At 41.7% G+C, this 144,179-nt stretch overlaps 2 protein-coding genes and 1 non-coding gene across 5 annotated transcripts in view; all 3 read right to left on the bottom strand.

Moving 5' to 3' along the window:
* LOC121873196 (alpha-(1,3)-fucosyltransferase C-like) overlaps nt 1-21,498 on the bottom strand; it is a 70,203-nt gene extending 48,705 nt beyond the window's left edge. For all 3 annotated transcript variants that reach the window (XR_006090205.1, XM_042376545.1, XM_042376546.1), the window contains exons 1-3: nt 21,362-21,498; nt 11,926-12,095; nt 1-66 (exon numbers count right to left, since the gene is read on the bottom strand). The exon at nt 1-66 is cut by the window's left edge and continues 80 nt beyond it. Coding sequence is in view for 2 of the 3 variants with exons in the window: in XM_042376545.1 (XP_042232479.1) it covers nt 1-66; nt 11,926-12,045 (186 nt within the window). In the remaining variant the exon portion in view is untranslated. The remainder of the gene's footprint in view (nt 67-11,925; nt 12,096-21,361) is intronic.
* Nucleotides 21,499-32,469: 10,971 nt separating this feature from the next.
* On the bottom strand, nt 32,470-32,619 carry LOC121873377. Its single transcript, XR_006090221.1, has one exon. It is a non-coding gene; the product is annotated as a U12 minor spliceosomal RNA (small nuclear RNA).
* Nucleotides 32,620-84,725: 52,106 nt separating this feature from the next.
* Nucleotides 84,726-132,543, bottom strand: LOC121873109 (dual specificity tyrosine-phosphorylation-regulated kinase 2-like). Its single transcript, XM_042376420.1, has 3 exons — nt 132,487-132,543; nt 100,111-100,290; nt 84,726-90,967 (listed from the first exon to the last, which is right to left on the bottom strand). Exons 1-3 carry the CDS (start codon nt 132,541-132,543, stop codon nt 90,407-90,409), a joined length of 798 nt encoding a protein of 265 aa, XP_042232354.1. The 3' UTR covers nt 84,726-90,406.
* Nucleotides 132,544-144,179: the final 11,636 nt, after the last annotated feature.

The raw sequence follows: 144,179 nt of genomic DNA, 5'->3' as shown, positions 1-144,179 counted from the left end.
AACAGACAGCAGGTAAATTGTAACTAATAGTACAGTTAACGTTACCAACGCTATCAAGAATTTATGCTGCAGAAAGAAAGATTATATTTAGTTAAGGCATTGACTCATGTGATAGAATATGTTAGATTAATTTAGTTATATAATTAGTTTACAGCTAATCTTCAGGTCATCTAAGGCGTTTATCATACTGTCATACTTCATCATATATATTAATCATCTTATGTCTAAAGTTTCGTTCTGTTTCTGTCTTTAAGAATCTAATCTACTATAGGACTAGGCGTGTGTCTGTTTGTGTGTCTGTTCTGGGCAGCCGAAACAGCACAATCGTTTTTCATCAAACTTGGGGGGAAAAACCCCAAAAAATTCGTAGAGTGGAACAAACCTGGTCCCATGTCCATGATTTCTTTAGGAAGGCATTAATTAACCATTTTATTTACGCTGGCAAAAGATGTCACTGTACCCTGTCTGCCGGCAGGGCGATTGCAGTTATCGTAAGGCTCCCTCCTCCTCCCCCCACTTTTTTTCTTAGTAAAGGAAGGAAGATGAGTACATAGAAGAATAAAGAAGGGGGAAACAGAAAATAGTTAGAGATAACAGGTGGGGGGAGCTGAGTTTCATCATGCGTCTGGATGCGCAGTTTCAACGTTACCAGACGACATTACAGCTTCAGTGTATACTTATTCCTGTGGGTGACTGTACATGGAAAAAGAGAAGAGATAAAACGATAATAACAGGAATGCATGAAGAAGATGACTACAATAGATACAGGGTGAATATAGACAGTGAAACAGACAGGAGGTTGACAAAAATAGACAGATTCATACATGCACAAATAGACAATATGGCAACTAACATGACAGACAGACAGCTGACTGACTGGTTCACAATAGACAAACAGGCAGACACACGCCAACAACGGATAAGACAGACAGATTTGACGACACAAAGAGTACAGACGGGCTTACAGTCAAACACCACGCAGACGAACTGACAGTTGGGATGGCAATAGACAGGACGGATAGACTTGAGACAGATTAGAAGGTATTTATAAACAAGACTAACACCAAATTGACCATAGCTGCGTCAGTGAGGGTAGGAGGTCTTACGTCCACCAGCGTAAATAATAAGACGCATTGAAAACTAACACCTTCGCGTGGAAAGAACATCGTTGGTCGGTCAGTCATATGACATGGGCCTAAAACTGACTAATGTAGATGATGACTATGATAACTTAACACAGGTGATGACTTAAGCAGAGGGTGACTAATCTAACCAGAATCAAGGTCACTTCTCTTCATAAAATAATTTATCTCGGAATGATCATCGGTGATTTATAACAACACGACCATGATTATAACAACCACGACCATGATTATAACAACCACGACTATGAATATAACAACCACGACCATGATTATAACCACGACCATGATTATAACAACCACGACTATGATTATAACAACCACGACCATAATTATAACAACAAACGACCATGATTATAACAACCACGACCATGATTATAACAACCACGACCATGAATATAACAACCACGACCATGATTATAACCACGACCATGATTATAACAACCACGACTAAGATTATAACAACCACGAATATGATTATAACAACCACGACCATAATTACAACAACCACGACCATGATTATAACAACCACGACTATGATTATAATAACCACGACCATGATTATAACAACCACGATTATGATTATAATAACAACGACCATGATTATAACAACCACTAAAATGATTATAGCAACCACAACTATGATTATAAAACCCATGACCATGAATATAACAACCAAGACTATGATTATAACAACCACGACTATGATTATAACAACCACGACCACGATTATAACAACCATGACCTTGATTATAACAACCACGACTAGGATTATAACAACCACTACCATGATTATAACAACCATGACCATGGTAATAACAACCACGACCATGATTATAACAACCACGACTATGATTATAACAACCACGACCATGAATATAACAACCACGACCATGATTATAACAACCACGACCATGATTATAACAACCACGACTCATGATTATAATAACCACGACCATGATTATAACAACCACGACCATGATTATAACAACCACGACCATGATTATAACAACCACGACCATGATTATAACAACCACGACCATGATTATAACAACCACGACCGTGATTATAACAACCACGACAATGATTATAACAACCACAAACATGATTATAACAACCACGACCATGATTATAACAACCACGACTATACTAGCAATAATTACGACTATGATTATAACAACAAACGACCATGATTATAACAACACGACCATGATTATAACAACCACGACCATGATTATAGCAACCACGACCATGATTATAACAACCAATGACCATGATTATAACAACCACGACCATGACTATAACAACCACGACCATGAGTATAACAACCACGACCATGATTATATCACCCACGACCATGATTATAATAACAACCACGACTATGATTATAACAACCACGACCATGATTATAACAACCACGAATATAATTATAACAACCACGACCACGATTATAACAACCATGATTATATGAATCAACCACGAATGATTATAACAACCACGTTATGATTATAACAACCACGACTATGAATATAATAACCACGACTATGATTATAACAACCACGACTATGATTATAACAACCACGACCATGATTATAACAACCACGACCATGATTATAAAAACCACGACCATGATTATAACAACCACGACCATGATTATAACAACCACGACCATGATTATAACAACCACGACTCTGATTATAACAATCACGACTATGATTATAACAACCACGACCATGAATATAACAACCACGACTATGATTATAACAACCACGACCATGATTATAACAACCACGACCATGAATATAACAACCACGACTCTGATTATAACAACCACGACTATGATTATAACAACCACGACCATGATTATAACAACCACGACCATGATTATAATAACTATGAATATGATTATAACAACCACGACCATGATTATAACACTCACAACCATGATTATAACAACCACGACTACATAAGAACATTAGAACATAAGAATGGGGGAAACTGCAGCGGGCCTATTGGCCCATACTGGGCAGTCCCGTTTACACCCAACCCCTATTGCTCATATAAGCATCCAACCTATGTTTGAAGCTACTCAGCGTATTCGATTTAATGATGATATTTGGTAACTTGTTCCACTACTCTGTTTCCAAACCAGTGTTTACCTACTTCACACCTAAATCTAAATTTGTCTAATTTAAAACCATTGTTACGAGTTCGCTCCTGGTTGGATAGTTTGTTTAGCCCAGACTTCCACTTATACACCTCTATCAGGTCGCCCCTCGCTCTACGTCTCTCGAAGGAGTGCAAATTAAGATGCTTTAACCTGTCTCTATACTCAAGGTTCCTAATGCCGGGATTAGTCTTGTCATTCTCCTCTGAATTCTTTCCAAGAATTCTATATCCATTCTGTAATAGGGTGACCACAACTGAACTGCGTAATCCAGGTGTGGTCTCACAAGCGCAAGATACAGTTTTAGGATGACCTCGCTAGTCTTGTAACTAACACTCCTTTGTATGAACCCAAGTACTTTATTAGCCTTGTTACGAGCAAAAACACATTGCTTACTTGGTTTAAGGTTCCTACTTATCATTACTCCTAAATCTCTCTCACAGTCGGATTTCTCTATGGCATCGTTGTTCATCTGGTATCTGGTTTCCCTGTTTACATCTCCTATACTGAGTACTTTACATTTGTCCACGTTGAATTTCATCTGCCATTTTTCAGACCATTCGAAAAATTTGTTTAGATCTTCCTGTAGTTTTGCGGGGTCCTCGTCAGATTTAATAACACGTCCTATTTTAGTGTCATCAGCAAATTTACTTATGTTGCTGTCTATGCCGATATCTATGTCGTTTATGTGTATAATAAATAATAATGGTCCAAGTGCTGAGCCTCGGGGAACTCCACTTGTGACGTTGCTCCAATGGGACTTAGTGCCGTTAATGCTCACTTGCTGTTTCCTATCCTGTAACCACGCCCTAATCCATTTAAGGATGTTACCTTTGATGCCATGTGCTTCTACCTTTCTAATTAGTCTTTCGTGGGGGACTCTGTCGAAGGCTTTGCTAAAGTCGAGATATACCACATCATAATTGTGCCCCTCGTCCACAGATTCGAAAACTAATGAAAAGAATGTTAATAGATTAGTTAGACAAGAACGTCCGCTTGTGAAGCCATGCTGGGAATCATTGATCTAGCGGTGCTTCTCCAGGTGATTTCGAATAGAGTTTGAAATGTTTGCTTCCAGTAATTTGCCTACTATTGATGTTAGACTGATTAGGTGGCAGTTAGAGGATAGTGATCTATCCCCCTTATTGAAAATCGGTATTACATTTGCTATCCTCCAGGATTCTGGTACTACACCTGTTTTAAAGGACATGTTAAACAACTTTGCTAAGGGCATACTAAGCTCTTCCTTACATTCCTTTAATATTCTTTCAAATATCTCATCGGGACCAGGTGACTTATTAGGCTTTAGTTTGTCTATTTGCTTACTAACATCGTTACTAGTCACTACTATCTCGCTTAATTTGTTTTCTTCACTATCTCTGAATAGAGCCGGTGCCTCGGGTATCATGTTTAAATTTTCGGTGGTGAAAACTGTTGAAAAATATTTATTCAAATTATTGCTCATTTCTCCGTCGTTATCAGTGAGCTCGCCAGTATCTGACCGTATTGGTCCAATCTTTTCTCGTGTTTTAGTTTGATTCATTTGGTAGAATCCTTTGGGGTTTGTCTTCGCCTCCCTTGCTATCCTTACCTCATTATTCCTCTTGGCTTTCCTTATCTCGGTTTTAACCCTACTCGCCAATATCTTATAATAATCCTGGAGGTAAATTTCGCCACGCTTTATCCTTCTACCTATAGTCATCCTTTGGCCAATGATGTTCTTTAAATAATTATTCATCCATTTAGGGTCATTGTTGTCTGATCTGAGTTTTTGTATGGTATGTTCTGCCTTTGTGCATTAAGTAACTCATTATTTAAATTGTCGTGGAACTTGGCAATCTCAGATCTCATTATCAGGTCGGAGTCATCTGTCAGGTTCACGGCCAAGCGCGACACCCCATCTCTCAGCTGCCTCTTTAAACTGTCAAAGTTTGCCCTTCTGAAATCTGGTACTTTAGTGGAATTTTCCTTACGTCTGCCCTGAAAATCTAACCGTAATCTAATTTCTTTGTGATCGCTGTTTGCAAGTTCGTTCCCTACCTCGACATTGCTAATGAGGTTTTCTCTGTTCGACAGAACAAAATCGAGTATATTATTACCCCAGGTGCGTTAGGTTATATGTTGACTGAGGAGACAGTCCTAGATCGTCTCGAGAAAATCCTCTGATTCTGAGTTACCCGTAAGGTCAGTCCAATCTATTTGGCCAAGGTTAAAGTCGCCTACTATACAGACTGTGTTGTGTATGGAAGCCCTGCGCATTTCATCCCAGATAAGTCGCTCATTGACTCTATCAAGATTGGGAGGTCTATATATTACTCCTGTGATTAATTTTTCCCTACCGTCGATTAATTCTATCCAGATTGTTTCTGAATTCTGCTCAGTTTTTATTTCCTTATTTATTTCACACTTCAGATTATCCCTAACATAGATTGCTACTCCTCCTCCTTTCCTGGTCTGCCTATCTGTATGGAACAATTTGTAACCCGCAATTTGGTATTCGATCGGCAACTCACGTGAGTCTAGGTTGATCCATGTTTCAGTGAATGCTATTATATCGATTTTTTCGGTACATACCAAGGCCCTAATATCATCCATTTTGTTTCTCATACTTCTACTGTTCGCGTAGTAGACATTTAAGTTAGTCGTGTTCTGAGTCCTCCCTTTACCGCGTTTAGTTTTAAACTCCCTGTTTAATTTAGTTTTGTCATCATTCCTAACACTATTTCCCTGTAATCTTTTACTTTGTTTACCCGCTACCACTGCAGTTTCCCCCACCCCCGTGCCCATATGTTCCCCTAGCAGTTTAAAGACTTCGATATCCTTTGAACTGCCCCCTCTAGAGACCCAGCTAGGGTTGCCACCCCATCCTGAGACAGGTGCACCCCATCCCTAGCATAAAGGTCCCTTCTGCCGTAGAAGTTGTCCCAGTTGTCAATCAATGGGACTGATATTGACTTGCAATATCTGTCAAGACCGTTGTTGACACCAACCGCCCTTGACAACCATTCACTGCCAACTCTCTGATTATAACAACCACGACTATGATCAGAACCACGAATATGATTATAACTACCACGACCATGCTTATAACAACCACGACGATGATTATAACAACCACGACCATGATTATAATAACCACGACCACGATTATAACAACCACGACCATCTAGAAAACGATGTCTCTGTACGCTGTCAGCCGGAATGCGGTTGCCTGCTAGCCAAGCAAGAGCATTTGAACTTTCACGCCTCGGTTAAACTGTACCACCGGATTCGCCACCGGGCACGAAGGGCCCACGATCACTTGTTTTCGTCTAAAGACAAACATACTTTTCCCTGATCTTACAGAAATCCACGGCCTTTTAATCTCCCCCACCGGAAATCAGTATCAACATTTGGCTAAACTTTTATAAAAATAATATTCTGTCAAATAAAATTAACTTCCTGTATCACAACTCATACTACTACAGCTTATTCAAACAAATTATAGTCCATTACAGCTCGTGTGCAGGCAATTCAGTTTAATTAAAGGGAATCACTTGGTTATTCCTTTATCTTAATACCATTTACTTATTTGTACTCATCCATCTGTTACTAGGGACTCATTATTGTTATTAGATTAGTCAGGGGGAAATGTAGAGATGTCTGACTAATTAAATTTATTCAACAAAAGTCGTAATAAGAAGTTATATGTCTTATCCCTATTTCTATCTAGATATACCGTGGGGGAGGGAATTCACTATACTCCCGTACGATTACAGACAAACCTCCATCAACCTTGTTGCGCCCAGTACTGTTGTCGCCTGACCAGACCACACCACACCCAACGCTAAACTGACTATACATCTAACATTATCTCTTGGCAGTAGAGAGTATATTCTCAGTGTCCAATGATGGTCCGTCTTTCAAAGATTCTTTAGGCATTTTTTTTCCACTTATTGTCGAGTTCACAATATGGGCGTAGTCAAGCCAGTTCTATGGGTGGAGCTATCTCCATGTCACTTGGTTACAGATACTGTAACAACACAGAGCCCCACAGGTCAAATTTAAAGTTCCCCTCGTAATGAATGGCCATCGGGCGCCCGTGGAAGACCAGTACCGCTCTTGCCTCGCAAGCGAGATGTCACTGGTTCGAATCCCGGGCGGGTGGAAAAGTTGTTTGAACATACTTCCTAGCCCCCTTGGTCCCTGTTCACCTAGCAGAAATGTAGGTACCTGTTGTAAATCGAAAGTTGCGAATTCGTATTCAGGGAAAGTTGTTGCAGCTTCCAATTACTTGATGACATAAGCATTGACTCTTCAGGCTTCTACGCCCTATGACCCTATGACATAAAGGCAAGCATGAACTTAGCATGCTTCCCTGTTTGGCGCTGTAAACGCTTCTGCGCTTCACCTTACACAGGATGTAGAGGGGTGCCCAATGAATAATAAAAAAAAAAATCGTGCGCGTAGGCGTGTGTGGGTGTGACCGTCCCTTTTATTACAAGCTTATCCAAACAATTTATGACCCACTACAGCTTATCCAAACATTTATTGTCCATTACAGCTTATTCAAACAACTTACGGCCCGTTACAGCTAATTCAAACAACTTAAGGCCCACTACAACTTATCCAAACAACTTATAGCCCATAAGAGCTTATTCAAACAACTTATTGCCCACTACACCTAATTCAAAAATTTTATGGTCCACTACAGCTTAGTTAAACAACTTATGGCCCACTACAGCTTATTTAAACAACCCATGGCCCACTACTTCTTATTTAAACCACTTATGGCCCACTACAGCTTATATAAACAACTTATGGCCCTCTACAGCCAATTCAAACAACTTATGGTCCACTAGTGCTTATTCAAACGACTTATGGTCCACTACAGCTTATTCATACAACTTATAGCCCACTACAGCTTATTTAAACAACTTAGGGCCCACTACAGTTTATTTAAACAACCCATGGCCCACTACAGCTTATTTAAACAACTCATGGCCCACTGCAGTTTATTTAAACAACTTAGGGCCCACTACAGCTTGTTGTTATTGCCCACTACAGTTTATTTAAACAACCCATGGCCCACTACAGTTTATTTAAACAACCCATGGCCCACTACAGCTTATTTAAACAACTCATGGCCCACTACAATTTATTTAAACAACCCATGGCCCACTACAGCTTATTTAAACTACTCATGGCCCACAACAGCTTATTCAAACAACTCAAAACGTATACCTGTACTGTCTATGATTTAGCATAAAGGCCTTTACACACACATTCCTACAGAAAGGTGTAGAGATTTGGTTTATGTTCATAACTCCTGTCAAACATAATTGCTACACAAGTAATCACAACAACCGTCCTCTCTCCTGAGAGGGCCATGATGCTAACGTCACCTACCATGTTGTGTGACCATTCATCAGAATGGAAACGTATAGACTTAAAAAAGGGTAAAGTAATTGAATAGCAAAATAATTGTAAATTACGGGTGATCTCGGAAGAAACAGGATTATTCAGAAGTTGTACCTCGGTATATGATGAGTGGGGGCAAATTATTAAAGTCGTGCTGCCAGGTTGTAGAGGAGATCAGCCAGGCTAGCCTTTTCATAAGTGTTGATCCTTGTCCTTTTCAAGGTAATTAGCTAAGTTTAGGGATATAACATATTATCAAATTATGTCCTGTGTCCTTTAACTTCCCCTGACCTACATATTATGATAATAATTAACCAGATTTTCTTCACAACTGATGGATAAGTGACAAAAATTTTATCTCCTTCGTGACGACAGAGCGGTGAGTGAGGTTGTCATTATTTTTTGTTTAATAATTGATGGTATACTTCACTAAAAAAACGTGGGTGGCATAGTGTCACACATACATGGTTTTGGCCTGGGTGGCGCATAGCCTCATATATTGTATTGGTATTCATCTATCAGCGCTCGCAAGTCTGGGCCCATGACGTCATGAATTGTAGGCAGGGCCTCACAATCTCAGTGAGTTTATTCTGTTCTCCATATATTGATATTGATATTTAGTAATGCGTCTCTTAAAAACTTCTTCTCTTACTCTTATTTCAGTTGTTTTTCCATAGAAATTTAATCTAAGAAATTCATAATTAACTACAGTATATGTTCTTCAAGACGATTTTACTAGGTCTACCTAGACAGCCCACTCCTTGTCTGGTCAGTTGGACGACTCGGGTTACCCTGTAGTAATGGTTTGTTATGACTTGTCAATTATTCAGCCTCAAGATACAACTGGGACAACATGAATACTAACACATTCGTAAATCACTTACAATGATTCTAGCTAATTTTAGGTTTATGCTACATGAACAAATTCTCCACGCGATTTTTAAGATGTCTCTGAACTCTGAACTCCATTTAAACGGTCAAATTTCAAACTATTATATATATATATATATATATATATATATATATATATATATATATATATATATATATATATATATATATATATATATATATATATATATATATATATATATATATGTATATATATATATATATATATATATATATATATATATATATTATATATTGTGTGTGTGTGTGTTAGGCAAATTAGGGATAATTGCTGATTCACGATAGCTTCTACAGTATGCATCTATCCTTTTGTGAAACTTCTGACTGGTAATAAACGATCATGTAGGTCATAAAAATATATGTATATGAAAAGTTTCATGCAAAACCTAACCTAACCTAACCTAACATAATCTAACCTTCCCTCATCTACTTCACGTATAATTTTATTATAATAATGGTAATCCACTCCTCACGTGATACACAATAAACTTGACCATATACGAATTAATTTCCATTGATGTAGAGCAAATAAAACAAAAGGTTTTCCCTATTCTGCAAAACCTCACTTGTTTCTTAAGGCTTAAGCTGTAGTTTTCCCTATTTAGTGTAAAACACACACACACACACAATATCCTTGACGACCGGAGGGTTAAGGCCTATCGGGCGTGCGCTCCTGCTGCGGCAGCTGCACCCCAGCCAATGTTGGCCCATTCCCCAAGTCCCTCTCTTCGACCCATCATCACCACCGGGATATCAACATAATCCCACCAAAAGTGACAATTTCGTATCAGAAAGAAGTGGATCAGTGAAGACCAGTGTTTAAGCCAGTGAATTCAGCACTAGACAGTGCAGCTAGAGCTGTGACCCACCAGTGAGATAAGCACCCCTGGGAACCGACCACCATCTTCTGACCAGGCAGTGTTAATCCGTCCACCCTAGGAACAACAGTGGGTCGTCTTTACACCTGACTACAAGACAACACAACACCACCAAGCAGAGAGTGAGGTATTTTGACACCACCCCACACCACACCACACGGTGTCTCTATGACCACGTGAGGTCCATCATATCAACAACCGAGGACGAGTCACTACACCACGTGAGCACCACACCACCCGGTGTCTCCATGACTACGTGAAGTCTTTCATGTCAACACCAAGGGCGATTCACAACATCACGTGGCTTACGTGACCTCACACAGTAGGGCAAGAGACCAGCCCGGGCCATCAACTGCAAACTATAATAATTTGAATGTTCAATTCATGTTCCTTCTCCTTTTAGTAATGAAAGCGTTTGTTAAAAAACCGACCTACTCCATGTCTTTGTATGAAATAAGTCATTTTAGTCTAATGTATATTCTCAGCCTTCGTGCTGCTGAACTTTTTCAATAAACCGTTGAGGATTATAATTATTATCATTATTATTATACACACAGTGTTTACTCAACATTCATACTTCCCAAGCTCACCTATGCCTCCCCTGCCCGGTCTTCCTCCCTAAATGCCACACAACGGAAACACCTAGAAAAGGTACAGAAGAGGGCATTCGAAATTATTCCGTTCCCCTCCTACTCCACATATCAAGAAGTGCTTAACACACTGACCCTCTCGGCTCTCTCTGATCATCACCACGACCACATCTGCAAATTTCGCGAGGAGCTTCTGCACCATCCTCCATCGGGTGCTGCTTCCACCTGAGATCTCTCGTCCGTGAATTGTTGTTCGACACCACAGCCGCATGCAGCCTATACAAGCACGGACTGATCGCTATAAGAACAGCCCAGTCCCAACCATCGTAAACATTATCAACAACTCGTAGTCAACCAGTGTGTTCACTCCTAGCCAATCTTACCTTTTTGCACTGTTACTATGTTGAAATGCCCCGTAGTATGACCTTCTCCCCACCTTGCTGTTATATATCATATTTGTATCACTTATATTACTTGTATATTATTGTCAATCAAGTGCTCCATTCCCCAATTATGGTACTGCATATTTTCAACCTTCTGGCTGCCATGCTCTCTCAATAAACCGTTAATTATTATTATTTTTATTATTATTATTATTATTATTATTATTATTATTATTATTATTATTATTATTATTGCACACACACACACACACACATTCTCATTCACTGAGAGAAGATGTCTTTTTCTTTGCGTTTAATAATAAATACTACCCTTTGAAGATATGAATATGTAATCTTGAGGTTCACATGCTAAACGAGTGTGACTTTGTATTGCAATTCTTCTGCATAAATAAATATCTATCTATCTATCTATCTAAACACGAGCAAGCTTACCAGTTTTTTCATGGTGATAGTGATGAAACAGGTAGTCGTGGCGAAGAAAGACCAGACGATGGTTGTGACCAGATGGGCTTGGCGGCAGTAACAATGGTGTGGTAGCCACCGTGCTTTCATCAATTACGTTACACAATGCAGTAACTTGTAATATACTTTCCTATACACACCTGTTTGGGAACATATGATACATTATTATTTGAGTTTTCTTGCCAGTATTTTTATTTTTCGGACATTAGGGATAAGTGCATAATAGCGATAACTTCTATGTACGTAAATATCTTTTTTAATCACATTTCTGACTGGCAATTGATAATATAGTACATCATAATACTGTACATATGAATGATCAGATTCATACATTACCTAACCTAACTTATCCTGACGTACCCTAACTTATCCTAACCTAACTTTACCTAACCTACTTAAGGTAAAGCATTCTTAAGTAAAATAGAGCAAAGTTTATCACATACAAATTAATTTTTATTAAGTTGTAGATGTAAAAATCAAGTTATCCCTATCTAGCAAATATGTCATTAACATTTTAAAAGCTAATCAGAAATTATTGAGCATAACACACACATTATCTAGATGTGGGATAGTTATTTAGTGGGTCACTTATTTTTGACCTGACCTGACTAGTCACGTCGCCCCCTTCTCTTAAGCTCCTCTACGTGTGTGTTGGTGTTGGTGTGGGGATTAGTGGATGACATCATTATGACCTGACCTCATGTTTAATAAGGTCACCCTGTATATTTAAGCCTCTCTCTGTCCATGTAATCCAGTTGCCTCTGAAGATGTCTTGAATAAAGACGAAAGCTAATGTGCTCCATTGTTTCCCTTTTCCCGTGTGATTTTATCAAGATATATATATATATATATATATATATATATATATATATATATATATATATATATATATATATATATATATATATATCCCAATAAAGCACGCGGACTTCTACATACAATCAACACCTCAACCCGCCAGGATTCGAACCCACGGCCCACGAGCCCTTGACTGTGACCGGGGAACGCTACCTACTGGACCACCAGGATACTAAAAGCAGTCCTAGACTCTGTTATATTTCACACAAAGCCTGTTCAACGAGCTTATGGCGCCATGAACCTCTAATGGGGACTACCCGTATCACGTAGGTGGTCAGAGTAACGTTTTACCAAATCTGGCTTCGAAACACGAGGATCGATATATATTTCATTAGCCCAATAAAGCACGCGGACCTCTACATGCAATCAACACCTCAACCCGCCAGGATTCGAACCCACGGCCCACGAGCCCATGACTGTGACCGGGGAACGCTACCTACTGGACCACCAGGACACTAAAAGCAGTCCTAGACTCTTTTATATTTCACACAAAGCCTGTTCAACGATCTTATGGCGCCGTGAACCTCTAATTAGAGGTTCACGGCGCCATAAGCGCTGGGCCTCCTGCACAACCCATCCCATGTTTGTTTAGGTAGAAATAAGGTACCCGGCCAGCCGATAGGGATCATCTCAAGCCTCAAAACCACATTTTAGCCAGTAGGCTTTAGACCTTGGGTTAGAGAAGACCTCCTGCTCCGCGGACTTAAGAACAGGGGCCATACAGTCCTACCAGTGCTACGAGTCTGTGTGTGCAAATCCCCGAGATTGTTGTTAAGTCCAGCGACAAGTTAACACATCCTGTAAAGGAAGTGATCAATGGTGAGGGCCTGTTTGCTACAAGAGTTCTCCAGGCCGGCCTAATCGATCTAAACGATTAATACTCCAGGTTGACAAACTCTCCCTTATAACTTACGGTAATGTGGCGTGAATATGAGTGACTGACCTATCCATGCAAATTATAAGTCCAGTGTATGGAATTGTGCCAAATAAACGTAAGTGCAATTATCTGCCCGTTTCTGTGACCCCTCTATTATTATTATTATCAAAGGTAATGACTGATTGGTTATGACAAAGTATAACCAATAACTTAGATGGATGTTGGAAGTTAATGGAATTCATTAAATCATCATTTGTCAAGTACACAACGCATTGAATGCCGGAAGCAGAGTGAAATTCTGCGTAGTGATACACCATAATCTCCTGGGTGAGTAACCAGTGTGAAGGTATCTGAGTTCTACGGTAAGAAAACCACTTTCCTGCATTTAAAACTTAACAATTGGCGCCCGAACAGGGACACAGACCGTGGATAATTGCACAGTTGTATCGCCCACACCTACACCATGTCAGCTCGTGCAGCGGCTTTTGAGGAAGCACGTGACCTCGGGCTGGAGGGGGCTGAGGCGGTTGCATACATGGAGAAGGCTGAGGAGAGAGAAGACAAGCAACGCAAGCATGAACAACTCTTAGCCCAGCTAGACTTTCAGAAGGAAGAAAAGAAGCTCGAACGAGAAGAGAGACAAAGGGAACGGAGTTCCAACTGGCCATAGTGGAAAGGAACCAAAATTCTTCTCCGTCAGGAACTCAAAACGTCACTTATAGGAAATTTCGCCAGATGCCCACCTTTAAGGAGGGCGAATCCATGGAAATGTACATATCCCGGTTTGAGCATCTCGCAGAAGCCTACGAGCTTGATGACTGCATTAAGGAATTTGAGTTCCTGAGCCTATTTGATGGGAAAGCTTTAGGGATTCTTCGACGACTAGAGCGTCCTGAAAATAAATTCCCTGGCATGAAGTCTGCACTGCTGCGGGCATATGGGCTGACTACTGAGCAGGCCAGGCATCAGTTCAACAGGGCAATGTTGGAAGAAAATGAAACGGCTACACAGTTCCGGGAACGTTTAAGGGACTATGTGGCTTAGTGGATGAGTAAGGATGAAACCCCCAAGTCCATGGAAGGGGTTATAGACTTAATGGTGTGCACACAGTTTGAAAGGTCGTGTCCTCCTGAACTTGTGGCTCAAATCAGGGCCAATGGAGTTAAGACGTCGAAGGAAATGGCAAGCAAAGCAGACGCTCATTTCAGCGCTTTCGGGTACCACACTCGGAGGCAGTGGTCGAACAGGGAGTCGGCAGGTACCCAACAGAGTCAGCAACCTCTACAGAAACAACGACCGAACCCACCCAGGCAACAGAGAAATAACCAGCAACCACAACCGCAAAGGCAACAACAGAAACAGCAGCAGAAGCAGTACCAAGGCCACCCGAAGTACCAGGACAGTTGGCGCCCGGGTAACAATCCGCGATGGGACCGGCGGTAGGAAGCCGCCTTGGCTCAAATCGTAGGCCAAGGTGCCAGCAATAATAATCCACGAAATAACCAGCAGCAGGAAGCCGCCGATGTTCAAACTGTGGACGGGGAGTGGCCTGACCTTCCAGCAGGGCCGATCGTCATGCAACCTGAAGCAGGGGCTCATACCGAATCAGGTCTACCACACCTCCTGACTAACTGCCGCCTCCACCGTCTCCTCGAAGGGCCACCCCACCTTTTTTGTTAAGCCTGGATACGCTGGAGGAGTTCCAGTGACTGCCATGCGAGATAGTGGGGCATCAGGCTGTATTGTCAGGAAGGAATTGGTGAAGCCACATCAATACACCGGAGCACAAGTAAGTGTTAAATTAGCCAATAGTTACATTCAAACGGGTTCAGTGGCCAAGATTGAGGTGGACACCCCCTTCTTCTCAGGTTGGGTCACTGCAGCAGTCCTGAGGGAACCTATATACGATCTCATCATTGGAAATATCAAGGGAGCAAGAAACAGTTGTGCAGTGGATGCTGCAACCCAAACTGATGCTGCCGCTTTGACCCAAGTTAATGCTGCTGCAGTCACTAAGGGTATGGCTCAAAGAAAACCTCGAGTCATCCCATTGGCTATTGCTACATCGTCTGATCTCATCAATAGTCAGGATGTCGTCCAAGAGCAAGAGCATGACAGCACGCTCACTTCAGTACACAAGAGTTTGATGGTTGGGACCATCAAGGAGACATTTGGGAATCGAACGAGGTTTGTAAAGAAGAGGAACCGTCTCTACCGAGAGACTGACATCTCTGGGTGAAACACGACTACAGTTCGTGGTTCCTTCCTAGTACCGCCTGGCTGTGTTCAAGCTAGGTCATTGCACTGCTCTTGGCGGCCATATGGGTAAAAAGACGACCTTTGATCGCATCAGGGCAGCGTTCTTCTGGCCAAGGATGGGCCAGGAGATCACCAGGCTAGTCCGCTCTTGTGATGTTTGCCAGAAAACCAGTGATCGAGGGCGAGTCCCACCTGCACCACTACAGCCCCTTCCACTGATCTCTGAACCCTTTGAGAGGGTGGCGGTGGACATTGTGGGGCCGATAAACCCAAGGGCGAGCGATGGGGCTATACTGCCAGCCTGGGGTCACTAATTCTAAGGGGAAATACTTAACTCTAATCTTAATTACTAAGGGTCGCTGCCACCAGACCCCCTCTCGACAGTATGCAGAGGTAGCATGCAGAGTGGACTAGGCATTGGGTTAGGTTTTTCATTGACCCGATCGATAAGGGGAAAGAAGGGTGAAACCACAACCTGTCTTAGTTCTTTCAAATGTTCCTTCTACTTACTTCAGTTCATTTTTGGTACTACCTAACCTCAGTTCTTTTTGGTAGCATGTCGATGGTCTAGGCACATGGGTAGTGTAATTCTGATATCAGGGTCACTTGGACGGAAATAAAGGTAACTACTGTTGGAGAAATGAATACTCCTAAAATACTCATTGAACAAGTTTATTAATATAAAATCAAAGGGGAAAAGAGATATTATGAACATATAACTACAAGGTTCAACTGGTGGGCTCATTGCACTCCGTATTTCTTATTTACTTGTTTCCTTATTTTCTTATTTACTCAACAGCAATTACCCAGATATTACACTCTTACCGTGAACACTCTTACTGGTGTCACATTACATTACATAGCAGGACCAGTTCCTTGTCCCTACTCACAATACACTGTTACATGGCAACTCCTTGCAGATTACTTTACTTCTCCCACATTACTAGGTACTTCTCATTACATCCAGTTATAAGACCAACTGGCATGTGATGCTTCACAGACTGTTGGTAGGGTATAGGAGATGCACTCACGACACGCTAATACTGATACAAACACCTACATGGGTCCACTACCCAACATGGGGTAATTATTAACAAACACATACAACCACACTGTGGACCATAACTCCAAGGCATAGCACTGGCGCCTCTAACAACTGATGACTGCTGTTGTGGTCGGTTACACTCAGACACGAGGCAGGTCTGGGGCCCTCTGCCCACGAGGTAGAGTGGAGCCGATTAATCGTGCCAAATCAGCGCCATCCCTCATATATTGACCACTGCTGGGTATCCACAGGCTCCGAGCGACCGGTGGGTTTCAATTAAGCCCACCGTCGATCTGAGAACGAAGGAGGAAGGTGATACGGGAGGTTTTTGGGGAAGCATGGTGGGTCACAAACAAATCTTCAGTATCGCCGCGTCAGATATTTATGTTATATTACTTCTTACACTAGGTGAATGATAATTCCACTGTTAAAGCATGAACATTGATGAACACTGATATTCACTACAACAGACTGAATCAAACTGAATGGTTATAAACACAGAACATACCTGAGAACGAAGGTGAAAGGTGATACGGGAGGTTTAGTGCTCCCGCCTCTCACTGGTTTATATATCCCTGAGTTGCCAATGATCGCTACTCACTCAATGACAGAAATTACAAACAATCTAACTGTTACTCATTCAAGGATGACCCTCAGTTGACAAAGGTCTGGTGAATTACTAAAGAAGATTTACACAGACTAATTCAAGATTGCGTTTGCCAGTAGAGAGTGGAATAAACGTAGTGACAACTGTGTTTGAAGGCGGGACTTATTGGGAGTGATCCTGAGGGTAAAACGGATGGGAAAACACGTCTCTCCTGAGATTCTACAAGCGCGGTGGATTTGAATGTTATGTAGCGTAATATGAATTAAAGTGGGTTTTTAGGAATGACAATGATGTGTGCAGTACAGGGCAAAGTATATTCTCACCTTGGTTGACTTTAGCGCGAGGTGGCCCGAGGCTGTGCCTTTGAGGAACATTGAGGCCACGACTGTTGCAGAAGCCATGTTGGAAATCTTCTGTTGGGTCGGTATCCCCAAACAAGTCCTCAGTGACAGGGGGACCCAGTTTACTTCTGCCATGATGGAGGAGTTGTTGCGGCTGTTATCGGTAAAGGGGCTAAAGACAACACCCTATCACCCGATGTGCACCGGACTCTGTGAGAGGTTTAATGGGAGGCTGAAGAAAATGCTCAGGAGGATGGCAGCAGAACAACCTAAGGAGTGGCCGCGCTACATTGCCCCACTTCTGTTCGCGTACCGAGAGGTGCCACAGAGCTCACTCAAGGTGTCTCCCTTCGAGCTTATGTATGGCAGATCCGTCCGGGGACCACTACAGGTTCTTCGGGAACTGTGGGTTGATGAGGAACCAGATCCGGAAGTCAAGACCACTTATACATACGTCATTGACTTAGCTGATCGTCTCCAAGAAACCTGTCAACTGGCAAAGCAAGAGCTGATAAAGGCTCAAGAGATCCAAGCTTCGTTGTTTCCAGCCAGGTGACCAGTGCCTGGTTCTTTTGCCGACGATGCGCAATAAGTTACTGGCTCAGTGGAAAGGGCCATTCCGCATTGCAGAGCGTGTCTCGGATCTGACTTACATCGTCCAGGTGGGATCTCGACGAAAGAAGTTCCACATCAACATGCTGAAGAAGTACTTCCCGTCACCGATCGGGGGTATAGTCTCCACTGAGGAAGACAGGGACGAGCCTTCCCAGTGTGATTCAGGGGTAACTTGTGCTGCCACAGTGATCTCTGCCAGTGATGAGGAGGATGGGCCTGTCACTGCACGCTCCCGCCAGAGTGAGACTTTCACGGACGTTGAGGTGACGGAAATCTATCAGCAGAGGAACGAGATGCCATCGGCTCTCTGTTGCATCGCTACAAGGACATCTTTTCTGATAAGCCAGGAGTTGCCCGGGTCGACTGTCACACTATTGAACTGACCAGCCCTACACCTGTTCGGGTAAAGCCCTATCCTATACCTATGTGACTACTGGACACTGTCAAACAAGAAATTGAGGAAATGGAAGCAGTAGGAATCATCGAGAAATCATCGTTTCCATACTGTAGTCCTATGGTAATTGTCCGTAAAAAGGATGGGGGTGTCAGGATCTGTGGGGATTATAGGAGAGTAAATGCCATTACCCAGGTGGATGCTGAACCTATGTGTGATCAGAAAACTATTTTTTCAAGAATAGCTGGTTCCAAGTTATTTACCAAACTTGACCTGACCAAGGGGTTCTTCCAAATCCCACTGGACCCGAAGAGTCGGCAGATCACAGCCTTTGGTACGCCAGGGGGCCTCTACCAGTACAGAGTCCTTCCCTTTGGCCTCACAAACTCCCCTGCCATCTTCAACCGTGTCATGAGGCAAGTCCTAAACGGCATCAAGGGAGTTGAGGCATTTGTGGATGAGGTGTTAATCCATTCAGCAACATTTGAGGAACACCAGAACTCTTAGAGGAGGTGTTCCGGAGGTTCCAACAAAAAACATGACCGTGAAACCAAGCAACCGGTCGGAATTCTCACTCTTTGTTATATGTACCGAGCAGTATTGGTATTACCAGTACGTAATACAGTGTTATCGGGGCTGTTGGGAGTGCATCCTCCATATGGCCTACCAGCTGAGTTCTATCTAGTATTATTGTTGTACATGATTGGGGATAATTAGCCGAAATTTAGTTATCCCAGGTTGAGTGGTGAACCCATAAAAATTGATAGTTTCAGTAAATATGTACGTGAGTTGAGTACATCAACTAAAGGAAAAGTGCCATGTTATTCATTCCGAAATAGCATGTTGTTATAAATAATATTTTAATTCGGGATATTGTCAAGTGTGTCATATAACCATCTGTATTGACAATGAAATAATATAATGCTTGTTTAATGTTGTAAACAAGAATTGAAGATTTATTTCTCTACTTGTAAAAGTAAGACCTGTGGAAGGTGCCAGTCCTATCTGAATGTGTAAAATAGCCACCTAATTTGTCCAAGAAATAATACAACAGTTGTTTAATGATGTAATATGTAATTGAAGATATATTTTATGAATGGTAAAGCAAGACTTAAGTGGACCAGTCTTGTCTGAGTGAACTTAATTAACATCTTATTTACTCCTTATGTTAATAAATATTAAATTAGTAAACTACGAGTATCACCGCTCTATTCCTTCTACCCGTTGGTTCTCAGAAAATAACTATTGAAACTCATGTGCCTAGAAGCTCGCTAACACGCTACCTAACAGTTTACTAAGATATGTTATATTCTAATAAAAGTTTGGGTGGTGGCAGGCTACCGTTGTAAATAATAAGTTATAATAATAATGACATGGTTTCCCAGACTAATCCATGGTTTAGAATATAACTAGGACAGAATATAATTGAGAGAAAGTAAGGACATGAAATTCAGGAAATACAATGATATATATGAAAAAAGAAATGAAGTAAAGAAAAGAATATTGACTTAGAAAATATAAGCAAAGAAATATAAGAATATTGACTTAGAAAATATAAGCAAAGAAATACAGGATATATACTTATAGAACGAAAGACATAGAATATAAAATTATTATAGCATGTACACCAGAAAAGATTAATATAAAAGATAGATATGAGCAAGAATATAAGTATATACATATATTGAAGAATAAAAAGAATAAGCATATGAAATAGTATAAAGAGGAAAAGCAGCACATTACACCCACCCCCTATCTCCGCCTCCCCTGTTCCCTCCCCCATACACACTCAGGTGCGACATCTGTAGGGTCAAAAAGACCCTTCCTTCTGCCGATTCGTTGTTCAAACCTCAAGTGTTTTGGAGTCATATTGCGACCGGTTGAGGAAATGAACTTTTGTTCGTGACTGTACAGCCTCTTCCACTTCCAACTGGTACAGTCGGCCACAAGAATAAGTATACACCTACAGTTCGTGTTTGAGACAAAATATCTGGTAACACTGTTCTGAACAGAACAGACAATATTACAAAATGACCTGTAATTTTTTTTGTATTCCTACATATATGTTATAAATACATTTGTTGTGAATGTTTTACTAGTGCCTTGTGTTTATATTACAATTAATATGTTGTATCCAATGGTAGTAAACTTATTGCCGAATGGGATTGCAGTTATCGTACAGCTCCCTCCTCTTCCCCCACTTTTTCTCTTACCCTACTTTTTTTTACAGACGTTTGGACAGGTTGGAGGGTTGTAGAAATAGTAAACGGGTGTGGACATGGTGATGGGGTGTGGACATGAGGAGAGGGTGCAGACATGTGGGGGGGAGGGAGATATGGACATGGTTCAGTAATACAAGGATCGTGACTCACAGAATGGCCGTGGCTCACAAGAGGGTCGTTGTACTCACCATGAGGGTCACGGAGGAGTCGTAATCGTAAACTCTTCAGACAGACTAATATACGAGTGCGTACTGTATATGGGACGCGGACACTGTTCTATAACACATATGGAGGAGGGAGAGAAGGTACCCTGCTCACCACAGAGTCACTGATATGGCCACTAGAATCTAGGAGCAGCAAGATAAGCCCTGATATCAACCACGATTTTTCACGCTTCATGATAACAAACGAAAGTCAATGAACCTTTTGTTTTTGTCCTTCACATCTTGAATTAACACCACCCACCCTTAAAACACACACACACACACATACACACACAACGTATAAATTTTCTAAATATGTTAAAAATCTACTGACACACACACACAGCTGATAACATCGATTTGTGCCATGACATATCACCACTTACTGATAACCTAAAGATAAGCCCATGCAACCTTACCTGGACCACCACTGTGCCATGCTACACTGTATGTGGTTAGGATATACGCCTCCCCGTACAATTTTATGGTCAAATAGTGTCTGTCTGTATCATCCAATCAGGATTAACACATTAATTATTCGTCTAAACCAGGGGTTCTTAACCTGTAGTCTATGGTTCATGTTCAAAGTGTTCCAGGGAAACCCCAGATTAAAGTCAAATAGATATTACCAGCATAGCATAGGTCAACTTGGTTATAAGAATTTAGAATTTAATTTTTATTCCTTTTGTGTGTATATATATATATATATATATATATATATATATATATATATATATATATATATATATATATATATATATATATATATATATATATATATATATATATATATATATATATATATATAAGCCCACAAGGACAGCACTGTTGTACAGACGCGGTCAAAAGTAATCATCCACCCTTCCCACTACCATACCCACGAGCTCAAGGCCTTTTTACACGACGGGTTACAAGAGGATGGGGAAGAGCTTGGAGTGGCGGACCCGGGTAAGGTAGGGGTACACAAGTCAAAGGCCACATACTGAAGAAGGTGTTAAAGTTGGTGGCTGTAACTTGACGTTGACGGCCATAATGGCCCTGGCAGTTGATCGGACTAAAGCTCAACTAGCCAGGAGGGCAGGTGTCCAGAGAAGTGTTTTTTGGACTTAACTTTCCCTTAGTTATTTAAACATTTTCTTGAGATTCTGGGGAGGAATGAGAGTGAGCTTTTGGTCTATAATGTGTCATAAGAGTCGATAAGGCGTCTGTTATCTCTGAGGGAAAGATCCTGATATGACAACATAGGAGAAAAATGGGCGTGGCTTGCTCATCACCAGTAACACTAAACGAGGCTGTTAATCGATCACTTCCGCCTCTCACCACTACCGTTCTTGAAACAAAATCACTTTTAATTTAAAAAAAAATTGTTGGATGGAATGTGACTTGTCTACCTTGTAATATGTTATTGGAATTTTGAAAATCAATGCGAGGTGATTAGGTGGTGTGTGCCACTGTTCCACACCCAGCCCAGGATGGATGCTAATGAATGTCTATTGGTGAGTTGCAGATAAATTATCGGTTTATGTGTAACTAGTTACAACGTGTCAGAAATTGCAAGGGGGGATGGAATCACTGTGAGACGGTGATTAACCTTCTTGGAGGAGCCTGGGAACTTGGGAAACCAGATGTAGTTGATATACTATAATGATTAATTTCGGGTGTGTAATGTAAACAAACCATATTTGACTCTCCAGTCATTTAAATTACTGTATATAATTTTAGGCTGGAGACACCATGATTGACAGGCGTGAAGGACACTGGCCGAGCTATTGAGATTCTGTATGACCCATATTGGTAAATATTAAGAAAAATGTGATTTCCTCCTTCATATTCAATATTTCTCCTCATTTCAACGTTATTATAAATAGATAATTACAGTTGCTTAATTCCTGAACAACATCCTTTAAAAAACATTTAAATAAGGAAATTTTGGCACATTATAATAATCATAAAATAAGGGCCCTTATTTAATACACTTTCTTCAAGCATGTGCGTCTAAGATAATATAGTGAAGAAAAAAAAACATCCATCCTTCCCTTACTTCTTTCATGAATTTCCCTGTTTTCTTCAATCCCTTCCCGCTCTGATGACCAACTTGCATCCCATGCCACCCTCCCACCCCTGTCATAGCCTGTTAACTGTAAGGTTCTGTCGAAGTTAACTAGGCTGGAATGTTTATATTTTATTGGGTATTAGTAGCAAAACCCAAGTTGTCTGTTATCCATTTATTCAGGAACAACTAAGACAATTCCAAAGTGTAAATCAACCGTAACTTATCACGGAGGCTATGTAAATAGACCTGCTTAAAGACGTCCTTTCTATGTGAGGTGTTGAGGGAGAGTCAGGCCTCAGGGCGTCAGTGCCCCAATCGCCCGGCCCTTTCAAATGCTGATCTAAGCTGTCTCTGGCCACACCTTATAAGGAAGGGTGCCGACCAGATGCCATCAAGATGACGCCTCATAGCCAGTGGAAAGTTACAGGGGATGATTATGTTTATAAATCAATATGTAATTAACCCATTTATATAATCTTTCTGTTGATGAAACAGGGGCCATTACACCCCAACTCCAACAAACGACCCAACCCCAAAGTCTACCAGTCCCCTTCTCCACCCCGCGTGAATTACCGTGCAGAAAGGACCCAGCCAGGCCCAGAAGTTAGGTGGTGGAATGGATGATTACTTTTGACAGAGACTGTACATATTCATTCTATTTCCACCCTAAGTTGTCTTGAGCCGGTTGACCATTAGTAACGACCATACGCTCAAGTTAACAAGCGAAGAAAAATATTTCAACCTGCCCTCAAGCGATGAAAATCCCTGGTGGCAGGTTTTCACACGACGACTTACCTCTGCCCAGAATTTAACCCGCTCTAGTCACTCGTTCTATTGGTCTTACACAGAGACATACTCGTCTCTGGTTCAGCCGGGTTAAATTGAATAAAGCCTCCCAGTGCTTACCTTAGTTTTCATAGCAATTTATTCAACTTAATGCAACATCAGTATCCATAGATCTTATTTACTTAGTGGCCAACCAAACTAGAGGTGGCCATGCCGAGGGAAGAAGGTCATTGTCATATGAAGGATCCATCCATTGTTCTTGATAGTCTTGCCAAGGTTTATTTTGAAGCCTAGTACTGTTCTCGATTCAACAGCTTGAGCTGGTACACTGTTCCATAGATCTATCACCCTCTGCCAGAGTGTTGTGACAGCACCGAGAGTGAGCTGTTTAGACCAGACTTAACCATCACTGGAGCAGGTTCAGATACATTCAAGAGCCAGTATATGCCTAGTCTTGTCAAAAGTGCGTAACTTAATGATGGAGAGGTTTACGAGGCCAGACCGTGTTGATATGGACCCAAACTCAGGATCAGCCGCCAAACAGAGGACTCACCGGCACCGAAATTTTACAAACTTCCTGGATGCACTCACAACTGAAGCCACTCAGCCGGACAGGCTAAATCTTTTGATCAACTACGTTGCACCATCTGTCTACGAATTCATTACTGACTGTGACTCATACAAAGGTGTTAACACTCTCAAGGAGCTTTACATCAAACCTAAAAATGAGATCTTTGCCAGACAAAGTTTTAGCAACTCGTCGTCAAGAAGCTGGAGAGACTCTTGACCAGTACCTGCAAGCACTGGGGACCCAGAGTAAGGACTGTAATTTTCAAGCAGTCTCAGCCGAGGAGGGACCCAACAATTACATCAGAGATGCATTCATTAACGGACTTCAAGTTCACCAAATACGACAGCGACTGCTTGAGAATAAAACACTCCACTTGCAGACCGCATATGAATAAGCCCATACATTGAAGATGGCCAAGCAGGCTATTTTATATATGCAACCTGACACAATTAATGCTACAATAGCGTCTCCAAATAGGGAATCGGTTCTAAATCTGCCTCGAAGTGCTTCACCCACACCTGCTTCAACTGACCAGCCTGAACAGCCAGTAACTGTGGCTGCTGCTAATCTGAAATATTTCTTCTGTGGTTTTGGTAGACACCCTCGCCCCAAGTGTCCTGTAAAGGATGTACTGTGTCTCAACTGCAAAAAGAAAGGCTAAGTTTACTTCTGCAGCCACCTCTGAATCATTCTCGACATTGGCGACGCTCTCTGCTGCATCTCCTCCCTGTCTGTCAAGGGCTGTGATGAAAGCTAAGATAAACGGGGTTCCTGTCACAGCACTCGTTGATACCGGCAGCTCTGAAAGCTTTGTCACCTCAAGCATTGGAGACATTCATGGATGGAAAGTTTTCCCTTGTGTGGGAAAGGTGTCGATGGCAAAACGTTCTCTAACCTCGAGGAGTCTGGGATATTGTATTACTAATCTGGAACTCAATAACACCAAGTACAGTTATGTTAGACCTCTGTAGTGATGCTATTCTTGGACACGTCTTCCTACAGCATTATTCAGCGGTTCAAATTTCGTTCGGAGGCTCCAAGCCCGCCCTGACGGTGTTTGGGCTTGCCGCTGTTAAAGTCCCATTTCCGTCATTGCTTGATTACCTGACACCTGACTGCAAGTCAATGGCAGTAAAATCGAGGCGTTATTCACATGACGAAAAGGACTTTGTTGATTCTGAAGTGTCTTGAATGCTGAAGGAGGGCATCGTAGAGCCAAGTCAGTCTCCATGGCGTGCTCAGGCATTGGCGGCCTCGTCCGAAGGCCACAAAAGGAGATTGGTGATAGATTATTCACAGACAATCAATCGTTTCACCTTCTTTGATGCGTATCCACTACCACGGATCGATGACATCTACGCAATGCATATCATCAAGTGGCTATCAAACAGGAAGATAGACCATACATCACATTCAAGGCTGGTGAACGTCTTTACCATTTCTGTAGAAAACCTTTTGGTGTTCATAATAGCGTTACCAGTTTCTAACGCATAATTGGTGACATTGTGACAAAGGAGAAGCTTGATGGCACTTTTGCATACATCGACAACGTGACAGTATGTGGTCGCGATAAGGTAGAACATGACGCCAACCTCAAACGGTTTTTAGATGTGGTCAAAAGGTAGAACCTAACACTGAATGATGACAAATGCAACTTCTCTCTGACGTCTGTTGACTTGCTTCGATACACAATTAGTGATGACACAATCAAGCCTGACCAGGAACGCTTGAGGTCCCTCCTGGACCTTCCTGTACCACACGATACATACTCACTTCAACGTGCTATGGGAATGTTTGCACATTTTTCCCAATGGATTACTGTATTTTCCGATAAAACCCACCTTTTGGCACAGGCAAAAGGTTTCCCATTGTCACGTTTGGAAATCAAAGCCTTTGAAGGCCTTAACATGACATCGCTGGCTCAGCACTGACTACTATAGACCCAACAATACCATTCGTTGTGGAAACTGACGCGTCAGAGTACGCTATAGTTGCTTCATTGAGTCAGTCTGGTCAACCTGTGGCTTTCTTCTCAAGGACACTCACAGCTTCGGAGCAGAAGCATTCTTCTGTCGAAAAGTAGGCCTATGCCATAGTGGAGGCAATGAGAAAATGGAGTCATTACTTAATTGGGCAGCATTTTCGGTTGATTACGGATCAGAGGTCAGTTGCCTTCATGATCAACCCCAAATGTTCGAGCAAAGTCAAGAATGAGAAGATCACTAGACGGCGAATTGACCTATCATGCTTCAGTTACGACATTGTCTATCGTCCTGGCAAACAAAATGCCGCCGCGAACGTGTTCTCACGAGTATGCGGTTTGTTATCTACTACAGATGATCTGCATACTCTTCATAATAATTTATGTCATCTGGGCGTTACAAGGATGATGCACTTTGTACGGAGCAGAAATCTACCATACTCTATCAGTGACATAATATGTCATTCGACACTGGGATTTGGGTTGCTTGTTGTCGGGTTGTTTATCAGCCCATGTTCGAGCTGCTCTCTGAAAGCATGTGCTACCGCTGAATCCTCCAGACGCTTACTGTTAAAACCTCTTCTAGAATGTTGCTGCCTTTGCCGTTTTGGGGCGACATGAAGTGAGAGCTTGGTTCTGAGGAGCCGATGATCAGTGTCGCAGTGGTCTGAGCCATGCACTCATGGCACGGTTGATGAGGACATCTCGGTGATCTCTTTCTCTGACAATAATGTAGGTTAATGAGATGCCAGTGTTTGGATCGTTGGTGTTGCCACGAACCCTTGAACGTATCGGCCTGCCTAAACAAGGTATTGGTGAGAGTGAGGTTGTGTGTAAAACACTTGCTGAGGAGGAGTAGGCCATTGGGATTATACTTGCCAAATATCAGCAACTCTGCAAAATCTGACATTAAAGTCACAAAGAAGCACAAGCTTAATCTTTTCAGGGGATAAAGGTTAGCACTCTGTCGAGGGCGGCGTAAAAGGCCTCTTTGATGACATCCTCTGCATCCAGTGTTGGGGCGTTTGCACTGATGAAAAAGACATGACGTGAGTGATTCAGTGGGACTTGGAGCGTCATGAGGCGCTTGTTGATCCCAATAGGCATTTCAGTTAGTGTAAAATGCGTTGGCAGATGGCAAACCCAACTCTATTAATGCGGTTTCTCTCCAGAGCAGGCTTACCCTACCAGAAGAAGGTATAGCCAGACCCCCGTTCTGTGAGTTGACCCTCGTCTGGGAGCCGGGACTCACTAATTTCTGCTGTGTCGATGTTATACCTAGTCAGCTCTTTTGCCATAAGGGCAATTCTTATTTTAGGATGCTGATTTGTGCCAGTATCCAGAAGGGTCCTGACTTTCCATGCAACGACCATAAGAGGTCGTATAGTTTGTTGTTGCTTGAATCAGTGATTTTGATTGTGTTTTCGACTGCATAAGGATGACGACCTTTCTGGGTGCGGTTGCCCAGTCAGTTTGTTGTTTTAGGCAGGCTATGTTTAGGACACCTTTTCTATCCCCCTCCCCATGTGGGGTTAGCAGAGTGGCTCCTCGAAAGGGCTGCTCAGTTGCACAGACAGGACCGGATTGCACTACTGGCTAGATCCCAGTGCATAAACGACCATCTTATCTGTGCCTTTCATGTGCAGAGTTGTGGCTCGAGACTCCCGGCAGTCATCTCTGCCTGTCCCCATCGCCACTCGCCACTTGTTGGAGTTCTATAAGCATGTCTACAGTACCTGATGCAGGTACCAGGACGTGTCCACATGCCAGTGGGCCTATGTGCTGTCCCTCTGAGGCCCACTGCTACTCCGAGATCCCCTGCTGATCTAGCTTGGGCCCACGAGGCACCCAGTTACCGTGTGTTGCCACGAGGAGGCACAGCAGAAGTCTTGGTGGTGAAGAGGCTGTGTACTGGCAGGGGAAGACTTATGCAAGTTGCTTCCCTGTTCGTCACGAGGGCTAGCCAGCAGCAGTAGCTGAAAGCGAGAGGGAGCAAGCAGTGGTTACACCTTAATGCTGCCACACTAGACGCATTTCACCACCCTGTGTGCTAACACACACACAACACAACACACAACACGGATATGGTATGATCTCCCGTCTTTACTGCTATCCAACGTCACTTCCCAAGCTAACAAGTTCGACGAGCTGGCAACTACAGTCAGGTCAGCCGCCGCGAGCGTCGTTGCCATATGTGAGGCTTGGCAAATTGTTCCTGAAACGTGTCATATTGAGGGATATCAACTCTTTCATCACCTTCGTTCACATAGACGCGGAGGGGGCGTTGCCCTCTTCTGTCAAGATGACCTACGCCCGTCACGCCTGGATGTTCAAGTCCCAGCAGATGTGGAAGCATTATGGGTACGTGTCGTGCTACGGGCCCACCCGCGCAACACTGCTTCCATCATAATCTGTGTGGCATACCATCCGCCTCGCTCACCCACCAGAGACACTCTTATCAATCATCTCATCACCACCTCAGACCACCTCAGAGTTAGGTACCCATGTGCCAAGTTAGTATTATGTGGGGATTTTAATGAAATTGACACCACTGATATCCAGGACCAGCTATCACTATCACAAGTTGTGACCTTCCCCACACACGGTCAAAATACCCTTGACCTTATCTTAACTGACTTAGCGGACCAGTACCAACCACCTCAACCAATGCCTCCTGTCGGGTGTAGCACACACTTATCAGTGCTCTGGTCCCCAGCTGCCACTCCCACTCAAGTACAGAGACCCTACATCAAGACCTACAGGCCGATTACTGACTCTGCAGTGCGCCTCTTCGGGCAGTGGATAGTTCACCATCCCTGGACTGAAGTACTTAGCGTGGATGACGTGGAAACCAAATGGATAAATTATACCAACACCACCACGGAAGCTCACCACCACTTCTTCCCCGAGAAGTCCGTCAGATCTCACCCAGCTGACTTGCCCTGGATCACACCTCGGATCAAAAGACTTATGCAACAGAGAGACAGAGCCTTTCATCTCAATGACCACATCCGCTACAGGTCCCTTCGCAACCGAGTCATCCGCGAAATACGCACTGCAAAGAAATCCCACTACCCAACCAAATTACAACACCTGAAGCAGACCAACATCAGTCAATGGTATGGTAAGCTTAAAGCACTCTGTGGACTAAACAATAAGACACACCCCCTCCCCTTCCTTAGCCATCTCACTAATGTTGACGCAGCTGAGCAAACAAATAACCATTTCCCTACTATATGCCAGACGCTCCCACGGCTTGACACAACCACTCTCCCTGCTTACCTACCAGCCCCCCTTCCCACTGACTTAGTAGAAGAATTTGAAGTAGCAAAACGCCTGGACAAATTAAAATTAAAACGCTCTACCACCCCCATTGACTTACCAATGAAACTCTTCAAGGAGTTCTCCCCGGAGCTTGCTAAACCCCTATGCTCCATCATCAATGCTTCTCTCAGTCAAGCCAGATGCCCAGCTGACTGGAAGACCTCTTATGTATCACCAGTGCCCAAGTCAACCAGCCCACAATCCTTAAATCAGCTACGACCTATTGCAATCACCCCAATACCCAGCCTAATCTGTGAAAGTTTTGTGTTCGACTGGGCTTATGCTGATATTGCAGGAGTCGTAGACCCTCAGCAATTTGGCAACATGAAAACTTCCTCCACCACTCACTGTCTTGTCAGCTTTCTCGATTACATATACCGCCATCTCGAGAAACGAAAAACGTCTGTAGCTGTCGCCTTCATTGATTTCACTAAAGCGTTCGACCTAGTCGACCACAATATAATCATCAACAAAGCTATTGACCTCGGGCTTCGGAGAAGTCTTATACCATGGCTTACAGACTTCCTCAGTGACCGACGCCAAGCTGTACGCTGTACTCACCTGTGGCGTCCCCCAAGGCACCAAGATGGGACCACTCTGCTTCCTTATGCTCATCAATGATGCCCTAAGAGAAACCCCTGCTCGCTGGAAATATGTCGACGACTCCACCATTGGGATCAGCGTCAACAATTCTGCTCCCAACTATACCGACTATACCGCCCTTCAGGATTTATTGAACAGTCTCCAAAACTGGGCCACCAACAACCATGTCACCATCAACCATACCAAGACCATGGTTATGCACATCAACCTCTCCTCCGACATTGTCCCACCTCCTTCCATTACTCTAGGTCCGAACACACTCCAGGTTGTAGATTCCACGAAGCTCCTCGGCGTCACCATAGACAACAAACTTAATTGGAAACCACACGTCAGTGAAGTTATCAAATCCTCCAGTTTCCGTCTTCACCTCCTACGCCGACTCAAGTCCCTCGGAGTTCCTGCACACGAGCTCCTCAGTGTTTACACAACATTCATACTTCCCAAGCTCACCTATGCCTCCCCCACCTGGTCTTCCTCCCTAAATGCCACACAACGTAAACACCTAGAAAAAGTGCAAAAGAGGGCATGCAAGATTATTATCTCCCCTTCCTACTCCACATATCAAGAAGCGCTCAATACACTGACCCTTTCGACTCTCACTGACCATCACCACGACCTCATCTGCAAATTTGGTAAGAAGCTTCTACACCATCCCCGACACCGGCTCCTACTACCACCTGAGATCCCTAGTCCGAGAATTGCTGTTCGACACCACAACCGCATCCAGCCCATACGTGCACGAACTGATCGCTATAAGAACAGCCCAGTCCCAACCATTGTAAAAATTATCAATAACTTGTAATAAATCAGTGTATTCACTCCCAGTAAACACTACTCCTTGCACTGTCACTTTGTTGAAATGAACTGTAGTTTGAGCTTTTCCCCATCTAGTTATTATATGTCTTATTTGTGTCACTTATGTTACTTGTATATTATTTGTAATTCGTAACCCATTCCCCAAATATGTAACTGTATATTTTCAGCCTTCTGGCTGCCAAGCTCTTTCAATAAACCGTTAATTATTATTATTATTATTATTACAACACAACACACAACGCACAACAAACAACACATAACACACAGTAAGTAACATGCAACAAATAACACAACACACAACAAGCAAACACACAATACACAACGCAACACACAACAAGCAACACACAACACAACACTATATTTTCAGCCTTCTGGCTGCTATGCTCTTTCAATAAACCGTTAATTATTATTATTATTAACTCACAACAAGCAATACACAACACAGCACACAACCAGCAACACACAACACAAGACAAAACACAAGAGAACACAACAGAATACAACACAAGAGAACACAACACAAAAGAACACAAGACAAGACAACGCAACACAACACAACAAAAGAGAACATAAGAGAACTTCAAACAATATAATCTAGAGTGCTTAACCAACTAAGCATAACACGTCACAGAGTTTAGCATGTACGTATATAGATAGAAGAGCAGGTATGCAATTTCCTATGCACGAAAATAGTTCGGGAATACAAACAATGGTAAATAATAAAGCAATTAATTGACGAAGATTACCCATCAAAGCCATCAAATACTTATTTTCATTAGGGTCATTTGCTGAGGCTTGGTTTCTATTATATATCAGAAATAGCAAATCACTTCAATGATACAACGGTCTATGGCTAACTGTATATAATAATCCTCCTATTTCCTTCAATGCAGTGACACGGTGTCCAACAATAATGTCAGAATCTGAGGTGCTTAAGAGGTAAATGAAAATGCTAATACAGGGTAGATCGCTGACTCCTGTCCCTCCTACAAAGTAGGTAGGTGGGCTTGGGACGACCTATACCCTTTAAAATATTTCTACTAAACTGCGTTAGTAGAGCGAAGCGTCACCAACGCTCGTTATTTTCCTTACTCATTAGTTTAAGGCACACACGAAGTGAACTTGGAAATTTTCGATTAATATGAATCATTTAACAAAAAAAAAATACTGATATAAAACATTTATGTAAATATTTAATAAATTATATGTTTATGAAGATTATTAATAACAGTGTATTTAATATATATTTTTTTACTTATTTTTAAATATAGTTTTTTTGCAAAATATATATAAATAAATATATTTAAATATATATATACGGACATATTGATAAATTCTTATTTGAATCTCTCCCTTAAAAGGACTTCAAATAAAATTATTAATGCTGATTGCTGACTAATAATTGTGTAGCAAGAATAATTAATATTATAACTACTCTTCAATATTTGTTAGATAATTTGATTTGATCAAGAAGTCTATACAAAACAAAGTAAGAAGTTAAAACTACGATTTCAAGGAAAACAGTAAAAGATGAGTAACTTTTATTTTTTCACGACCTTTTTTTACCTTGTTAAGCCCTTAACAGTAACCTTAACTTTAATTCAAATTCAAATTCAAAACATTTATTGACAAATACATCAAAAAGAGCTGGTTAGCATGCTAACTAGCCCGCCCAAAACTAGTGTAGTGGACTTCTCCCCTACAAATGCGTAGCCGCAGCCACCAGCTGCTACCATCTTCCCTAGCAACCAAGCGAATTCCTACACTAGTCTTAACAAGAGCTCTTTAATATTGTGCTAATCATAAATCAGATATGTATACAACAAATAGATATGCATAAAATGTACAATCTTATGTTAAACTTACAGAATACCGTAACTTTAATGCCTGTCTGCGTCTGTAGTAAGATTTATTGTAAATGGTGCATGATATTTATTGAAAATCCGATAGTCGTAACGAAATAGTGCTAAAAAGTAGTAAGTTGAAAAGTAGTAAAACGATAAAAAGAAAAAAGGAGATCTAATGGAACAAAATCTCTTAGTTACCGTTCTTATATTTCCTTGTGTTAGAGAAAATTAAGATAGACGGCTAACTAAAATAACTTACGTCCAGTTTATCTTTCACCTTTAATAGAAATTGCTTTGCTCTGCTTTGTTTTGCTTTACTCTATTCTCTTCACCACTGGTCAGCTCTCTAATTAGCGGAGTTGTAAAATAACTAAATAAATTTACTTTAGTACTGTACTCAAGTGACATATTGGGGTATTTTTTTAAAGTATTCAAATGTTTCAGTGCTTTTACTTTTGCTTAAGTGTGGTTTTCTAATACTCTTACTCAAATACAATTTTTAAAATAAATTGTTACTCCTTACATGCAAACTAACAATATATTTTTTAATTAATTAATAAATTTTTAACCATAGTAAAAGAGTAGTGTGGTTGGAGGCTATGGAGTGTACTGACCACTGTCGTACATGTTAGTTAACGTAAAATCAGACATTTCATATTACGCTCAATAGCCCATAAAACATGCAGCTATAACTTCTTTATTGAGTCCCCCAGTTGAGAGCTCCATTTTCTCACCGCTTCAATATGCCTGAATCCTCCGTTTTCTTTCATGTAACTTAGAGACTCTGATATTCCTTAGTATCGCATCTCATTTTATAAAATTTGAAATTGCAACTGAATGTGTAAATGTTATGTCAAATTAGATATGTCTGATTACAGATGAAGCATTCTAGATCCCTTTTGAGTGATGCTGAAAGCTTCAACTGTATTTACTGTTTGTAAAATTTGTCAAATAAGTGAGTGTAGAGTTTGCCAGTAGAAGTGACGAATTCCAAATATCGCCCCTGAGTGCTAAATTGCTACTGAAGTTAGATCATTTTGATTCCCAATCATCAGAGAATCTAATGTTTGTATCAAAATTATTGTCAGTTTTCTATTTTAGAAAGTAATTAATAACCTGAAAAGAATATGTCAGTCTTCTTATCTCCAAGATCTAAGGGCAAATTCTCAGTAGGCCCTTGTCTAACTTTTTGATGAGGTTGTAAGAAAGACGTTATCAGCTCTTGCGTTTGACGTTCCTTTCACTATTGCCTGGCAAATCCAAACTCTGATTAGCTTTTCTTTTTCTTTTTTTCTTTTTTTTGCGGGGATTTTTTTTTTGGGGGGGGGGAAACCACCCCTCCCCCCTACATCCTTGTGTAAGGTGAAGCGCAGAAGCGTTTACAGCGCCCAACAGGGAAGCATGCTAAGTTCATGCTTGCTTTATATCTCATGAGTTTAAGGGCGTAGAAGCCTTGAAGAGTCAATGGTTTTATGTCCCTGAATACGAATTCGCAACTTTCGATTTACAGCAGGTATCTACTTTGCTGCTAGGTGAACAGGGACCAAGGGGACTAGGAAAAGTGTCCAAACAACTTCTTCCGGCCCCGGATTAACCCACCCGGGTACAGGTCACTGACCCACATTGGGACCTGGGGGGAGAAAATGTAATAATATTATTATTATTATTACTATTAATAGTAATGATAATAATAATAATAAAAATAATATTAATAATCATGATAATAATTCGTAGTAAATAAAATTTATAATAAAAAGACAAAATTAAAAATAAAATAATAATTATAATAAAAATAATAACAACAACACTGTAATAATAATAATTATAATAAAGAAATATAAAAATGAAAAAATCAATAGTGAGAAACGATATATGTATGTTGTGTTGTTAAATGTTTAAATGAGGCAGAAAGTCAGACCAGCAACCTGGGATTTGCACTTCTGGAACGCTGGCCGTACTGGTCGGACGTGCAGGTCGCTCTCCTACACCTCCCTGGCTGGACACGTAGGGTCATGGCTGGTGGAAGAGCTTCAACGAGCAGGTCGTTTAATACAATGACAGAATTGGGTGGTGGATACAGCAGTCACAGCAATGTAGCCCAGGGTACTGCTGGAGGACTGTTGACGGATTTGGAGCTGTCTAGCAGCAGTGAATGTGAAGAACAAGAGTCATTTAAAGTTGTTAATAGCAAAAGGAAGAAGAAAATGCTTAATAGAGAGGGTTTAGATGGCAGTAACTCTTCAAGGAGGCCATGCCTTTACTTCCCCAAGAATAATGGCATGGATTTTCATGATAAGGTAAAGTGGTCAGTTAGACTCACTAAGCGCCATCAAGGGTATCAAGTGCTCTTTAAAGAAGGTAAACATATTCCTTATATTATTGTGAAGGATGAGGAAGCAGTTAAATATTTAACTCCAGTGTACTGCGCACATCATTGTCATTCCTAAAAACCACCTTTAATTCATATTACTCTACATAACATTCAAATCCACCGCGCTTGTAGAATCTCAGAAAACGGGAAACATTGATAAAGGATAACTCACCTACTCAATGTTACTGAATCATGTGTTGTATTGTACCTAGGTACGGTTATATAATATCAATTGTATTTATTCATAGCATTAAGGAGAGACGTGTTTTTCCCATTCGTTTTACACTCAGGGTCCCTCCCAGTAAGTCCCACCTTCGAACACAGTTATCAATGCGTTTATTCCACTTCTCCTAGCCAGCTCCATCATGAATTAGTTTAGGTAAATCAACTTTAGTAATTCGCCAGACCTTTGTCAACTGAGGGTCATCCTTGAATGAGTAACAGTTGGGTTGTTTGTAATTTCTGTCATTGCGTGAGTAGCGATCGCTGGCAACTCAGGGGTATATATACCACGGGTAAGGGGGAGAGAGCGTCCCATGACTTCCTCTCCCGTTTGTTCCCAGATCGAGGGTGGGCTTAATTGAAACCCCACCGGTCGCTCGGAGCCGGTGGATATTCAGCAGTGGTCAATATAGGAGAGATGGCGCTGATTCTTTTACTTTTATCCTCTTCGCCACTGATCGGCTTGTTAGCCGCTTGGGCGATCGGTCACGTCTCTTTTCCTTTATATTCTTCACCAAAAGGTCGGCTTGCTAGCCGCCCGGGCGATCGGTCACGTCTCTGTCACGCACTGTTGGCAAATACTGGGCATGCACCGGCTCCTGAATGTACCTGAACCCGCTCCAGTGTTGGTCAAGTCTTCTCTTGAAAGAGCTCACACTCGGTGCCGTCACAACACTCTCTGGTAGATTGTTCCAAGAGTTTACAACCCTCACTCCGAAAAAGTTTGCCCTCACGGTTTTCTGGACTTGCGGCTTCTTCAATCTTGAGCTGTGACCCCTTGTGGGGCGAGCGTCCGCCAGCTCCAAGTAAGGACACTCAACTGAGTAGTGCCCCCTGAGATGCTTATAAACCTCAACTAGGTCCCCCCTTGCCCGTCTGTAGTATAAGCTAGGCAAGTTCAGGCGCTCCAATCTCTCAGGGTAGCTGAGATGCCGAAGTGCAGGCACCAGTTTGGTGGCCCTCCTTTGAACATTTTCAACCAACTGACAGTCCCTAGCATATCTCGGGGACCAGATGGGGTGACAGTACTCCAGATGGGGAAGCACTTCACTCCTGAAGATCGTCACGAGGGACGGACCGTCTAGATATCTGAACGACCTTCTTATAAGACCCAATAATTTATTTGCCTGATTTACCTTCTTCTCACAATGGCCCGAGAACTTCAGCTCATTGTCAACATACACACCTAGGTCCTTCTCACACACAGTCTCAACTAGTACATTTTCTTCATCCCGTTGGGACATATGGTACGCCTCCTTACCGTTGGTACGCCCCAGGTGCATCCTCTTACACTTCGTGACATTGAATCTCAGCAGCCATTCCTTCGACCATTCCTGGAGCCCACAGAGGTCCTTCTGCAGCTCTTCACAGTCCGCTTGGTTCTTAATTTCCCGAAATAACTTGGCGTCATCGGCAAACATTTGTATGGAGGAGTGTACAACGTCAGGCATATCATTTATGAAACAAACAAACAACAGCGGGCCCAATACACTACCCTGCGGTACCCCACTTGTTACAGGTACAGATGACGATTTCGTGCCATTAATCACCACACATTGCTTGCGGTCATGTAGAAAGTCTTCTATCCACGCTAGGACATTTCCCCGAATTCCGTACCCTTCCAGTTTGATTTTCAGCCTTTCGTGGGGTACACTGTCGAAAGCCTTGGCAAAATCTAGGTAAATATTGTCGATATTACCACCCCGTTCTAGAATATGGGTCCAAATATCCAATACCTTGAGCAATTGTGTCAAGCAAGAGCGCCCCGGCATAAAACCGTGTTGGCAATCTTTTACAAGGTTGTTTCGTAGTAGATGTTCCATCGCTGCATCTCTGATAATACTCTCAAGTACTTTACATATTATGCTGGTCAGGCTCACCGGTCTATAGTTGTTCGTCAGCATGATTAATCTGCTCCACTCTACCTCTGGAGCCAGACCCCAGACTTGCCACGTGTCTGGCTTTAACCGACCACCACAGTGATCGTCAGTGTTACAGGAGCCAGTGTGATACCCTGGGACATGCTTTGAAGTTATATGTCCACAGTGTTGTTGTATGTGTTTGAGGTAATTCTGGAATAAGTATCCCACGTTGGGCAGTGGACCCATGTATGAGTTGGTTTCAGTAATAACATGTTGTGTGTTGAGTGCATCTCATATGCACTCCCAGCAGTCAGTGAAGTATATGTTACTAATATATTTTTCCCCACTTTGAGTCCATTTTAATAAACATTGTCTTGAGTATATCAGGGTATTCATTTCCCGCAATAACACTTTTATTTCCGGCCAAGGGACCTGATATCAGAATTGCAATACCCATGTGCCTAGACCATCGACATGCTACCAAAAAGAACTGAGGTTAGGTAGTACCAAAAATGAACTGAAGTAAGTAGAAAGAACAATTGAAAGAACTAAGACATGTTGTGGTTTCACCCTTCTTTCCCCTTATCGATCTGGTCAATGAAAAACCTAACCCAATGCCTAGTCCACTCTGCACGCTTCCTAATGAGCTACATACTGGCCAGAGGGGGTCTGGTGGCAGCGACCCTTAGAAAATAAGAATAGAGTTAAGTTTTCCCCTTAGAATTAGCGACCCCAGTCGGGCGGTATAACAGAAGGTTTGAGAATGTAGGGATGAAAAAACCTGTGGACTCCATTGGGAAGTGTACTAAGATCATTCTTTTTGATTATCCTGTTTACCTTGACCTCGAGGATGTGTTGGCTGACGATAGATTTTTTGGGCCAAGAGACGTGTAATTAGATTTGGTGGAGAACTAATACCTATTTCATGGTCACGTTGATGGCTAGTCTGTTTAACTAATCATTCTTATTAAACTCCACTACCGCAAAACATGAGAGGGTAGCTGGTTAGCTACCCCTGAGAAGGAGACATGTTTTTCTCATTAATTTTACACTCGTGATCCCTCCCAGTAAGTCCCGCCTTCGAAGACAGTTGTCAATATGTAGTTTATTCCACTTTTTCCTGCAAGCTCAATCTTGGATTAGTCTGTGTAAATCAACTCAAGTAATTTGCCATACCTTTGTCAACTGAGGGTCCTCCTTGAATGAGTAACAGTTGAGTTGTTTGTAATCTCTGTCATTGCGTGAGTTGTTATCGCTGCAACTCAGGGGTATATATACCACGGGTAAGGGAGAGGTAGCGTCCCCTGACGTCTGCTCTCCCGTTTGTCTCCAGGTATGTTCTGTGTTCCCTCGCCATTCAGTTTGATTCAGTCAATTGTAGTGAATATCAGTGTTCATGCTTTAATAGTTGAATTGTCATTCACCCAGTGTAAGAGTAATATAACGTAAATGTCGTCTGTCGTTTCCAGACAAGAGATTTGTTGTGATTGTGTTGTTCATACTTCCGTTCCCCTGACGTCTGCTCTCCCGTTTGTCTCCAGATCCAATTGTGGCTCTTGGATCACTGCCCCGGATTCAGTAGATACCCAGCAGGGATCAATATATGAAAAGATGGCACAGATTCGGCATGATTAATCTGCTCCACCGCCTCGTGGAGCCAGACCCCAGACTCGCCATGTGTCTGGCTACCACCGATCACAGCAACAGTCGTGAGCCCCAGTGTTCTACCCTGGGATGCTCCCTGGAAGTTATATGTCCACAGAGTGTGTTGTAATATGTATGTTGGGGATAATTAGTTGGAAATAATTATCCCATGTTGGGTAGTGGACCCATGTACTTGCTGGTTTTAGTATTAACGTGTATGTTGTGAGTGCATCTCATATGCACTACCAACAGTCAGTAAGTTGTGTAAAATACCTTGTAATATCTGAGAAGTAAATTTGTCCACATGGGACTAGGAGTAAAGTCTTGTAACTGTAATAAGATGTGGGTGAAGTAGAAGTACCCACTTGGAGTGGCAGTAAAGTAATCTACAAGGATTGCCATGTACTATGTATTGTGAGTAGGGCCAAGGAAGCGGTCCTGCTAGGTAATGTAATGTAACACCAGTAAGGTTGTGTGCAGTAAGAGTGTAATATATGAGTAATTGCTGTTGAGTAGAAATAAGAAATATTGAGTCTGCAATAAACCCAGGAGTTGAGCCTGGAAGTTATATGTTAATACTATCTCTTTTTCCCTTTGATTTCATATTAATAAACTTGTTCTTAGAGTATTTTAGGAGTATTCATGTCTCCCACAGTAGTTACCTTTATTTCCGTCCAAGTGACTTGATACCAGATTTACCATACCCATGTGCCTAGACCCTCGTCCATGCTACCAAAAAGAACTGAGGTTATGTAGTAACCAGTGAACTGAAGTAAGTAAAAAGAACAAGAGAAGTAAGAAAGATAAGGGTGGTGTAGGTGTTGAAAAACGCGCGCCCTTACACCTAAGCCGCAGCTAATTGCGCTAATCAAAGGTTCAGCACCAGAGAAGGTCTTTGTGAGATGTCTGGGATATAAGCTGGTTGCTGTCTACAATGAATCTCCAGTAATATGCTATAAGTGTTGCAAGTGGAGGCACATGGCGTGGAAATGCCATAATGATTTTCGATGTAAATTCTGTGGAAAAAATGCATGAATCTAAAGTATGTGGAGATAAAATTAAGGTGAAGGAGAAAATTACACCAAAATCTTATAATTGTGGGTTGCCTCACAATGCCAGCTAGTGGGTGTGTCCTAAAAAACCGAAAGTTCATCAATTGCAATCACGAGCTCAGTCCACTAATCAAGAGGATAAAGGTGATGTTGTAAGGAGCGATGTTGCAGGGACACCAAGCGCTGTAAATATGTGGGAAAAGCGTATGGAAATAAGTAATGCAGCAGCACAGAAGGACATAGGTAACGAGGGCAATAACTTTATAGCCCCTAACATTCTAGTAGAACTCTGTAAAGAGATTGATGAGCTCAAACAAGCAGTATTGGATATAAAAAAATGTTTCGTGAATTTTGTGCCATATAGTGATGCTGCTGTTGTTAATAGAAATAGTTTAAAGAAAATGAAACATTAGTAGAGATGGAATCAAATAATGTTATCGTGGATAGCAATTTAGAGCAAAATGGTAATCATTGTCTGTTAGGAAATAGAGCTGGCTTGGTTACTAAAGAGAATGTAGTAAACAAGGAAATGCTTGGTGACCTTACGAGCATTCTTGACTCTGTTTTGGAATACAGTCATCCCTTGGTTATCACGCCTAATTGGGACCACGCCGAGTGCGTGATAACGAAAACGCGATAACGAAAGTACAGAACCTATGGGATTTATTCTAATTGGTTCCAGGCACCCAAGACCCAAACCCAACTTTCCGACTAAATATATATATATATATATAATATATATATATAATGTTATGATAGATATCAGAAACACACATAGGCATGGCTAGGTTTATTGCAAAGTGATGAAAAGGGTACGCTCAATACTGTGGTCCACAAAACATGTAGCTATGCTTTTTTTATTTGGTCCCCCATCATAGAAGTTTGTTTTCTCTCATTTCAGGACGCCTGAGTCCTTCGTTTTCTTTCGATCTTAGAGTGCACCCGAAACTTCGTTATTCCTTAGTAATGACACAGAATTTGATATTGCAACTGGGGTTGCAATTTTTGAGGCAAGTTAGATATATCTGATTACAGTTGGAATATTCAAGATCCATTATGAGTGATGTTTAAAGCTTCAACTGTCTTTATGCTTGGTAAAACTTGTCAAGTCTCTCAGTCTGAGTGGCATGTGTAAATGCTTGTGTTTGTACAACCGCTTTCATTCAGATCTACCAAAGACATAATGCTATGGTAATTATCAGAAACACACATAGGCATGCCTAGGTTTATTACAAAGTGATGAAAAGGGTACGCTCAATACTGTACAGTGGGTAGTCCACAAAACATGTCGCTATGCTTTCTTTATTTGAGTTTCCCGTCATAAAAGTCCGTTTTCTCTCGCTTCAGGACGCCTGAGTCTTTCGTTTTCTCTCAAGCTTAAAGTGCACCAGAGACTTCTTTATTCCTTAGTAATGACACAATTTGAAATTGCAACCCCAACTGCAACTGGGGTTGCAATTGTTGGGGCAACTAGATATGTCTGATTACAGCAAATGTGTTATTGTCAATTCTTAGGTGAAAGATTTAATCCTCAATAGATGTAGGTGAACCAAGGGGTTAACATTATACCTGGAGGCAAATGCGTGATAACCAAATTCTCGGCCTGAAAAATGGCTATAAGAGCAGGTGTGCAGATTTTGATAGAGGCGTGAGAACGAAAATCGTGATGACCAAGCGCGCTATAACCAAGGGACGACGTCAAAAAGAATGTTCTTATTTCGATGAAGAATATGAGGGGGAAAATTTATTCTAATGGATCAAAATGTCAGCTTAATTTCCTGGAATGTTAATAGTTTGAAAAAAATGTTAACGGATCTTCATGCATATGTTCATTCTAGTAGTATTGGTGTCATTGCTTTGCAAGAGGTTGTGACCAATGGAATATCTTTGCAACTAAGAGGTTATCAAAGTTTTGAATTACCAGCTGAATTGACTGGAAATTGTAGAGGTTTTCCTTCCTCTCTAAAAATAAACGGTACCGAGTATGTGTGTGTTAGTACTACGCTTCAAGATGCTACACTGCTCATGATTAATGCTTATGTGCATGCTGATTCCTTGACAGTTGATGATCTGTAGGACATTTTTGCTGATGATTGTTTCCTAATTGGTGATTTGGACGCGAGGCATAACAATCTTGGCAGTAGAGGTTCTCAAAATCACAATGGAATGGTTCTGAAAAATACCTTAGACTCTATAGAAGATAATAAGGTCCTTGGAGCTGGTGAGCCGACACATGTTAAAAGGGGGAGACTATATTATGCAATACTTTTTAATATGTTAGATGTGCATATTGTGGATACGCTTTTGAGTGATCACTTTGCAATTAAAGTGAAGCTTCATTTGAACAAAATCTTTTATGTTAACAATAGGAAAAGGTATACAATAACAGTAGGCCAACATAGTGAATTTGTAGCAAAAGTCGGCGAGTGGTATAAAGAGTACAAAAAGCTTGGAATTAAAGATGAAAACATATTTTATGATGATTTGTTAGGCGTGATTGATTCCATTTTGAATAAGCCAAGGAAAAAGTATGGAAACACCACAAAATCTAAGCCTAGGTACTATAATGATAATATTGTAAAGGGGTGGAATAAGTTACTGAGAAATGTCATAGTAAGTGGAGTAAAGATCCTTGCAATGAAAAAAAACGGAAACTCTGATTGAAGTGGCAGAGTGTACAACAGAGATAAATCAGAAAGCCAGAAGTATGTATTGGAGTGATTTTTTGAGAGAGATCGCTCAATCAAAATCTTTGAATCAGGTTTGGGATGGTGTGAATAAAGTAAGGGAGGTCAAGAAGAAATTTAATGTTCATCCCAATCCAAACGCCAAAGCTAATGATCTAATGAATAAGTGGGCGCATGCATCTAATTATGAGTGTCTCCCAAGTAATGTTCAGATTTGCTTGAGGAATTCAAGATCTATGAGGCGAAGGTTGGTGAATATCCTGTGGGGTTTCGTAATGTTGTCTCACACTGAGGATGGTTTGGAGAAAGGAAACTCACTCTGTATATATATTGTATTGGATGTACAGTGCAGCTTGGTGCTGGGAAGTTGCATCGTGGTTACAAGCGTGGAGTAGAGAGCTGGTTGGTGAGGCGCGTGCTCAGAGGAGGTGTTGCTTGCTGCGTGGCTGTAGGTAGAAGAAGGGGCTGGTCACGGCGCGGTGAGGTCTTATATAGCGGAGGTAGGCGTCGCTAGTAGCCGACCTTAGACCACGAGGCGTAGGCTTGGGAATTCGAAAAGGGGTCGGCTAGTCAGCGACAAACGGCAGTTGTAGTTGTAGGGGAAATATCCACTACAATCCAAAGTACTGTGAGTGATGAAATTCTGATTGCTGTAAAGAAAGGGAAGTCTAGTCCTCCTGGCAGGGATGGTCTAACTTATGATGTTATCAATTATCTTATAAGTATGGAGGACAACCCAATTCTTGATCTCTTTAATTTGTCATATGAAAATGGAAGACTGCCAGTGAAATGGAAAATGGCACTCATTGTTCCTGTGCCTAAGGGCGATAATGATTAACATCTTGCCTATCTAAAATGATGGAGCGAATGGTATTAAATAGATTATTGTATAAAATTGTTGATCACTTGTCTAGTAATTTGTTTGGATTTTTAAAGAGTAAAAGCCACTGCAGATTGTGTGATTAAATGTCTTAGTAATGTTAATGTCAACTGTAGACTGTTTGTAGACATTAAAAGTGCCTTTGATAAGGCAAATAAGAAAGTGATCATAGAAAGTCTTGTAAGTAAAGGTATAAAAGGGAAATTATTGATGTGGATTACAGATTACTTAACTAACAGAAAAGCGAGTGTCTGGTTTCAAGGTCATGAATAGGAAGAAAAAAGTCTAGGGTTGGGTACCCCACAAGGTGGCGTTCTTAGCCCTATGCTTTTTAATATTCTTATGGACAGAATAGCTAGTTACAAATTCCAGGGCGAGTCCCAAGTAATCATTAATGCTGATGACATTCTGATCCAATGTAAGAATAAGGAAGATATGTCTCGGGTCATTGATCAGCTGCAGTATCTTTGTCTCTCCTTGGGACTGGTCATTAATGAAAATAAAACCAAATCTCAGTCAATGGCAGTAAATGGAAAAGAATTTTGGCTAAATGGAATAAAATTGCAAAAAGTATCCAGTTACAAATATCTGTGAATGTTTGTGGTTATAAATAATAATGTTAAGGATCAAATTACTTATGTCAAAAATATATGTACGGCTAGGCTAAAACCTCTGAATTTTTTTTTTTTTTCAAATAGGACAAATGGTGTTGGTAAACCAGTTTTAATATTTATGTACTTAAGTACAGTTAGGAGTATCATTGATTAAATTATTCAGCTCCAGTTCTAGCTTCTTACTCAGGAAAAGATCTTAGGCCATTAGAGCTTATTCAGAATGAAGCAATGAGGATTGTGCTTGGTTGTCCAAGGACAACAAGAATAGAGGTTATGAGGATGGTGCTGAATGTCCCGAGCATAATACAATACACAGAATTAGGGAGTTGACTGTCATCTCTACTCTAAGGCTTATTAGGCGTGGTGATGGTTATCTGAAGAGTGCTGTTGATAAATTTACTAATGCAATTACTAGTAATTTTAAGATGAATGCTTATACTAAAAAACTGTCAGATGCTGTGTGAGTATAATATTGTAGATTTTTGTGTGCCTTTGCCAAACAAAGTTTATTTGAAACCTTGGTTCATGGAGAGTGTATCTGTGAGAATTGATAAGCTAGAGTTTAAAAAAAAAGAATGTAATCCTTTTAAGTTACGGCAAATATCCCTTGAGAAAATATCTGAGTACCATAAGGAAAATGTTATTCATATGTACTGTGACGGTTCAGTTAATGGGAATCGGGCCGGATGTGACATTGTTATTAGGGATTTTTTTTTAATATGGTATTAGTGTTGAAGAAAGAATATCCAAGAGAATTGGGTATAGAAGTTCCAGCACCACTGCTGAACTTTATGCTATATATGTGGGACTTAAGAATGACTGTGAGGAAAAAACAATTTTGGGGTTTGTTGACAGTCAAAGCGCTCTATTTGCTCTAAATTCTAAAGTGCCTCTTGATGATGATTTAGTTTTAAAATGTAAGAAGTGTATTCATGACATAAAATCACTTGGATATGATGTAAGTTTTATGTGGATTCCATCCCATTGTGGTATTTATATGAATGAGGTTCTGATGATTTGGCTAAGCAAGGGTGTGGCAAAGAAATTGTAGAATACGATTGTACTTTGGGTATTAAAAGAATAAAATTTGGAATGGTAAAAATCCATCAGCAATGGGAAATGGACAATATTCAGATTAAAAAAAAAATATATATATATATATATATATATTAAATATATATATATATATACATATATATATATATATATATATATATATATATATATATATATATATATATATATATATATATATATATATATGTGTGTGTGTGTGTGTCTTTATCAATTACCCCAAAAAAAAAGAAGAATACATGTATATAGCTTTTTATCGTCTCTTCTAATAAAAATGAGAGAAAAATACTCACCAATATGTTCACAACCTTCTAGCTCAATATTGTCCGAACCAAATTTTTAAGTACTATACACTGCTAGAAGCGGAATTTTATGAGGTTTCCAACGCAGTAATCAGATTTCTGGTATGACCAATAGTTTTTTAAAAAATATAATACAATCTTTTTTTCAGCTTTTTCGATTATTTTTGTGCCTATGTTTTATATCGATATAAATTATATTGCATCTTGTAGCCAACACTATAACGAAGATAATGGTACTGATAAAATTCGTGTCATAAAATCATCCTCTTTCAGAATTTTTTTTCGATATAGTGTCTCTATAACGAGGTTGTATAGCCTGATAAGGCTTCACAACACCAAAAATAAATTATTTAAGGGAGTAGGGTGAGCACTGTAATCCAGGAGTTGAGGCAGCCCACATAGAGTTATGGAAATCTTAATGGACATGGCTCACACTCACGGTCTGACTGCTGAGATAATACTGCACATTTATTATTCCGTGAATCCGTTATTCCCTTCCTATGTGATAGAACTTACTTGCTATTTATGACGCGTCAAAATTTGATGCAATTCTGTTGAAAACTTAATTTGGGGGGAATTTTTTAAAGTCTGGTAATTTGATTTGAATCACCGTGAAGTTGGTCTTATCATGAATATGACACAAATCGCGTCATCATGCGTGAGAGGGTTAAGGGGGTATTATTACTGAATGTTGTAAATGATAACTGGAGATCTATTTATGCTACTTACAGAGTACGACCTATTTAGTCAGTTCTCTTTTGTGTGTTACAGTAAAGTAATCAGTAATTAAACTTAAGTTTTATTGTTGGGAGTGAAGGTTCAAATTGTCACAGTAGTCAGATTTGTTTTTAAGAAATAATGATTTGAGTATAATGTGTGTATCACCGCTCATTCCTTCTAACAATTGCCATCCCTGAAAATACACTTGATAACTCACGTGCCTAACTTCTCATGCATATCACGCTAGCAATTTAATTGAAAGGTTTATTGTGGAGGTTATATTCTAAAGAAAAATCCTGGGTGGTGGCAGCTCTATAATGTAAGTACAGTAATTACACGAATGTGTAAAAATAGACAAGGATGTGGGTCTCCCAGGTTAACCCACAAAACAGAATATAACTAAGTAAATCTGAGAATAAATGAAATAATAGGAAATAAACAAATGTTTTAGGGTACTGAAAAAATACAATAAATACTTTGAGAAAATTAATTAGAAAATAAAGAAAATAAAAGTGATATAACCAAGAAGGTTGCAGAATTAAATAGTGACAAAACTGAAAACATTGAAATTTGCCCTCTTACAGCAGTAAGTGATGTACTATATACATACCAGTAGTTGAAGCATAGATTCAGTATTTATATTTTGAAATCTTCAATTATATTTAAGTGTTTGAAAACTTTACTCAGATGATGTATGTGAATGCCCAGCCAAATCTATGATAACTGATTTAGCCTCTTGTGAAGTTATGATATATCCATTCAAAACTGAAGTTATATGCCTTTGATGTGCAGCCATCAGAGAATCTGATGACTGTATTGAAGTGATTGTCACTTTTGTATTAAAGAAACTCATTAACCATTGATCAGAACCTGCTAAAGCCTCCAGTCCTGAAATATAATGGCTATGGGTAATTTATTCCATATGTCTTAAATGCTGACTTCACAAGAAATGGGTATGCCAATCTGAGTATTTGTGACCAATTTGATTGATGCATTTAAAGTTTAGAAACTTCATAGATTATAAGGATTAGTCTTAAGAATTACTGAAGACCCATAGTACTAATTTTCATCAGCCATTGTGTACTGTAACTGAAACCGATAAATATGTCCGTAAAAATCTCAACTATGTAACCCTGTGGTATATAATAGAGGGCGCAGCCATGAAAGCACTTTGGCCGCCTTATTCTCTGTATAACAGGTATGTTACTCTGTGTCTGTCACTGTCATATTAAATGTACATGCGCATTTGTTTCCTTGCACAAGACGTATTTTGCAATAGTTGTGTTTTGACATTATATATGACTTTGTGCGCCTTACTCTCTGTATAACAGGCACTGTATGTGTTGCTGGGACTGCCGGGGGTCGGTGGCTAGTGCAAGCAGAATGTATTGAGTGAACTGAGATTGGGTTTGAGTGGGTGCACCAGGAAGTGAGCCAAGTAGGTCGCCGTGTACGACGGTGACGGTGTACGGGTGTACAGACTGAAGCCAAAGCGAGCTCGGCCGCGGATTCACCGAGTGTGAAGTTGTGAACGCACGCCAGTGTTTGGATCCAGGAGGAGTAAGACCTGTGGTAATTCAACTTGTATGTATCAGTCTGAAGTAAATTATTATCACTGAAAATGTTAATACCAAAGTGTCCTGTGTTGTAAAGAGTGTTAAAAGGTATAATATTAGTAAGTGACAAGAGGTAAGGTTGTGTCATGGAATCGTAATAAGTGTTGGTGTCAAAGTAACTTGTATCCCCAATATTGAGAGTAATAATAATTACGGTACACAAATATCAGCCATGTGACGGATTTTTGGAGGGTGCTATAAGGTATTAGTATAAGTGGTAATGAAATGAAGTGGTGAAGATTCATTATTTTCGTGTGTCACTCATGTAGAATATTACCGAGAGTAGTAGTATTTTCTAATGAACATTGCTTCTGTTATATTTAAAGACTGTTTTTGGTAACCTTGAAGTCAGGCCAAGTGGTTCTTGTAATTGGTATCAGGGTTAACGTAAATTTGGTCACGTCTTGAGTGAACCCCAAGGAGTGGTTCATGTTTTGTGTTCTATTGGAGTGTTCCTATACTCGACTTCATTGCAATAAATAACCTTAAGGTGTTTTTTGTTATCATTACCACTACAGTATCCACCTTTTGTTCTCCCTCATAATTTGTGCCATTGAATACAATAGAACCCACCCGCTTAGCCCTTGCCAAGTTACTACCGCCCAAGTGTCATTTTACTGCCACATTGGTTAAGAGGTTAATGTTATGTTATACAGTATGTTCTGATAGAAAAGACTGGGTTGGTGGCGGCTACCGTGAATATTGAAGATTGTAAAGTAACCAGGGGTTTCCCAGATAAACCCAAGATCAGAATGTAACTAGATAAGAGACAAGTAACTATGAAAAAGGTAACAGAAAACAAAAAAATACTTTGAGAAATTAAATTAGAAAACAAAACACACACAATTAGAAATAAAATAAAGAAATAACCACCATAAAGATAAGTAAAATGAATAAGAAAACACATAGAAAAAATAATTAGAATAAGAAAAGAAAAGAAAAAAATATATAAACGATATAAAATAAAAAGTAAATAAAAATTTCTTTCCTACCTCCCCTACAATCTATACTCTGCTGTATAAGCTATGCAACTAAAGGCATTCTGAACTCTCTTTCTACTTGAGCTGCTTAAGTGCAGGCACCAGTTTGGTGGTCCTCTTTAACTGACAATCTTTCGGCATATCTCGGGGACCAGGCTCTAAACGGAGAGCACCTCACTTGTACAGAACGTTACGAAGGAGGGACTATTTAGGTATGAATACGATCTTCGTCTATAAATCCTCTAGTTTATTTGCATGACTCACCTTCTCACAATGATCCAAGAAGTTCATTTGGTTTTCAACATACCCATCCAGATTTTTTTTTTCAAATTTTATCTCAGTTAATGAAGTTTCTTTATCACTTTGGGACAAATAACATGCTTCCTTACTTTTGGTACAACTAAAGCCCATCCTTTAGTATTTATGACTAAGTGTGTGTGTGTGTGTATAACCAACATGAGTCGTGTGGTAAGCTTATAACACAAGCTGTAAGTGTGTGTGCAATCACTATGTGTCGTGTGGTAAGCTTACAACACAAGCTGTATGAGAATAAGCAACATGTGTCGTGTGGTAAGTATGGTGGGCGAGCGATCACTTGTGGCAAAAATAGCTGGTTGTGTGTACTTCCCAGTGTCCCACCAGCGGCTCTGCTACACCTGCCTTACACCTACCAATACTTTCCCTACACTTCCCTTAACCCATTAGTGCCTTACACTTCCTTGTGCTAGCAACCCTATATACACCTGCCCCACACCTATCCTACACTTGTTCAAATCCTGTCCTACACCTATTCCTTACCTGTCCTACACTTGTTCCACATCTATCCTACACCTGCTACACACCTGCCCTACACTTGTTCCACCTCTATCCTACACCTGATCCAAACCTGCCCTACACCTGATCCAAACCTGCCCTACACCTTTTCTACGCCTATCTTACACCTGATGAAGTGAGATCAGCTAATGGTGGAGATACTTTTTATATGATCAGCACAGAGCCTTACGACATGATATTTTCTCGTAACTGAGGACCTTGAAAACGCGCTCTGTTGTGAATCTTGCTGCTGTGAGGTAAACAGGAACGAGGTGACAAAGGAAAGAGGAAATCCCACAGTGAGACGATGTGGAGAGGGGAATAACTAGGGATACGATAGGGAGGAGGAAAAGAGACAGACTGAGGCAGGAAGGAGAAAAGAGGAAAACGCGAGAGTAAAGGGAAGAAAGATAAAAGTAAGCAGAAAGAAGAGAGAGAGAAGGAAATTAGGAGCAGGCACGGAAAGGCGAGAGAATGGAAACTGAAAAAAAAAGCGGGAAGATCAAAAGGAAGGAATCGAAATTGATCTCCAAAATAATGAAGAAGAATGCAATGGTCACACAGGCTAGACACTCATGTAGATTTAATAAGTGAGTCCCATGGGTATGACTGCCAAATAGGGATAAGTCTTTGGTACACATGTCCAGAACTGCTATCGATTACCCTCACTTCCCCAAGTTGTAAACTTAGGTACCCATTTAAGAACATAAGAATGGAGGAAACTGCAGCAGGCCTATTGGCCCATACTGGGCAGTCCCATTTACACCCAACTCCTATTGCTCATATCTCCCTCCAACCTATGTTTGAAGCTATCCAGCGTATTCTAGTTAATGATGATATTTGGTAACTTGTTCCACTCGTCCACTACTCTATTTTCAAACCAATGTTTACCTATTTCGTGCCTAAATCTAAATTTGTCTAATTTAAAACCATTGTTACGAGTTCGCTCCTGGTTGGATAGTTTGAGTACCTTTGTAATGTCCCCTTTGTTCAGCCCTTACTTCCATTTATACACCTCTATCGTTTCGCCCCTCACTCTACGTCTCTCGAGGGAGTGCAAATTAAGATGGTTTAACCTGTCTCTGTACTCAAGGTTCCTAATGCCCGGGATTAGTCTTGTCATTCTCCTCTGAATTTTTTCCAAGAATTCTATATCCATTCTGTAATACGGTGACCAGAATTGAACTGCATAATCCAAGTGAGGTCTCACAAGTGCAAGATATAGTTTTAGTATAACCTCGCTAGGCTTGTAACTAACACTCCTTTGTATGAACCCAAGTACTTTGTTAGCCTTGTTTCGAGCAAATATACATTGCTGACATGGTTTAAGAATCTTACTTATCATTACTCCTAAATATTTCTCACAGTTGGATTTCTCTAAAACAACTTTGTTCATCTGATATCTGGTTTCTCTGTTTACATCTCCTAGACTAAGTACTTTACATTTGTCCACATTAAATTTCATCTGCCATTTTTCAGACCATGCGAAAAGTTTGTTTAGATCTTCTTGTAGTTTTGCGGAGTCTGCGTCAGATTATTACACGCCCTCTTTTAGTGTCATCAACAAATTTACTCATGTTGCTGTTTTCTCATGCTTTAGTTTGATACATTTGATAGAATCCCTTGGGGTTTGACTTCACCTCCCTTCCTTTTCTTATCTCGGTCTTAACCCTATCGGCCAATACCTTATAATAATCTCGGAGGTAAACTTCGCCACGATTTATTCTCCTACCTATAGCCTTCCTTTGTCTAATAATGTTCTTTTAATAATTATTTATCCATTTAGGGTTATTGTTGTTTGATCTGAGTTTTCTGTATGGTATGTTCTGCCTCTGTGCATTGAGTAACTCATTATTTAAATTGTTGTGGAACTCGTCAACCTGAGATCTCGTCATCAGGTCATCCTCAACTGGCAGGTCTCCAGGTAAGGTGAGGTTGCCCTCTGTGGGTACATTGTGTGAAGACACCTCATGTGAGGTCATGTAATTCACCCCCACGCATGATACCCCTTCTCTCAGCTGCCTCTTCAAACTATCAAAGTTTGCCCTTCTGAAGTCTGGGACATTAGTGGAATTTTCCTTGCAGCTGCCCTGAAATTCTAACTGGAATCTAATTTCTTTGTGATCGCTGTTAGCAAGTTCGTTCCCTACCTCGACATTACTAATGAGGTTTTCTCTGTTTGACAGAACTAAATCGAGTATATTATTACCCCGGGTGGGTTCGGTTATATGTTGGCTTAGAAAACAGTCCTGGATTGTTTCAAGAAAATCCTCTGATTCTGAGTTACCCGAAGGTCAATTCAATCTATTTGGCTAAAGTTAAAGTCGCCTACTATGCAGACTTTGATACTGTAACCGCCATCCGGGCGATTAAAGGATTTAATGAAACTTGTGACGTTGAACTCGAACATTATAATTCGGTCAAACCTGTTGAATACAATTGATTTTAGTATTTGAAATAAATCATACGTGACAATCATAGCTATGTAATTAGTCTAATCTTAACACTTACAATGAGTACTTAATTTGCCATATTTTATGTTGTCACAATGATAAATGATGCAATGGACACAGTCTACCTGTGTACACAATAAGTACCAGTTAAACTTACGTGTTGAAAGTCTCAAGAGAAACCAGGTTAGGTGTTGCCTCTGTGATCTGAATAGCTACAGTGCCAATATACCCTGCTGTCGCCTCCCCAACCCTCTCTCGATGGGTGAGGGTTGCTGAGTCAGGTGATTATACACAAACAAGCTCCCTTACTACCACCCAACACCTCACTTCCTCTAGGTCTCTCATCTTCAACCATCTCAACACTCTACATACTGTATACGGGCAGGCACACCCAATAAACATGACATGACTTACAGCCTAACATAATGTTTGTTTATGTGTCATCCTACTCATTACTGCTTGTGGTAACACCCACTCCATTGAGCGTTCGCGCTCAAAACCAGATCAGGCCTTTGATACTAAACTTTGTCACGTTCTAGTGACTATGCTGCCCTCAGGCTGGTGGTATTTAACTTTAATTTTGTCACGTTCATGTGACTATGCTGCCCTCAGGCTGGTGGTATTTAACTTTAATTTTGTCACGTGCATATGACAATGCTGCCCTCAGGCTAGTGGTATTTAACTTTAATTTTGTCACGTGCATGTGACTATGCTGCCCTCAGGCTCTGACACTTAACTTTGTCACGTTCTTGTGACTATGCTGGCCTCAGGCTGCTGATACTTAACTTTAATTTTGTCACGTTCATGTGACTATGCTGCCCTCAGGCTAGTGGTATTTAACTTTAATTTTGTCACGTTCATGTGACTATGCTGCCCTCAGGCTGGTGGTATTTAACTTTAATTTTGTCACGTTCATGTGACTATGCTGCCCTCAGGCTGGTGGTATTTAACTTTGTCACTTTCTTGTGACTATCGCTACCCTCAGGCTAGTAATACTTGCCAGCTTCTTAACTTTTTGTCGTTTACTGGGATACGTGCATGCACCTTGTCTCACACATAAAGGGCACGTTCGTGTGCCCTGTCTCACTCATCAGGGCACGCTCGTGCACCTTGTCTCACTCATCAGGGCACGTTCGTGCGCCTTGTCTTACTCACCAGGGTACGTTCGTGCGCCTTGTCTCGCTCATCAGGGCACGTTCGTGCGCTTTGTCTCACTCATGAGGGCACGTTCGTGCGCCTTGTCTCACTCATCAGGGCACGTTCGTGCGCTTTCTCTCACTCATCAGGGCACGTTCGTGCACCTTGTCTTACTCATCAGGGCACGTTCGTGCGCCTTGTCTCACTCATCAGGGCACGTTCATGTGCCTTGTCTCACTCATCAGGGCACGTTTGTGCGCCTTGTCTCACTCATCAGGGCACGTTCGTGCGCCTTGTGTCTCACTCGTCAGGGCACATTTGTGCTCCTTGTGTCACTCATCAGGGCACGTTCGTGCGCCTTGTCTTACTCATCAGGGCACGTTCGTGCGCCTTGTCTCGCTCATCAGGGCACGTTTTTTGTCTCATTGTTTTCGCTACAGTCGACCTGGCACTCACTATGCCCACTCTAACACTCGCACCTGATATCATTACAAACTTTACTTTGATATTTGGGTTATTTACAAAGCAATATCACTTCAGTCAACTATGATGGCTAATTGTGTTCTGCACTTCGTCAGACAACAATAATGACATGTGTTTTCATTCTCATATGCACTACACTGGGAGTGATGAAGATCACTCAGACAAAACTATTATCTGGACTAACTAGGTTTAACTATTAATTATCGATGCGAGACGTATACGGACGTTGCACTGCACTTCTCGCCACTGGATACACACACATACACACCCACACGCACACACTCATCCCTCGAGTGACGCGTGTTGGTGAGCCAAGCTACACTGAAAGTGGCTGAGCTCACTCTGACAACATTATTTTCTTCAATAACAAAGGTTGAAAATATTATCGCCAAGATAAATCTACGGGCGTTGCACTGTACTCCGTGGCACTGGGAACACCCGCGCACGTACATCCCTCCAGTGGGTTGAGTTGAGTTGACCTTGGTTCGCTCTGATCAGCTCCTTCTGCTACACAGTAGACCTTCATGTTTGACTTTAACCGCCATCCGGGCGATTAAATGATTCAATGAAACTTGTGACGTTGAACTCGAACATTATAATTCGGTCAAACCTGTTGAATACAATTGATTTTAGTATTTAAACTAAATCATACATGACAATCATAGCTATGTAATTAGTCTAATATTAACACTTACAATGAGTACTTTATTTGCCATATTTTATGTTGTCACAATGATAAACGATGCAATGGACACAGTCTACCTGTGTACACAATAAGTACCAGTTAAACTTACATGTTGAAAGTCTCAAGAGAAACCAGGTTAGGTGTTGCCTCTGTGATCTGAATAGCTACAGTGCCGATATACCCTGCTGTCGCCTCCCCAACCCTCGATGGGTGAGGGCTGCTGAGTCAGGTGATTATACACAAACAAGCTCCCTTACTACCACCCAACACCTCACCTCCTCTAAGTCTCTCATCTTCAACCATCTCAACACTCTACATACTGTATACGGGCAGGCACACCCAATAAACATGACATGACTTACAGCCTAACATAATGTTTGTTTATGTGTCATCCTACTCATTACTGCTTGGGGTAACAGATATTTATGGAAGCCCTGCGCATTTCCTCGCAAATAAGTCGCTCATTAACTCTATCAAGATTAGGAGGTCTATATATTACTCCTGTGATTAATTTCTCCCTACCATCGATTAATATTATCCAAATTGTTTCTGTATTCCGCTCAGTTTTTATTTCCTTATTTATTTCACACTTCAGATTATCCCTGACATCCGCACCCTTTTCTAATCTGCCTATCCGTATGGAATAAATTGTAACCTGCAATTTGGTATTCGACAGGTAATTCACGTGAGTCTATGATTATCCATGTTTCGGTGAATGCTATTATATCGATTTTTTCGGTACATACCAACGCCCTGATTTCATCCATTTTGTTTCTCATACTTCTACTGTTTGCATAGTATACATATAAGTTAGGGTGAACTGGGTGAACTGGGAGCACCCAAGAATCAAACCAACGTCCACCGAAATGGGAGGCGAGCAATGTATCCATTGGACCACCAAGCTTCATCACATTGGTATCAATCAATCAGAGTACTGTCCTCTTATCTAAAGGTTGGCGACCATAGTCCTCCACTCTAAACGTCCCCGGGCTGTTTTTACCAATCCTCTAACCTCTAAGGTTTTGTATTTCTCTGGGGACCCAGTCTTTAATTTCATTCATCCATTTCTTGACAACATATTTACAACTTTGCCAAATACACATAAACTGACTAACGGTTTCTCCAGGTCTGCTGCTGTTATGTGGAGCTGGACAACAAGACAGGAGATATAAAAAGGAAGAGTGAAAGGGAAGAAAATTATTAAAGAAAAAAAAAGAAAAGAAAGAGGAGAGTTGGGAAAGAAAATACAGCATCAACTAAGAGGGTCGTCGGGTTGGTGTTTCGTCTCACTGGTGGCCAAGTCGGCTACTTTCTCCCGCCCATCCGCTGCCACCTTAGTTATTTTGGTCACCAGGATAGTATTGTAGAGGTCCCTGGCATCCAGTGTGGACCATGACGTGGCCATAACTCACAATAATGTTCTTGGCGAGGCAAGACCTTGGGCGAGGCCATAGCCCTCAATAGTAACCAAAGCGAGGCCACAGCCCTCAGCAGTAACCAAGGCGTGGCCACATCCCTCTACTGTACAGCGACCAAGGTGAGGCCACAGCCCATTGCAGTGATCAAGGCGAGGCCACAGCCTTCTAAGTGACCAAGGCGAGGCCACAGCGCATTGTAGTGACCAGAGAAAGGTCATAAGTCCTCTACAGTGGCCAGGGCGAGGCTATTTTAGAGATGAAGGTAAATCGTGTTGTATTTTTACACAGCATCACGAATGTAGACAGAGCACATTACTTCCTGACCCTCACTCTTGTTGTCGTTTTTTTATTATTGTTATTGTTTGCTATATTTATATATGTTATTGTTGTTGTCGTTAGTATTATTGTTCTTGTCCTTTTTATTTGATGTTATTGTTGATGTTTTTATTGCTTGTTGTCTTTACTGCTGTTGTTTTATTATTGATGTTGTTACTGTTGATGTTTTTGTTTTTGTGGTTTTTGTTCTCGTTAATCTTCTTCTTGTTGTATTAGATTTACGGGAGTCATTTGCTAAGGTCATAGGCCGAGATCACCATATGTCAGTTTCTTCCTAATATTACCTACTTACTTTATATCCAGTCTTAACTTTCTACGCTACACAACAACTTTTTTTTTTAAACTAACTTAGGCACACAATCAAAAATTATTTCAACAGATTTGTGTTCGACAATATAACACAACAGACGACGGATTTTGACAACCCTACTAAGGCAACGGGAGTCACAGTATTCATTTTAAAATTCACTGGAGCCATCTGTATAGATACTTTTTGAACTGTGTGCACTCTAATTAAATTGGCTCGAAATTTCACTATAGATATTTTCGGACTTTCTGAATATTGTTCTTCTTCGGGCTTAATGAATAAAATTCTGAGCTGATTTTGTTTTAATCGAATAATATAATGTATATTAGGGTTCTTGGGCATGTTCCTAAGTCAGGCTTTAAAAAAGAAGATAAATTTGAGTTAAACTAAGAAAAACATCGTCTATTTCACGTCTTATGTTCCGTTTATACGTTGCTGTTCCAAAAAAATAAGATCTGTAATGAAGGAATTAAACTTAGATAGCGCTACTAAATACCAGCTTGAAAGACAAATACGTATCCTGAAAGATGAATGATATTGTTGTTGTTGATTTTAGTGTTAAAAAGTACTTCACCCTCCAGGATTTTAGACAAATTTTACTTTTCCCGTTCTTAAACTATACATAATATTTCTATGAATGATTTTTTTTTTTTTTTGCGAATTATATGCACTTCGCATAGAACACGATTAAGATTGATAATGCAAGAGAAAGCACTATTTTACATAGCCATATTATTCAGTTGAGAATGGTAATTCATGAGAAGACGCGACAGTGCCATAGAACACAATTAAGATTGACAAAGTATAGAAAGCGCTATCTCATAGGATACAGGGAGGCATGGTTGTATAGGCACCCATACCTTTTGTTGTGTGAGGGAAGAGTACGGTGAGTGTTGGTAGGAGAGTGGGAATGTTTTTCCCCGTTGTACACTTGTCGCAGCTCCACGTAGTACAGACTCCAAAGGTCATAAAGATGTTCGAGCGCAAATGTTTTGAGTTGTTGATGGATTAGAGTAATTACAAACCTTGTTATGCGCTGAAAGACCTTAGCAGTTGAAGTGCATTTAGCGCAAAGTGAAATACAACCTACCCTGAGTCCTTTTTTATTCAGAGGGGAGGGAGGGAGGGGTTAGGGGTTGTAACTACAGGCCTGTCTTTTGTCTTGTGTTTATATGTTCTGGTATGTTCCGAAAGGTCTCTAGTCCGCTCCCATGGCCCCTCACTACCAAGGTCTATCCTTCTAATGACCTTGCCCACTACCTTTTTCTCCTCGCCCCTTACTTTTTTTTTTACGGGGATTAGCCCACCCAGGCACAGGTCACTGACCCACATCAGGGCCTGGGGGGCGAAAATATAATAATAATAATAATAATAATAACAATAATAACAATAACAACAATAACAATAATAATAATAAAAATAATAATATCTATTATTATTATTATTACTATTATCACTACCACTACCACCATTATTATTATCATTATTATTATTACAACAATTAATAGCAAATTAATACAAATACAAATACAAATAAAATAATAATAAAAAAATAATAATAACCATAAATAAATACAAAAACGAAAAAATAAATCAAGAGTGAGACACGATACACATTATGTATGTTGTGTTGTCCAAGTAAGAAAAACAATTGAGACCCTGCAATTGTGTGTAAATGAGGCAGAGAGTCAGGTCAGCAACCTGGGACTTAGTCACAATTTTCATGGTGCCATATGGCAGCAGGGTCTACCGTTAGGCAATACATTATGCTTCCAATATCTTCCCAGGCGGTAGTACCTCCCTGATTGGTAGCTGCCTACTACCTACTACCTACTTCCTGCCATGTATATTTTTGTTCTTTCTACTAGAATCCTGAGTTTGGCAAACCTTGTCTTACCGTTTGTGGTGCATCCACTGAGTCTTCTTGAACCCGAACAACGAGATACAACTGTGAACCCAAACAGTGATATACTGTAACTGTGAACCCAAACAATGAGATATCTAAACGGTCCGTTCTTCGTAATGATTTTCACGAGCGCTTCCCCGCCTGGAGTACTGTCACCCCGTCTGGTCCCCGAAATATGCTAGGGGCTGTCATTGATTGAAAATATCCAAAGGAGGGCCTACACTTCAGCACCTCAGCTATCCAGAGAGATTAGAGCGCCTGCAACTGCCTAGCTTATACTACAGACGGGCAAGGCGTGACCTAATTGAGGAAGCATAATGTGATGTCTGATGGTAGACCCTGCTGCCATATAGCATCACAAAAATTGTGACCAAGTCCCAGGTTGCTGACCTGACTTTCTGCCTCATTTACACACAATTGCAGGTCTCAATTGTTTCTCCTAATCTTTATTATTATTATTATTATTATTATTATTATTATTATTATTATTATTATCATTATTATTATTATTATTATTATTAGTATCGTTATTATTATTGTTATTATTATGATTATTAATGTTGTTATTATTATTATTATTTTATTTTTAGTTTTGTATTTTTTATTATAAATTTTATTGCCTATAATTATTATTATTATTATTATTATTATTATTATTATTATTATTATTATTATTATTATTATTATTATTATTATTATTAATATTATTATTAATGTGATGTGGGTCAGTGACCTGACCATGGTCTTGGTATGGTTGATGGTGACGGGGTTGTTGGTGGCCCAGTTTTGGCGACTGTTCAATAAATCCTGGAGGGCGGTATAGTTGGGAGCAGAATTGTTGACACTGATCCCAATGGTGGAGTCGTCGACATATTTCCAGCGAACAGGGTTTTCTCTTAGGGCATCATTGGTAAACATAAGGAAACATAGTGGTCCCATCTTGGTGCCTTGGGGGACGCCACAGGTGAGTGACTGAAAGGTGGAGACAGCCCCTCCGAAGCGGACAGCTTGGCGTCGGTTACCGAGGAAGTCTGTAAGCCATGGTATAAGACTTCTTCGAAACCCGAGGTCGATAGCTTTGTTGATGATTAAATTGTGGTCGACTAGGTCAAATGCCTTGGTGAACTCAATCAAAGCGACAGCTACAGACGTTTTTAGTTTTTCCAAATGGCGGTATATGTTGTCGAGAAAACTGACAAGACAGTGAGTGGTGGGGGAAGTTTTCATATTACAAAATTGCTGAGGATCTACGGCGCCTGCAACATCAGCATAAGCCCAGTGTGTGTTTATCCGACCTCGCGTCAAATCTGTTTGTCACACTTCTCAAGAATCCTCAGTGAATGCCAGAAATTTACCAAGCTACTACCCCGTCAGGCAGAGGATAGTAGTGGTTGTTGGTATTTAGTATAGTTTTGAGTGTACTGCTGGTGGGTGCTACTGTGTATTGTGCTGGTGGTATGACTGTTTGCTGGAGTAATAATACACTGGTGTTATTACTATGTCTTTTGGGGGTAATAATAACATTGGTGTTGTTACTATGTGTTTATTGGGGTGGTACTAACGCTGATACTTCCTCTTGCCAGCAGATGTTGTTAGTGCTGGCCGAGGTGTGTGGGTAGGCCCGGTAGGGGCTGGGGAACCCAGTACGAACTACACACTTCCTCTGTCGGCCATACTGGGTATGTGTTGCTCTGGAGGCTGGTATTTTCGACCCAGTTTTCCCTAATTTGGGTATCAACTCTGGCAAGATATCCCTAGCAGGTTGTTTTGGATAGTTCTCCTATCATGAGATACTTGAGGCTACTTTTTTTGTCGGGGACAACCTTCAGCAAGGCAGTAAGCTGACATTTGGCGAAGAGGATACAGTAATTATGTCACTGTGAATGATTACTATTAAAGAATTGTACCAAGTTAAGGAGGAATATCTGCACTAGCAGCACTATCCATAGTTTAGGGTGTTTATTTTTCAATGGGATCTCAATTGAGGATAAGGTGTTTTTGTGATAAGCTGTGGCGTTAATTAAGAGGTAGATCTCTGGAGCCACACCTGAACACATCCAGAAAAAATGGGAGTAGTCTGTATCCAGGTGGTGACTGTGGTGGCGCTGCAAGTAAAGAGAATGCATGTGGTATCAGTGGTGACAGTAGGTGGTGGTGGTGGTGGTGGTGGTGGTGATTGTGGTGGTGGTGATAGTGGTGGTGGTGATAGTGGTGGTGGTAGTGGTGGTTGGCACTGGTGGACGGGGCACGTGGCTGGGTATTCTTGGTGTCAAGAGCTGGCCGCTCCACAACCCTGGCTGGTCCGGGACCCACACACAGGCCCATCTCTCTCTCCAATCGTTGTAAACTCTACTCTGTAATCCTTTTGCGCTACCGTTCACAGGATGGGTGTGGGGTGCAAAATAAAGTAGCCGCTGTAAGCGGCAAAATCAAAAAATCAATCTCTCCAATCCTCACAAGTCCCCCTAGTTTCTACACCTAGGTTACTTTTCCGATTTGATATAATTACTTCACATGGCAGGTATCTATATTTTTAACTTACTGTACAGTCAGCTAACATAAGAATAGATTACTGTACCTAATGTTGGTCTTTACAGTTAGTGCTTCAGGCGCCAGCGAGGTGCTGTAACGTCAGGAACTATATCTGACTGTTCTTGGCACGACACAAGACACCAGATACAATGTCGCCAGGGCGGAAGGAAAGCAGTACCGACTTAGTGCTTCTTACTGCAGCAATTTGATGAGTGGTTTCTTGAGTGGGCTGTATACTTATTGATTTCTTTTGTACTTTCAGGTGTAAGACATGTTATATTATCAGGTGTTTACATACGTATTTGCAAGGCTTAATCTTAAATAAATAATAAATATAACTGTTTTTACTTTCAGGAAAGTATCTTAATATTCGTATACGAGTATACATTTGTATTTTTTTTTTTTCGTAAAGGAAATGTGAAACATTGAATTATTCTTATTTCGATTCTTGTGTGTGACTCGAGTTCATGTTCCGCGTAGCTGAAGATATAAGAATACACTGATACTCTACCCTAACTAGAGTTTGGGGATAATTTAACCTCTGCCGTAGATAGATCACAACAAAGATTCCCAAAGTCAATTTTTAATACGTGATGTACTATAGTACTAAAATAAAAATTAGAGTAGAATGACTAAATTTTTATGAGCGAAAATCATTGTATGACATCTTTGAACCCAAATATTTGTTTAAATTTTACCCATTTTTTTTTTAGTTTAACAAATTTATTGGCAAAGCGTGTAGTACAGTTTGCCTATTCTGAGTAATTCAGTCAGGTCTTGACACTGAGGGTGGTATCACTTCTCACTGCCACGCAGGACAGAGGTTCATACACAAAGAAATACATCATATTCATTAACAGCTATATATGTATAGAGGTCAGATTCATGTGGGTAATGTCACTACTGTCCACTGCCATGCAGGACAGAGGTTCGTACACAAAGAAATGCATCATATTCATTGACAATATATATATATATATATATATATATATATATATATATATATATATATATATATATATATATATATATATATATATATATATATATATATATATATAGGTCAGATTCATGTGGGTAATGTCACTCATCACTGCCATACAGGACAGGTTCATACACAAAGAATGCATCATTTTCATTGACACTATATATAGGTCAGATTCATGTGGGTAATGCCACTGTTCACTGCCATGCAAGACAGAGGTTGGTACACAAAGAAGGAAATACATCATATTCATTAGCAGTATATATAAGAATTTTACCCAGGGAGATCTCTTTCTTGATTTTCATTTGTTGATGACTAGTCACTAAAGTACTTTACTGTATGTACTGTAGTAGCCTAGACTACGCACTTAAAATGTTTGTTGTTGAAGCGTGGTAAGACAATAACATTAACACATTACCTACGATGGATAATAGCGAAAGAACGTTAACATTATGATGTCACTGCGATTAATTAACTAAGATCAATAATAGAGGAGCAAAAGGCAAACGCCAAAAGGAATTGTTCAATTTCATTTATTTTTCCACAAATGTTCTTTGGATGATAGTAAGTAATAAAAACGAATAATAACTTCTTATAGGTAATTTATATTATTTTATTTTATTTTTTTTACTTTTCTCTTTCTATGTTCATAAATCACCAGTCAAGGCATGAAGGATGAGGGAAATTGTGGGGTAAAACATGGGGAAAAACTCGTCATATGACACTAAAATGATGTCTATGTGCTTTGTACATGAATAGATTAGTTATTTTTCGTAAATATTCTGCAGAAAATATCTGCCATGTCGACATGTGTTGTCGTCCGCTCTTAGTTTGTTTCAGTAACCGATCATACTCTATGTAGCTTTAAGAAATTTGCTTTCATTGGTACCAGATATCAAAGTAAGTTCCTTCTGCTTAATATGCTGGGGGACCGGAGTTAAGTTCTATTAGGTTCTGTGCATTTTCGTATCATTTTCATTACTTACTACCATCCAAAGAACATCTGTGGAAAAAATTACCGAAATCGAGCTGCTCCTGATGTTAGCCGTCTGCTCCACCTTTACCATACATCTTTAATCATGTAATAAGAATTACAATTACACCAGTAAATCAACATTTAAAAATTATAAAAAAGAGCTCCTTTTGTGAGAGAGAAACTGACTGACTCAACGCAACTACCAAACATAAATTGTGAGCAAATTACTCAAAAAGTGCACTGCTATTGTACCAGAAGTAGATTTAAGGTACGTTTGTTTTCATTCTACCTGAAGAGTACCCACCCTAGCACTTAATATTAATGGCCCTAACGCTTGTGGCGACCTTGATGAGGATGATTACAATTTCGTGACCAATAGGAAACCCGACCTCCGACGGTTCTGTGCAGGTTGCGAAGATAAGGTGAGTGACATCTTGAGCACGATCAAATCAAATCTGGAAGTAAAACAGCTTATGGCAAGTGTTCTGGAGAATTTTTAGCAGGGTGTGAATGGGAGGCTGAAGGCACTGGAGGACAAAATTGATGCTTCGGGAGTGGCCTCTCATGAGTCTCCTCAATCGTTTGTGAACATCGGTAAAGAAGAACTAAAGGAGCTAAAAAAATCAGGCTGGTACTAAAGGAGTGTGTCAAAATTAATAATTTGGGTGGGGATAGGACAGACCTCACCCAGCAGGTACTCAGACTGAAGCCAAAGGAGGACATTGTGGCTGATAAAGCTGAAGAAGTTGCTGCTACTGATGCTGTTACTGGGAGTATTGTGAGAGCACTGAAGTCTATTCCTGTTGACAGCTGCAGGGAGACAAGGACTGTCTCCCTTGTTATTAGAGCTCCCACCGAGAAGGAAAAGAAGGAAACTAGTGGGACCAGGGCCGGATTTACCAATAGGCCAAGTAGGCCATTGGCCTAGGGCCCACCGGTATCTGGGGGCCCACTGAAACTAATTTGTCACGCAGTGTGCCAGCGTATAACCTTGTTTCAAGTGTACACCGAGTATTTCATTATATAATATATTCACAACCATAAGGGCCCCTGTACAATAAGCATAGGGCCCGGAATATGGGGCCCCTGTGCAATAAGCATAGGCCCGCAGTGGTCTTCAACTGGTGGGCCATGGCCCACTGGTGGACCATGGGGTGGTTCTCAGGTGGGCCACGGACTAGGCCCTATAGTAAAATTAAGAAAATAAGACAAAATAAGATAATAAAAAAATATATATATACATTTTTTTAAATGTCCATGTCCCACCATCGATCTATCTATCTATCTATTTACCTATCTATCTATACACACACACATATATACTGGAGAGAGAGAGAGAGAGAGAGAGAGAGAGAGAGAGAGAGAGAGTTCAAGAAACCTTCAGCGCCTTGCCGTGTGAAGGACAGGATCGTTTCACGTTCAGTAGTGTCAGGGTTACCGTTGGTTTGCTGACAGCTCGTTCAGCCAGTCAGTATCTTCTCAGCCTCAGCTCAGTGATATTTTATATTGTGTACGCGGCACTCATTATTTACTAATGATATTTTACATGTTGCATTAAATGGACTTCAGTGTTATATTACGTGTGTTTTTGTGTCCATTTTTTGTGATATTGGTATCTCTTATAGACTTACACTATTTTTTTGCTTACAGATTATTCTTGGGGATTCTCATGAGATAAATATGTCGTCCCTGAAAAATATATCTGAGTGGCTCACAAAAGAGAAAGTTAAAAGCAGCCAAAGCTGCACAACTGCAATCAGTTCCAAAGCTGACAACATTTTTTAAACCAAAAGGAGATTCAGAGCCAAGTACCAGTGACAGTAAACTCCCAGGGGATGTCACAGTAGATGTTCACTTTCATGATTCAGATGACGAAGCGAGGTCAGCTGAGTCACACTCACAGAGATTAAGTAAATCAGCACCTACAGCAATGGAAGTACCACCTGTGACTGAAGCTTCATCCGATTCATCTCAGTTGACTTATAAGAAACATTCTGTGGAACAAGGTGTCAGTGTTGATTTGTGTGTCTCAAGTGATCCAGCTGACTGGCTGACAATTGATGATAAACTGATTGAGTATTTACTAAACCATCCTCTTGATCTAAATTGTGAACAAGGTGACGTCTCAAGATCTACAAGAAGTGAAAATGTGGATGAAAAGGAAAGAGTTCGATATGTGCCCAAATCCTTGTTTACACGTCAAATGGCAAATGATGAAAAAGTTAAAAGGGAATGGCTTGTGTATTCTCCAAAAACTGGAGATGTATTTTGTGTTCCATGCAAGCTATTCAGCAAGCAAGTCTCATTTTTTACTAGTGGGTTTAGCGACTGGAAAAACTGCCAGCATAGAGTTGCTGAACATGAAAGTAGCAAAGAGCATAAAATCTCAGTTACTACTTGGGGTGTGAGGGCAATTACAGCAAGGCGAATTGATTCCATTTTGGCTTTGAAAGTAGAATTGGAGAGAAAATACTGGAAAGAAGTTCTATTGCGCATAGTTGAAACACTAAAATTTTTAACATCAAGAGGTCTTCCTCTCAGAGGTAGTGATGAAAGAATAGGCTCTAGCAACATTGGGAATTACCTTGGAGTACTGGAACTCCTGGCAAAATTTGACCCTTTTCTTGCACAGCATCTGGTGCTGTAGGTAGTGAAAAGACTTCATATCTCTCAAAAACGATTTGTGAGGAAATGGTCAATCTGATGGCTGAAGAAATTCACTCAATTATCATAAGTGAAGTGAAACAAGCCGAATATTATTCAGTAAGTGTAAAGTCCACACCGGATGTTAGTCATACTGACCAACTTACATTCATAGTTCGTTATGTCAAACCTGATGGCAAACCTGTTGAGCGATTTCTAATTTTCATAGACATACATGACCATGGTGCAGAGAGCATAGCCTCAACTGTTGTACAGTTAATTAAAGATGTTGGTCTTGATTTGAGTGACATGAGAGGGCAGAGTTAAGACAATGCTGCCAATATGTCAGGCATTTACACTGGTCTCCAAGCTAGAATAAATGCTATGAATCCCCTGGCATATTATGTCCCTTGTGCAGGTCACTTCTTGAACCTTGTAGGAACATCAGCTGCCAGCAGTTGCCTTGGGTCTGTTTCATATTCCAGAATTTTGCAAGCCTTATACAACTTCTTCTCAGCCTCCACATATAGATGGGATCACTTGAAAGCTGCACTACCTGCTGAAGGAATTGTAGTGAAATCCCTTTCAGAAACTCTCTGGAGTGAGAGGGCTGATGCTGTTAAAGCAGTGTTTTTACATTACCTTGAGATAAAGTCAGCACTGGAGAACATATGTTCTGACAGTAGACAAACTGTGGCTACAAAGCTTGAAGGTGAAGGCCTCATAAGACAAATGGAAGCATTTAAAACAGCACTTCTTACTGTAATATGGTATAAAATTTTAACAGGGTTTAATGCAACCAGCTTATCACTTCAAAAAGTTGAGACCGACCTTCTGTCAGTTGTGAAACTGTATGAGAGTTTGATCTCCTTCGTCTCAGAAATGAGACAGGGTCAGTTTGATGAAATAGAAGATCAGGCTAGGTCTTTTGCTGAGCCTGTCTACACAGAGACAACAAAAAGAACAAAAATGAGAAAACATTTCTTTGATGAATCAGTTGGCACTGAAACTCAACTTGATCCACGCGAGAAGTTCAAGGTGGACAATTTCTACACCATATTAGATTGCCTTAGGAATGAATTAGAGCACAGAGTGAATGCCTACTCAGAAATAAAGAAGCTGTTTAGCTTCTTAACGGAGTATGACAGTATGAAATATGATGATCTCAAAGCCCAACTGGAATTGGTTGTCAGTACCTATTCCAGTGACCTGGAAGCATCTGTTCTAGATGAGTTTTTGCAATTTAAAGACATTTTGTCTTCGAATCTGACAAGTCAGTGACAAACATCTTCACTTTGATGAGGTCCAAAGATGGTATTTTGACAACTGCCTTACCATCCCCATTACAAATTGTGAAGGAGAGAGGTCTTTCTCTACTCTATCTAGGGTGAAAAATCACCTGAGGTCTACCATGGGACAAACCAGATTAAACTCACTTTCATTATTATGCATTGAATCTGGCCTCCTACAATCCCTTGACACAAACAGTATCATTGACAAATTTTCCATGAAAAAAGTAGGAAGAAGTTATTTTGAAATTCACACAGTTTGCTGTACTTCATGTGCTTGCAAAATTGATTATGCTTCAAGTTAATTGTATTTCTTTCATTATTCCCATATATAAGATGTACATGATATAGAACTAATTTGATTAAAGTAATGATGTGTCACATTGTGTTGAAATTCTTATTTCTTACATTATAATATTATGATATTATGTAATATTTGATGACATTTGGCCATTGCAAAATAATTAAAGTAAAAAGAAAATAATAAAAAAATATAATATATATTTCATGTAGATCCACAATGAAAACGTGGATAAGATAAATCTTGATAAAATCACACGGGAAAAGGAAAACAACGGAGCACCTCTAAAGATGTCTTGAATAAAGACGAAAGCTAAGGTGCTCCGTTGTTTCCCTTTTCCCGTGTGATTATATCAAGATATATATATATATATATATATATATATATATATATATATATATATATATATATATATATATATATATATATATATATATATATATATATTGATTATTGAAACATGCAAACATTTCTATAAATTTGGGGGCCCACTGATGAGTTTGGCCTAGGGCCCACAAGTAGGTAAATCCGGCCCTGAGTGGGACTTTGAGTTTCTGCTTTGCTACACACTCAGACTTTATGGTGGCTGAACCTAGAGAGATCGTGCCAAAGGTGACAATTTTTTGGTATTATCACAAACCCGTGTGTCGCCCAAGCTTACCCCAAAAGACACAGAGCTGGACAACAGTCATATACTGCTATGGTTAGCTTTAACTAGGGTAGACTTCATGAAATATTCTTCAGGTGTTCCCAAATACTTAGTCATGGCTGAAGACTAAAATCCTGAGCAAAAAGGACCAACAGAAACACCTCAGTAAATCTTCCTTCTTTACACATATTTTCATATACAAGGTACAAGACATACAGCAATATAAATTCATTTCCTACCTAATTGGGATATCAGAATAAGCACCACTGACTCCCACCTAACATTCCCTAGGACAGGAAGAACAAACCTTAGCCAAGTGGCTCAGAAACAGGAGAGAGGCAGACAGACATCTCTCCAGGCCAGAGGCTGCAACTAGACAGAGAAAGGAAACAGCCTGGGTCATACCAGGCTGGCTGCCCAGTAAGCTCAGCCTATTGGCACATGCCAGATAAACGTTATCTAATTTACAAGCTTACATAGGCCTATACAAGGCAAGGTTTTAAAATGGGAGAAAGTCAGAATATTAATTTCATGGGAGTGAAATAGGTAATTAAATATGGGGCTAAAATATATGGTATAACAATGAGTACACAAGCAACAATAAATGGGCATAACACTTCTGCAAATGGCTACCTTAATAGGGAGAAAGCCTAGCTCATAGATAATACAGATATATAAATATAAATTTGAATGATGAGCAAATTCCCACAACAATATTTCAACTACATTTCATGATGGTGAAATAGCCTCAGGCATTGATGAGAACTGTTAAAGGCTCCAAGTTATCCCTTGTTTACACAAAGATAAAGGGAGATAGAAAACCCACAGTCATGAAAATGTCACAGGAAGTACGACATTCCATAGAGAAGATTCAAGGATACGTTTATGTTAGGGGCGCGGCTAGGGAGGTTTTCAGCTGGTTGACAGGAGACGAGCGTAGCATTTACATGTCACTGTAAAAGTATTGGAATGAAGGTATGCAACCAAAGCACCAAAATGAGGCTTACAAAGCCAAATTCCGGACTCGTACCCGAAATCGAAGTGAAACACTGCAACAGCTTGTTCAAGACCTGGAAAGTATGGCTTAGAGGGTATACCCTGGAGCATCACTTGATCTGTTAGCCGTGTTGTTGAGAGACCAGTTTGTGGACGCACTGGACAGCACGCAGCTCAAGATTCAGGTGAAACAGTCCCAACTCTACAGGAAGCTTTGGGTAGAGCCTTGAAGTTTGAATCTTACATGAGGTCAAGTTTACCAAGCTTCAGGACGAAGCCTAGCACTGGGTTTAAAACAAGAAGGGGCCAAGTATAAGAGACAGGGAGATTTAAAGGAGCCTGCTGGTATTGTTAAAAGATTGAGCATAAACAGGAGGACTGTAACAAGCGAAAATGAGTGTGAGAGCAAGACAATACCGAGAAGAACATGGAGAAGAGAGGATGTTGAACGTGTGGAGAAGATGGACACTTCAAGAGTAAGTGCCCGCAGAATTCCAAGAGAGGGAAAGAAGAGCAGCCTACTAAGACGGAAAACTACATATGGCTGGTGCTCAGGGGCAACAACCAGCCTGTCTCACCAGAGCCCCACTATTTACAAAATGCAACCGAGCTACTGTAAGCAGTGTCCATGTTGAAGGTGAGATCGATGGCGTAAGGTGTCCGTTGGTGATCGACACAGCTTGTGAGGCCTGGCGTAGTTAATCATCGAAAACTACCTGAGACGTCGCAGCAGCTGTGCGGGATAACTGGATACTGCACAGTGCTAAAGGGACTAGTGGATATCAGCATCAAGCTAGGAGGGGGAGAAGACACCCTACAGGTTTATGTAGTGGATATAGAAGACCCTTGCATCCTAGGCCTGGAATACCTCCTACCTCGCAGGTGTCAACTGGACCTTGATTCGATGCAGCTGAATATTAAAAGAAAGTGGGTACCACTGAAGACTGTGAAGCATGCAACTGCTAAGGTTACAGCTAGGCAGTCAGTAGTTATTCCCTCAAGATCAGAAGGGCTGTTGCCATGCAAGGTGAACGGTGCCTTGCATACCCGTCTAGGAATGGTGGAGCCTGATGATCAGTGTAGAGTAGAAGATAGAGTGATGGTGGGAAGAACTTTAGTTGATCCATCTGCAGAGGAAGTACCTGTTATTGTGGCCAATTTTTCTCTCCGGCCAAAGAAAATACAGCAGGGAGTGGCCGTTGGACTGTGTCAAGAGGTCGATTAGGACCTGCAAGAGGAGCGTGGTCAAGCAAAAAAATGGTCTGCCCGAACATTTGTAGGACTTGTTTGCCAGGAGCTCTCAGGGCCTGGATGAAGCTCAAGTGATACAACTGGAACAATTGTTATTGAAGTATACGGACGTCTTCTCTGCAGGGGACCTAGACCTGGGATGTACAGACCTGGTACAGCATCACATCGACACTGGGGATCACCGTCTTATCAAGCAGCCGCCTTAGAGGATAGCACCAGCTAGACGCCAGGAAATGGAAAAGGCGGTAGGGGACCTTATTCACCAAGGTCTGGTGGAAAAGTCCAGCAGTCAGTGGGCGTCAGGAGTCGTCCTAGTGAGGAAGAAGGATAGTTCATTGCGGTGTTGTGTGGACTGCCGCGCCCTCAATGACGTGACGGTGAAGGACTCGACCCCTTTCCAAGAATCGATGACACACTGGATGCTCTGACAGGCGCCAAGTGGTTCCCAACACTCGACATGAAATCTGGGTATCATCAGGTGAGGATGGCTGAGGAAGACAAGGAAAAGGCAGCATTTTTTTCATATGAACAAGGGCTATGGCTGTTCAAAGTTATGCCATTCGGCCTGTGCAATGCACCAGCTACCTTCGAACGCCTCATGGAAAGGGTTCTGGAAAGCTTACATTGGAAGACTGCCCTCATATATCTGGACGACGTGATTGTCTTTGGCAAAACTTTCTAGCAAAAACTGGAGAGGCTATCGGAAGTGTTTGACCGGTTCCGGGCTGCACACCTTAAACTGAGCCCAAAGAAATGTTGCTTGTTCCAGAAGGAAGTTCAATATCTGGGACATATAGTAAGTGAAGACGGAGTATGCACAGACCCAGAGAAGGTGGCAGTGGTGAGAAACTGGCCAGTGCCAACTTGTGTAAGGGAGCTGCGTGGTTTCCTTGGCCTTTGTACCTTCTACCGTCGATTTGTTAAGAACTTCGCCACGGTCGCAGCACCATTGCACAAGCTAACCAAGAAAGGGGCTGAAGTTTGTGTGGAGTACTGAGACCTAAGGCTCCTTCGACCAGCTAAAAGACGCCTTGGCCAGCTCCCTGGTGCTCCGGTATCCGGACCCAACTCAACCATTCATCTTGGACTGTGATGCTAATGATGATGGCATCGGTGGGGGCTGTCCCAGAAGAAGGATGACATCGAGTACGACCGTTGAGGGTTCGAATTCTGGCTGGTGAGGTCGTTGGATATATATATATATATATATATATATATATATATATATATATATATATATATATATATATATATATATATATATATATATATATATATATATATATATATATATATATATATATATATATATATATATATATATATATTTTTTTTTTTTTTTTTTTTTTTTGAACGAGTCTAATTGGTTCAAGAACCTCGTTCGTTATAGCATTCGTTCGTTATAGGATTAATCCATCCCAGACCCCCAAATACAACCACTTAACACTGAAAATTTTCTGTGGAAAATGTAAAAAATACAGTACTTTATCTTACCTTAGTGTTGTTCAGCATGCAGGACAGGAGGCAGAGGAGGAATGGGGAGGAGGGGGGAGGAGAGAATTATAGAGAAGAGGTGGAAGGAGAGGAGTCATCCTTCCTAGCCCTCTTTGGGGACTGTCTTACAGGCACTTTGTCTGTAGGGTCTTTTGCTATTTTTTTTAAAGAAGGAATCCAGGGTTGGCTGCTTCAACCTTGATTTCTGGACCTTCCAAAAGTAGTTCATCACAGTGCCATTAAAAATACTGATGCCCTTTTCCACAGCACCAACATCAGGTTGATAATCCTCCACAAGCTTAGACAGTTTGCTCCAGCACCAGAACACATCCTTGAGATCTTTGGCTGGAATGATGAGGCTTTCCTCCTTGTCCTCATCCTCCCCTGACTCCTCAGAAGCTAAGCTCAGCTTCAGTGTCTCGTTCTCTTCTTTGTGAGGCTCAAGCAGCTCCTCAGTGGACAGCTCCTTACTGTGCTCATCCACCAACTCCTAAACATCATCATCATCCCCTTCCAGGCCCATGGAATTGCCCAGACACACAATTTCATGTACAACAGCCTCTTCCTCTAACTCTTCAAAGCCTTCAAAGTCTCTTTGAAGCACACATTCAGGCCACAATGGCCTCCAAGCAGCACAAAGACATCTCATAGAAACCTCTTTCCAGGCTGACACAATTAAAAACACAGCATCTGCTATATTGAAGTGACTCTTCCAAAAGTCCTTCAAACTAACATCACTGGAAGAAGTGGACACAAAACATTTTCTAAACAGTGCCTTTGTGTACAGCTTCTTAAAGTTAGAAATTACCTGTTGATCCATGGGCTGGATGAGAGGTGTTGTGTTGGGTGGCTAGAAATGCACAGTGATGAAGTTGAATTCCTCTGGCAATTCAACCATCAAATTAGGAGAGTGGGCTGGTGCATTGTCCATCACCAATAGAGCTTTCAATGGAAGATTATTCTCCCTGAGGTATTCCCGAACACTGGGTCCAAGCACCTCAGTCACCCACTCAGAGAAAAGACTCCTGGTCACCCAAGCCTTTGGGTTTGACCGCCACATAACACCAAGGCGGTTCTTCCTAATGTTTTTGAAAGCTCTGGGGTTTTTTGCATGGTACATAAAGAGTGGTTTTATCTTGCAGTCACCAGAAGCATTAGTACAGAGAAGGAGGGTAAGCCTGTCTTTCATCGGCTTATGGCCAAGGACAGAAGTTTCCTCCCTTGTAATGTATGTATGGCGAGGTATTTTTTTCCAAAAAAAGTCCAGTTTCGTCACAGTTAAATACCTGCTGAGAAACAAAGCCTCCCTCTTTAATCACATTTAAGAAAATGTCATGGTATTCCCTAGCTGCTTCCTTATCTTCACTAGCAGCTTCACCATGTCTCACAACACTGTGTAACTTATTTCTTCTTCTGAAACCAGTAAACCACCCCTTGGTACCGTTAAACACTGGCACAGCACTAGCACTTCCACTGGGAGTCTTGGCTTTAAGGTCCTCAAACTATTGTTTGGCCTTCTCACAAATTATAGTTTCACTAATGCTATCACCTGCCATTTCTTTCTCCTTTATCACACTAAGAGTAAATTTTCCATCTCTTCAATCACATTACACCTTGCTTTGCTAAGTCTAGAGATTCTCTTAGCCACTTGCACAGTTTTTAACTCCTCTTTATTCTTCAAAATCGCACATATAGTCGATTTAGCCATCCCATATTCATCACTAAGTTTCGCAATGCTTGTTCCATTCTCACGTTTCTTTGTAATTTCTTTCTTAGTTTCAAGGGTTATTAGCTTTCTCACTCGCTTTGGACGATGCATTGAGACAATTGTACACTTGTATAACAAAATAGTTATACAAATAACACGAATTTCCACATCAAAAGACGAAATTTCAACAAGTACAGTGGTGCACTGGCTACACAATGAGTCAAAGATGGCGCCTGACACTCTTGTCGTGAGCCGCGGTACAACAATATTCATGCGCCAGACGATATAGTCCCGTATTCATCCGCGTTCGTTGTAGGAGTTGCTTTCGTTATAGCATTCTTAATTTTATTGGTAAAACCGTTCGTTATAGGAATATTTGTAGTAGAATCCGTTCGTTATAGCATACCCTACTATATATATACAAGTATATGCAAATGAATTACTATAGGTGCTCATGATCCATGAATATGCCGATAACCACATTGGAAACAAGAAAACACAAAGTTCCCAAGCGCTTCTGTGTAATTCACATCTTCAGGGGTGACTCCAGACTAAGGAGTAATTATTGACAAGGTTAATATATACAGTAAAGAAGGGTGAGATCAAGTCCATAGGGACAGCAGGTGTCCACCATATTCAGGTCATAAGGTATTGACCCAACCTTTTCACCTGGTCACAAATCTTGTTAATCACAAAATTGCCCAATTTGTACATTCCATTGCTCAAATTCATGTTGACAGATTCGGTATGTTTAATGTGACTAGATTCTATAATGTTCCTACTGACAATTGAATTCCAAGGTAATATTGAGGAGGCATTATCCCAGTCAATGCAATGCTTATTAAATCTCATATGAATAAACAAAGCATTGGATTCCTGGCCTGTCCAAACACTATATTTATGCTGTTTAAGTCTAGTTATAAGATCTTTTCCCATCTGGCCTAAGTAGAACATATTACATTCCTTGCAAGGAACCTTATAAATGCAGCCACCTGCATTGCTGGGGGAGTTCTTAATTAACATTTGTTTTACAGTGCTTGAGGTACAAAATTTTATAATTACTTTCCAGGTTTTCAGTTGTAGAAGAATTTGAGAGATATTTTGTTAAATGCTAATACTTGTACAAAGAGATTCTTATTGTCATGGGGAGGTTTAGGATCGTTTCTATAAAAAGATTTCTTAACGATGTTAAGGAATTTGTCTATAAAAGAATTAGGGTATTTTAAGTTCAAACCAATATTATAGATACATTTATATTCCCCATCGATAAATTCCGGACTGCATATTCGTAGAGAACGTAAAACCATTGATGAGAATACTGACTGTTTGACTCTATTATGGTGGGCAGAATAATAATGAATATATGAACACATTTTAGTAGGTTACTTATAAATATTGTACATAAATGTGCTACCTATTCTGTGGATCAGACAGCAAAAGGGTGGTTGCTGGTGTGTTATCCAGGTTGGCTTGAGTAAGGCGCATGGACCGGACGGAATACCCCCTCGTGTTCTGAGGGAGTGTGCTGAAATTCTAGCCCCTGTGTTTGCTCGCCTCTTTCGCCTTTGCCTCAAAACCCAAACTTTCCTTCTTCTTGGAAGCATGCCTCGGTTCAGCCCATCCCGCAGAAGGGTGACCATTCCAATCCCTCTAACTCTCGCCCCATTGCCCTAACTTTATCCCTCTCTAAGATTTTAGAAACTACAGTATCTTAAACTCTCATTTTCTCCGTCACCTAAAACGCCTTTCTCTTTTGTCGTATCACCAGTATGGTTTTCACCATGCGAGATCTACTGGTGATCTGCTCTCCTACTGCACCCATCTTTGGTCATCCTCTCTTAGGGATTATGGGGAAACTTTCATCGTGGCCCTCGGTATCTCCAAAGCATTAGACAGGGTATGACACAAGTCTTTGCTTTCTAAACTTCCCTCTTATGGTTTCTCTCCCCCACTTTGTTCTCTATTTCCAGCTTCCTTGAGAACCGATCCATGGCAGTTGTTGTCGAGGGATCGATCTCTCGCTCTTTCTCTACCAGGAGTGATGTCCCATAGGGTTCTGTTCTTTCACCTACTCTCTTCCCTTTTTTTATCAATGATTTACTTCACACTATGACTAATTCTATCCATTCTTACGCTGATGATTCTACTCCTCACTCTTCTTCACATTTTTCCCTTCCCCTTAGTTCTCACACTAAATCTGTTTCTAGAGCTGATATTTAATCTACCAATGCTGATCTGTGCAGCATCTCCGAATGGGGAGGTAGAAACGTGGTTAAATTCAATAGTAATAAAACACAGTATTTACCAATTACACTTTCTAAATTAGATGATCGTCCATCATTTACATTTCAGAATGCAATCAGTCTGCCAAATTCTAAAATAGATATGCTAGGCATCACCATTTCCTCTAATAAGTCATGGAAGCCACACATCCACAACATTGCACAAGCTGCCTTTCGAAAGCTAGGAATGCTGTACAGATGCTGTAGCTACTTCACCCCTGAGCAGTTGCTTCAAGTTTAAAAGGGATTCATTCGTCCTAACTTAGAGTATTGCTCTCATATTTGGGGTGGCTCATCTTCTGTCCAACTGTTAGATAGGGTGGAATCAAAGGCATTTCGTCTTATTAACTCTCCTCCTTAAGTTGATAATCTCTCTTCCCTTTCTCTTCGCTCTCTTTCTTTTACAGGTACTTTAACGGGCAATGTTCTGTGGATTTGGCATCCTGTGAACCGCCGGCAAGGCCGTGGGCTCGTAACACTCGTCTTGCTCGCAGTGCTCACCGTTTCTCTGTGGATATCGGTCACACTAGAATAACCCATTACAGTATAGTACATCCTTCTTCCCTCACACAGCCAAACTGTAGAATGCTCTGCCTTCTTCTGTGTTTCCATATTCATACAACGTCTCACTTCAAAAAGCTGGTTTTCCAGCTGCCTCGGGGTGTAGATTAATATAATCTTTTTCTTTTCTATTTTTAATTTAATTTTACTCTTATTTTTTTGGCCCCCTAGCCCCCGTTGTGGGTCAATGACCTGTGTCCAGGTGGGCTATTCCCTGTAAAAAAAAAATTAAAGGAGGGGATGGGTGCTGTCGCGATTACTCGGTTGTTTGGTGTGAACGAATCCACAGTGCAGTACATAAGAAAGAATGAACAAGCAATTCGTTATTCTGTTCAAGCGAGTGCTCTTGTACAGGTAAGTGCTAAAGTGGCACAGGTTGTTTGTGACAAGAACATAGTGAAAACTGAGAAAGCATTGAACATTTGGAATAGGGATCAGCACTGCAATAATGTCCCGATTGACAGCAAAGTAATTCGTGCAAATGCTAAAAGTCTTTATGCTCAATTTTACATGTCAACAGGCGGTGAAGGGCTATTGCAGTGACTGAACCAACTTTCAGTGCCAGTAATGGTTGGTTCGAGAATTTTAAGAAAAGCTCCATAATGTGAAGGCGACTAGGGAGGCTGCATCACCTGACCACATAGCTGCAGGTGCATTTCCCTCCAAGCTAAGGAAAATAATAGAAGAGAAAGGCTATAGACCAGAGCAAGTGTTTAATGCCGATGAATCTGGTTTAGATTGGAAGAAAATTCCTGGTAGAACATACATAAACAAGTAGGAGAGGCATGCCTCTGGGTTCAAGGCAGCCAAGGACAGTGACGCTCATCTTCTGTGGCAATGCGGCTGACCACATGATCAAGCTTGGCTTGCTTTACTGCTCAGCAAACCTGGGGCTTTAAAGGGAAAAACAAGAACCTTTTACCAGTGTTTTGGCAGTCCAACAAAATATACCTGTGCAAGCATTCCTGGACTGGTTCCATAAATGCTTTGCCCCGGAAGTGGAAAAACACCTTGCCTTCAAGAAGATGGAATTCAAGGTGTTATTATTGATAGACAATGCATCAGGCCACCCAGAAAGTTTACACTTTAGCCATTCAGGTGTAAAGGTGGTGTTCCTATCCCTTAACACCACTGCTCTTATCCAACCTTTCGATCAGGGCATATTATACAAGCCGCACTTTTGGTCGTATCCATAGTGCCATGGATGAAGACCCTGACTTTGATGTTAGCAAGTGTTGGAAGGAGTACAGCATTACGGACTGCATTACCAACATCAATGAAGAATTCAATGAACTCAAACCAAAGACAGTGAATCCTTGTTGGCACACCTTATGGCCTGAGTGTGTGAATAACTTTCAGGGATTTCCGTCCATAGTAAGGGATGTGAATGACATTGTGAGTGTTGCATGTCAGTTGGGTGGTGAGGGCTTTGAGGACAAGGCTGCTGAAGATGTGGAAGAGCTGATTGATGGGCATGGAGAGGAACTGACAGAAGGTTGGAGCTTGGAAAATTTTGGTGAACTATTTCGACAGATAAAGATGGTGAATGATCCAAGGAATCAACCAGGTATTGTTTCCCTTCCAGGAAATGTCTAAAGACCTCAAAGCAAAGAAAAAACAACTAACAATCACCATGTTTTTCAAGAAAGAACCAGCTAATACCACCACCACTCCACCCTCCTCCTCCCAGCCACCCGCTGCCTCCTGGCCATGCACCACCTCCCGGCCACGCGCCACCTCCCAGTCATGTGCCACCTCCCAGCCATGTGCCACCTCCTGGTTGCACGCCACTCCACCACCCGCCTCTCCACCAACCATCACTGTTTCACCCTCTTCCACCAGTGATTCTGATGATCCACCTACACTTCAGTAACCAGATGTCTTCCTGTATACAGTGCACCACTTCATCAAGTTCCAAACTTCCACATGCTAATGTTAGTACAGTATTGGTGCCTTAAGTTTTCCATACACAGTACAGGTATACCTGAATATTAGTGCACTAAGGTATTATATAAATGGCTATTCGCAGTTTTGCCATTTACTGTACAGTAAATGAAAGCAAAAAATAAGTCATCGGGTAAATAAAATACTGTAAATTTCAAGTTTAACCCTGTTTGTATCAGCGGGCGTTCGTAAGGCAGGGACCTCCTGTATCAGTGGCATATTCTTAATTAATGCAAGGCATGCATTGCATTATTTCTAAATAGTATCTTCAATAATACAGATTTAATTTTAGAGTCTTCAGAGTTTTCACTCAGGAAAGTCGAGGAGACTCAGCATCCCTCAATGCATGCAGAAGATAAGTCACATGCCCTCAATGGACCATCATGTTAATAATATGCTAAAATGAACTTTATTGTGTTGGAGCATAAGGAATTTGAGCCATTTTAGTCAAATTTAATACTTGTTTTCCCTTAATAAGCATGAAGTCTTATGTTATAAGGTGATATTATATTACCAAAGAGTTGTTGTTCCATAAGAGTGGCTATATTTAAAAAAAGTTCTGTAAATGTAATGGGTACAAATGCATGCAATTCAAAAACTGCATTCACTTGTCGAGAAGCTATGTAAACCAGCGGTGGGTCTCCGTCAGCTGGACAAAACTGGTCCACATTTTTATTTTTAATGTTTCTAAATAACCCTACAGTCTGCTATCAGTTATAGTTTTTCACTTGGGAAAGTTATTCAGTTTTCTGTTTTACTTGAAATAATAATCAGATCATATGTAGACAGTAGTATTATATAAATGTGGGTTAATTACATTACAGTGGTCCCTCGGTTAACAAGCGCCTCGGTTAATGAGATTTCGGTTAACGAGTTACCTCCCATAAGATTCTTAAATTCGGTTAACGAGCAACCCCTCAGTTAACGTGTTTCTTACGAGCCGACCTCAACAAGTTTTGGCTTGCACTGGGCGGTCAACCAGCTGTAGTATTAGTCCGCCAATACATTAATCGGTTCTAGGGCTTAAATTCCTTACTATTTTAGTAAATATCAAGAAGTTTATACTATCAATAATTTTAAAAGTTTAATATTAAATTTTTTAGTCATTTTAACAATTATTGAACATAATTGAAGGTAAAGTGACTATAGTTTAATGTGCGGCATCCAGCCTCTTAACACAGCAAACAGGCGTTAGTCTCTCTCTGTTTTCACAGGAGGTAACATCTTCCTTGAGACTTTCTTCAACTAAACGCTTTTTTTCTGTGTTTCCAAGCAAATTATTGGTCATTTTGAAATTTATTTTACATATTGACAATATATAGCGCAGTGCAGTGTTATTTTAAAGAAAATATTCTTTATTTACAACAAGTTAAACTTTGAAAAACACGTGTTGACATTGTTTGAATCCAGCATGGGGCCTAAGAGATCAAGAAAATCTATTTCAATCCAAACCAAGCAGGAAATCATGAAAAAAACATGAACAAGGCATTAAATCAAATGTGCTTAGCAAAGAATATGGCATGTCGGCATCAACTGTGTCGACAATTCTTGCGCAGAAAGACAAATTTAAAGAAGTGAAAGTGAGAGACAAATCTACAAGAGTGTTTAAAAGTAGATCCCTAATCGCAGAAACCGAGAGGTTACTTATCATCTGGATTAGGGAAAAACAGATGAATGGTGATTCAGTTTCTGGTGAATTCATTTGTGAAAGAGCCAGGGAGATTTATGAACATTTAAAGGCAGATCAACCTGGTTCTTCAGGCACAGAATTTGAAGATTTTCGGTCCAGCAAAGGCTGGTTCAAAAAATTTAAGAAAAGAAGTGACATTTTAAGTGTTAGGCATGGTGAATCTGCTAGTGCTGATAAAGAAGGGGCAGCAAAGTTTTTAGATGAATTTAAAAAACTGATGGAAGAAGAAAATTATCTTCCACAGCAAGTGTTCAATGTGGACGAAACTGGGCTGTTCTGGAAAAAGATGCCCAAAAGAACATTCGTCACCAAAGATGAAGCCTCTTTACCTGGGCATAAACCCATGAAAGACCGTCTCACTCTATTGCGTGGTGCCAATGCTTCAGGGGATTTCCGACTGAAGCCTATGCTTGTCTACCACTCTGAAAACCCCAGGGTGTTCAAGCAACAGAAAGTGGTAAGAACAAAGCTTGGAGTTTATTGGAAGTCCAACCGTAAGGCATGGGTGACAAGACAGCTCTTTAATGAATGGGCTGTTGATGTGTTTTGCCCTTCTGTCAAGAGCTACCTAACCACCAATAAACTCCCTTAAAGGCTCTTCTCCTCATGGATAATGCTCCTGGTCATGACCCTGACCTTGCCAGAAATTTGGAGTATCAATTTGACTTTGTGAAAGTGTTGTTTTTGCCTCCAAACACTACATCAATCATACAGCCAATGGACCAGAATGTGATCAGCAACTTCAAGAAGTTGTACATGAAGAAAATGTTTAGGAGGTGTCATCAGGCAACTTCCAATGATCCTGAACTAACACTGAAACATTTCTGGAAGACACAATTCAACATCCTGGAGGCAGTAAAATTGATTGTGTCATCATGGCAAGAAGTCTCCACTAGATCCCTCAATTCTTCATGGAAAGCACTGTGGCCATCAGTAGTCCATGATTTTGAGGGATTTGAGGAAGAAACAGAGTTGGACCAGGAGATTGTGTCCATTGGTCAGTCATTGGACCTTGAAGTGGAGGAGGAGGATGTGGAAGAGCTTGTGATGTCTCAAGAGGAGGAACTTACTCCTGATGACTTGAAGCAACTGGATGAGATGTTACAGGTAGAGGCTGACAGTGGTGAGGAGGAAATTGAAAGTGATGACCATATATGTCAGCTAAACAGTTGAAAGATGTGATTTACCACTGGGAGAATTTCAGGGAACTGGCTTCAAAGCACCCAGAAGTGGAAAAACCTGAGCTAACTTTGTGTCATGTTGAGGACTCAGTGGTCTCCTTCTTTAAACATAAGTTAATGGTGAGGAGGACATATGCCCCACAGACCACAATTGACACTTTCTTCAGTAAAAGGCAGAGGGAACAAGATGCTATCCCTCAGCCTTCCACTTCAAGAAGGAGAGAGGATGTTCATGGTGGAGAATCTGTCAGTCCAGAGGTTCCTGACATTTTCATGGAAGGTGACTCACCTTCCAAGAAGCAGTAAAGTGCTTCTCCTCCACCTCCACTTCCTTCTCTTCTCCCTTCTCCTCCTCCACCCCCCACTTCAAATTCACATCATCATCATCATCCAGGAGCCTTCTACATACACACCTCAAAGTAAGTGAACTTTTCTACATTTTTTGTTGAATTTAGGCAATTTTCGGTGAGCTGGAACCAATTACCCAAAAACCCATTGAAACAATGGTTTCGGTTCACGAGATTTTCGATTAACGAGCAACCTGCTGGAACGGATTGTGCTCGTTAACCGAGGGACCACTGTAGTCTTATATAATAACTCCATCACCCACTTAACTGTCCATGAGCAGTGAGATGTTATGCAGTGATCATCTCTGTCTTCACTCCAACCTCATGAGAAACAGACGTTGATTCCCAAGCTTCACGGATGTTCTTGATGTCTATGCTTCTAAGATCCATAGCTCATTGAGATAGTTACAGTGATATTCCTTTTTGCAAGTGTACATAGAAACATTTTATAATAAACGAAGAAGAGGAACATTTGGGTTTTGCTACAGAAAATCCAATAAACTTTTATCTATATTTTAGTTCACTTACCTTTTCACCCTCTAAGGTCATTGGCGAGAGTATAAGGAGTAAGTGCCTAGAATACAGTGACCCCTCCGTTAACGAAACTCAATCCGTTCCAGCAGGTCGTTCGTTAACCGAAAAGTTCGTTAACCGAAACCATTGTTTCAATGGGTTTTTGGGTAATTGGTTCCAGCTCACCGAAAATTTCCTAAATTCTACAAAAATGGTAGAAAAGTTCACTTACTTTGAGGTGTGTATGTAGAAGGCTCTTGGATGATGATGATGATGATGGGATTTAGAATGGGGGTGGAGGAGAAGGAAGAAGAGAAGGCATTGGGGTGGAAGAGAAGTCACCCCATGGTGCCATTTCACCCATAAAATTTTAGTTCTCTTGGTGTAATTCAAGATTATTTTCTTTAAATCAACACTGCACTGCATTATATATTGTCAATATGTAAAATATATTTCAAAATGACCAATAATTTGCTTGGAAACACAGAAAAAAAGCGTTTAGTTGAAGAGAGTCTCAAGCAAGATGTTACCTCCAGTGAAAACAGAGAGAGACTAACTCCTGTTTGCTGTGTTAAGAGGCTGGATGCCGCACATTAAACTAGTCACTTTACCTTCAATTATGTTCAATAATTGTTAAAATGACTAAAAATTTAATATTAAACTTTTAAAATTATTGAATAGTATAAACTTCTTGATATTTACTAAAATAGTAAGGAATTTAAGCCCTAGAACCGATTAATGTATTGGCGGACTGATACTAAAGCTGGTTGCCCGGTCAGTGCAAGCGAAAACATGTTGAGGTCGGTTCGTAAGAACTTCGTTAACCGAATTTTTTTCGTTAACCGAATTGAAGATCCTTATGGAAGGCAGTTCGTTAATCGAAATTACGTTAACCGAGGTGTTAGTTAAACGAGGGGTCACTGTATAAGGTAACAGCTTTACAAGTGGCTGTTACAAGTGATCATAACCCAGGAAGGTTATTACATATATGACAACTTCACAAGTAGTTGTTATACAATGGTAACAGTCCCCTAGCAGCTTTACAGTTGGTAAAGGTAGAGATAAAATATTCTCCCCATTACTGAGTTACACTGTTACAAAGCTAAATAAAAATATTTACTAATTATTTAAATGTTCAGCAATAAGATTATTGGCAACTTTACAGAGGGCCAGTGTTGTGCATAATGCCTAGTCATTTTTTTAAACTACTTTATTTCTGAATTACTGTAGATCACACTGAAAGCTTAATATTCCACTCATTATTTAATAATTTATAATAGATACTTTGCCAAATGCCACTGATATAATTTAAGAAATTAAGTGAAGCCATAATTTAGATTCTTAATTAAATGGCAACTAGCTAAACATAAACAGTAGGAAATAGGACAACAAAGACTCTCACATCTCTCTTTAATTTAAATTGAACAATCGATTTTGAAAAAGTTGATGGTGAAAAGAGAAGTTTTATAATAGTGTTACAAAAGAATTCTGCAAAAAATCTTGGAGTTGAATTTCAATGTAAGTAAATATTTCTTGACTGCAAAATGATTTGAGGTAAGATATTTTAATTTTAGTAAAGTTTCTTAGGTGTTTCTAAAAGCTTGACGATCCTTATTTATAGACAGGCCATATCCTACTTGATAATTGATTTGATAACTGATATATGTGGGTGTTCTGCATGCCTCATCAGTGCAACCATTTCTCCCAATGACTCCCATTATATAAGTTGAGATGCATTCCTATGGAAATTTCCATAGGAATGCATCTCAACTTATATAATGGGTGTCATTTGGAGAAATGGTTTTGCATTACAGAACTTCACGATACGGAAAGATTTTCAGGAATTGAAACATTCCATAATCCGGGGGATGCCTGTAACATAATTGTTGAAGATATCATTCAAATTTGCAGAAACTGTCATTATTATCAGTGTCTTGTTAAATTAAGTAAATAAATTCCATTTTTTTTAATGGGTTTGTTTTCTTTTGTGTAAGATATTACACATTTATTACTAAAAGTATTTATTGTAATAAAGGATTTACTGCCCTGTACATGTTGGTTATCTACTCCTGGCAGTGTCAGATGGTCATTAACACTAGTGAGCTTCATCACAAAATAAGAGGACTCAATCACTTGTTTAAAACATGAAAAAAGAATCTTTGCTTCAATTCCTCTAATTGAACTTCCTTTAATACAAATTATAAAAGTTCATATTATTTATCTCACCAAGCCTCACTGGTACTAATTTTTTTATTTAAAATATATTAATTTTCATAATACAGAACTTCTTTTTATTTTTGGTGTATTAAAAGATGGACATTAAGTACTGTTTATACCTTAATTCCAATATTTTTCGAGATGTTAAATTACTGTGCAATATAAATACTGTACTGTGAAAACAAATAAAAATAATAATGTATTTATCATCTGATAATGACAGTCAATGGAAAATGAAACAACTGTACATGAATACTTTGTTTATTGATGCCTAACAACACAGAAATTATGTTTCTACACATTCTAGTCTTTATTTCATCCGTCCTATGGGGCGGATTTTGTTTTTACAAATGTTTTCTTCATGTACAGCATGACAGTACTCTTTACAGTTATCACAAAATTAAAAAAAGAAAGACCATTCTACCAACACGTTGGTAAGAAATATTTTGCATTATTCTATACATACTGCTTAAAACGTTGACTGTTTTATCAACCCTTTGTGAATTTTTGATGAAACAAAAATATCAAAAGGTGGGGGGTGGGGGGGATGAGGTGTCTATGATCAGCACATTCATTTTTATACAAAAACACATTCACTTGGCATTCTCTGGTTGGTGAGCGTCGTACAAGGGACTCCAACTCTCCTAAAAAATTATGTACAGTATTCTCCACAAAACTGATAACTATATCAGACATCTATATTACAGTGTCTTACAGCATGTGTACAATATGTAAATATGAAGGGCGGAGTGGCTGACCATCAGTGTGACTAAGCCCTCCTCACCCTGTCTAAGATGAGGAAAATTTTGAAACACCCTGTACAGCCGATGAAGACAGTTTTTACATGTTTGCTAAATGATGGAGTTGTGTCCTTGATTCATCAAGCCTAAAGGTCTACTGTCTTCATCCAGATGACCAGGGATGGAGCGATGAGTGCTGGAGAAAATGATATACAAGAAGCAGTCACATTCGTCCAAGGCAACTCTGACTTAGGCTCCAACAGTATCACATGACGGAAAGCTAAAACTATAATGTTGACTGATGCTGTGAATTCATGAGGCCAGGATCTATGAGACATGAAAAGAGCTGAGTACGAAGACTTATGGGAGCTGACTGGATGATGAGTCATGGGAAGCAGCGAGTCAGAGTGCGCACGGACGAATGAGCGAACAAATGCCTGAAACACAACACAGACGAAGAGGGCAGCACTTGGCCTCTATGTACATTTGTGACAATTTATGTACACTGCCAAAAGCCCTATAAATGTGTACACATGTTCAGTTGGGACTCATGGGGGATGTTGATCTGTTCACACTCATTACCATAACATACCTCTCTCATTTGTCCTGACCGTAAGGTTTAGTCATTTTTAAAAATATAACATTTGTTGTCATATATCTGTATACTTGTTGTAACAATCCTGTCAAAATTTAACCAACTATCAAATGAAATTTTTAAAAATATAACATTTGTTGTCATGTGTGAGTTAAGTAAGTTATTATTCACCAGTAAGTTTATTACATGTCAATAGATAATAGCAAGCGTAAGTCCATTTTCCAATGCATACAGGTACATCATTCAGAGGAGCAAGTCTGAGTCATTAGATGTGTGAGTTTGCTTAGTCACTAATGAGTTACTGGAGGTAACCAATTGAACTTGTCTCCAATAGTAGTCAAGTTTAAGAGTGTTCGGAATAAAGGAATTGTACCAAATACAGGGTGTTTATAATTCATTCACCTGATTATGGAGCTCAAAAAAAGTTTTACTGCAAATATATCATAAAACAGTTTGCAGCAATTAATAAAGCAATTCAGGTAATCTTTTGACATGTATTTGGCACACATAACTGCACTTCAGTAAACCTCCACATGGGCGCCTTTAGTAGCGCGTAGAATATCAAGACGGCAGTTGATTTCATTCCAGGTGTTATGAAACATGTCAAGCGTGATGGAAGCCAGTGCCTCTTCAATCCGGTGTCTTAACTCTGTGATATTATTAAACTTAATTCACATATACCTTGTCCTTAAAGTAGCCCCATAAAAAGAAATCCATAGGCGTGATGTCCAGGGAACGAGGAGGCTACAGAATGGGACCATCATGCCCGATCCAATGAGTACGGAAATCGCGCACTTGTCAAAAGATTACCTAAGTTACTTTATTAATTGCTGCAAACTGTTTTATGATATCTTTGCAGTAAAACTTATATTGAGCTTCATAATCAGGTGAATAAATTATAGACACCCTGTGCAATAAAACGGGAGATTAAAAAGTAAAAATGCCAAAAGTGCAAAGGAATTACTCCATTAAGTTAATACTTGTGTTGTACAGTACTGTACAGTATAGGGTAAAAGATTAAATTATAAAATTTTAAAATCTGTGTTTATATAGTGTAAACTATAAAACAATAAACCATGATACAACACTTGTTATTCACTATACACATAAATGTTACCTTATATAATATGTTAACTAAACATCATTTCTCTGACTTTTTCTTATATATTTGTTGAGCTTTTTCATTTGATTTTTTCTTGTAACCTAAGGTTTCAGTGTGTTGGATTTTTGCACATATTCATGGTGTATACGAGCACAATCCTCCTGTATGAGTGGAGTGGAGAATACTTCCTCTATGAGAGAACCTGTCCTTACACTTACATGATTGCACAAATAAGTCTGAAAATGAGTACCTAACAGCATACAGTATCACTTCACAATTAATGTCATATTTTATCATGGAAAAATATTTAGCAATAATATTTTTCATTGTTTCTCGTAAGTGTGCAATGTCTTTCAAGATCAATTAAATTATGCATACACATAAAACTGTGCAGTATAGTACATGTAAATAATTCCACAGTGGTCAATCATTATAGTGTACAGTAGTAATAATCACTAGTATTTCAAAGGAAAAAATCCTACCAAATATATTCTTAAAATATTTTGCATACCGTAATAGATGCTTTTGTTCCTCAGCATAGATGATAAGATACAAGGGTTAATGGACTTACAGCCAAAATGTATGTCAGTCATTCTTCTTGTGAGAGTAAAGTCTTCATTTTGAGTAACTCCTGATGTGTTATGAACTTGTCCTTTGTCTGTATTACAACACTTTGATCTGTCAGTCTTACATAATTTATATTGGTAATTGTCAGGTCAATTGGACACTTAACAATCGCCCCTACCTAGCACTGATGATTGGCCAGTGGTCCATACTGTGTACATATAGGATGGCTGCTCAGGCCTCTCACTACACTACAACAACACCCTGCATGTCTTGTCACTCTCTCACAAGACTCACATCATCATCAGCATATATATAATCTTCAAATTTAACATGTTCCCATCCTCAAGGGACAGGAACTTAGCCTAAAGCAATCTCAAGTTTTGGTTTCATTTGATGCTGACTTGTGGAATCATTGCACTATATGTGATCCAGACATGCAATCCAAACGCTTTGCCGACAAAGTATGCTGTCCCTTGTTTTTCTACAAAATATTGCACTTCTTACAAAAAATGAACTACATCATCTTCACACAAAAGGAACACTATCACTTCATCTGAAAAAAATATTCTCACAGTGTCGACTTTCAAAACCAATTTTTTGTATTTTTTTTTCAAGTTATTATCAAGTCGACATCTGAACCAAATTTTAGTTCCTGGTGGTGAAGCGCACATAAGGACTCTGAGGCTGATCCAAGCAACATCTCAGCACGTCCACTGTGGCAGTCTGCATTATGATACAAGTCACACCTCGCACACAACACTAATACTTCTGACATAATGACTGATTAACCCGTAAGATGCAGTTAAACTTTGGCAGGCGCGAAGACAGCCACGATTGTCAGAGTAAAAGAAAAATTGTAATAAATACTATTTAAAGAAAAAATTAAGATCTTAGTTGTGATAATCTTTCAGAGGGAACCATCGTGATAGTCACACAGTAAGAATTATCAAATAAATGATAGGTAAAAAAACATAGGCCTACCATATGAGCAAATAAGGTAGTGCAACACCTCAATAAATCACCCTTATCTACTTAAATGCCAAACGAAAGTTGCTTCAACACCTTTGTAGAAAAAGTTTCATCCAACATGGAGAAACACTACAAAGGGAGAACTGAATACTAACACAGATAATTGTAATGTCAACTCAAAGATCCCAATCGTGTCTTAATCTCAGCCCAGATAGGCCCATGGTGCAGGTGGGCTGACCAAAGCTCTGCTGTAACCAGCATCTGGCAATCTCTCCCATCGTGCAGCATAACCGGGTGCAGCAGCAACGGCACTAACAAACATGTCACTTCCTTGTGCCACCTCCATGACTCTGAGATTCGTAGGCATATAAAGGCTTAATCAATAACCATATTGCACTACTGATATATGTGAGTTTTAACCAACATAGTGAAGGTTGTAGGAGTTTACAGTTTAATCAATATATTGCTTTCTTTTGGCTGAGTTTGTGGTGGTGGTGAGGGTGGTGGTGGTGAAGGTGGTGCCGGCCAGGCCAACCATAGTCCCTGAGTGGGCAGAGAGCCAGTGGGCCTCAGTGTGGTGGTGGGCAGAGGGCCAGGCAGCCTCACTGCCCATGTGATTACTGGCAGACGGCAGGGCTGTGAGTGTCAGAGCCAGTCAGCTTCAGTTCAACTAAGGGGGAACAGGTCAGGTCAGGTTAAGTATGGAGTCACTGCTCTACAGTGGGTGAGGAACCATTGGCATGACTTGTGTCTTGAGCACTGGTCTGTGACACCACGGTGGAGTATAAGGTCTTTAACAATGACTATGCAGGGAATGAGCCAAACATAACCAACTTGTACAGATAGAACATGATGACCTATCCCCTATGATAACCCTTGACCCCAAAGGTATGAATGAAAGTGTGCCTGAACTCTGACCCCAGGTAAAAGGTCAAGTGGTACTGGGGTCTGACCCAGGTGGACTGAGAAAAGTTACTAACCCCAGATACACAAAAAAGTTTCCTGACCCCCCACAGAAGGCCATTGACCTTTGACCCTAACTTGAGAGCGAGATATAAATGAGGTGAGGAAGGTGAGCGCCCATGACCTGCATGTCAGCGCCACTACTGACACTCTGCACCACAGCTCCTGCTGCTCTGACTCAACAGAGAGAAGCTCAAGAGACCCACAATAATATGTTACTGCACTTCTTATAATGTTTTCTTCTCTAAATAAAATGCAATTTGTGTAAATTCTAAAAAACAACAAAATCTGTGAATTGTCACACACCATCATCTTCGATGAAATTTTCCATTGTGCTAAGTATAAAATGAGTATAAAGTCTTCATCCCCAGTCGTTAATACCATAAGGTTTTGATTGCATTACCAAACCAGGAGGTTGACTGTGGGTGTGGGCGGGGGCGGGCGGGTGTGTGTGAGAGTCTGGGTTGGGCGTGGGCATAGCAGCGTCCAGCACCGTGCCACCCGCACCACCGCCCGCACACCGCCCTTTGTGAACAAGGCGAGATCATAGAGAAGTTGTAATATCAACCAAATAATGTGTGGGCGCTGCCCCCCCACCCCCTGGGTGGTGGAGGAGCAGCCTTGGCGCCCAGCCACCCTCCTCATTGTCTTCATCAGGAATAAATATGGGTGGTGGAGGGTGGCGCAGCAGCAGCACTAAGCCTAGGATGTTGCCCGTGCTCAACGACTAGTGGGTGTGGCGGCGGGCGTGGTTCTGGCAGCGGGTGTGTGTGCCAGGGGGTGGCGGCGTGGGCGAGTGTCCCGCCTCACACGCCGCGCCCACCCGCCGCAGTTCACTCTGCACGTGCCCAATACTGCCACAATTGCACTTTGGTCTGGAGATATGTGAGCGGCGTGGCCCCCTGTGTGTGTAGAGCATCACCAGAGGGTGTGGGCCGCACCACTGGGCGTGAGGGTTGGTGGTGCTTATTGATGAGGAGGGGCGGCGGGGCTCAGGTCACCGGGTTGGTGATCTGTGGTAGCTTGGTGTGGTGCCGCGGGTGCATGGTGGAGGCGCCCCCATCGTCCGTAATGGTGGCCCGCAATTTGGTGGCTGACGTGGCGATGGTGTTGAGCTTGGTGGCAGAGGAGGGTGTGCGGGAGGACGAGGAGGATGAAGGCGTGCGGAGGGTAGAGGCAGGAGAATCACTCTTTTCAGATGGAGGTTTGGGCAGTCGTCGACGTAGCCAGCCATGACGGAGGGCCTGGCTGGGTGTCATGCGTGTCGCCGGGTCCCAGTCAAGACACCGCTGGATGAAGTCCAAGAAGAGGGGGTCATTGCAACCCTTGAGCGCCGTCTGCAGGGACTTTGAGCCAGGTGGTCCGCGGGGCTTGCCTCTGCGGGACTGTCCACCATGTAGGATGGTAGAGCCATCAGGGAGGGTACGGGTGACACAGTACCGAGGGTAACCCTTACTGGTGATGAAGTTCTTGGCACGTTTACTCTGCTCCAGCAGCTTGGTAGGCGGCATCCCAAGCAGCTCAATGATGCACGCCAACTGGTCTGCCTCGTCCTGCCGGGATAAACTGTGTTAATTTTTCACAATTTTATATATATACTGTATATATATATATATATATATATATATATATATATATATATATATATATATATATATATATATATATATATATATATATATATATATATATATATATATATATATCAACCTCACCAGCAAGGAATCCAACCTCACCTGAGTGTGACTAGGAATGCTTAAGCTGAGCCACAAGGACACAAGGTCGTTGATTATATGTTCAAAGTCCGCGTGTTATATGGACTAAAATAAAGTATATATATATATATATATATATATATATATATATATATATATATATATATATATATATATATATATATATATATATATATATATATATATATATATATATATATATATACACAAGTAAATCACTGTAGGTGTGCGTGATCCAGGTATATGCTGATAACCACAAGGAAGGAAGAAAACACGAAGTTCCCAAGTGCTTTCAAGTAATTCACATCTTCAGGGGTGAATACAGACTAAGGAGAAGTACATAACAAGGTATATATATACAGAGGAGGGTGAGATCACGAAAGCGCTTGGGAACTTCGTGTTTTCGTCTTTCCTTAAAAGTGAGAGTTTTGTGGTGCTGAGACGAAAAAGAGACACCCATTTTAGATTTTTTATGTATTATTTAAGCATTTTCGACTTACGACCTGGATCTGGGTCCCTAACTCAGTCGTAAGTCGGGGAGGAGCTGTATATACGTATATGCAAATAAATCACTGGTGCTGATAATCACATAGGAAACAAGAAAACATGAAGTTCCAAAGCTCTTTTGTGTAATCACATCTTCAGGGGTGAGTACAGGTACGTGCAAATATACAGTACCTGTAAATACAAGTAATATCTCCGTTAGCCGGAATCCCTCAAACCCGGAACTCCCCGATAACTGGAAATTATATTTTCTTGGAAATCGGTCCCAGAGCCGGAATTTTCTAAAGTATTCCAGCTTTGGGAACGATATTCCGAGGGGCACATTTTCCGGAAAATTCCAAGAAAATTTTCCCGATACCTGGAAAATTCCGGGATGGGGACGCCTTTTTCCGGGTTTGAGAGATGAAAATCAGGCGCATTATCCGAAAACATATCACTCCAAGGAATATACACCATCACATTATCAGATGTAAGTTAATATGCTGTACACGTAAATTATTTTCTAATTATCAACTGCTATGTTATAATACTGGAAAATGATTAAGAATATACTTATACCTGTACTATGACCCATAAACTGTGAATCCACCTATTGATATTTTGAAGGATACTTTTTTTTTTACTACTTTATTATGTACAGAATAACATAAAAGTACCAAGAAATTATGTAAATAATACAGGTGGTGAGGAATTATTGTAGTTGCAATTTTTTTTTAATTGTTCCAAGTCATTGCAAAGGTTGCCCCTCGTGTACGATGATGGCCATGTGAATTTGTTGAAGGTGTAGAACCTGTCGTCAACATGCTAACATAAAAACCACACCCTAAGTCAGTGGTTCCCAACCTATGTTCCAGGAAGAGGTGCCATGGGTTCCGTGGGACAGCACACATCTGATACACATCCAACTTGAAAAGTTTAGAATTTTGACAAGCTAAAATGCACTGGAGTGGTAGACTGGAAATTATTGAACTGGTGAATGTGAAAGGCAAATGTATTTGTTTTGTGTAGTTGTTTAATGTCATATTTTTTATAAAACATTTTTACATATAAGTGTATAGGATACCAAATAAAACCTTCGCTAAAATTTAATTCCGCTAAGTTGCCATCACTAGTGGACTTTCACATTGCCACGACACAGCGACGGCTATTGGTGTTGCCTTATCATCTGTCCTAATCACTCACGTCCATCCACCGTTCGTGTTGCACTGTGTTTGAGATGTAACATTGGTTAAAACACTGCACCTAAAACCAAAGCCCCAAGTTGGTGATGATCATGCTGGTATGTCTGGTCACTCTGACGAACAAGGAGGTTCACGTACTGATGAGGTGGACAAACCACACATGTCTGCACCAGTGATTACAAAATTAGGAGCTTATAAATCAGTGAGTGGGAAAGCCATGAAATGCAAGTTTGATGACAGCTTCAAGTCTGTTGGAGATGAAAATGCTCCTAATAGATAATGTGTTGTGTGTAATCAAGTATTAGCAAACAGCAGCTTAAATCCTGCAAAGCTGAGGATGCACTTGGAAACGCAGTGATTATTTTAAAAGAAAGCAAGATCAGTTGCAAAAAACTAGTGTTTCTTTACAAAAAAATTTACTTAACAAGACAACAAAAATGAAATTGAAGTTTCATATCGCTAAGGCTCATGCAATTACGGAATTTTTCATGAAACCGTGTGCGAAAGACATAGTGTCCTGCATGTTGGGATATAAATCTAGTAAGATTCTTGAACTGTTCCTTTGTCAAACCACACAATCTCTCATCGCATTAAAATTATGGCAAATAACTGTGAATCAGTGTTAGTAAGTCATATGAGAAGCAGTGAAGTTGTTTTACCATGCAACTTGGTGAGTCAACTGATGTGGCAGGATTAGCTATCCTTCTTGTATTTGTATGCTACATATTTTAAGAGTCCGTGCATGAGGATGTGTTATTGTGCCAAGCTATTGAAACCACAACAAAAGGTCAGGATATATTCAACATCTTGGACACTTTCACACAAAGAAATAAACTCAGTTGGGATCTCTACATAAATGTTTGCACTGACTGTGCAAAAGCAATGACAGGCAAAGAAAAAGGTGTATTGGCTCTCATCAGAAATGTTGCACCTGCAGTAGAAGCTAGACACTGTTGCCTTCATAGAGAAGCTTTAACTGTGAAAAAGATGTCAAGTGAACTAAAAGTTATACTTGATGAAGTAGTCAAGGTAGTAAGTTTCATCAAAGCTAGACCACTTAATTCGAAGGGCGGATCCAGGAAAATCAAGGGGGGGGGGGGGAGAAGTTGTGGGTGAGGGAACATGGCAAGCAAATCAAGCCCCCCCCCCAGAATTCTTTTTAGAAAATCTGACCAATATCATGGGCATTTTGAAGCCATGTGTACTTGATATTGGGAGATATTCTGATGTCAATAGTACAGTAAAGTAATTACTTGTTACTATACAAAAATGCCTGAGTATAGTACTGCATTAAAGAAAAAGAATTGCTCTGTGCCAGGAGATGGCTCTCCACTCATACTGCTCTGTTACTACACACAGAAGTGCGTTGGCTATTCCGCAGCAAAATTCTTTCACGTGTGTATGAACTGTGAGATGAGATTCAAATCTTTCTGCTGGAAAAAAAAAAATATGTCACGTAAAGTCACTGATGAAGTCTAGTAAAGGAAACTGGCCTATTCAGCACCTAAAATAATTAAAGAATACTTTGAGAGAGTATTTTCCCAAGGAACCAGAACCTCTAACATGGCTGAGCAATCCATTCATGGATTCTGGTACTGTAATGGAAAAAAATCTGTCAATAAACGAAACAGAGCATTTAACTGACATATCAACTGACCTCACACTCAAAACTATATTTGATAAGGACTCACAGCTTACTTTTAAGATAAAGCTTTTACATGAACATCCTGGTATTACAAGAGAAGCTTTGAAACATTTAATGCTCTCTGCAACAACATATATGTGTGTGAAGCCGGCTTCTCACTCTACATCGCTACCAAAAACAAATAGAGAAACAAGTTGGATGAAACACCTGATACGCGCCTGCAACTGACAAGCATCCTTCCAGATTTTGATGGACTCTGTCACCAAAAACAAGACCACTAAAAATGGTAAGAATCATGATGTTGTGTAATAAAGGGTGTAAACTCGTGTTAACTTCTTCATACAGTAGAGATCAAGGGTTTAGGTACAGTTCCAAAAAGCAACAACAGATATGAAAGGGTTCCAGTGGTTGTGAAAGGTTGGGAACCACTGCCCTAAGTTAACGAGCTGCATGACCCAGTATCAAGGAATAATCCAAGAAGACCTGATAACTCCCCGACTGCACTGGCTGACCATTACCCCAGAACATGATCCGCAAATCGATTAACATCCAGGTTTCCAATTACTGTATGGTTGGGTAGACAGAGGCAAATGGCATAAAGAAACTTGCCTATAGTTTCACCCTATCCAGGAATCAAACCCGGGATCACTCGTTTGTAAGGTGAGCATGCTGACCATTACACTAAAGGTAATCATTACAACAAGTACAGAACCAGAAATTACTGAAATTACAACTTAATGATCCCTCATTTGTTGAACTAAATTCACCGTCAAGTTTTCTTTTTCAAAAAACAATTTTTCTGGCAGATGATAGAGGTGTTCAGGAGATATGATAGAGGTGTTCAAGTGGGTAAGTGGGATTAACAAGGGTAAAATGGAAGATGTTCTGAAGCTCAGTAATAACAGAAATAACTAGAACAAATGGCTTTAAATTAGATAAATTCCGATTCAGAAAGGATATAGGCAAGCACTGGTTTGGTAATAGAGTTGTGGATATGTGGAATAGGCTACCGAGTGCTATAGTAGGATCGGGGGCGCTAGGGAGCTTCAAAGACGAAGTTGGATAGGGCACATGGAAGTGCTGGGATGGTGTGAAAAGGGATCTGCCTGTATGGGCCAGTGGGCCTCTGCGGTATCCCACTTTCTTATGTTCTTATGTTCATTCATTTTCTATAATGGATCACCGGAAGATTAGCCCACCTAAGCTTATTTCACTTCAAGATTAACCACCCTAACATTAACACTAACCCAATTTAACAACTTAATCGAACATATGCTAGTCTAATCTAACCTAATTATACAGAACCTATCCTAACCCCCAAGTAACATTAGGTTGTTTATTATTCAAGTGAAATAAGCTAGGGACCTAATTTTTAGGTGATCCCTAATAATTGCAGTCTAGGTTTCTAGGATGTGAAACTACTCCCCATATGAGCTTAGTTGTTGACAAAATAGAAATACATACCGGTACAGGGAACAAAGAACAACAGTACTGATCTTACCTACATTAATACACAAAGTGAATAAACAATATCTCTCAAGGTCTTTACATTTTCTGCTTACAAGAGAAACCAAGCAACTAAATACTACAGTATAACAACAAACTGTTTTGTGTTAATCAGCTACAGCCTACACAGATCACCAGAAAATTAGTCCCTCAGCTTGTTTTACCTGATGATTAAGCACCCTAGTACTACCTGGGGGGTTAGGGTAGGCCAAGTTAGGTTAGCATTAGAGTGGTTAATCTTCAGGTGAAATAATCTAGCAAGGCTAGTTTTCATTTCATCCACCCACACAAAAATCCTTAACATATTATAAAATCAAACGAATAGAATACTTTATCTATTTAAAGGAAACACGATAGAAAAATTACAATTTGTCATAAATCACTTATAAATACCATTAACATTTCCATATTCATGTTAATAATAATGTGTATAATGTATAACTCATCTTCTTATTGATAAAACAATAAACAATGATAAAAATGATTAATTTATCTCAAAAGGCTTTACACAGTATTTTTAAGAACATGTACAGGACAAAATGGTCAATTTATAGTAGAGGACATAATTCGATATATTGGGGGTTTTTTTATTGGCTAATGATAAGTTCAGACAAAAAAAAATCATCTATGACACTTATTGCTGTCTTAACTCATTTTACTCATAACCAAGATATTGGGAGTTGAAAATCCAAAAACTACCTGTACTAGAAAAGCTATAATTTTGCCACCAACCAAATCTCGTGATTTTTTCTTTGCAAACAACAGTTTTGGCAATTCTAAGAAACTAATTCTGTAATTTTTCCCTCGCAAATGACCTAGAACTGAGATATTTAATATGCTGGAGGGTCTGTCCCCCCCACCACCAGCTTATGAAGTTCGGTAAGGTTAGGTAGGTTTGGTTTATGCTAGCAACCTTGTTTTATTAATTAAGTTATCCTAACCAACCCAAATTATCTAACCATTACGTAACTTCTAACCCCAGGAAACCCTTGCGAGGGAAATGTCACAGTGAAAAGTGTCTTAGAATTCTCTAAACTATTATTTGCAGAAAAAAAATCATAAGGTTCGGTTGGTGGCAAGAAATACAATAATAGCTTAGAATTTTTCTAGTAGTTTTCTAATTTTCAATTCACGATATCTCGGTTATGGGTAAAATGTGAGAAAGTGTCATAAAAGAAAATCGTCTTTTTTTCTGAATTTATTATTAAATAAAACAATAACCCACCATTTCTTGCCATCTAAGTTATGAATAGAGACCACCAAAAGTGTCACGGATGAAAATCGTCTTGATTTTGTCTGAACTTATCATAAGCAATAAAATAAAAAAATCCACTATCGCATTATATTGTCTCCTATAAATTGAGGTTAATATTTAGTAGTTGCCAACACCTACTTATATACAGTAATATCTCCGTTAGTGGAATCTTTCAAACCCGGAACTCTCCGATAGCTGGAATTGAAATTTTCTCGGAAAAACGTTCCCAAGGCTGGAGTTTTCTGGAAAATTCCGGTTTTGGGAACAATTTTCCGAGGCGTATATTTTCCAGAAAATTCAGAGAAAATTTTCCCGATACCCAGAAAATTCCCGGGATAAGGGATATTTTTCGGGGTTCAAGAGATGATGTAATGGGCAATTTCCGAACTCTGCCAATTCCCGAAAATTCGGGATGAGGATATTTTTTCCTGGTTTCAGAGAGTCGCTCTCATATCCGGAAATCTTTCTATTACCGAAGTGTTTCTAACCAATTGTTCTGGCTAACTGAGATATCACTGTATTAAGTCAATCGTGTTTTCTTCAGAAATTAATTTTTAGTATTTTTAACCAATAAAATTACCCACAACATTACTTCATTAGTTGTTCATAGTGGGCAGGCCTTTTAAGTAGAGGGAAAGTGTAGGGTAAAATACTAAAAAGAACACCAAACAAACCTTTGAAAACCTGACCTAACCTTTCCTAACTTGTAAAAATGTTTAGAATCACTTGAGTTTAAGGATCCTTCCTCATCTGAACACTTTTAAACATACCATCACCTACTAAACACTGAAACCAACACCATCACCTACTAAACACTGAAACTAACACCATCACCGACTAAACACTGAAACCAACACCATCACCTACTAAACACTGAAACCAACACCATCACTGACTAAACACTGAAACCAACACCATCACTAAACACTGAAACCAACACCATCACCACTTAAACACTGAAAACCAACACCATCACTCTACTAAACATCGAAACCAACATTATCACCGACTAAACACTGAAACCAACACCATCACCGATTAAACACTGAAACCAACACCATCACCATCAAACACTGAAACCAACACCATCACTATTAAACACTGAAATCACCATCACCGACTAAACACTGAAACCAACACTATCACCTACTAAACACTGAAACCAACACCATCACCTAAACACTGAAACCAACACCATCACCGACTAAACACTGAAACCAAACACTATCATCATTAAACAATTGAAAACCTTAGTAATATTTTATAGTTTAGGATTTTAAAGATTAGGAAAAGTTAGGTATATTTCAAAAGTTTGTCTGGTGTTTTTAAGTATTATACCCTACAATTTCCTTGTACTATAAAGCCCTGCCCACTTTGAACAAGTAATATTGTTGGATATTTTATCGGTTAAAGTAAAAAAATATATATATTTCCGATGGAAACATTATACTGTACTGTAGATTAAATTATTCTTATTTTTTTTATCCTCTATAAGATGTTGGCAACTTCTAAATATTAACCTAATTCTACCAAGAAAAACTAAACATATAGTAACAATAAAACTTAAATTATATATATATATATATATATATATATATATATATATATATATATATATATATATATATATATATATATATATATATATATTATATATATATATATATATATGTATATATTATATTCTGTATATTTTCTGTATATATATATATATATATATATATATATATATATATATATATATATATATATATATATATATATATATATATATATATATATATATATATATATATATATATATATATAAAGGGCCAAATTTGAAAGATTTTACAGTATTTGGAATTAAAATTTTTGTTTAGTGCATTAGGACGCTGAAACGAACTTACTTATATTTAAATAATGTCATTAGAAAGCTGAAACTAATATATTTATAAATTAATACTTATTATCAACCAGATGGTCAACCACTTTAATTACTGTACACAGTAACTAAATACCTCTACTATATACTGCATGTCAACCCTGCTTTATGTCCCACATTCTCATGCTTCCATGTTTACGCCGCATGCCGAAACCGGAATGTCTACATTCTTCAAGGTGCGTGTACCCTTTATGGAGAGCGGCGCGAGCAGGGCGCGACAAGGTCGCCCCAGTCATCAAACATTACCAGTTTCACCCGCCACCCACCACAGCCGCCTGGGTCAGTGATAGTGATAATTATAGTGAGGATATGGACTTATATGGACTTTGAGGGATTGAACAAAGAGGCCCTGCAAGCCTCTGTGGTGGATGTGATAAATTGATATGACAGGTGAGGGCCAATAATCTGTCCTTCTGCTCGAACCAACCCCCATCTCATGTGCCCAGCCATCTTTTCTACTAATGTATGTAAGTGTTAAAAAACCTACATTTGATATTTCTAATTATTAATCTAGGTACCATCATAAAATTAAGAAGTTATTTTTACTACAACGAGGTATTGGTCTGAAAAAGTGGAGTTTAGTCGCCCGTCTCAATTTCAATTAATCCCATATGTTATGTTGTTCACTTTACGTACGCCTTGTTGAATTAACTGCAAAGTGAGGGTTCACTGTACTGGCAATCAGACAATAAAAATTACTGTCATTTTTTTTTTGGGGTGTTCTCTAGTGAACTTGGAGTTTGTTTACAGGGCTGTGAGGGGTTGCATACACATGACAAAAGGTTGGCACAGCTACCTATACCTCAAAGGAAGACAATCTTTCTGTAAATATTAATACGGTGTGTGTGGAGGGGGAAGAGACTCAATTAGTCTTTCTGTATAACCAAAAGTGTACTCTACCATTAATCCTCATCATCTCCATACCTACTCCCTCCAAGCACTCACCTCGCCAGGCAATAGAGGATAGCCAGTGAGCAGCTCGGCCAAGATACACCCGAGAGACCAGATATCAATGGCCATCCCATACTTAGCTACCAAGATGACCTCAGGGGCACGGTAGAAGCGGCTTTGGATGTAGGTATATACTCGCTGATTCTCCAAACAGGACGAACTGGTTTCGATAACCTGTGGAGGAAGGTTATGTTAAGATCAATCGTCATTATTCATTACCATTAAAATAATAACAATAATATCTGTAATTATAATTGTATATATATATATATATATATATATATATATATATATATATATATATATATATATATATATATATATATATATATATATATATATATATATATATATATATATATATATACAGTGGGGTATGCTATAATGAATCTCATTGGTTCTAGAACCTCGTTTTGATAAAGCATTCGTTCATTAAGGGTTATCCGTCAGGCCCCCAACTACAACCATCTAACAATGAAAAAATGTAAAATTGTAAAAATTGTAAAAGTGCATAAATGTGCATTTAAACTCCAAATAAAGAATATCATTAATACTTGTAATAAAAGAATAAATTAGTACAAAAAATAATAAAATTACTGTTTGTTGTAGGAGTTTCTGCTCATATAGCATTTTCAATTATAGGGAAAAATCAACAAGATAGGAATATTCGTATAAACCGTCACATAGCATACCCTACTGTGTGTATATATATATATATATATATATATATATATATATATATATATATATATATATATATATATATATATATATTTATATATATATATATATATATATATATATATATATATATATATATATATATATATATATATATATATATATATATATATATATATTTCATTAGCCCAATAAAGCACGCGGACTTTTACATACAATCAACACTTTCAACCCGCCTAGGATTCAACCCACGCCCATGTGTTTGCATGAGACTGGGGAACGTAACCGCTGGACCACTGTAGTATTAAAGCAGTCCTAGACTTTTGTTATATTTCACAAAGCTTGGTTCAACCGAGCTTATGGCCGTGAACTCTATAATGAACCACGCGATCACTTGTGGTAGGTAACGTTACCAATCCGCCAAAACATTGAGGATCCATAATATTTTCATTAGCCCAATAAAGCACGCGGACTTCTACATACAATCAACACCTCAACCCATCAGATTCAACCCACGCCCACAAGCCTATGACTGTGACTGGGAACGCTAACTGGCTGGACCAATTTGTGAGTTAAAAGCAGTCCTAGACTTTGTTATATTTCACACAAAGCCTGTTCAACGAGCTATACCGAGAACCTTGTATGTAGAAGTCCGCTGCTTTATTGGGCTAATGAAATATATGTTCCTGTGTCTTGCCGATTTGGTAAAAGTTACTCTGACCACCTAAGTGATACGGTTCATTAATCCTTATCCAAAATCCTTGGGACCAGATGCATTTTTTTTGGAATTTGATTAGAATGGTTAGTTTTTTTTTTTCTTTTTTTTTTTCTTTTTTTTTTTTACAGGATCAGCCCACCGGGCAGCAGGTCACTGACTCACATTGGGGCCTTGGGTAAAAATATAATACTACTACTACTACTACTACTACTACTACTACTAATAATAATAATAATAATAATAATAATAATAATAATAGAACAAGAAATGTATAGTTTCTCACTTTTGATCTTTTTTTCATTCTTGTATTTCTTTTATTATTATTATTATTTCATTATTACAGTAATTGCATTATTGTTATTATTATTATTATTATTATTATTATTGTTATCATTCTTATTTTATTTTTGTGTATTTTTATTAAAATTTTTATTTATTATGAATAATTATTATTATTATAGTCATTATTATTATATTATTATTACCGAGTATATAATTATTATTACTATTACATTTTCATCCTGAGGCCCATGTGGGTCAGTGACATGTCTGCAATAACACCCACATAATAATAATAATAATAATAATAATAATAATAATAATAATAATAATAATAATTTATAATAATAATATTAATAATAAAAAAAATTGTTCAATAAATTTTTTTTCGGTTTTCGAATTTGATAAAGAGTTGTCAACCTGTATATATATATATATATATATATATATATATATATATATATATATATATATATATATATGTATACAGAGGGGTATGCTATAATGAACGCTTTATATAACGAATATTCCTATAACGAACGGTTTTTCCTATAACACTGAAAATGCTATAACGAACGAAACTCCTACAACGAACAGTATTTTTTATCATTTTCTCTCAGCTAAATAAAACTGTCTGGCATTGGCCTGAATAAAATCCCTAAGTGGGCCGCTGCCCTCTAAACTCTAAAGGATAGACTCGCCTGACAATGATCCATAACCTAACCATCCCTATTTACGTATCACCTGAAAATTAGACACACCAGCTTAATTTACCCAAAGATTAATCACTCTAACGCAAACCTAAACTAAATTACCCAAACCTAATGTAAATCAACCTAACCTAACCCGATTTAACATAACCTAACTTTACCTATCTTAACTTAACCGAACTTAATATAACAACCCACCCTAATAAATTTAACCCAATCTAACCATACATAACCTAAAGTAAACTATCTTAACCTAACCTAGACAGGTAGCGTTAAGATGGTTAATCATCAAATGAAATTAGCGAGGGAGGGGCAAATCTTCAGGTGACCCATATTTACTTGAATGACCAATTAATATTCTAATTTATGTCAACTAGTTCTCAGTATGGAACACAAGTCACTCCTAGATGAGACAGTCACGTTGGGAAAACAAACGGAAACAAACATAAGAAATAATCAACAAACAGAAAGTATTATTGATGTTAAAAGTTACTTTTAAAAAAGTAGTTTTAATTAAGATTGAATGTTTGTGTGTGTGTGTGTGTGTGTAGCACACAGGGTGGTGAAATGCATCTAGTGTGGCAGCATTATGTTAGTGTTAAGCTGCAAGCACTGCTTGCTCCCCCTCGCTTTCGGCGGCCGCTGCTGGCTAGCACTCATGACGAACAGGGAAGCAACTTGCATAAGTCTTCCTCTACCAGTACACAGCCTTCTCACCATCAAGACTCTTGCTGTGCCTCCTCGTGGCAACACACGGTAACTAGGTGCCTCGTGGGCCCAGGATAGACCAGCAAGGGATCTTGGAGTAGCAGTGGGCCCCAGAGAGACGGCGCATAGGCCCACTGGCATGTGGGCACATTCTGCCGCCTACCAGCCATTGCCCCGCTGCCTTGCGTATTAACTTTGGTAGGTGTAAGGCTACGGGAGAAACCCCAAACGAAAAATCTGCGGTGGAGCCCCGCATCAGGCAGACATGCTTACAGCGCTCCAACAAGACCCCAACGGCAGTACAGGCGGAAGAGGTAACCACCATGGAAACCCAACAACTACACCGGCGGACGAAGGCAATGCCTGGTGGACAGGCTACTAAGGCGAAACCCAACAAACTGGGCTATTGGCAGTCCATTGCAACTCTCCCTCTCCCCAGTCGTTGCAACACTTGCACCACTGGATTAGGAAAAGGGAGAGTCAATATGTGTGTTGCAGCTTGCGCTCCTGCCTCACCACATATATATAAAACTCACGTGCAGCCCTTATGAGGAGCCACTCTGCTCACCCCACATGAGGAGGAGGCTAGAAAAGGTGCCCTAAACATAGCCTGCCTAAAAACCCAACCTGACTGGGCAACCGCACCCAGTAAGGTCATCCTAATGCAGTCAAACACACAATCACAGACCCAAACAAAAACAAACAATACAACCTCTTGTGGTCACTGCATGGAATGTCAGGACCCTTCTGGATACTGGCACAAATGGGCATCCTGAAAGAACTGCCCTTGTGGCAAAAGAGGTGGCTAGGTTTAACATCGACATAGCAGCCATTAGTGAGACCCAGCTCCCAGATGAGGGCCACTCACAGAACTGGGTTCTGGTTATACCTTCTTCTGGAAGAGTAAGCCTGCTGCGGAGAGAAACAGCATTTATGGAGTTGGCTTTGCCATCCGCCAACGCATCCTACATAGGCTAACTGAAATGCCTATTGGGATCAATGAGCACCTCATGACGCTTCGAGTCCCAGTGAATCACTCATGTCATGCCTTTTTCATCAGTGCAAGCGCCCCAAAACTGGATGCAGAGGATGACATCAAGGAGGCCTTTTACGCCGACCTCGACAGAGTGCTAACCTCTATCCCCAGAGAAGACAAGGTTGTGCTCCTTGGCGACTTCAATGCCAGAGTTGGCGGAGAAGCTAACATTTGGCAGGGAATCCTAGGGAGAAATGGGCTAGGGAAGTGTAATCCCAACGGCCTACTGCTCCTCAGCAAGTGTGCTGCACACACATAACTGTCACCAATACCTTGTTTAGGCAGGCCGACAAGTTCAAGGGTTCGTGACAACACCCACGATCCAAACACTGGCATCTCATTGACTACACCACTGTCAGAGAAAGAGATCGCCGAGATGTCCTCATCACCGGTGCCAGGCGTGGCTCAGACCACTGTAACACTGATCATCGACTTGTCAGAGCCAAGCTCTCACTTCACGTCACTCCAAAACAACGAAGGTTTTTTTTTTTTTTTTACGGGAATTAGCCCACCCAGGCACAGGTCACTGACCCACATCGGGACCTGGGGGGGGGTAATAATAATAATAATAATAATAATAATAATAATAATAATAATAATAATAATAATAATAATAATAATAATAATAATAATAATAATAATAATAATAATAATAATAATAAAGAACCACAAAGAAATACAAAATGAAAAAAAATCAAAAGTGAGGAATAATATATGTATGTTGTGTTGTCAATAGTAAAAGAAACAATTGAGACTCTGCAATTATGTGTAAATGAGGCAGAAAGTCAGAATAGCAACCTGGGACTTGGTCACAATTTTCGTGATGCCATGTGGCAGCAAGATCTACCATAGACAACACATTATGCTTCCAATATCTTCCCAGGCGGTAGTACCTCCCTGTTTGGCAGCTGCCTCCAGAAGAGGTTTTAATTCTAAGTGTCTGGAGGATCCAGTGGTAGCACATGCTTTAAGAGAGCAGCTTGAACATGGGCTTATGAACAACCCAACAGCAAACAACGTGAATCCCAGTGCCGAATGAGATACTTTCAGCACTGTTATGACAAAAACCTGCCGAGAGACCCTCATCCAGATCAAAAGAATACACCAGGACTGGATTGATGAAAATGACCTGGCAATTAAAGTACTCATCGATGATAAATTTGCTGCCTTTACTGACTGGCAAAACAACCCTCAGTCTCAGCCCAAAGCTGATACCTTCTGCAAGAAGAAAGCGAATGACCAGTGGGAACTTTGCAATCTAAAGAATGACTGTTTAAAAATAAAGCATGCAAAATACAACAAAAATCCAGATAGGCGCAAGATGCGTCAATTTTTCAATTTCATTCAAACATTTTATGGGCCAATCACTCGTGGCTCAGCCCCCCTCCGCTCATCTGATGGTAACTTCATAATTAAAGGCGATGAAAGCCTTCTTCAGCGCTGGAAAGAGCACTACCAAACATTGCTCAACCGAAACACCAATGTGGATGTCCTGACTACCCAGTAGGTCTCTCAGCATCCAGAGCTGATCCACCTCAGCTATCCTCCATCCCTGGATGAGGCAGCTACTGCTATCAAACAGATGAAAAATAACAAAGCCTCAGACCTTGATGGAATCCCAGCCGAGGTGTATAAAGCTAGAGGACCTCTGCTTACCAGCCGTCTCAACTCTCTCTTTGAGAATATATGGGAAAAGGAGGAAATCCTCAAAGCTCTTAAAGATGCCTCCATTGTTAATATTTATGAGAAGAAGGGAGACCGGTCAGAGCGTGGCAACTACCGTGAGATCTCACTGCTATACGTAGCTGGGAAGATTATCGCCCGAGTCCTCCTTAACAGACTTCTTCCTGAGGCGGAAAACTTCCTCCCAGAATCTCAATGTGGTTTTCGATCAGTGGTTCCCAACCTTTTTTGGCTGTGACCCTAAATTTTCCAACAATACGGTGTCGTGACCCTCAGGCATATAATATATTATATACCTTGAATGTTAAGCAAAAATTTTTTTAGGACTTTATGATAAGTATTATATTTTCAAAATTGTCTGAGGGCCCCTCGCGAACCTGATTTGGGTCGCGACCTGAGGTTAGGAGCCGCTGTTTTAGACCATCACGTGGCACCACTGACATGATCTTTGCTGCCTGCCAGATACAGGAAAAGTGCAGAAAACAGGGTCGTGACATGTACATGGCTTTCATCGACCTAACCAAGGCCTTCTACTCGGTCAACAGGGAAGCCCTCTGGTAGACCTTCAGCCGTTTTGGCTGCCCACCAAATTTCATCCCCATTGTGATGCAACTCCACGATGGTATGAATGGCAGTGTCCTGCACAATGGGACCCAGTCTGAGTTCTTCCCCATCCAACCAGGGGTTAAACAAAGGTGACTGGCACCAACTCTCTTTTCCATTTTCTTGGCTGACTTCCTTAATCATGCCAGTGCCAATTTAGTCGGCGGGGTGGACATTGAGTACCGGGTGAAGGGGGTCTTTTCAACATAAGACGACTCCAAGCAAGAACTAAGGTGTCGGCAGATTCCATTACTGAACTTCAGTATGCAGACGACCTCACCCTTGTTGCTCACTTTCAACACGACCTACAGGAGATCCTGAACACCTATGCAGATGCGTATGCACACTTCGGCCTTGAGGTAAATGTATATAAGACTGGAACTCTCTTTCAACCTGCCCCTGGTTCAGACACACCTCCACCATCCATCCAGCTTAACAGTACTACCCTCTCTAATGTTACCCACTTTCGGTATCTCGGCTCCCACCTGTCCACCACCGCAGACATAGATGAAGAGATTCGGCATCGGATCAGATGTGCGTCTGAAGCCTTTGGCGGGCTCCAAAACTGTAAGGAGCTGAAATTATCGACAGAGCTGCACGTATATCGAGCAGTGGCCCTCCCCACCCTGCTAACTGGCAGTGAGACATGGGTCACATACAGGAGGCACCTCAAGGCACTTGAAAACTTTCACCAACGTAGTCTACGTTCCATCCTCCGAGTTTGCTGGGAAGACAAGAGAACAAATGCCAGTATTCTTGCTGATACCAACTGTAGGAGCATCGAGGCTACCATTACCCATGAACAACTATAATGGACTGGCCATGTTACCTGCATGGACGACAGTAGACTACCAAAGCAACTACTATACAGACACTGAACGAATAGTAAATGTAATGCCGGTGGGCAATTGAAAAGGTGTATGGATAGTCTTACGACAAACCTGAAAAAAGTGCCAAAACGGCCCCCTCACCTGGGAGTCTATTACGCCACATCGTAACGCTTGGAGGAGCACCACACGAGAAGGTGTCAATACTTTCGAGTTAGTCTGACTGCAAACCGAGGCAGATAAGCGCCAATGCCGGAAAGGCGCTGCCATCGCCCCTCCCGCACTAGATGCAGGCCTCCACATGTGCAACGAATGTGGATGACCCTGCGGGTCCCGTATCGGCCTCTTTAGTCATCTCAAAACTCACCAGCCAATGTGACAAACTCAGGGCCGGAGTCAGGAGTGGGCAAAGTGGGCAGCTGCCCAGGGGCCTCCACAATCTGGGGGCCTTCACATATTACAATATTTTATTTATTTGTTTATTCATTTGGATTATTTTTATTTCATTCTTTAAAATTCATGTTTATCTATTCCATCACGTAAAACTATGTTCAGCAAGAAGCGTGATAGAAATTAGGCTAGCTACTTGGACAGAACCATTATTTGAGTAGAGGTTTATCTGATTAATAATGCAAAGAATCATCTCTCTGTAATAACTAATAATACATTCTTTTCTGTGAAGTCTCTTGAAAATTTTTGACATGTGCGGTAGTAGCTATATCAGGGCTGGTCGACTTGAAACCACATGAATGACTCCAGTCATGTCTCACTTTTGTGTGTGATGGGAATTTGTACACTGTCAATAAATATAGTTAATTAAAAATTTCTCAATGTTCTAATTTCCTCAATATAACTGCATATGGCTTCAAAATTCTCCAAAGAAGTGTTCAAATTTCGAAATTTTCCCGGGGGCTTACAGCGCCCCCCGGAATTCCAAGATGTTTAGGCTCGCTTCACTCGTCACCCCACCCTCTTGGGTAGTTATAATGAGGGGGGCTTCCACAAAGAGGCTGCCCATGGGCCTCCACAGGTCTAAATCCGGCACTGGACAAACTTAATAACTCATATCATTGTATCATAGCTGGATGATCATCATACTCGATTCCGAGTGACAGCAAAGTAGTGTGTGTGTGTGTGTCCTCAGGCAGTAGTCCATCAGGAGTATCGTGTTTTTGCCATGACCTTGTGCTATTTCTCTATCGTCACTTCCGGATGTTGACATCCTCTTTATCAAGAAATAGAGTGTGAATGTGTGTGTGTGTGTGTGTGTGTGTGTGTGTGTGTGTGTGTGTGTGTGTGTGTGTGTGTGTGTGTGTGTGTGTGTGATAACCCCAGAACTACAAATTTCTAAAACTTGAAAGTTAAATTTTATCTAGAATTAAAATACAGTAATTCATGAACCCCCAAATCACCAAGAATCGTAAGAAAAAATCCCTTAAGTAAAGATATGAAAAGGGCAAAATCCCAATTCTAAGGTCCGTACGTTAAATCACCAGACCCCCTACAGCAGGGGTTCTCAACCAGGGGGGAATTTCCCCCCTCAGGTTTTCAGGGGGAAACTGATACTAATATGGAAAAAATAAAGGATTTTCAGTATTATATGCATATTATTTGGAATGCACTTTTTGAGGCAGACAATCTTGGAAAGGAGGGGGGAATGACATTCTGACATATGGTGAGAGGTGTTCATAGGGCAAACAAGGTTGAGAACCACTGCCCTACAGCGTCAGCCTCAGACATGGGTAATTAAAAAGCCTTGGTTTTCGCTCCGCTCCATCCATCCCCATATTTTTAAGATATTAATATAAAAATCGTTCGCACCATGCGAGAGAAATAGAGAGGTGTTTTAATAGTGTCAATTACCACCACCTATATGGGAGAGAGAGAGAGAGAATCGTCGTCCCCTTGATACGAGAGAGACGATGGTGGGGGCGATCTTATAAGCCATGTGCTGAAGACTTGGGTTTGTTGTCATAATGAGCAACTAAAAGGGTTCTTCTGTTTCCTTAAATTTATGTGGCTCAAAGTGACACTGAAGACTGGTGATTCATGGTAAGACTGGTGAGGAATGGTGATTAATGGTAAGACTGGTGAGGAATGGTGATTAATGCTAAGACTGGTGAAGATAGGCGATTCATGGTAAGACTGGTGAGGAATGGTGATTAATGGTAAGACTGGTGACGATAGGCGATTCATGGTAAGACTGGTGCTTCATGGTAAGACTGGTGCTTCATCGTAAGACTGGTGGAGATTGGCGATTCATGGTAAGACTGGTAAAGATTGGTGATTCATGGTAAAACTGGTGAGAATGGTAAGACTGGTGAGGATGGGTAATTCATGGAAAGACTGGTGAGGATTGGTGATTCACCACTGATGATTCAAGGAAAGGCTTATGATGTTACGAGGAAAATATATGAATTTTCAAGATTGATGTTTTGTGATTTTTTTATGGTTCAAACAATGTTTCAATAATTAATCAATATCACTAGTAATAAAGGTGAAGTGATAACCTCGGTAAAAACAGACCGGTAATGAATCAAGGCATAAATTAAATCAGCGTAAATTTTCCGAAGGATTTCATGTTAAAAAAAGGTCTCAGGAAAGACTGTACTTCTGTCAGAGGCACTTCATGGAAATGATTGAAAGTTACTGTAGAATTAAACGAAGGTATCTTTTAGGAAATGTTATGAACCTCGGCATTGACGATGGAGATACAGTACTGTATTAGAATTCTAAAAAATATTTACTGGCAACAGGAGGCTGCAGTGTTAGCAAATAATGCACTTTCTGATTGGTTCTAGGTCAGACAGGGAGTAAGACAAGGCTGTGTTCTATTTCCAACATTGTTTAATATATATTCAGAATTATTAACGAGAGAAGTTCTAAGAATGAAGGATTAAAAGTTCATGGTAAAGTAATAACAAATAAACGCTATGCAGGTGATACTGGTCATATCACACAGAGTGAAGCAGTTACAAACATTGGTTAACAGATAAGTGGGAAAGGGTGAAGAATATGGGTTAAAGAGTTAGTGCCGTAAAGACGAAAGTAATGGTTGTTTCCAAATTGGAAATAAATCCTAAAATAAAATTATGGTAGGCAACAGGAAGCAAAAACACGTGATTTTTTTTGGGGAAGGAACATTAACTGTGATGGTAAATAAACGAAAGAAATGAAATTAAGAATATATAAAGCAAAAACAGTACGTAATATTCTTAAAGACCTAATGAAAAGGGACATTAACTTCAATTTGAGAAAAAGGCTGCTGAAAGGCTGTAAGATTATACAGGGTGTCCGTAAAGTCCTGGTGCAGTTTAAAATATGAATAACTTAAGTTCTATAGGAGAAAAAAAAACAATCTTTAAAATGCATTGGAGAGGTAATTTATTCAAGTTTTTTCTGAGCTAAGAAATTTATTTATTCTAATTTCTCTCTTTCTGATCCTCCACATAATCTGCCCTAACACTATACTGAATGGCTTCAATAGAAGAGAAGGTGAATTGTGTCCTCTGGTTAGCCGAATTCAAGTCTGTAACAGCGGTCAGAAGAAAATTTTCGACTCATTTTCGTGGACTACTTAGAAAAGCTTGCTCTACAGACGCCACAGTATCTTCGTTTACTTCCGGTCTTCTAGTTCGTGGCTTGTCATTAACGGAACCAGTCTCTTTAAACTTCTTCCTCAGTCTTGTAATTGAATTTCTATGCGGTGCTTCCTTCTGGTAATGAATCTAAGTTATTGATATTTTAAACTGCACCAGGACTTTACAGACACCCTGTATACAGCAAGAACTGTTGTGTGGGTAAGAAGTGTGGACACTTGCAGCAGACACTAGAAAAAGGTTAGAGGCCTTTGCAATGTGGTCTTATAGGCGAATGCTAAGAATAAGCTTCACTGACAGGAAAACAAACTAAGAACTAAGATTAGCAAAAACTTAAAGAAAAATACTTAAAATTTACAGAAAAATAAAATGAGATCCTCCGGGCATATAATTAGGGCTAAGGGATAATAACAGAAATATTAATGGGCAAAATTGAGGGTAGGAGGGCCAGGGGAAGGCAGAGACTGGGGTAGATAAACGAAATGAAAAGCTGGGTCCCCAGAGATATGCAAAATCTTGGAGGATTAGTAAAAACAGCCCGAGAATACCTAGAGTGGAAGACAGTGATATATTGTAAACACGGGAGAAGCTTTTACTGGTTATATTATAAACATGAAAAACGTTTACTGGTTATATTGTAAACACGAGAGAAGCTTTTACTTGCTATACTGTAAACAAGAAGCGTGTTCTGACTAGTGTTATCACTTGTGAAACGTTTACTGGCAAAGGAGCAAACATATGTTGAAAGTTTAATAATTATTATATAAACGTTCACTAGCCATCGGGTCAAAAGTAAGAAACGCTTTTTTGGCCATAGTGTTATCATGTGACAAGCGTTTTGTGGTCATAATGTACAGTACTCAACTTCGAATGTTTTCAGCTACAAGTTATTATCGTCAAGGACCTTGCCTCACTACTCTATACCTGAGGGTTCTTTTCCACAAGGGCAGGACGTGGCCACAAACACACTCAAAACTCTCACTCTGTGTACAAGGTCACCCAATAACACACAATGTATCTATCTACCTAACACACGGTCTCTCTCTAAACACACTGAGCCTCCCTAACGCACGCTGTCCCTCCCTAACACACGCTGTGCCTCCCTAACGCACGCTGTCCCTCCCTAACACACTCTGTGCCTCCCCAACACACGCTGTGCCTCTCTAACACACTCTGTGCCTCCCTAACACACTCTGTGCCTCCCTATCACACGCTGTGCCTCCCTAACACACTCTGTGCCTCCCTAACACTGTGCCTCCTAACACCGCTGTGCCTCCCTAACACACTCTGTGCCTCCTAACACACGCTGTGCCTCCCTAACACACTCTGTGCCTCCCTAACACACTCTGCCTCCTAACACGCTGTGCCTCCCTAACACACGCTGTGCCTCCCTAACACACTCTGTGCCTCCCCAACACACGCTGTGCCTCCCTAACACACTCTGTGCCTCCCTAACACACACTGTGCCTCCCTAACACAAGCTGTGCCTCCCTAACAGCTCTGTGCCTCCCTAACACACGCTGTGCCTCCTCCCCACCTTGCGCTTGTCTACCTGTACACACACATACAATGTCTACCTACACATACATACAATGTCTCTCCTGTACACACACCTACACTGTCTACCTGTACACACCTACACTGTCTACCTGTACACACACCTACACTGTCTACTGTACACACACCTGCTGTCTACCTGTACACACACCTACACTGTCTACCTGTGCACACACCTACACTGTCTACCTGTACACACCTACACTGTCTACCTGTACACACACCTACACTGTCTGCCTGTACACACACCTACACTGTCTACCTGTACACACACCTACACCTGTCTACCTGTACACACACACACCACACTGTCTACCTGTACACACACCCACACTGTCTACCTGTACACACACCTACACTGTCTACCTGTACACACACCTACACACTGTCTACCTGTACACACACCTACACTGTCTACCTGTACACACACCTTCACTGTCTTCTGTACACACACCTACACTGTCTCCTGTACACACACCTACACTGTCTACCTGTACACACACCTACACTGTCTACCTGTACACACACCTACACTGTCTACCTGTACACACACCTACACCTCTACATGTGCACAATCTAAACTGTCTGCCTGTAAACACACCTACACTGTCTACCTGCTTACACACTACACTGTCTACATGTACACATACCTACACTGTTTCCCTATAAACACACGTACCTGTACACACACACACACAACACTGTCGACCTGTACACACACCTACACTGTCTACCTGTACACACCTACACTATCTGTACACACACCTACACTGTCTACATGTACACACATCTAGACTGTCTACCTGTACATACACACCTACACTGTCTACCTGTATACACCTACACTGTCTACATATACACACACCTACACTGTCTACCAGTACACACACCTACACTGTCTACCTGTATACATACCTAAAATGTCTACTTGTACACACACCTACACTGTCTACCAGTACACACACCTACACTGTCTACCTGTACACATACCTAAAATGTCTACCTGTACACACACCTACACTGTCTACCAGTACATACCTAAAATGTCTACCTGTACACACACCTACACTGTATACAGTACACACACCTACAGTACACTGTCTACCATGCACACACCTGTATGCAGTACACACCTACAGTGTCTGCCTGTCCACCTAAAAGCACACACACCCACACTGTCCGCCCAGCACACACCACACTGTCCACCAGGCAACACCCACACCACCCCACTCCAGCACACACCCACACTGGGTCTACCTGTACACACACCCACACCGCCCACCTGCACACACACCCACACTCCACCACAAACACCTACACTGTCTACCTGCACACACACACCTACACCAGCCCACTGCACACACACACCTGCACTGCTCCACTGCACACCACACTGCCCAACACCCCACACACCCACACTGGGTCTACCTGGGTACACACCACACCGTCTAACTGTTCACACACCCAAACTGGACTGTACACACACCCACACTGTCTACATGTGCACAATCCTAAACTGCTGCCTGTAAACACACTCCACATCAGTTCACCTGCACACACCCCTACACCGTCTACATGCACACACACTCCCCACACTGTTTCCCTAGTAAACACACGTACCTGTACACACACACACACACCGGTCGACCTGCACACACACCCACACCGTTCACCTGTACACACACCCACACCATCTACCTGTACACACACACCCACACCCTGCGTCTACATGCACACACATCTAGACTGCCCACCGTACACACACTTCACTCACACTGTCTACCCGTATACACCTACACCGTCTATACATACACACACCCACACTGTCTACCAGCACACACACCCACACCGTCTACCTGCATACATACCCACAAAATGTCTACACTTATACACACACTCACACTGTCTACCAGCACACACACACCCACACTGTCTACCTGCACATACCCAAAATGTCCACCTGCACACACACACCCACACCGTCTACCAGCACACATACCCAAAATGTTCCTACCTGTACACACACCTGCTGGCACACTGTCTACCAGTACACACACCTACTTGTATACCAGTACACACCCTACAGTGTCTGCCTGTACACACACACCCCCAAGAACACATTTGAATGAAGGAAAGTGCAATTTTATTGACCCGCTACTGGGCAATCCTGCTTACACCCAACCCCTAGCTGTTTCAAGGGCAAGTGGTTCAAACCTATGTTTGAAGCTATCCAGCGTATTCTGAGTTAATGATATCTTGGTAACTTGTTCCATCATCCAATGCCACTTGTTTCTAAACCAGTGCTACGTATTTCACGCTAGAAATCTAAATTTGTCTAATTTAAAACCATTGTTACGAGTTCCTGGTTGGGGCTGATACCTTTTGTAATGTCCCCTTTGTTTTAACCCTCGACTTCCATTTATACACTCCCTATCATGTCGCCCCTCACTTCTATCTCGAGTGAGTGCAAATTACATGCCAACCTGTCTCTGTACTAAAAGGTTCCTGATGCCTGGACAGTCTTGTCATTCTCCTTGGATTCTTCCAAGGATTCCATCCATTCTGTAACACGGTGATCAGAACTGAACTTGCGTAATCCAGGTGGAGGTCTCACAAGCCTAGATAATATTAAGATGACCTTGCTAATTTGGTAACTAACACTTTAGCGAACCCAAGTACTTTATTAGCCTTGTTACTTGTTAAAACACATTGTTTTACTTGCCTAAGATCTACTAATCACTACTCCTAAATCTCTGCAGTCGGAATCCACAATGGTACCGTTGTTCATCTGGTAACTGGTTTCCCTGTTTACATCTCCCATACTGAGTAATTTACATTTGTCCACATTGAATTTCATCTGCCATTTTTCCGACCATTCGAAAAATTTGTTTAGATCTTCCTAGTTTTGCAGAGTCCTCGTCAGATTTAATTACACGTCCTATTTTAGTGTCATCAGCAAATTCTACTTATAAGCGTTGTCTATGCCGATATCTATGTCGTTTGGTGTACATAATAAATACACGGTCCAAGTACTGAGCCTTGGGGAACCCACTAGTGACGTTTGCTCCAATGCGATTTCCGTGCCGCTTTACGCTCACTCGCTGTTTCCTGTCCCGTAACCACGCCCCTAATCCATTTAAGGACATTATGATGCCATGTGCTTCACTCTTCTAATTCGTCTTTGTGGGGACTTGTAGAAGACTTTATAAAGTCGAGATAAAGCACATCATAATTGTGCCTCTCGTCCACCGAGCCTGAAAAACTGATGAAAATGTAAATAGATTAGTTAGACATGAACGCCCGCCAGGAAGCCTTTGTTGGGAATCATTGACTGTCCTAGGCTTCCAGGTGGTTTCTGAATAGAGTTGAAATGATTGATTCTAGTAATTTGCTCAGCTAATGATATTAGATCGATTGGGCAGTAGTCAGAGGATAGTGATCTATTCTCCTTCTTGAAAATCTGTAATATATCTCTCTTTTCACTATCCTCCAGATTCTGTACTAGTGCTGTTTTAATGACATGTAAAACAACTTTTGCTAAGGGCATACTAAGCACTTCCCTTACATTCCTTTTTAATACTCTGGCAAATATCTCATCGACCAGGTGACTATTAGGCTTCAGTTTGTCTATTTGCTAAATAACATCGTTACTAGTCACTATCCGCTTGGATTTGTTTTCTTCAGTTATCTCTGAACAGACGGTGCCCAGGTATCATGTTTAAATTTTTGCATAAAATCATTGAAAAATATTTATTCAGATTATTGTTCATTCACAGCTATCAGTTAGTCACGGTATTCGAACGTATTATCCAATCTTATCTCTAAGTTTAGTTTGATACATTTGTAGAATCTTGGGGTTTGTTCGCTTCCTTGCTATCTTCAGTTCATTTTATTTCTCTTGGTTTTAACTCGTCTTAACTCTTTACCAGCCAATACCTTTATAATACTCCTGGAGGTAAATTTCGCCACGAATTTATCCTTCACTTGTTAGCCTTCCTTTTATTAATATTAGTCTTTAAATAATTATTTATCCATTTAGGGTCATTATTGTTGTCTGATCTGAGTTTTTTGTATGGTATGTTCTGCCTTTTGTGCATTATAACTCGTTGTTTAAAATTGTCGAACCCGCAATCTCAGATCTGTTTTTCAGGTCGGTGTCATCTGTCAGATTCACGCCCAAGCTGATACCCCTCTCTCTGGCTGCCTCCTTTAAACTTTTTTTATCAAAGTTTGCCCTTCTGAAATTGGGACTTTGAATGGAATTATCAATACGTCTGACCTGAAAAATCTAACTGAATCTAATTTCTTTTGTGATCGCTGTTTGCAAGTGCTGCTCTCTACCTCGACATTGCTACTGAGGTTTTCTCTGTTCGACAGAATCCAAATCGAGTATATTATTACCCCGGTGGCTCTGGTTATAAGCTTAATTTTGTGAAACAGTTTCTGGATCGCTTTGGTGGAAGCCCTTCTGATACTGAGTTACCCGTATATCAGTCCATAATCTATTTGGCCAAGGTTAAAATCGCTCATTATACAGACTTGTTGTATAGACGCCCCTGCCATTTCATCCCAGATAAGTCGCTCATTAACTCTATCAAGATTGGGAGGTCTATATAATACTCCTACGATTAATTTTTCCCTACCGTCGATTAATTCTATCCAAATGTTTCTGTATTCCGCTCAGTTTTTATTTCCGTATTTATTTCACATTCTCTCTCTCTCTCTCCAAACCTACCAATAACGGTACCCATCACGCACCCATGACAATTACACCACCTTGCCTCCCGAGTGCCACACACACTCACACACACACCAGTGCCGGATTAACCATGAGGCACTTGAGGCACTAGCCTCAGGCCCCCCGACTCTAAGGGCCCCAAATCCAAACATTCTCGAAGTTGAAGATATAAAACATGAACTCTGTTCAACGATGTCCCAGCAAAGTCTCACAATTCTCTGTCTCTTGCGAACATTAAATGCTATTTTGCAGAAGCTTATTATTGATGAAATCTCATTGGATAAATTTGGGTCTATTTTATCTTTATTATATATATCTTGGAGGTAGGGGTCCTGTTGATTCTTCCTGTGCCTCAGGCCCTATTGCTTAATCCGGCCCTGACACACACACACACACACACACACACACACACGCACACACACACACTTACACCACACACACACACACACACACACACACACACACACACACACACACACACACACACACACACACACACACACACACACACACACACACCAAGGTGTTAATGTACCTGAAGATGTAGAAGCCTTGTGGGTTCAGGTCACTCCCACCTCCCACCTCCGCCAGCTTGCCTCCCTCATTGTTTGTGTTTGCTATCATCCCCCCCTTGCGCACCAACCCAACCGCCAATGTACTGATTACTCATATAATAGACACTGCTGACTCCCTGAGATCCAGATTTCCATGTTCTAAACTAGTGATATGCGGTGACTTTAATGAGTTAGACATCAGTGACATCACCCAACACCTCCAACTTGCACAAATAGTTGACTTTCCCACACATGGGAATGCCATCCTGGACCTCATCATGACTGTTCTCGGCAACCACTACCTCCCCCCCCCAGCCGCTACCTCCCATGGGGCGCAGCCCCCACCTGTCTCGACTGTGGTCACCTACACCTACCATCTCACCACTGCCAGTTGTCACCAGGACTTACCGACCCACCCCTGACTCGGCCATGCGGCGTTTCGGACAATGGGTAACCGGGTATCCCTGGACTGAAGTGATCACGTTAGACGATGTGCAGAACAAGTGGGATAATTACTTGGACACTATCACCAAAGCCTGCCACCACTTCTTTCCAGCCAAGACACTGAGGATCCACCCAGATGATGTCCCATGGATTACACCCCATATCAAAAGACTAATTGAGCAGCGCAACAAGGCATACTACACAACAACCGCCTGTACAAAAGTCTACGTAACCAGTTCATCAGGGAAATCAAGTCGGCCAAGAAGTCTTATCATCCAGGAAAGTGCACAGCCTCAAGGAAGTCGGCATCGGTCAGTGGTACTCCAAGGTAAAAGATCTCTGTGGTCTTAACCGCCAGTCTCCCACACTTCCTTTCATCTCACATTTACCTAGTGAGGAGGGAGCTGAGATAATTAATAAGCACTTTGCTACCATATGTCATACCCTACCCAGTCTTGACCTCACTCTCCTCCCGGCTTACTTACCTTCCCCCTCACCCCCACCCAGTGTTCAACCATTTGAAATCGCCAACAAACTCCTGAAATTTAAATCCAAACACTCCACGACCCCAATTGACCTCCCAATCAAAATATACAAGGAGTTTGCAGTCGAACTTGCCACCCCCCTCTGTTCTATTATTAATGCATCCCTCAGACAAAGCAAATGCTCTAATGAATGGAAAACCGCATTTGTCACCCTTATCCCCAAGGTTACCACACCACAGTCCCCTAATGACCTCAGGCCAGTTGCCATTACCCCCATTCCCAGTCTACTCTGTGAAGACTTTGTGTTTGAGTGGGCATTTGCTAGAATCTATCAGTCAATTGATCCACAACAATTTAGCAATATGAGGACCTCCTCTACATCACACTGCTTAGTTAGTTTTCTGGATTTCCTGCACATAAACCTGCAGAAACGTAAGATATCACTGGCCGTTGCCCTTGTTGACTTCAGGAAGGCTTTTGACCTTGTTGATCACTGCACTGTATCAACAAGGCCATTGCACTAGGGCTGCCTACCAACCTGGTCTTATGGCTCACTGATTTCTTGAGTGGACACCGTCAGGCAGTGAGGTATCAGGGTTCTGTCTCCACATTCCAACACCTCACCTGCGGTGTTCCCCAGGGGACCAAGATGGGACCACTGTGCTTCCTCATCCTGATCAACGATGCTCTATCGGACACTCCTCACAGGTGGAAGTACGTGGATAACTGCACTGTGGGGGTTTCAGTGGACAACACTGCACCAGACTACTCATCGCTACAAGGCACCCTGGACAGGCTACAGGCATGGACTACAGAGAACAAGGGCAGCATCAACCACACCAAAACTGTAGTCATGCACACCAATACCGCCACCACTCCAGTGCAAGCTTCAGCAGTCACAGTGGGTGCCCATCCTCTGCAGTTACTACAGTCTGCCAAACTCCTGGGTGTTACCATAGACCACAAACTGGACTGGAAGGCCCATGTAAACAACACAATCAAGGCAGCCTTGTACCAACTCTACATGCTACGATGACTTAGGTAACTTGGGACACCCACGCCAGAGCTGAGGACTATCTACAACGCCTTTATTCTCCCCAAACTAACGTATGCGTCACCAGCCTGGTCGTCTTCTCTCAACTCCACCCAACAACGTCGGCTAGAGAAGGTACAGAAACGGGCCTGCAGAATCATGCTCGGCGCAGACTACTCCGGCTACATCAACGCTCTCTCCACCCTGGAAATGCCATCCCTCAGTGACCTCCACCACCAAGCACTAGCAAGGTTTGGCAGTGGACTACTGCACCATCCTCGTCATCGCCACCTCCTGCCACCGGCAGTCCCCCACCCACCTCGCGCAGTCCGCCACTACAACAAAATTCAGCCCACAAGAGCCCACACTGATAGATATAAGAACAGCACCATCCCATCTCTTGTTAAAATAATAAACAACTCCTGATTTATGTACTGTACAGCCCTGTAAATGTATTGAACGCATATCATTATGTCTAAATCAAATGTAAGTTTGTATATTTTCAGCCACCGGCTGCAACTCTATTAATAAACCGTTTATTATTATTATTATTATTATTATTATTATTATTATTACACACACACACGTCTCAGATGTATACAACAGTCAATAATTGAACACACAAAAATACAAAATATTGTCGTATACAAAAACAAACATAAAATATAATATAAAAATAACTTACAGATGAAAAGTGGGGGAAAAAAATCCGTTTTACCATCATCACTATTAGCCCAAAATGTTTCCTTCACATTGCTTACATTTAATCACAGTTGGTACAGAGCTGACAGCTGACAACACAGACAGTTGACACATTGACAGGTGACACACTGACTGTGTATCTGTCTGCCTGACTGTTGTGAGCCAGATTATTTGTAGCATATATATATATATATATATATATATATATATATATATATATATATATATATATATATATATATATATATATATATATATATATATATATATATATATATATATATATATATATATATCCGTGTCTGTGTGTCTGTGTGTGTGTGTGGGTAATTGCCCAATAGTGATAACTTCTTCGTATCTTCTTTTTTATTTGTAAACTTCTGAATGCCCATAGACACTCATGTAGAACATAATAATAGCTTAATAGAAACACTACCCTAACCTGCAGTACTTAACTATATTTGGTTATCTTATGATAGTAAACGACTTCTTCAAAGAAATTGAACAAATCTATCATATACAAATTAATTTCCATTGAGTTGTAACAATAAAAACAAAAAGTTATGCTTATTAGGCAAAAACGTCAGTTGTTGCCTTTTAAAGTTTAATCTGTGATTATTATCCCGGGGGGGGGGGGGATTTTAACATTACCATTCTTTACGAGCCAACGCACGCCACCAACCCAACCCGAGAGTTCTACAAACATACAAAAATACATACATGTACATACATACATAAATAATAAGAATGGTTGCCCCTCCTGTAACGAGCATGGCCGGCCCTAGGACCACCTAGGCGTGAATTTGTTTAAGGTGTAGTTTTTATTTTTTTAGTGTCACAAATTTATTGACAAAGCTTGGAGTACAGTTTGCCTATTGTGAGTAATTCAGTCAGGTCTTGGCACTGAGGGGGGGATCACTTCTCACTGCCACGCAGGACAGAGGTTCATACACAAAGGAATAGATCTTATTCATTAACAGTATATATATAGGTCAGATTCATTTGGGTAGAAGCTGTCGCCAACACAACAACCACACCCTAGGTTAACGAGTTGCATGACCTAGTGTCAAGGAATAGTCCGAGAAGACCGGACAATTCGCGAACTGCACTAGCTAACCATTACCCCAGAACACGATCCGCAAATCGATTAACATCCAGGTTCCCAATTACTGCTGGGTAGACAGAGACAAATGGCGCAAAGAAACTTGCCCATGGTTTCACCCTGTCCGGGGATCGAACCCGGGTCCGCTCGCTTGCGATGCGAGGTTGCTGACCATTGCATCACATGTTGCCTGCTGACCATTACATACCTACATACATACGTAGATACATACATACATACATACATACATACATACATACATCATATGCGAGTCCATCTGAGAGAGAGAGAGAGAGAGAGACTCACTAACCCGAAGTTAACTGATAGGTCTGTGAACTAGGTTAGAGGCGTCATATTACAAGTATTTTAAGAATATATTATTTTTCCCAATAATGTCTTTTATAAACTGTATATTTTACAGTAACATTTTTTACAGCACAATATTATATTTTACATATTTTTTTAATATATTTTATATAAAAAAATCCAGTATATTCTTCTTAAACTGCATCGTTTGTTTCCGTTGACACGGAAGATAGTTAACGAAATCAACTGACCTTTAGTGAAGATTAACGAAGATTGGGAGAATTAACCCTTAAAAGTGAATTACTACAATTACCATCACCACTACCACCACACTACTAATATCAATACCACGAACACCCACCCCTACCAGCACAAATACTGCCACAACCACTACCACCACTACTAGCATCACCTCAATCACTGGTCTTTATCCTCGCGTGCCTAGCTCAGTCATGGTCCCCAACACACACACACACACACAGTCACTCGTAATCAAGTATGACAATCATCCGGCTATGATACAATGATATGAGTTATTAAGGATGTCACCTTCGTTGGTGAGCTCTGAGGTGACTCGAGAGGCCGATACAATACCGGCAAGGGCGTCCATAGATGTTACGTGTGGAGGCTATCTAGTGCGGGAGGGGCGGCAGCAAACACACACACACACACACACACACACACACACACACACACACACACACACACACACACACACACAGGTTGGGTGTTTGTGTTTACTGGGTTCAGCAGGGAGCGTCCTGGAGGCTTAAGACTTTGTTAAGCTGGCCTGTGGGTGGGTTTATACTGACAGAGAGGTTTAGGTATGGGGGGGGGATAAGTTTGAATATGTGTGTTGGGTAAGGTAGGCTGGATGTGTATGTGTGTGTGTGTGCAGCCACACACAGGGTGGTGAAAAGCGTCAATGTGCAAACACTGCTTGTTCCCTCTCGCTTGCAGCTGCCGCTGCTGACTAGCCCTCGTGGCAAACAGGGAAGCAACTTGCATAAGTCTTCCCTGTCAGTACACAGCCTCCTCACCATCAACACTCCTGCTGTGCCTCCTCGTGGCAACACACGGTAACTGGGTGCCTCGTGGGCCCAGGTTAGATGAGCAGGGGATCTGGGAGTAGTAGTGGGCCCCAGAGGGAAGGTGCATAGGCCCACTGGCATGTGGACACGTCCTGGCGCCAACCAACCACCGCCCCATTGTCTTGCGGATTAATCTTGGCAAGTATAAGGCTACGGGATTAACCCTGGACGAAAAATCTGCGGTGAAGCATCAGGCAAACATGCTTACAGAGCTCCAACAAGACCCCAACGGCAGTGTATGCGGAAGAGGTGACCACCTTGGAAACCCAATGACTACAACAGCGGACAAAGGCAATGCCTGATGGACAGGCTACTAAGGCGAAACCAAACAAACTGGACCATCGGCACTCCAATGCAACTCTCCCTCTCCCCAGTCATTGCAACACTTGCACCACTGGATCAGGAAAAGGGAAAGCAAAGATGTGTGGTTGCAGCCTGAGCTCCTACCTCACTACATAAATCACTTCACACGCAGCCATCATCCAGTTCATCATACCTCTCATCATCATTAAAACCCCCATATCCCCAAAAGCCCTATGGCGACGGACGAGTGGGGACGAGGACGAGCAGAGATAGCTGCTGGGAGTCTCTAGTCACAACTCTGCACATGGGCGGCACAGATAAGATGGTCGTTTATGCACTAGGATTTAGGCAGCAGTGCAATCCGGTCCTGTCTGTGCGACTGAGCAGCCCTTTCGGGAACCATTCTGCTCACCCCACATGGGGAGGGGCTAGAAAGGGTGCCCAAAACATAGCCTACCTAAAAACCGAACCTGACTGGGCAACCCCACCCAGTAAGGTCATCCTTATGCGGTCGAAAACACAACCAAAATCCCAGATCCAAACAAAAACAAACCATACAACCACTTATGGTCGTTGTATGGAATGTCAGAGACCCCTTCTGGATACTGGCACAAATGCGCATCCGGAAAGATGAACTGCCCTTGTGGCCAAAGAGCTGGCGAGGTATAACATCGACATAGCAGCCATCAGTGAATCCCGGCTCCAAGATGAGGGCCAACTCACAGAATGTGGGTCTGGCTACACCTTCTTCCAGAAGGGTAAACCTGCTGGAAAATCGCATTTATGGAGTTGGCTTTGCCATCCGCCAACGCATCCTAAACAGGCTAACTGAAATGCCTATTGGGATCACGAAGCACGTGAGGACGCTCTGAGTCTCACTGAATCACTCACGTCATGCATTCTTCATCAGTGCATACGGCCCAACACTGGATGCAGAGGATGATATTAAGGAGGCCTTTTACACTGACCTCGAAAGAGTGCTAACCTCTATCCCCAGAGAAGACAAGGTTGTGCTTCTTGAGCTTCAGTGCTAGAGTTGGCAGAGATGCTAACATTTGGCAGGGAACCATAGGGAGAAATGGACTAGGTAAGTGTAATCCCAACGGCCTGCTCCTACTCAGCAAGTGTGCTGCACGCAACCTCACTATCACCAATACCTTGTTTAGGCAGGCCGACAAGTTCAAGTGTTCGTGGCAACACCCACGAGCCAAACACTGGCATCTCATTGACTACATCATTGTCAGAGAAAGAGATCATCGAGATGTCCTCATCACCCGTGTCATACGTGACTCAGACCACTGTGACACTGATCATCAGCTTGTCAGATTCAAGCTCTCACTTCACGTCACCTCCAAATGGCGAAGCCAAGAAGCCTCCAGAAGAGGTTTTAATACACCTACTGTTGTGCCCTCTTTGTTTACAAATCTATCAATCACTTGCTTGACAATAATTATTTACAGTTCTGGAATAATCAGAGATACAACTTAAGGCAACCAGAGCTACTAAGACCACCCCCCCATGCGCTCCTCTCAGTCCGAGACCTCCATAAAATATCACGGTGTGAAGGTGTGGAACTTGCCCCCACCCATCCGAGCAAAGACTATGCCCCCTTCCTTTAAATCATCTCTTAAAAAATATCAATTGTCTAAATATTAATATTTCTTGTAATACCTTCTATATTTACAGTACCTGATTTTATTGTACCATCAAAACCGTTTTATCGGAAATTATCATGTAAATGATAAGAAATTACCATTGCAATAAACACATTTATCAACTAGACATAATCCTGACAGCTCTGTCCTCTTGTTCAACCTTAATACTGTACAACTTATGTTGTACTGCTTCCCATATATACTTATGTTTTTCAATTCCACTGTAATTTATGTACATACTGTACTTATAATATAAATGAAAAAATAAACTAAAAAAATATATATAATAAATAAATAAAATAAATAAATATTGAAATGATAACCGTGGTAACATTATGAGATGTTCTTATTATCACCATGCTATTGTACTATTCCAGATGAAACATGTTACATAATACTTCCTAGAGATAAATGTACAGTATATATCAGGTGCCTAGAAGGAGAGCTCAGGTTCTCAACTGGCTCAGCCATGTTAATATTCTTATTATTATCCACTCTGTATCTGTGTTTTTCTGGCTAAATAAACTGTTTCAATTTAATTCACCACTCCTCCTCACCTCTACCACCACTCCTCCTCATCTCTACCACCACCCCTCCTACTCTACCACCATCTCTACCACACCCTCCCCTACACCACCACTCCTCCCTCCCACACCTCCTCCCACCTCTACCACCTCCTCCTCCCTACCACCACCACCTCACCTCTACCACCACCCTCTTCACCTCTACCACCACTCCTCCTCATCTCAACCACCACCCACCTCCCTCCACCTCTACCACCACTCCTCCTCCCCTCCACCACCACTCCTCCTCACCTCTCCACCACCTCATCACCTCTACCACCTCCTCCCCTCTACCACCCACCACTCCTCCTCTACCACCACCCCTCTCCCTCCACCCACCACCCTCCTCCCTCTACCCACCACCACTCCCTCACCTCCCACCCTCCTCCCCACCTCTACACCACCACCTCCTCCCTCTACCACTCCTCCTCATCTCTACCACCCCCTCCTCCCACCTCTCCCACCCACCCTCCCTCCTCCCCTCTACCCACCCTCCCTCCCTCCACCTCTACCACCCTCCTCCTCACCTCTACCACCACTCCCTAACCTACCACTCTCCCCTCTACCACTCCTCTCACCTCCTACCACCACTCCTCTCACCCCTCACTCCTCCTCCTCACTACCCCTCCTCACCTCACCACCCCCTCCTCATCCCCCACCCTCCTCCACACCTCACCACCACCCTCCTCCTCTACCTCCTCCTCCCCCACACCTCCTCACCTCTACAAATCCTCCCTCCTCTCTACCACCTCCTCACCTCTACCACCCTCCTCCACCTCACCACCACTCCTCACCTCCCCTCATCACCCTCCTCCCTCCTCTATCACCACCACTCCCTCACCTCCACCCTCCTCCTCCTCTACCACCTCCTCACCTCTATCACCACCACTCCTCACCTCTCAACCCCTCCTACCTCCTCACACCTCTCCACCTCTACCACCTCCCACCTCTACCCACCACCCTCCCTCCCCTCTACCACCTCCACTCCCCACCTCTCCCACCCTCCTCCTCACCTCACCCACCCCCTCCTCCCTCTACACCACTCCTCCCCCTCTTACCCACCCTCCCTCTCTACCTCCTCCCCTCCACCCCCTCCACCTCTACCCCCTCCCTCCCCTCCTCCCCCTCCTCCCTCTACCACCACCTCCCCTCCCACCTCTACCACCCCCCTCCTCACCTCTACCACCCCTCCCCTCACCTCTACCACCTCCTCACCCCTCTACCCACCCTCCCCTCCTCACCTCACCCCACCCTCCTACCTACCCTCCCTCCCCTCCTCCCACCTCCTACCCCCTCCTCCCCTCTCCCCACCACTCCTCCTCACCCCTCTACCCCACCACTCCTCACCCCTCACCCACCTCCTCACCTCTACCACCACCCCTCCTCACCTCTACCACCACTCCTCACCTCCCACCTCCTCCTCACCTCTACCACCACCTCCCTCACCCCACCACCACCCCTCCCTCACCCCTCTACCACTCCTCCTCCCCTCCCCACCCTCCCTCCCCTCTACCCACCCTCCTCACCTCCCACCACCCCTCCCCTCCCTCACCTCTACCACCACCCCTCCTCACCTCTACCACCCTCTCCCTCCACCTCTACCACCACCCTCCTCCCCCTCTACCACCACCACTCCTCCCACCTCTACCCACCCCTCCTCCTCACCTCTACCCACCTCCTCCTCACCTCTACCACCACCCTCCTCACCTCTACCACCACTCCTCCTCACCTCTACCCACCACCTCCTCCTCACCTCTACCACCACCCTCCTCACCTCTACCACCCTCTCCTCACCTCTACCCACCACTCCTCCTCACCCCTATCACCACCCTCCTCACCTCTACCACCACTCCTCCCTCCCCTCACCACCACTCTCCACCTCTACCACCACTCCTCCTCCCCACCTCTACCACCTCCTCTCACCTCTACCCTCCTCCACCTCTACCACCCTCCTCCTCACCTCTACCACCACTCCTCTCACCTCTACCACCACCCCTCTCCCTCCTCCTCCTCACCTCTACCACTCCTCCTCATCTCTACCCACCCTCCTCCTCCCACCTCTACCACCACCCTCCTCACCTCTACCACCCTCCTCTTCACCTCTACCCACCCTCCTCCCCTCACCTCCCACCACCACTCCTCCTCACCTCTACCACCACCTCCCTCACCTCCTACCACCACCCTCCTCCCCCTCACTACTCCTCCCACCTCTACCACCACCCCCTCCTCCTCTAACACCACTCCTCACCCCCTCTACCCACCACTCTCAATCCTCACAACACAACAATACTCTTCTTATTCTTCCTTTAACACACACACACACACACACACACACACACACACACACACACACACACACACAGCTACATCCTTGACCACCGAAGGGTCAAGACGTACCTGGCACTCTCAGGCAGCCAGGTCAACTGTAGTTGGTTATACCAACTCCCTCCTGAACCCTCCTCCCCACCGGAATATCAACATGTTCTCGCCAGAATTACTATTTCATTTAAGAAAGGGAAACCAGTGTTAAATAGAGGTGAACGGTGGTGAACAGTGCTTAAGTCAGTGAGAAAAACTCAACAGTAACAGTGGTACCCAAGTTGACCTTCACACAGTGAGGTCCCAGGTACCCAGTGATAACGGCATGAGACCCAAAAACCAGTGATGTGTTAATCTGTCCTACGATAGAAGGCCTGGAACCACACTCATCATATAACACCATCTGTGAGGGTTCACGTGAGGCCCTCATAACACCATGTGAAGGAGTTACTACCACGTGAGGGCCCCTCATAACACCATCTGTGGGGAATTACTACCACGTGAGGCCCTCATAACACCATCTGTGAGGTACTACACCACGTGAGGCCCTCATAACACCATCTGTGAGAGTACTACCGTGAGGCCTCTTAACACCATCTGTGAGAATTACACCACGTGAGCCCCTCACACCATCTGTGAGGAACTACTACACCACGTGAGTCCCTCTAACACCATCTGGAAGGGAGTTACTACACTACGTTTTTGCTTGTTCACACCTACAATAATCTGTTTGTTCACTGTATGTTCCTTTACCTTTCTCTAACGAAGGCTTTTGTTAAACCACCAATGTATGTAATAAGTCATTTATGTCCAATGTATATTTTCAGCCTTCGGGCTGCAGAACTTTTTCAATAAACCGTCAATTATTATTATTATTATTAAACAACAATACACCCAAATTCTTTTCACGTAAAAAAAATAACTCCTGCTGCCACGTGTTTGAGTTGTAATGTCAATATTTTAATTATCTATGTCATTTATATCAGTCTAGCAGTCTACTCGTCTACCACCAAACCATTGTTGTGACGGTGAGTTCCTCAGCTGAACAGGTGTTATCAAGCTTACCTGAAATAGAGAGAGCTGGTTATTTTTTTTAAGAGGATAATAATAAATAATAATATATAATAATAATAATAATAATAATAATATTTATATTAATAATAATAATAATAATAATATTAATAATAATAATAATAAATAATAATAATAATATTAATAATAATAATACAATAATAATAATAATATGTAATAATAAGTAAATATGTGTGTTAGTATGTGTATGTGTTAAAATGTGTGTTGTATTTTTTTAAATATGTATGTTAATAATAATAATAATATGTAATAATAATAATATTTATGCAATAATATATATATGAAAGAGCCATAGTTAACTAAATCATGACAATTTTGAGGGGTAAGGCACGTGTGTAGGGATACAGTAGGTGGACACGAACCTGTAATTTGAGGGTGAGTGCGTGCGTGTCGTGTGGGAGTTACGTGACGCTGGTGACAACAGAGAGAATGTTACCCTTGTCACCACGTTGTGTAACCGTGACTCAGGCGATGTAACTATAATATTCTTGATATCCAATTAAATTTACCTAAAGGGATCATATCAATCGTTTAGAGCTGCAGAGAGAGACCAGTCACAAGATATACCGAGTCATAATCTGCGACAGCATACAGTGCAGGCAATAATCGGCGGGAGGAAGGGTAACCAGCGACTTTCAGAGCTAATAATAGTAGTAGCATTAGTATCACAGACGACATTGCTCTGAGTCTGAGGTACAGTAGGCCAGTGGAAGGCATGCCCGCCCAGTGCGTGTACGGAACACCCAACGACATCAACAACGCCATGCTGTACAAGACAAGAGGTTTCATATGAAGGGCACGATGAAGTAAGGGACCTCACATCAAATTTGCGGTATGCCACGACGTCAATTGTGGAACCGACCCTCCTCCCATTGGACAATGAGCGCTGCCAACACAACAAACGAAACCCATGTGGATGTCAATGCTTGAGGATTCTGGGCGTGGTGACAGTGAGTCTTCTTTGACATCAGAATCTTTGATCCTCTGGCTGCATGTCACCAAGACCTGTCTCTCGAGGCTGCAGACAGGAGGAATGAGAATGACAAGAATAGAGCGGGATGGGACCTAGTGCAAGGTACTTCTATGCCAGACTGGCCGAGGTATTATCAGAACAGAAGCAGGAGCTCAGAGATTACGTTGCTATGCCTGGAACAGGATCATTGGTCCTTAAACCCAAGTCAGACATAGACTCGAAAGCAACAGTCACAGAATGCCCCACCGATCTGCGGCTTAACTAACTCAGTTAGGGTGAATACTTTTGTATTAAGATAATTGGATAATAAAATGGTGTGGAAGGTAAGGCCATAAAGGAGAAGTTGAAGGACTTTTAAAAAAAGAGCAAAGGGCAGTCTTGACTCTTAGCACCCTTGTCATGACAAAAGCTGTGCATCCACACACACACACACACACACACACACACACACACACACACACACACACACGCTTCCAGGGGGCTGTCTCCACCTTTCAGTCACTCACCTGTGGCGTTCCCCAAGGCACCAAGAAGGGACCACTATGCTCCCTTATGCTTATCAATGATTCCCTAAGAGAAACCCCTGCTTGCTGGAAATATGTCGACGACTCCACCATTGGGATCAGTGTTAACAATTCTACTCCCAACTATACCGCCCTTCAGGATTTATTGAACAATCTCCAAAACTGGGCCACCAACAACCACGTCCCCATCAACCATACCAAGACCATGGTTATGCACATCAACCTCTCCTCCGACGTTCTCCACCCTTCCATTACTTTGAGCCCCAACTCCAGGTTGTAGATTCCACTAAGCCCTCAGCGCCACCGCAAACAAACTAAATTGGAAACCACACGTCAGTGAAGTTGTCAAATCCTCATTTCCATCTACACCTCCTCCGCCGACTCTAAGTCCCTCAGGTTCCTGCGCCCGAGCTCCTCAGTGTTTTCTCAACATTCATACTTCTCAAGCTCACCTATGCCTCCCATACCTGGTATTCCTCCCTAAATGCCACACAAGGAAAACCCCTAGAAAAAGTGCATAAGAGAGCATGAAAGATTATTCTTTCTCCTTCCTACTCCACATATCAAGAAGCGCTCAACACACTGGCCTCTCGGATCTCACTGACCATCACCACAACCTCATCTGCAAATTTGGCGAGAAGCTTCTGCACCATCCTCGACACGGCTCCTGCTACCACCCGAGATCCCTCGTCCGAGAATTGCTGTTCGACACCACACTGCATCCAGCCCATACGAGCACGAACTGATAACTTGTAATCAACCAGTGTATTCACTCCCAGTCAATCATACTTTTTGCCCAGTCAATATGTTGAAATGCTCTGTAGTTTGAGCTTTTCCCCACCTAGTTATTATTTATCATATTTGTATCACTTATGTTACTTGTATATTATTTGTAAATCAAGAGACCCATTCCCCAATTATGTAACTGTATATTTTCAGCCTTCCGGCTGCTATGCTCTTTCAATAAACCGTTAATTATTATTATTATTATTATTATTATTATTATTATTATTATTATTTATTATAAACACATATCTACAATATATCTTAGGTCCAAATACACATGGGAACAGGGTACTTACTATGTATTTTTCTGACTTACGTTATATGTACATGTAATTACTAAAGGAAATATTAGTACTTAATCTCTACAGGAAAAACCAATAAGGGAAAATAAAAATAAAAATAAGCAAGAAAAAGCAACAAATTAAATTCAATAAAGATTATAATTAATAAAAACAATAAAGATGATAATAAATAAAGACAAACAAAGGATAATAAGAATAACAACAATAAAAACTATATATATATATATATATATATATATATATATATATATATATATATATATATATATATATATATATATAAAATCACACAGGGAAAACAACGGAGCACCTTAGCTTTCGTCTATATTCAAGACATCTTCAGAGGCAACTGGTGCTCCGTTGTTTCCCCTTTCCCGTGTGATTTTATCAAGATTTATCTTATCCACGTTTTCATTGTGGATTTACATAAATATATATATATATATATATATATATATATATATATATATATATATATATATATATATATATATATATATATATATGCAAATAAATCACTGTAGGTGCGTGATCTAGGTATCTGTACTAGGGATCTGTACTCACCCCGAAGATGTGAATTACACAGCTTGGGAACTTCGTGTTTTCTTCTTTCCTTGTGGTTATCAGCATATATATATATATATATATATATATATATATATATATATATATATATATATATATATATATATTTGATTGATTTATTTTTTTTATTAAAAATGAGAGTGCTAATACTGTAAAATAATGGATGAGTATAATGTGTGTGTGTGTGTGTGTGTGTGGTGTGGTGTGTGGTTGTGGTGTGTGGGTGTGGTGGTGTGTGTGTGTGAGCAATAAAATAATAATAATAATAAAGTAAATTAATAAAAGAGAGAATGAACTGAAAAATTTGTGATATTTGTTCTCCATATTATCTAGGCTTAGTCACTATTCTCCGACCACTTTCTGGTCACTTTCTTTGACACTTCCTCCGATACTTGGTATTTTTCACCCTCACTTTCTTTGACACTTTCTCCGATACTTGTTCATTTTTCGCCGTTACTTTCTTGGTCATTTTCTTTGATATATCCTTGGTAATTTTCCCTGATACTTGGTCACTTTCACCAACACTTTCTTGGTCAATTCTCAGACACTTTCTTCAAAACTTCTTTGCTAATTTTCTTAGACATTTTCTTGGTCCCTTCCTCGGTTACTTTCTCCCACATCTCGACCACTTTCTCTTCCTCCGTCAATCCTTGGTCTTTTTTTTTATAATTTCCAACGTCTTTTTCTTAATTTTCGTTACTTTCTAAGGCATTTTCTTGAACATTTTTACCGACATTTTTCTTACTCATGTCCCAATATTTTCTAATCACTTTACTTGACCTTTCTTCATTACTTCAATCGAAATAATCTTGATCACTTTCACTGTTACTTGCACTGAAACTTTCTCGGTCAATTTGATTGTTATTTCCGGTGAAAGTTTATGGTCACTTTAAAAAAAGAGGAATAATTCATACGCATTTATTTTGAAGCTTCAAAGAGAGAGAGAGAGAGAAAAGAATGTGTGTGCCCAGATGGTCGGAAATTCCGCCTCCTCGACACACCACAGAGGGTAGGTTCAGAGCCCAGGTGTTGGAAGACGGGCATGACCTATCTGAAGGACCTATGGGAGAAAACGACACAAGTCACAGTGTGTGTGTGTGTGTGTGTGTGTGTGTGATGGGGAGAAAAAACAATTAGTGTGCATTCTTTATATACTGTATACATACATACGAGAATGTACACAAATACATAGTCGCAACAAGACTTACATACGGAAATAGCTCAACTGGGTTACTTACGTGCTGAGATTACAGGTACAAAGAAGAATACGCCCCCACCCTCCACACACTCTTAAAGCACATGGCGGCTCAGTTCCCCAGGCCCGTGGCACTGAACGTACCCAGAGGACCCGCCCACCTACTCACCCACCCACGGTACATCTCACTCAAACCAGGTCATGATCCACAGGGACGCCCCGAACCAGGTCATTACCCGTTGGTACGCTCGGACCAGCTCATGACCCGCTGGTACGCCCTGGACCAGGATCATTACCCGTTGGTGCCCGGACCAGGTCATGACTCTCTGGTGCACCCCGGACCAGGTCACCAAAGAGGAAGGGGGGGTTCTTCCTGCGGACAGGTTACAAAATGATGACATACATACATACATACATACATACATACATACATACATACATACATACCTGGTTCGTACCTGGAGATGATTCTAGGGGTTTGTCTGCCTGTACCTCACGGGCTTCGTCTTATAGTGAGTTAAGAAGTGGTACAGAGGATGAGGAGGAAGGTGCCGATAACAAGCTTCGACGGGTGATGGTGGTAGTGGAGGGATGATGGTGGTAGTGGAGGGTGATGGTGGTAGTGGAGGTGATGGTGGTAGTGGAGGGTGATGGTGGTAGTGGAGGGTGATGGTGGTAGTGGAGGTGATGGTGGTAGTGGAGGGTGATGGTGGTAGTGGAGGTGATGGTGGTAGTGGAGGATGATGGTGGTAGTGGAGGTGATGATGGTAGTGGAGGGTGATGGTGGTGGTGGTGGAGGGATGATGGTGGTAGTGGAGGGATGATGGTGGTAGTGGAGGATGATGGTGGTAGTGGAGGGTGATGGTGGTAGTGGAGGGTGATGGTGGTGAGTGGAGGGTGATGGTGGTAGTGGAGGTGATGGTGGTAGTGGAGGGTGATGGTGGTAGTGGAGGGGTGATGGTGGTAGTGGAGGTGATGGTGGTAGTGGAGGTGATGGTGGTGGTGGAGGGTGATGGTGGTAGTGGAGGGTGATGGTGGTAGTGGAGGGTGTTGGTGGTAGTGGAGGGTGATGGTGGTAGTGGAGGGTGGTGGTAGTGGAGAGGGTGATGGTGGTAGTGGAGGGGTGATGGTGGTAGTGGAGGGGTGATGGTGGTAGTGGAGGGTGATGGTGGTGAGGTGGAGTGGAGGATGATGGTGGTAGTGGAGGGTGATGGTGGTAGTGGGAGGTGATGGTGGTAGTGGAGGATGGTGGTAGTGGAGGGTGATGGTGGTAGTGGAGGGGGTGATGGTGGTAGTGGAGGGGTGATGGTGGTAGTGGAGGGTGATGGTGGTAGTGGAGGGTGATGGTGGTAGTGGAGGTGATGGTGGTAGTGGAGGGTGATGGTGGTAGTGGAGGGTGATGGTGGTAGTGGAGGGTGATGGTGGTAGTGGAGGGTGATGGTGGTAGTGGAGGGATGATGGTGGTAGTGGAGGGTGATGGTGGTAGTGGAGGGGTGATGGTGGAGGTGGAGGAGTGATGGTGGTAGTGGAGGGTGATGGTGGTGGAGGGTGATGGTGGTAGTGGAGGGTGATGGTGGTAGTGGAGGGTGATGGTGGTAGTGGAGGGTGATGGTGGTAGTGGAGGTGATGGTGGTAGTGGAGGGGTGATGGTGGTAGTGGAGGTGATGGTGGTAGTGGAGGGATGATGTGGTGGTGGAGGGTGTGATGTGTGGTAGTGGAGGGATGATGGTGGTAGTGGAGGGTGATGGTGGTAGTGGAGGGATGGTGGTGGTAGTGGAGGGTGATGGTGGTAGTGGAGGTGATGGTGGTAGTGGAGGGTGATGGTGGTAGTGGAGGGGTGATGTGAGTTGTGGTAGTGGAGGGTGGTGGTGGTAGTGGAGGGGTGATGGTGAGTAGTGGAGGGTGATGGTGGTAGTGGAGGGTGATGGTGGTAGTGGAGGGGTGATGGTGGTAGGTGGAGGGATGATGGTGGTAGCGGAGGTGATGTGGTGGTAGTGGAGGGTGATGGTGGTAGTGGAGGTGATGGTGGTAGTGAGTGGTGGTATGGTGATAGTGGAGGTGATGGTGGTAGTGGAGGGATGATGTGGTGGTAGTGGAGGGGTGATGGTGGTAGTGGGGTGATGGTGGTAGTGGAGGGTGATGGTGGTAGTGGAGGGGTGATGGTGGTAGTGGAGGGTGATGGTGGTAGTGGGAGGTGATGGTGGTAGTGGAGGGTGATGGTGGTAGTGGAGGGTGATGGTGGTAGTGGAGGGGTGATGGTGGTAGTGGAGGGATGGTGGTAGTGGAGGGTGATGTGGTGAGGTGAGTGGAGGGAGTGTGGTGGTAGTGGAGGGTGATGGTGGTAGGAGGTGGAGGGTGATGGTGGTAGTGGAGGGTGATGGTGGTAGTGGAGGTGATGGTGGTAGTGGAGGGTGAGTGGTGGTAGTGGGAGGTGATGGTGGTGTGGAGGGGTGATGGTGGTAGTGGAGGGATGATGGTGGTAGTGGAGGGATGATGTGGTGGTAATGGAGGTGATGGTGGTAGTGGAGGTGATGGTGGTAGTGGAGGGTGATGGTGGTAGTGGAGGGTGATGGTGGTGATAGTGGAGGGGTGATGGTGGTAGTGGAGGGATGATGGTGGTAGTGGAGGTGATGGTGGTAATGGAGGGTGAGTGGTGGTGATGGAGGGTGATGGTGGTGAGTGGAGGTGTGGTGGTAGTGGAGATTGATGGTGGTGGAGGGTGATGGTGGTAGTGGAGGTGATGGTGGTAGTGGAGGGACAACTTCCACCTTTACTGCAACAGAAAGGAGTGAGGAGAAAAAGAGGAGAGAGAGAGCGGGGTAATAGGAACAAAGGAGAGAAACAAGAGAAAGTCGAAATAAACAGGAACTACGAAGACAATAAGAGAAGTAAAGGAATATTATCTCTCTCTCTTTTTCACTCCTCCGCCCCCTTCACTAGGGCAGCAGGACTTTAAAGAGGAACATCCACTATGTCGGGTCCTTCCTCTCCCTGACAACTGCTCTCTCTTTCTCTCTCATACCATCAATCGTTACCTGTTCCTACACACACACACACACACTCAATGTACTTCCATTCATCCTTTCCTCTACAGTTTCACATCCCACCCACCCATTATCCCACACCTTCTACCAAACCTGTATAACCTATCCCTTCTATTCCTCTCGCTCCTCTTCTATCTTTCTACCTGCGAACCTTTTCTCCCTCCCCTCCTTCCTCTTCTCCCTTCCCTTTCTCTCTCTTCCTGTGCACCTCTTCTCCTCTCCTCTTCTCCGTCTTCCTGTGCACCTCTTCTCTCCTTCCCGCTCAGCTGGCAACCTACGTTAGGCCTGACTCTACCTACTCGTATATTAACCATGCAAATGCTGTGTTTACATCCCATCAGCTGAGCAACCAGACCGGCATGTTTACATCCTGTCTGATGATCGACGAGACCAGTTTGTTTACATCCTGTCAGCTGATCGACCAGACCAGTTTGTTTACATCCTGTCTGATGATCGACCAGACCAGTTTGTTTACATCTTGTTAGCTGATCGACCAGACCAGCATGTTTACATCCTGTCTGACGATCGACCAGAACGACATGTTTACATCCAGTCACCTGATCGACCAGATCAGTGTTAACTTTCTGTCAGCTGATCGACCGGACCAATGTGTTACATATTTAATTGTTGTCTGGTATGTTTGTTAACCTCTGCAGTAGTCTCTCTCTCTCTCTCTCTCTCTCTCTCTCTCTCTCTCTCTCTCTCTCTCTCCGTGCACAAGTAGGCAGACTTAGGCACGTAGAAATTACACACACTGGGAGTAAGTGGTGGGTGGCGTGAAGGCGGCCGGGCGACACACACGCTCCGGCGTAGTTGGAGAGAAGGGATAATATTGGGAGGGTGGAGGAATGGAGGATGGGGAGGGAAGAGGGTAAATGAGAGGGTGAGGGAGGGGATAGGACAGAGTAGAAGAGAGAGAGGTGTATAGGAAGTGTTGGACTAGACGTGATGAGGGGAAAAGTTTGAAATGAGGGGGAAGTGTATAAGATTGGGGGATGCAGAGAATAAGGGGAGAGAGGAAGTGAGTGTAGAGAGAAGAGAGGAAGGGAGAGAGGTATATAGAGGAGCTAGTGAATTATTGTCCACTTCAGGATATACTGTATACGTATTTTTTTCACTCACACACACACACGGAAGGGCACTTCCTCTGGGTGTGATTAATGTATATATATAAATATATATATATATATATATATATATATATATATATATATATATATATATATATATATATATATATATATATATATATATATATATATATATATATATATATATATATATATATATATAGGTAATACCCCCTGTATATTTTTATTTCACATTTTTATTCCTGATTTTAGCTTTGTACGTAGGTCTCTCGTCATTTTTGTCGGTTTTAAATTGGAGTGCCTTTTCTTTAAATTTTATGGAAGGTAAATTTTCGTATAATGTTATGTTTTTATTGTATAACACCTGTATTTTTAAAACTTTTCAATTTTTTTTGTTTTCTAGGCTCGGGTGATGGAAAATTATTTTTCCGAAACGTTAGTGATTAAAGAAACCCAACTTAGTCAAGATGTTTCTGTTTTCCCTGGTTCTCCTCTTCATTATATATATATATATATATATACATATATATATATATATAATATATATATATGCAAGTAAATCATTGTAGTTGCGCGTGATCCAGGTATATGCTTGTGGTTATCAGCATATATATATATATATATATATATATATATATATATATATATATATATATATATATATATATATATATATATATATATATATATATATATATATATATATATATATATATATATATATATATATATATATATATATATATATCAGATTATTAATTAGTGCAATACAATTGGTAATCAAATTCTACTTCCATAATGTTGTACAACTTTGTCCTATTTCAGTGTGTCACGGGCTGGTGAAATTATGCCCATTATACTGATGAGAGAGAGAGAGAGAGAGGGGAGAGAGAGTCTGTTTAAATTTTAATATAATTTCACTATACTACCATCACATTGCACTACCACACACACCACCACACCGCCACTACTACACCACCACACCACCACACTACCACACACCACACTACCACACCGCCACACCACCACACCACCACAGTACCACACCACACACACATACACCACCACACACCACACCGCCACTACCACACCGCCACACCACCACACCACCACACCACACCACACACACACCACACCACCACAGTACTACACCACCCACCACCACACTATTACACCACCACACCACACCGCCCACACTACCACACACACTACTACCCACACCACACACACCACACACCACCACACCACCACACTACTACACCACCACACCACCACACTGTACACCACCACACACCACACTACCACACCACCACACCGCCACACTACACCACCACATCTGCCCACACCCTCACCACACCACCACATTACTACACAACCACACCACCACACTGACCCACACCACCACTACTACACCACCACAGTACTACACCACACACCACCACTATTACACCACCACACTACCACACCACCACACATACACACCACACACACCACCACACTACTACACCACCACATTACTACACCACCACACTACCACACCACCACACTACTACACCACACACACACACTACACACACACACCACCACATACTACACCACCACACTACACACCCACCCACACTACTACACCACCACACCACCACACCACTACACCACTACACCACCACACTACTACACCACACCACCACACTACTACACCACACACACCACTACACTACACCACACACTACTACACCACACCACACCACACCACCACACTACTACACACACCACACCACTACACCACCACACTACCACACCGCCACACTCCACACCATACACTACTACACCACCCTACTACACCACCACTACACACCACCACACTACTACACCACCACACTACTACCACCACCCACTACACCACCACACCACTACACCACCACACACTACACCCCCTCCAACACCACCACTACTACACCACACTACTACCACCACACTACTACACCACCACACTACTACCACACACTACACCGCCACACTACACCACCACACTACTACACCACCACACCACTACACACACTACTACACCACCACACCACTACACCGCCACACTACTACACCGCCACCCACTACTACACCACCACTACTACACCACCCTACCACAACACACACTACTACCACACCACCACACACCCCACACTACTACACCACCACACACACCACACACTACTACACCACACTACACCACCACACTACCACACCACCACACTACTACCACACACTACACCACACTACTACACCCACCACACTACCACACCACCACACTACTACACCCCACACTCTACACACCACTACTACACCACCACACTACTACACACCACACTACTACACCGCCACTACTACACCGCCACACACTACACCACACTACTACACCACCACACCACTACACCGCCACACTACTACACCGCCACACTACTACACCGCCACACTACTACGCCACACCACACACCACACTACTACACCACCACACTACTACACCACCACACTACTACACCACCACACTACTACACCACCACACACTACACCACACACCACACACTACTACACAACACTACTACACCGCCACACCACCACACGCCACACCACTACCCCACACCAACCGCCACACTACTACACACCACACCGCCACACCACTACACCACCACACTACTACACCACACTACTACACCGCCACACCACCCACACCACACCACTACACCACCACACACACACCACCACACCACTACACCACCACACCACCACACACCACACTACTACACACACTACTACACCGCCACACTACCACACCACCACACTACCCACACCACCACACTACTACACCGCCACACTACACCGCCACACTACCACACCGCCACACCACTACACCACCACACACTACTACACCACCACTACACCACCACACACACACTACTACCGCCACACTACCACACCACACACTACTACACCACCACACTACTACACCACACACTACACCACCACACTACACCACCACACTACTACACACCACCACACTACCACACCACCACACTACTACACCCGCCACACTACTACACCGCCACACTACCACACCACCACACACTACTACACACACACTACCACACCACCACACTACTACACCACCTCAACCACACCACTACACCACCACACCCACACCACCACACTACTGCTACCACACCACCCCACACTACTACACCGCCACACCACTACACCCACCACACCTACTACACCGCCACACCACCACACCACACCACTACACCGCCACACCACTACACCACCACTACTACACCACCACACCACCACCACCACACTACACACCACCACACCGCCAACCACTACACCACACACCGCCACACTACTACACACTACCCACTACACACCGCCACACTCACACCACCACACCACCACACACTACTACACACCACACTACTACACCACCACACTACCACACCACCACACTACACCACCACACTACTACACCGCCACACTACTACACCGCCACACCACACACCACCACACCACACACCACCACACCACTACACCGCCACACCACTACACAACCACACCGCCACACCACACCACACCACACACACACCACCACACCACATCCCCACACCACCACACCGCCACACCACCACACCCCACCACACTCCCACACCACCACACACACCACACCACCCACCACACACCGCCACACCACCACACCCCACACCACTACACTCCACCACACCACCACACCCACCACACCACCACACCACCACACCACCACACCACCACACCACTACACCACCACACCACACCACTACACCACCACACCACCACACCACCACACCACACACCATCACCACACCACCACAGCACCACACCACTACACCACCACACCACCACACCACCACACCACACCACACACCACACACACCGCCACACTACCACACCACCACACTACTACACCACCTCCACACACACCACTACACCACCACACCACACTACCACACCAGCACCACCACAGTACTACACCGCCACACAACCACACTACCACACCACACACCGCCACACCACACACCACCACACTACTACACCGCCACACTACCACACCACCACACACCACACACCACCTCCACACACACCACTACACCACCACACCACACCACCACACTACTGCACCACCACACCACTACACCGCCACACCACTACACCACCACACTACTACACCCACACACCACCACACCACACCACACCACTACACCCCACACCACCACACCGCCACACCACCACACACCACCACACCACCACACCACCACACCACCACACCCATCTACACCCCACACACCACCACACCCCACACCACCACACCACCCACACACCACACACCACCACACCACCACACCGCCACACCACACACCACACCACTAATCACCACACCACCACACACACCACACACGCCACACCACTGCACCACCACACCACACACCACCACCACACCACACCACCACAGCACCACACCACACCACCACACCACTACACCACCCACACACACCACCACAGCACCACACCACCACACACCACTGCACCACCACCACTACCAACCCACTACAGCACACACCACACCACCACACCACCACACCAATGCACCACCACCAAACCACACCACCACACCACATTCACACCACCACACCACACACCACCACCAACACCACACCACCACACTGACGCACCACCACCACACCACCACACCACCACACCACCACCAATAACACACCACCACTACTGCACCACCACCAATACCAATACCACCCAGACACACTGCACCACCACCACTACCACACCACCACACCACTGCACCACCCACCAATACACACCACCACACCACTGCAACCACACCACACACCACCACACTACTGCACCACCACCAATACCACACCACCACACTACTGCACCACCACAATACCACACCACCAACACCACTGCACCACCACCAAAACCACACCACCACACCACTGCACCACCACCATTACCACACCACCACACCACTGCACCACCACCAATACCACACCACCACAACTACTGCACCACCACCAATGTTCCACAATAAAAATTACTGCTCACCACCAATACCACACCACCACACCACTGCACTACCACCAATACCACACCACCACACCACTGCACCACCACCAATACCACACCACACACTACTGCACTGACCACCAATACCACACCTTCACACTACTGTCCACCACCAATACCACACCTCCACACTACTGCGCCACCACCACACACACCTCCACACTACTGCACCACCACACTGCTACATTACACACCAAGGTTCAAGCCCCGGAGATAAAGGGAACTTAGGCCTTGTGTAAAAGACTGCTGCTGAGGATTGTGAAGTGGCCTTGGGGGGGGAGTGAAACCCCATAGGCCTATGTTGAGTATCAGAAATGGGGAAGCTCTGGTTACTATATGTCCATCTACGGGTGAAGTTGGTTAGCACCACGGAGCTGGCACCAGTGGAACCCAGACCTGTGGTGGAACTGTGATCTCTGATATTCCTGTGGACCTTGGTTGACTCCAGAACCGTGGTGGATGTGTAACCTGTGGTGTACCTGTGAACCTGTTGTGACCTGTGACCTGTGGTAGACCTGTGACCTTGGTTGACCTGTGAACTGTGGGATGTGTGACCTGTGGTAGACCTGTGACCTGTGGTAGATTTTGACCTGTGTGTACCTTGACCTGTTGTGACCTGGGGGAGACTGTAATGAATATTGAATTCAAAGAGGATGTTTACTGACCAGAGAGAGAGAGAGAGAGAGAGGGGGGGTCAAAACAATAGGAGAGGCTGACTAAAGATTTCACTCACACGTACGGCAGCTCAGCTCGCCCAGAACAAGATAAAGAGTCTCAGCATCTTCGACTCCATTTTGTTCCTCTGCTTCGAAATTCCATTGGTTAATGACGCGTCTTGTCTCGCAATTTCAATGGCTGGGGCTACTCAGTGGTTCTTTTTTTGTTCATTGGCTGATAACATCTTTCTTCTTCATCATTGGCTGGACGCTAGAAACCCTTATCGACGATCATTAGTTGATAAGAACACCTCCGCGTTGATTGGCCGATGAGGTAAATGTTGTTGGCGTTTTTGACTATTAGTGCATATAGTACAGTGTAAACACCGCATATAACAACAATAACAATAACAACAAATGTAACAAATAAATAAACAACAACAACAACAAACAGCAATCAACAACAACAACAACAACAAACAACAACAATAATAATAATAATATAGGTAATAATAATAATAATAATAATAATAATAATAATAATAATAACAACAACATCAACAACATACAATAATAATAAATACTAATAATAATAATAATAATAATAATATAAATCACAGAAAATATAAGGATAAAAATAATCAAAACCTGGAGTCATGATGACTGGCGCTCCGACATCTAACATTTATGGCATAGTCCGGACAGTCATGACACTGGTCATTCATGAAAGCCTAGCACTCTGGCGACAGTCTAGCACTCACAACAGTATAGTAACTGGCGACAGTCTAGCACTCATGACAACGAAGACTTTTGACACAGTCCGTCACCGTGATATCTGAGCACTACGAAGGATAGTACCTCTATGACAGTCTGGCAATAACACTGTCTAGCACTCATGACAGCTCCAACACTATGACAGTCTATAGCAAGCAATACGTAACTGGAACGAAGCAATG

The sequence above is a fragment of the Homarus americanus genome, unplaced genomic scaffold (genome assembly GCF_018991925.1).
Source record: "Homarus americanus isolate GMGI-L3 unplaced genomic scaffold, GMGI_Hamer_2.0 scaffold32929, whole genome shotgun sequence".
NCBI classification, from domain to species: Eukaryota; Metazoa; Arthropoda; class Malacostraca; order Decapoda; family Nephropidae; genus Homarus; species Homarus americanus.
The sequence above is the reverse complement of the archived record's forward strand: the minus strand, read 5'-3'. Positions and strand labels throughout refer to the sequence as shown.

Excerpts from the sequence above, each read along its gene's own strand:
- LOC121873109 (XM_042376420.1), bottom strand. The coding sequence starts at position 132,543 with ATGACCAAGAAAGTAACGGCGAAAAATGAACAAGTATCGGAGAAAGTG. Across the intron at positions 100,291-132,486 it reads CGGAGAAAGTGTCAAAGAAA|GTTATCGAAACCAGTTCGTC; the intron begins GTGAGGGTGAAA and ends CTTCCTCCACAG. Across the intron at positions 90,968-100,110 it reads ATCCTCTATTGCCTGGCGAG|GACGAGGCAGACCAGTTGGC; the intron begins GTGAGTGCTTGG and ends TTATCCCGGCAG.